Here is a 144,179-nt window from a genome sequence, read left to right on the forward strand (position 1 = left end):
CCAGCTCTCAGAAAACCCCATTCAACCTTGTCATAGGCTTTAGCCATGTCTAACTTCAATGCCATCATACCACCCTCACTATCAGAATTCTTCATATGGTGAAACAACTCAAAAGAAACCAGAATATTATCCGAAATCAACCTCCCAAGAATAAAAGCACTCTGATTAATCAAGGTAATATCAGCAAGAAAAGTTTTCAAACGATTAGCAAGAACCTTCGTTATCAGCTTATAAATCACATTACATAAACTAATGGGTCTAAAATTTGTAATTTTATCCGCCTCCTTTATCTTCGGAATTAGCACTATAAAAGTACTATTAATTGATTTCAGAATCTTATCACCATTTAAAACACCTAACACCAAAGAAGTAACAGCAGGTCCAACAATATGCCAATAAGTGTGATAAAAAAAGGACACATACCATCTGGCCCCCCCGAGGCATTCAAAGGATGCATCTGCTTAAGAGTTATCTCAACCTCCTTAGTCGTGTAAGTAGCGCAAAGCACATCATTCATATCATCTATTACTCTTCTTTCAATGCCAGCCAAAGCTTCATTGAACTGCGGCGGATGAGAAGAAGTGAATAAATTATGAAAATAGTGTACAACAGTCCCCTGTATCCCTTCCTTGTCTTCAACCCGAACACCCTCCTCTGTCATAAGATGAGAAATAGAATTTTTTGAGCAACGTTGTGAGGCTTTTCTATGAAAAAACTAGTGTTAAGATCCCCGGATTCTAGCCAAAGAGCTCTGGACCGCTGCCTCCAATATTTCTCCTCGAAATGTAGTAGCTTTGAAATTTCTCGAACTACTTTTCTTCTCTCTGTCATTTGCACCAGAGATTTGCCACCCTTGTTCAAGACACTCAACTGCTTCCTTTTTTTCCTTATCTCTCTAAAGATCCTCCCATACTCCTTGTCACTCCAAGTTTTCAATTCATCAGCACAAAGAGCCAGCTTACCCTCAATCGAACTCCCCCTTGCTAGCCATGAATTGTCAATAACTCCATCACAACCCTCGTTCTCAGTCCATATTTGCTCAAACCTGAACGGTTTCTCCTTCTTCCTCTCCACACCGCTACTTGACTCCAAGACGAGCTTTATTGGAGCGTGCTCATACCACTCACGCTCTAAATTTAACACTTTAGCCCGTGGGAACTCATGCAGCCATCCTTGGAGAGCAAGAGCCCTATCTAAACGACATTGCACATTATCCTCCTCGAACTGACCATTATCCCAAGTAAAATAATATCTCGAGAAAGGTACATCACGCAAGCTGCACACATCTCCATTTTCCACAAAGCACGATCACGACCACCCTTTTTCTCCGCTTCCGAAAGAATTTCAAAATCACCCATACAAACCCACCAATCTTCATCCCCCACCGACAACTCTCTTAGAAGTTTCCAAGAAAGATGTCTATTATGAACCTCCAACCATCCATAAAAGCTTGTAAATTTCCATTGCACCTTTCCTAACCCTTCAAGAATCATCACATCTATATGGTGAACAGACATCGATCTCAAGTTCACAGTCAAGTTCTTTAACCAAAGCAAAGCGACTCCACCGGACCGACCACAACTATCCACCGCAAACCCATCATAACCAACCAATTTCTGCAGAACTTTCATCATCTCCCCACTACTCAGTTTCGTCTCCATAAGAAAGATAAGAAACGGGGCCTTTCTCCGCACTAGATTATGGAGATTATTAATTGCAGAGGTATTGCCCAAGTCTATGCAATTAATGCTTAGGATACTCATTGAGCTCGCGCGGGGCTGCTCCACAATAGCCTCCGCCATTCGCAATCCGGTATTAGCATCCAAAAGAGACTGTTTCTTATTTACAGCTTCCCCCTCCAACGCAACTTCACCATCCTCTTTTCCCCTCTTCCCTAAGTCACCATCCTCCACTTCCATGTGACAATCGAACTGATCCCTCTCCCTCGTTATTTTTCTATATTTTTTATTTCTACCCTTAGTATTATTAAGCTCCACTCCAACACCAAACATAAAAGGACTAGACTTCTGCTCCATATTTTTGGGTAAAGAAAGGGCCTTATCAGCAAAATCACTACTAGTAACTATAAAGTTAGAGGCATCAGCCACCCCCAAGCATTCTTTATTTCCCCCATCAGCAATGACGTCAGCCTTTCCCAACTCACCAATCATCACATTCTCCCCAACATTAGCCTCATATTCCCCAACCAACTCCCCCTCCTTCTCCTTCCTAACAATCAAAGCACTTTCATTAAGCTCACCAATCCCCTGAATTTCCTCCTCTTCCTAGTTATGTGACTCATTGGATTACTCTGACTCTCTTGTGACAAATAGTTGCTTATGCACAACCAGCACCAAGTCCAGCTCTTCTAGCTCTCTCATTCTACCTTTGCGAGGTGAGGCCTTAAGCCACCTTCCCCATCCAAGCTTCCTTTGTCGGCTTTCCTCTGGAACAAGGAAACAATCACGTTCAGAGTGGCCAATTATGCCACACGCGAAACAAAAGAAAGGGAGTCTTTCATATGCAAACTCCACGCAGGTCTCTTTCCCTCCTTTATCAAGAATTCGTTGGAACCTACGCAAAGGCTTTGTCACATTAATCATTACTTTCCAACGTCTAAATCTGTCCAAACCCAAGGCATCTTCTTCCACCCAATTCGCCACTAGCTCCTTCACATCTTCATCTGAGCGGCAATTGAATGGAAGATATTTAATTCGAACCCAAAACGACGAATGGTACAGCGGCACTTTTTCAGGTAGTTCATCCCTTTCCACTTCCTTCAGAACAAGCAAAAGGTTATCAAAGCACCAAGGTCTGACATTAAGCACCTTCTCTCTATCTCTGTGATGGAAAAATTGGAACGCAAACAAATTCGGTCCGAGGACTCTAATCACCAATTTGTCCTGCAGGGCCCACATTTTCAGCATAGTGTTTTTAAACGCCTCAACATTGAAAGGACGTTCTGTAACGAGTCTACCAATTAACAACAAGTGAAATTTATCCGGCATCGAAGAGGAATTGACGGTTCCCAAATCAACTACACCACTGTCCTCTTCCTCTAATCGAAGATTCGCATAGCGAGCAGCAAGTTCGTCTCCCATTCCAATGAAAAGCAAAGGTCAAAACAGAGAACAAACTCCAATCGCCGACTGAAAAATCGACAGCAAAACCCTAAGCGCTAGAGAACACGACCCTTTCTTTCGAGGGAGTCCAAATCTCACTTTTTAATCACGGAGTAATCTTTTATTATGACACCAAGTTAATTTAATTATTCATAAGTTATTAAAAAAATATAGCTAATGTTAATTTTATTTGGCTAAATCGCAATATTAGAGTTTTACCAAAGATGAAATAGTCAAAGGAGCAGACATTATTGGTGACAAAACTGGCCATACGGTGTAATGGTGAGGAGACTGAGGACCATTGTGAGGATTGAGGAGCAGGCAATATTGGTTGACTTTGTCTCTAACTAATTCTAAGGGTTGAAGATGGTGGCACAGTTGTTGAATTAAGTTTCTTTAGGTTATTAATAATTGACTTTACAATTTTTATTATTTTTTTAATTTTTTTTTTTTAGAAACTATTTATTTATTTTTAGATAAAAGGTATACGTGAAAGTTAGGATTGTCTTCTCTAAAAATTATATCTTAAATTATTAAATAAACGTAAGTAAGAAAATTTACTATATGAAAAATACATGTATTTAGGCGTATAATAATATATCAAATCCATGTGATGGACTAATGTTAGCTTTTCTAAATACATTTTGTAACCAAATGGATTTAAAATGCAGCAAGAGTTTTCATCTTCTATGATTATGTGAATCTTTTTATCACGAATTATATATATGTAACCTAAAGAAAAGATCTTAGTGACTAGTGTTCGTAACAATTAGGTTATCCTCTTCAATGAATATATGTTTAATGACATGTTCCTAGCAATGCAAGGCTATTAAAAGACTGTAAGACCAATTATCTATTTTAATTGTGCGTATATTGTTGTGGTTTCTTAGGATGCGCTCATGAAATACAATTGTTGTAGATGGTTGATACCTACTCCTTAAAGACTTTTGAATTGTGAATTGTGACGAGGCTTTCTCTACCTGCAAAATTTTTAACTTTATCAGTTCTCCAAATATTTCAATAAGTTTATGCATCTTAATGCACATTTTCACTTTAATTAACTATTTATAATTATGCAAGATAAGGGAAAAAATTACAAAAGTTGAAGCTATATAAAGGTATATATATACAGAGACAATCTAATAATGCAAGCCTAACATAACTATGTTTTTCCTTCTTTATAAATCACAATATTTGATTAAAGAGGAATGTATAAGTGTATAACTAGAGAAAAAGAAGACATCTACATATCCAACGCTAGTTTCTAATTAAGATGATTTTTGTTAACAAAAAGGCTACGAATATATTCACAATAGATCAAAATCCACAAACACCTTTCATCTCATTATATACACGATTGAAAATTTGATAAAAGGTGATAACATCAGGCCATTTATTGGAATTATTTACACACTAAGCAAAAGAACAAGTACCCAAATTTTACATGAAATCCACCATAATGAAAGTAGTAACATTATAATAACATGTTAAGACGATTGTTCAAGAGGAGAAGATCGACGACATTCATGATACAACAATTATAATGTGTGTTGCAACAATATTATTAGCAAGGGTTGTAGAGGAACAATCTGTGCTTGGTATGTGGTTTAAGCTCAAGAGTATGTATTTTATGAAACCTTTGACCAACAACTTGCGCTTAAAACAATAACGTTGAATTCGCGAATGCAAGAAGGTACAAACTATGAAAACCAAACCAGCACAATCTAGCTTCATCATTTGTAAAATTGTAACTAATCAACCTAGTTTATCTCTTGATTGTTAATAAGAACAAACATTGGGAAGCCTTCGAATATATTTAATTTGGGTTTAAAGATATGGCGGCGGGTGCCATGCAAAGTTGTATGTAGTAACAGAAGAGACTAGGCATCATTCGCCATTGTGTTACAATGGAGATGCCCGCCGCCGGCTATAAAGTGAAGATAAAGAATAGCGTGGCCGATGGGTAGCTTAGGAACCAAATCCGAGGGAAAAAATTTTATTCTAAAGATTGTGCTATCATGTAGAATTGAGTATTTCACCGTCGTTACATAAAGTACGTATTCACACATGAACAATATTTAAGCATACAATTTAATTCTAGGAATAAATAAGAATGTAACTCTTAAGAATATTATCATTACTTAATCACACTATTAACATATTTACCAATTTTTTATAGTATACTTAAATTAACTTGTTTTTATTGATTAAAACTTGTATACCCTTAAATCTATGCCGTTGTTAGTCAAAACACCAATCTCTTCTATCATCTATGCAACAACGTATACGTGACGTTTATTAGTAAGTCAATATGAACCATCGAATGGTATAAAAGCTTGGTGCAGCAAGCATGGTGGTACTCCATGCAGTACTAATAATTGTATGTACAATGCAGTAAATTTAACCACTAGTTTTACGTTGAATTGTTAAAATTTGTCAACGCATGGGTATTCCAACTTTCATCAAATAATTACCAAGCCAATATTATTTCATGCACTTCTGAAGTTCTGATCATATCTTATAATTCAGTAATGTGTACATTAATTTTTAGTAGTCACACCTTTGTCCACGTAAATTTAATGCACCTAACAACTAACTTCATTAACTTTATTTCTTCTTTCTTCTTCTATATATACTTTACTCCTTTATTTCATTTTTGTCACACAATATTATTATTCACCACATTTCTTCTACATTACTCTAGGATAATATATAGTTTTTTCCCAATTGAATAACACTTTTGAGTTGTTTTGTCAATTGGGGAAATTTTAGCTATGGAGTTGAAGAAATTGTGGTCATTTTGTTTAGTAATATTTGTGGCAAATTTTATGGGGAGGGTAAATGGAGACCCTCAAGTGCCTTGTTACTTTGTATTTGGAGATTCATTGGTTGATAATGGCAATAACAATAATATTGCTTCTTTGGCTAGGGCTAATTACATGCCCTATGGTATTGATTTTCCTGCTGGACCGACCGGAAGGTTTAGTAATGGAAAAACTACAGTTGACGTTATTGGTAAGCATTTGATTCCCTTATCGAGTTAGATTTTGCTACATCTTTAAATTTACTGAATGTGGGTAAACAAATAACCACTATGTTAATTAAAATTATCACATCAAAAATATTGGAGATTCATAAAAGTGTCAAAGTTTGAGTTATAAAATTAAAATGTATAACCAATTCTAAGCTACTTAGTTAGCTTACTTTGTCAATTTCTTTTTTGACCTATTGTGGTTAAAATCATGAGGTATTGTTGATCAAGGCATTTGATGACACCAATGTTAAGTGAGATTTTAATAGTTTTAAATGTAATGCATCCTTGAGTTTTTCCTACATTTAAATTAGATCAAGCATCGAAGAATTTATGTACAACTAAATATGTATTACTTCACGGTTGTATAATTTCTCAATATAAATTTAGAGTGAGTGATAACTATTAAGTGGGCCTTTCAATTTAACAACTTGTTTTAGCACATGCAAGGGTTCCACAGCCTTAAGGATGCTTGACTAATTAATACTACTCCGTAACATCTTAGGTGTCATTTTCTAACACTTTAAATTATAAATTTATATATTCATTAACAAATAAATTTTAGAAAATAATTTATGCAAACTTGTCTCCTAATTCTGATATGATTTTATAATAAAATAAAAGATAAAAGTAGAAAGGGCTACATTAATAAATAGCAAAAGAAGACAGATCGAGTAATTAAGCATTAATAACATCGACTGAGACGTGATTTGTAATAAATTTTTTGAATAATATTCCACAATGAACTCCATATCATTGTAGAAAATATGAAGATATGATTTATTAATTAAAGTAAAAGTTCAAAAGTAAGCACTATCGTTTGGATTTTAAACATACTTCGTATTAATTAGTGTGATAATGATGTTTATTGATGCAGCTGAGCAATTGGGATTTGATGATTATCCTCAACCATATGCCCAAGCTAATGGTCAGGATGTATTAAGAGGAGTTAATTATGCATCTGCTGCTGCTGGGATTAGAGACGAAACAGGCCAGCAATTGGTATGTCTCTCATTTAGATATTTTAGTCATTAGAAATAATTACTCATTATTTCAAATAAAATTTAAGTACTAAGAACATATACTTTGTAAAGTTATTACAATTACACAGCTTAAATTACACTATTATTAGGTATTTTATTATATTCGAATAGCATTTCTGTATTTGTATGATTTATTTTTATTAATACTCATTCTGTTTCTATTATTATTATTATTATTATTATTATTATTATTATTATTATTATTATTATTTTCTTTTTGAGAGATTTTAACGAAAATGAACAAATAAAAAGAGGTGAAGTTATACTAGTAAGTTTGAGAGGAACATTATTGATTAGCAAGAAAACTTGTGATCTTATCATATTGCACTTTTATAAGAAAGACACTTATTCCCTTAATGTTAGGGCATTGAGAAGATTGTAAACTGTCGGCAATGTAATTTAATTTGAATATACTTGTCTGTCCAATCCTCTTCAAAAGTTGTGGATAATATATAATAACTAATTATAAAATGTTGTCAATTTTTTGTAAAAGATGTCTATAATACTTAATACTCCGTAGGAATTTTAAGTGATTTTGTACAGAGGATGGTTTATAATTTAATGTTATAGTAATTAATTAATCACTGAAATTCAAGAGCGTTAATATATTCAATACTCATATTCACCGAGATTACTACATCTATCCAGTATCCACTTATCTAGTAGACAATCAGCCCACGTGAAATTCATAATTAAAAAAAAATCTCTATATGAAATAATTAATGTCATACTATGTGAAATTTTAATATTTATCCTCAACTGGGATGCATAAATAATTATGGCGTATAATAATTTTCACTACTCTTGAAAAGTAATTCTTAACACAAAGATAGATCTAAAAAAATATTTATTGACAATGTGTACGAATATATGTATTGTCCATATGATATTTATAAATGCGAGTTGTACTTATATGAATGTTTCCTTATATTCTGTTCAAATATAATTGTCACACTCCTAGAATCCTATGTTAAATACATTATTAATTAATGTCACAATGAACGTCATATAATACGTATCACGATCACTATATTGAACCTCGAATAGGTTTATGACAAGTATGAGTACAACGTGGAATGAAAAATTTGCAGGGAGCAAGGATAAGTTTCAGAGGACAAGTAGCAAATTACCAGAACACGGTATCACAAGTAGTACAAATACTAGGAGATGAAGATCAGGCAGCCAGTTATCTGAGCAGATGCATTTACTCAGTGGGACTTGGTAGCAACGATTATCTAAACAACTATTTCATGCCTAATTACTATCAAACTGGCCGCCAATACAACCCTCAACAGTATGCTGATGTTCTTCTTCAAGAGTACTCTCAGCATATTAGGGTTAGTACTCTTCTTTTATTTCCCTTTTCTTTTTCCATTATATTTATTTATTTATTAATATATGTTTTAGATAATGCTATTATTAATAATAATTAATTGTTGATGTTTAAAAAATCGGGTTGAAAATGACAACATATCTATTCTCATGTGGGGGTCGTGAGTGGTAGAGGCGCCCTTACACTTATAATCACGTAAAATGCTCCTAATATTTATTTGTATTTTTGTGTGGTCTTTGATTATAAATTACAATCAAACTTCTTTAACTTTAAATAAATGAATTGTGAGTAGGGAGAAAAAATAACAAAGAAAAGGAGTAATTTGAATTTTATTTTATTTTTTGCTAAAGCTTTGAAAAAGAAATTTTAAACGATAAGTCTAATTTACTTCATGCACCTTTGTTTGCTTATTTTTAGAGGGTAGGCCTATCGTTATAGGCGTGACTTTTTTGACCAAAAACCCTGACGTGACATGATAAATTAAATGCAAATCTTTTTATTTAGACGGGAGAATAAATGCATGCAAATCTACTTGCATGGACGAATTAGCAAAGACGAGCACTACCAAAAAAAAAAAAAAAAAAAAAAAAAAAAAAAAGAAAAGGCTAGATAATTTGAATGTCACGTGATCCTTACTTATAGTTTTGATTTGATATGAACTACTAACAAATTTCTTATTAAGACTTTATTTGGTTTTAAAACTTTAATTTTTTTTTATTATCAAATTAGATCGTAAAAAAAACTTTAATTTAAAAGAAACTTTTAAGATGAAACTTTTAAGATGAAATTAGATTGTCAAAAAAAAAAAAAAAAAAAAAAAAAAAAAAAAAAAAAAAAAAAAAAAAAAACCTTTAATTTAAGTAATTTTACAACTGTCAAAAAAATAAAAAAGTAATTTAACAAAAGTTAAGACAAAATTTTAGATGAAATTAGATGGAAATTAAATTGTATTGACACACTCATAAATATTGATAGACTTAAAAATACTTAAGATACTATATATAATTTAAGATAAATTTAGTTTTATAAAATAAATTACGCCTAAAGGTAAGCCTGTGCCCCTATGTATCGTGGAGTTTATGTTTTTTATTTGTTTGTGTTCAACAACAAAACCACAAAATTGAGTAAGTTGATGATCTTATATGCAGTCAATACTATTAAAAATAATAACCAAATAAATGTACCTTTTGTTTTGAAACCAACCAAATAAATTTACCTAACTTGCAGTGGCGATTCCAGGAATTTTTTGTTATGGGTTCGGAGTTGTCAAATGTAAAATAATATACTTCCTTCGTTGTTTATTATTTGACTTAATTTGACTTTTGTACTATTCACACTAACATTTGACCGCCTTTTGTGATTTATACTTAAGTTAAAACATAGCCATGTTGATTTTTGTTCAAATTGCGATGCCTCAATAAATCTTAACTAAATATCGATTGATTATAATTTTTACTTAATTATGAGGAATTAGAAGTATTGATGATTAGATTTATACATTGGCAAACATGATAATTTAGCTTGTCAAATAAAAAAGAACAAAAAATAAGTTACCAATTACACAAATTTGGAACTATATAGTTATTAAATAAATCCAATGACCAATTAAACAAGGGAATAACAAATAAATTACATAGGCTTGGTTTAAAAAATATATATACTTGTATGAATGATTAAATGGAGTTATGGTGAATTACTGAATTTATGATTAAAGAGGGCTAAAAAGCCAAAAAAGTTGGGGGCAAGGATTCAAACCGCGTCAGATGTGTAAGGTGATACTTCATGTTTTAGGCGGGACATCACCACTGATCCATCTCCTTGTTCACAAACATTTATGGGACATAAATTGGTATTATATTCTTTCTTTTTCTCAGATTTTGCTGAAATTTCAGAAGTCCAGTATGGCTTCAGCTGAACCCACTGAACCCATACTGGAATCGCCACTGCTAACTTGCCAGGACTATTAATACATACCTAAAATTTTAATATTTTACCTTTCTTTTCTTTAGAAAATATAATTGAACTACAATTTTAGGGTATGGATGCAAGTAGATTAGTTAGTTTAGTCTAGTAGCCTAGTGGGTGAACAGTAAAAAATAAAATCGAATATCTTTTGCATCATCGCTCTTGTAATTCTCTCTACACCATAGCAGAGTGTGCGTAATATAAGTTGAGATAGATGTACATATAAAGTAAATAACAAATTTATTACTAGGATTGTTTTGAAAATTAGTTTTTTTTTTCTTTTTTTGTTTTATTTATTTATTTATTTTTTTTTTTTTTTGTGTGTTGCATAATAAAATTTAAATTATGAAATTGATTGCAGTCACTGTACAACTATGGAGCAAGGAAGTTTGCATTGATAGGAATAGGACAAATTGGGTGCAGCCCAAATGAGTTGGCCCAAAGAAGTCAAGATGGAAGTACTTGTGATGAAACTATCAACTCAGCTAATCGATTATTCAATAATGGGCTTAAATCTTTGGTCCAACAACTCAACAATGAGCTTTCTGATGCCCGACTGGTGTACATTAATGTTTACGACATGTTCCAAAACTTGATTGATAATCCTTCTGCTTATGGTACGTTTTTATTTTCCCACCATACTTCTTTAAATTCACCTTTTCTTTCTGTTGTCGGTTTGTCGCTTTTTTAGTCGCAACAATTTTTTTTTTATAAGTCATTCTTCATTACTTGATCAAAATTTTACATGTTATAGATATAGAGACTATTAAGATTTGAAATTGATTCTCCTTTATATTATTGTCTGTTTTACTCCCTTAAAAATTTGTGAATGTACTTTATATTGAATTTATAAGATCATAATAACTCTTTGGTCTATTTCAATGAATGTGTTATTACATAAGTAGTCAAGGAAAATTGAATGAATTGTTGGATGGAGTAGTATGTATATATATGTATGTATATATATATATATATATATATATATATATATATATATATATATATATATATATATATATATATATATATATATATATATATATATATATATATATATATATATATATATATATATATATATATATATATATATATATATATATATATATATATATAGAGGAAGGCTCATGTAAGAACCCTCCTCTATATAAGAACCCAATCTTATATAAGAACCAATCTCAGCCCTTTATTAGTTTTGATCTAACTATCCAAAATGATCCTTTAGTAATGGCATTTCTGTAATTTTGAAGAGTTTATATTTAGAACATAGAAAAAAAATTTAGAACATAGGAAAATTTTTAGAACATAAGCTGAAAAAGATTTAGAACATAAGCAGAAAAAATTTAGAACATAGAAAAACAAAATTTAAAACACAAAAATTTAGAACATAAGCAAACAAAATTTAGAACATAAGAAAAATAATTTAGAACATAAGTTAAAAAAATAATTTGATTTATTTTCATGTTTTACTATTAAGTTATTATGGTTTATTTCCGAAAGTTTTTTTTTTATATCGATAACCTATGTAGGAATCGAACCTACATCCTCTATGCATTTGCATAGTGCTCTACCAATTGAGCTAATAGGTTTTAGCATATGTTCTTTTTTTTCATTTACCGTAAATGTTCAAAAGATTTTTGCTAATACTTTAATTTTTCAAAAGTTTTTTTGCTAATACTTTAATTTTTTCTGCGTACGCCTTTTTATATAATCTAAATTATTTTCCTATCATCTAAACTTTTTCATCCATTACTTTAAATTTTTCTGTCTATGCTCTGGATTTTTCGTATATTTCTGAAAATTTTCACCCTATGTTCTAAATTTTTTCTATCTATAATCTTAAAATTTCTCTTTTCTAAATTTTTTCACCTATGTTCTAAATTTTTTTCCTATGTTCTAAATTTTTTCACCCTATGTTCCAAACTTTTTTCCTATATACTAAATTTTTTCACCCTATGTTCTAAACTTTTTTCCTATGTTCTAAATTTTTTCACCCTATGTTCTAAATTTTTTTCCCTATGTTCTAAACTTTTTTATTATGTACTAATTTTTTTCGCCTTATGTTCTAAATTTTTTTCCTATGTTTTAAATTTTCTTCACCCTATGTTCTAAATATTTTCACCCTATGTTCTAAACTTTTTGACTATGTTCTAAACTTTTTTTTCATATTTGACATTTTTTTTATGTTTAAATTTTTTTTCCTATGTTCTAAAATTTTCCATCTATGTTCTAAATTTTCTGTCTAAGCTCTAAATATATGTTCTAAATTATTTTCATATGTTCTAAATTTTTTCACCCTATGTTCTAAACTTATGTTCTAAATTTTCTTTTATGTTCTAAATTATTCTTCCTATGTTCTACACCTTTTCTTAAGTTCTAAATTTTTTCCTTATGTTTTAGATTTTTTAATTTTTTTTTTCTACTTATGTTCTAATCTTTTAAAAATTTAAAACATAAGCAAACAAAATTTAGAACATAAGAAAAATAATTTAGAACATAAGTTGAAAAAATAATTTGATTTATTTTCATGTGTTTACTATTAAGAATTTAGAACATGATTAAAAAAAAAAAAAAAAAAAGAGTTTAGAACATGCTGAGAAAGAGTTTAGAAAATGATAAAAAAAAAAGAGTTTAGAACATACTAAGCTACTAATAATCCACAATCATAGTACTATTCGCAATAAGTGCCGAGTGTATGAAACATTAAAAAAAATAAAAAAAATTGCAGTGAATTAGTACAACTAAGGAGCAAGTTTATAGTGCCCTTTTATACTTACTTTTTCAGACAATCTGCAATGTGGTATTCTTCCTTCAAGTTTTTCACTGCAGAAGGGGAGTAGGAGAGTGAATAATTGAATATAGCTCATACGTGTTTGAAGCATTGGACAAACCACTATATGACGAAAGGGAAAGCTAAATTTTCATAAACTTATAAATTTTTTGATTCAATTAACATGCATAGAACCCAAAAAAAATGCTACTTGCTGGCTTTCATTAAATCGAACAAAATAATTCGCAAAAATCGAACAAAAATCGCACTAAAAAAATGAACCCTAAAATCGCAAAAATCACATCAAAAACCGCAAAATCTACTTGAGCATCATGTTGATTTCATGAAAATTTGAACAAAATCGAAAAAAAAAACATACCTGAAACAAAAATCCTTCAAATTGAAACGAAAATCCATTAGATTTTTGGGGGTTTGAGGAGAGAGAAAATGAGAGATGCGTGAGTAAGAGAAAGTTAGAGGAGAGAGAAAATTTTGGGCGGTAGGTAAGGGGTTAGAGGTAGTATACGTGTTTTAATCTAAACTGTCTAAAATAACTTAATCCTACGGCTGAGATGGGTTCTTATATAACTAGGATTCTTATATAAGGAGGGGTTCTTACCGGATCCCTCCCCTATATATATATATATATATATATATATATATATATATATATATATATATATATATATATATATATATATATATATATATATATATATATATATATATATATATATATATATATATATATATATATATATTATATATATATAAATAATTACACAAATAATATTAAGTTATATGCCTTTGTCCAATTTTACTCTTAGATTATTTTTTTAGATGAAATTTAAAATAATTTATAATATTTTATAACATTCCAAAGTATTATTTCTATTGTTTTTTTGAGTCATTTTAGGACAAGTTTCTACATGAAAAATATACATTCAGAGCTATATAAGATTAAATTTGTAATGGAACAAATTACTCCAATTATGATATATATTGATCAAACATTATTTATTTATTCTTTTTTTTTTTGTAGCTGTCATGTGTGTGATGTTGTATTGTTGTTTTTCGTTAATAGTTCCTCTTATCAAACATTATTTAATTTTGTTAATGCAGGATTTAGAGTAACAAATGCAGGGTGTTGTGGAGTAGGAAGGAACAATGGTCAAATTACATGTTTGCCCTTACAAACACCATGCCCCAACAGAAATGAATATGTATTTTGGGATGCATTTCATCCAGGGGAGGCTGCTAATGTCATTATTGGCAGGAGGTCGTACAAGGCACAAACATCATCTGATGCTTACCCCTTTGACATTGAGAGGCTAGCACAAATTTAATTAAATTATATCTACTAATTATAGTTATAATTATAATTAATCAAGCACAATGTGTTATTATTATCAACAAAATTAAACAATATATTTGTACTTAGAGGAGGCTGAATTATATGTTTGAATTTCCAAATGGCTGAGGAGTACAAGGGTTCCTCGGTTGCTTCATCAAAGAAAAGTTTTCATTTGTTGTTATATTTTTTGTGTTTTTATTTGTTTCGATTTGTTATTTATATGATCATATAATTTATAAAAATTTGTATTTCTTAAGTTTTGTACAATACAAAACTTATTGGTTATAATCATGTAATTTATATGATTGAGCTTCTTTTTTTTTTTTTTTGAAAGGAAGGATATGATTGAGCTTAATGTATCATGAAATGAAGGATTTTAAGTAAGTTTACTTTTTTGGAGAAATATTATATATCAAGTGCATATTGATACAATCTAGTGTACGAACCTTTCTTTTGTTACAAGGTCTCTATTTTTGGAGGTCTCCCCGATTGATCCTGATTAACAAAACTTTGTTAATTAATGCTGACGTGGCTTGGGTATTTGTTTCTTTACATATTTTTTTAGGAAAATTTGTAAATTGCAGCCATTTAAAGTTTATATTTTGCAAATTGCAGCCATTTAAAAAAAAATTGCAAATTGCAGCCCAAAAGTTCGTATAAATTGTAAATTGTAGCCCGATTTAATTTTTTCATCGGTTTACATGTCGAAAAATATTCGGTTAAGGTTTTAGGGGGTCAATTTAGTTCTTAAGGAATCGACTTGAGCTCGGAATTAGCACAAAAATAATGTAAGTGTCTCATTTTTACAGTTTTCCACGAATCGATACATTTTTGTTACGCAAAACGAGACACTTGCGTTATTTTTTTGCTAATTTCGAGCTCAATTCGGACCCCTAAGAACTAAAATGGCCCCTAAAACCTTAATCAAAGATTTTTTTGACTTGTAAACCGATGAAAAGGTTGAATCAGGCTGCAATTTACAATTTAAACGAAGTTTTGGGCTGCAATTTGCAATTTTCTTTTTAAATGGCTGTAATTTGCAAAATACGAACTTTAAATGGCTGCAATTTGCAAATTTTTCATTTTTTTAATTTCCTTTTTCAAAAACTAAAACAAAGGAAAATTTGTCAAAAATAAGCAAATATTTGTTCGGTCTTTCCAAAATAAGCAAACATTTTGATTAACCCAGACTAAGTTGACTTATATGGGGTATTTTCTCCACCATCAAGCCACCACCATCATCACAACCACTTCAACCACTCGAAAACCATCACAACAACCACCATCGCTCCGTCTTCCCGCCAATCTATTCGTCCTCTTCTTCTTCCTCGTCATCCTATTTTTCTTCCTTCCTCAACAATAATGGCCTCAAGCCTTCAACACCACTTCACAACGGAACAAAACGACACCCTAGTAACAAAGAGTGTCAAGTATGGCCATATCAACCCTTTAGGAGAAGCATCTTCTTCGTGGTTGAAATTTTAACCACCATAGATACTGATGGCGTTGCTGTGAAGTTATGCTTGAGGTGGGATGGCTACTTGTAATGAAGGAGGAAGAAGGGAGGAAGTCTTGCCTATAACTTGGATTATCTACAATACTACCCCTATTTGTAATATGAATAAGACGAAAATACCCCTGATTTCCCTAAGTTGTTTATCAGCCTGATAAACATGTATTTTCTCCTATTTTTGTTGATGCATTCAGAGGTACAAATTCAATATTTTTTATCTATAAAGCTTTGTGTTGATATATGAACCTTGGTAAAATAAAAAAGCTCAATTCGATTAGTATATTATTTTCAAACTTGAGAGCAATAATTAAAAATTTTGATGTATAAAATAAGACACAAGAGTTATCTTAACTTTCACTAGGTTGATAAGGCAAATGATGTGAAGAAGGCTGATTTATCACAATCTAAAGATCGTTTTTATTAATACAATTTTGCCCATATCTAGGTGATTCAGTGCACTTAATATTCGAGGAAGGTATATATTGTAAGGAAAATTTGCCAAAAATCACCTTTTAAAACACTTTTGTTGTGAAAAACCACCTTATATTTGCCTTTTTTTTTTTAAAAAAAAAAAAAAAAACACACTTAAAACTAGATTTTTTTTTGTGAGATAACACCTTAGGCTGGTTTTGTGGGATTGACCCAGTTTCCCGTTGTTTACCCTCACGTGAGTGTCATATGCTCGCTCTAAATTAAAACCCACCTTTTTTTCTCCTCAAAACCAACAAAACCACCGCCTAGCCAATCCCAGACGCCATCACTGCCCACCCACGAACCTATCCTCCATCACTGTCCACCTGAAAAAATCCCTCCCTCTCTTTTTTTTCCCTTTTCTCCCTCTTAGTAGACTTTCTCTCTCCTCTGTTTGTCCTTGCAACTCTTGAATTCTATCAATTGAAAGGCAAAACTCTATTATTTTGTTCAAATTGTTGCAAAGAACCTCAATTAACCTAGTTTTGAGTTAGGTAAGTTGTTAAAGTTAATGAAATTGGTTGTTAATTTCATTGGTTTTTTATTTACCTTAATTTAGGGATTTTAATTGGTTGTTAATTTTGTTTCATAGTGGGTTTAGTGGTTTTGGAGGGTGATGAATGGTGTACGTGGTGGGTTTAGATATATTTGGGTGGCCGACAATGGTGGCTTGGTTGGTTAGTGGTTGTGTCAGCGGATGGTTTGGCTAGGCGGTGGTGTCGGTTTTGGCGATTGGGTTGGTTAAATTGTGTTTTGTGGTTTTGAGGAGAGAGAAAGTATTTGGAGGAAAAAGGGGAAAAAATGAAGGAAGGGTTTCAGCACGTGACCTTTACATGAAGGTCAACCCCGGAAAATCGAATTAATCCCTAAATCCGGCCTAAGATTTTATCTAATAAATTCTAATTTTAGGTGCATTTTTACACACACACACACACACACACACACACACACACACACACACACACATATATATATATATATATATATAAGGTGGTTTTTGACAAATTTTCCATATAGTAATGATGATTTTAAATAACTAAATAAAATCACGGCCAATTAACATTATTGGTATAAAACCTAGACAAAGACATAATATTTATCATCGATGATAAAATGGTATATAAGTTAAAATTTTTGGATATTTTATCTTTTTTTTAATCACGTTTCATGACCCTTCCATGCCCAATTAAGATTATTGACAATAATAACAAAAATTTATATAATAAAAAAATTCTCAAAATAAGGATGTAAAGAAGAATTGCTATGATATAATGACTAAAAAAGTAGTTGAAATTGTATTGACTTGTAATAAATTGTATATTAATATAATGAAATCAAATGTTTTTGTATAAAATTTTATTTTTAAAATAATTGAAAACTATGCGAAACCCCGATTGTCTAATCAGATTTTAATTAATTTAAAACTTTTTCTTGATAAATTTTCGTGCTTAGTCATGGATTTTTCTATATTTTCTCTAATTTTCCAAGTTTTTTAAATTCAATATCCTTTTTTTAAAAAAAAGAAAAACAATATGATAAATTCCAAATTTAAAAAAAATTCATGTATATGATAAGCGTTTACTCTAATAGGTTAAATGTCACCCCTCGCTTACTTTTGTATTAATGTGTCACTATTTGCGAAGCTTTTATTTCAATATATCGTCACTCAATTTTGCCACATTTTTTTTATGTCATCAATTGACTTAGCTTATAAATACAAATTATAACTGGTTTACCATTTTTCATTGAGAGAGATTATCAGAAAAATAAAACAAAGTAAATGTTCTAAAAGATTGAGGGGTTACCATTTTGATCTCATTAATTTTTACCATTCCCTTTGACACTAAATTTATTGGTCCATACCTTAGGTGTATTTTTAAATCGTTCTTAGGTTTAACTAAGATTAAGAAATTAAATTTGCCAAAATGAAAATTCCATTTCTTTTCCTTTCCTTTTTTGCCATTTGTAACTAATGCCATTAACCATAACAATATCCATTCAACATCTCCAGCGACTTCTCCTTCCTTATCCCTAACATCTTTAAGTATATATGTTAGATTTTTTTAGGATCAGCTAGAATCTCCTAGAAACGGGAGAGAACTTTTAACCACTTGAGCTATCCTTCACTCTCGTATGTTAAGGTTAGACTGTGTAGTATAATCCCTCACTTTCATATGTTAAGGTTAGTGCAGAGGTAGAGATTGTGTAGTATAATAATCAAGAGAAATAGGCAAGATAATTAGTAAAGGAGACACGGTATTTGACGTGGTAGTAAAATTTGTCAAAAAAAACTCACAACAATGAGCATAAGAAATAATCCGCTATATAAAAATATAGGAGAGAACAAATATCTTGAAATGATAGAGTTGAGTACTGAGTAGTACTATCATAACTCTCACTATAACTCACAAAAGAAGTGATCAAATCATATGCAGATTGTACACAAAAAGGATAGAAAGGTAGGAAGACTTATGTATAAGTATGACTTCTTGTGTGTGTATACCTTGATTGAATGTCCGTCACTAATATTTATTGTTGAAGATGGAGGTTGAAAGAAATAGCTAGATTATTCTAGAACTTCCTTCATCATTCTTATATACATAATAGTCCAGGATTTTTATCAATCACATCTTCTTAGTTGCTTCCAAGTTTAAGAATTTTCTAGAACATTTAAGTAGCTTAGATGATTATAAAGAAATCATGAGGAAGTACTAACCTTGTTTGATACTTCTGGAAGCTTCTAAAATATGGACAAATACACTACCAAAACAATAGGCCTAACATTTGAACAACACAAGCAAACCAAATTTTTTTAGTATGAAAAATAAGGCACTTTCAATAAATTTTTGTCAATTTTAATCATAACTCGGAGTCGAAGTGCCAAATGACCCCATAACCTCTAAAGAGCATTTCAAACTTTTGGCAAAAAAATGAAGTAATTTTTTAAAAATATGAATTTTTACGATTTTCTGACTATTATGTGGTGAAATTCAATTTTCTTTTTTCTTTTTATAGGTGTTTAAACAAAAAAAAAATTAAAAGAATTGGTATGATGAAAATTGGGCTTTTTAGGGGTTGTAAATTCCAATAAATCCTAATGAAAATGGTAAATTGAATGTGTTGACCTTTGATGATTTTTTATGATGAGAAAAACAAACTTTATCTAATGAGGTTTCGCTAGTGTTGGCCAGACCTGGCAAATGGGTCATTTGGGTCGGGTCTGGGTCGAGTCATTTTGGGTCAGCTAATATTCGGGTCAGGTATGGGTCGGGTTGGGTTTCGGGTCAACTCCGGTTCAGGAATTGGGTGCAGTCCGGGTCGAGTCAATTTCGGGTCGGGTATGTTCGGGTCGGGTCAATTTCAGGTCAAGTATGTTCGGATCATATTCGGGTCAGGTCAAAATTTGGTAGGGTCATGTTCGGGTTGTTTTATATTTTGTTATTGTTATAACAAACACTACCATTTCAGTTTATGAGCTTATCTACGACTAAAGATGAACAATTTGAGTTATTTTTGGTACAAAACATTTTAAGTTCAATTATAAGGTAATTTTAGTTCAGGACATTTTGGATATCGGGTTTGTTCGGGTCAATTTCGGGTATCGGGTCTGTTTGGGTCAGTTCGGGTATCGGGTCAGGATCGGGTCAACTCCATTTTCAGGTCGGATATGGGTCGGGTCGGGTCAATTTCGGGTTTCGGGTCATTTTCGGGTCAATGTTTTTGGGTCAATTTCGGGTTATGGGTCGGGTCATCGGGTCTGGGTCAAAATTTCCAGGTCTAGTGTTGGATTAGTTTGTAGTTGAAGTAGACTCAGGCAGTGAAAGAATAATCAGAAACTAGGAAGAATACGAGAAAAGCAAGGGAAAGCAAGTTAGAATAGAAGAAGAGTTCCATGTTGAACTAGATCAGTGACCCCATGAAAGGAACACAAAGAGAAGCTTCCTAACAAGAGCAAGACATCAAGCTAAACAGACTATCTTGGGTTGCATTGAAGACAACAAGTTCTAGAAAAACTTGTGCTGTGAGTTCTAGCATGATGCTAAAAAGAAGTGACAGTAGGATTCCTATCCTAGTCTGCAAAAGACTCAAATCTCAGTTTGCAATACAGAGTTTGATGTTAAGAGTAATCTAGTGATAAACTTGAAGACTTTATAGTTAATGATAATTTTATTATTATAGGCTTGTGGTAAATAAGTGATAGATTGATATACATGAGCCTTATTAGGAACATGATCAAGCTTGGCAAGCTAATAAAACCAAAGGTTTTACAAAAAAAAAAAAAAAAAAAAAGAAAAAATAACTTTATGTTTATGAAAAAGATATACTTATGATTATATCTTATAAATTCCGTTTTAATATTTATTTAATTTTCTAATTAAACTTATCTTTTATTCGTGTCAGGAACTTAATTTCCTTGCTTTGTATTTTCATTAGTCGCGATTTATATACGACTTAATGGCAAAACTATAGGTGATGTGGATTATCGTTGTGGATTATAGGGTTTGGGATAGACTCATATCTATCGCAAGACTTGAGGGTTCAATTTTGAAATCTAGATCAAAATTGTTAGTTTAATCGCAAAAACTAAAGCAATCGCAAGCTCACAATTAAATCAATGATTTAATCAATTTAAATAATCATAACACTCTAAGTTTATTTATGAAAATCAAAAGCATATTTATAGGACATACATCCCATGTTAACTAGAACTCTAAAAGATAAAAATTAACCCTAGGAAAGTGAAACCCTTAATTATATCTTATTAAAAGATAATATTTAGATTTTCCTTAAACTAATTATGAAAACAAACACTAATCCCATTAGCCATGCGTAACTTTTGGATTGACGAAACTCAATCTCACGATTAATGGACGACTCGAGCAAAAATTAAAATAAAGCAATTAAATTCCAAACTTGACGCTTTTGATTCGCATCATTCTCCCCTCCTTAGAAAAACACTTGTCTCCAGTGTTGTCAAAACATTGTATGAGATCCTCAACTTTGAATGAAGCACAAACACCTTGACCAAGTAGAACTTGGAAAGTATCGTAATTCTCCCTATGAACAACCTTGAAAGGACCTTCTTCAATACCGTCTTGCCTCCCTTGTAGCTTGGGGTGTAACTTTTGAGCATTCAAGGATAACCAAACATAATCTCCTATCTCAAATGGAGGTCGTTGTATGATTGCCAATGAAGACTCAGATTCTTGTACCTTCTTACCCTTCTTATTCATCTTCTTTTCTTGATAAACACCTAAATAAGTGATATCATTGATGTTTGGTGTTGTATTTTGTTGCTCTTCTAGACTTGGGTGTGGAGCTAATATGGGCGGTAAGGGTTTTAATTTCACCCTCTTTCCATTATGAGCTATTGTGTAGACATTTTCCTTACATAAATGAATTGCATCATTATCCCATTGCCATGGTCTACCAAGCAACAGAGAACAAGCAATCATAGGAAGTACATCACACCATGCATTACACTTGTAATTTCCCATAGAAAATGAAACCAAAACTTGATCTTTTACCCATAAGTTCCCAGCATCTGAGAGCCATGAAATCTTGTAAGGTTTAGGGTGAGGTTTGGTTTCCAATTGAAGGGTGTAAACCATCTTTTGAGATGCTACATTAGTGCTAGAACCCCCATAAATTATCAAAGAGCAGCTTCAATCTTTAACCAAACACCTAGAATGAAACAACTTACGCCTTTGTTCTTCATGCTCTTCAAGAGTAGGTTTTGTATGTAAAACCATTCGAAGCAACAATGTCTTATAATTAGGTTCGGGTTCGATTTCCTCTTCATATTATGACATGTCTTCTTGTACTCTCAAAGCTAAAGCTCATTCTTCCTCTCTCTCGGACTTATAATGTAACATTAGAGCCATATGATCCTCGAAAGCCATCATGTTACGATTAGGACATTGTGAATTAATATGGCCCGTATCGAAACACTTGAAGTATGTTTTGTCCTTAAATTGGCTTGTTGAGGAGTTAAAGGCTGTACTTTCGACGAGCTACTGCCCTTAGCCGAACTGCCAGAAGCATTGTTATCACTTGTGGACGAAATAATGTCACTTTTGATGGTGTGAGACCTTGGTTTTGGCGAAAAGTAGTTGCGGGTTTGCTTGATCTTGCTATCTTGCTGCTGTTTTTCAACCTTGCAATCAAGATGACATACTTCTTCAAATCTATAGTACTGCTTCAATTCAACTTGATTAGCAATAGGTTGATATAAACCCATGAGAAATTTCGACATCTTTTGCTCATCCTCGTCTTTGCAATCGCACGCTAATGATTACCTCTCAAACTCTTTAATATACTCTGCTACACTCATGTTGTTTGTTGCAAGGAGTTAAATCGATGATAGAGGTCTTGTTTATGAGTACGAGGGACAAACTTCTTTCAAAATTTCTGTTTTAACTCAGTCCAAGAATAAATCTTGAATTTTCCATCCCTTACACGTCGAGATTGCATATTATCATAAAATAGAGAAGCATGCTTTGTTAACTTTAAGATTGCGTATGAAAATCGCTTACCATCATCAAGGTTTTTATGATCGAAAATGCGATCAACTCTGTGTTCCCAATCCAAATAAACATCGGCATCAAGGTCCCCATCAAATTAGGGGAGATCATGGAGTTTAATTTCGTCTTCCTTCTTGGGTATGCTGCGTGAAGGGAAGAGAGAATCACCATCGCTTCGGTTCTTCATGTCATGTTGTAATTTATGGATGAACTCCGTATGGGATTTCAATGCGTTGGTCTCCTCATCTCGGTGTTGGAGGCGTTCTTCATTTTTGTCCATACGAGCATTAAGTTTCTTAAATTCATCAAGTAGTGCTGCAAACTCGTTTTGATTTACCATGGTTGTATCAAGTCAGAACAGGGCAGCAAATGTGTAGTGCTGTACAGGACTCGTTACAATGAAATAGGCCTCGAAATTTCGAGAAAATAAAATTCAATATGTTAGTAAACTACTGCAAAAATAATCTTTGAAAAATTCTAAGTAGGCTGCTCGCAGTAGCTAAAAACATTCAGTCGCTCCAAACTGACGCAAAACAGAGTCTTTATGAATAACACGCCCAGTTTAATAATTATGCACCTAAATAAATTATGAGATTTTGCAGGTGAAAAGTAGAAAAATAGAGAACTTCTAAGATCATGATCATGGAAATCGACCTTGTAACGAAGGCGATATAACCATCGGAAATCGACCTTTTAAACTAACCAAAATAGACAAAAAAAGAGCACTTCCAAGATCATGATGAATTGAAAAATTCTTCAAACCTTATGGCTCTTGATACCAATTTGATGTGGATTATCATGGTGGATTATAGGGTTTGGGATAGACTCAAATCAATCGCAAGACTTGAGGGTTCAATTTTGAAATCTAGATCAAAATTGTTAGTTTAATTGCAAAAACTAAAGCAATCGCATGCCCACAATTAAATCAATGATTTAATTAATTTAAATAATCATAACACTCTAAGTTTATTTATGAAAATCAAAAGCATATTTATAGGATATACATCACATGTTAACTAAAACTCTAAAAGATAAAAATTAACCCTAGGAAAGTGAAAACCTTAATTATATCTTATTAAAAGATAATATTTAGATTTTCCTTAAACTAATTATAAAAAAAAAAAAAACGCTAATCCCATTAACCATGCGTAACTTTTGGATTGACGAAACTCAATCTCACGATTAATGGACGACTCGAGCAAAAATTAAAATAAAGCAATTAAATTTCAAACTTGACGCTTTTGATTCGCATCAATAGGGCCTAAGAATACATTGGCCCTTTAGACACATATGAAAGTACTCACTAAAATAATTTTTAAATGCAGAAATCGCAAAAGACGTATTACACGAAATAATTAAATCGTCAACCTACACCAGAACACTGAAATGAATATTCCCTTGATTCAGAGTAAATGGAGAATAATCAGAGTAAGATTAAGAAAAACCGTACTTTTTGAGAGATCCGACCAATTTAGTGAACCAACAGCGAGGCGCTTGACGGAGATCTTATCAAGACTTTTGTAAACAACACACCATTCCTGATTTACCACCATGAAAGCCGGGAGGGGGTTTCATATACTCCTCCTCATCGAGGTCACCATGGAAAAATGCATTATGAACATCCATCAGATGCAATTCCTAATTTTTTGCAGCAGTATCAGCTAAGAAAGTACGAACAGTAACCATCTTAGCCACGAGCATAAACGTCTCATTATAATCAATGCATTTGACCTAATGATTACCAAAGATGACCAGACGAGATTTCAACCGCTCAATAGTGCCATCAGAGTTATGCTTAATCTTGTACACCAACCTGCATTCGAGGGCTTTCTTCCCCGGAGGTAACTTTTCCATCACCCTGAAGGGATTTAGGTACTCTAGGTTGAATTTTATGAATCCTATTCATACCAAACAAAAATAGGATTGCATTCATAACACACAAGAATTACATAATTATACCTTTGAAGCGTAATCTACAGGTAGCAAGTTGATTGACAATCAGGGAGAGAATAGAGCCCTAAGCGTTGCTCCTCTACTTAGTTCACGGGATTCGAATGAGTCTTCCACCAATACTAGATCGGTCGGATGAAGGGAAACACCACGATCACTACCTTTGGTGAGAAAGGGGAGAGTTTGAACGGGGCTTGGCTTGTGTTTGCTAATTAGGGTTTGATCTAACTGATCACTGAATTTTATGTCCAACCCTAGGCACCTAGTGTATTTATAATCATATTATATTTAGACTAGGAAACAAAGCCCAAACCCTCAAAAACCTACCTATATGGCCGGCCACCGAGAGGGAGAAGGCCCATCATGGGCCTTTTCCTCTTATGCTTAATCTAGACCCTTTGTGTGACCTAATAGGATCCATTTAGTTAGGCTTTTGACTATTTTACTCGCCCAAAAATCGTAAGTATCTCTAGCTATGATAATACGACGATCCAAAAAAATGAACTTAATTATCTCTATAATTCGATCCATTATATATTTAATAATTGCACTTGACGAAGACATAAAACCTTCACACCCATATCTTATTATCCTATAAAACTGAAATTTCTTTTTGCATTGCCTCTCTCCATCCGGCATCCTTCATGTCTTCTTTAAAATTACGGGGCTCATGTAACAGCTGCAAGAAATATATAGCGTCGCACGAAATTTTTGTCACAATTCACAAAATGTGCTATAGGGTAGGGAGTACCTGTGGAACTAGGAGGAGGTAAACTAGAAAGAGGACTCGATTCTTGAATAGTATGTGCGACATAATCACGATGCCAACCCGGAAGACGGCGTACTTAGACCCCAATGTCAAGTTCAATTGGCGTACCATTATAACCCGGGAGCAAAGACCCATTGGCTGCACCATTAACTTCTGTAGCAGAGATGATGACAACAATATCATGGCTAGGGGTGCTTATGATGCTAGTCGAGTTCGAGTTTGGGGTATCTCGATTCGACTCGAATCATTAACGTATCGAGTCGAGCTTAATCGAGTCAAGTTTGACCGAGTCGAGGTCGAGTAGCTTGCAACATGATATGTGTTTGTAGAACTCTCTATTTAGTGTAACATCTCTTCATTTTCTTTAATTTTGTCATTCGAGAAATACACATATGATGATATAGGTATATAAATAATATTTACTTATTAATAAGTAATGTAGCATAAAGTTTTTTTTTTATCAAAATGTTTTAATCATTAGTAAATATAATATTATATAAAGGAATTCGAGCTTCTTACCAGCTTTCGAGTCGAGTAATGAGCTACTTGACTCAACTCATTAACATTTCGAGTCAATCTTGAGCTCGAGTCAAACTTACTTGAGTCGAGTTTTCATCGAGTTAAATCGAGTAGCTCGCGAGTCGTCTCGTCTTATAAGAACCCCTAGGCCAGAAGAGGGGCTGCCAGAACCTTCATACATGCTGCTAGCAGCAGTACAGCGTTAGCAGGCACATTGCCATGGGAAACAGCAACACTGTTGGCAGTAGCCCCTGCAAGCTGGTTGTCGCTGCGGACTGCCCTGCTATCTATATCCAAGGCAGCAACATCACCATAAATATTATCCCCCTCGTAGACCTCCAAAACCGTCTCCAAGTCATCCAAAATATATGATCAATCCCCACATTATCCTAACAAATTAAGATGATCCCACATTACTTTTGGAGGCCACATTTAAGTTTGGATCACTAGCAAACAGAAATTCATTCTAAAAAAAATTTACATCTCGTGACACAAATATCTCACCCTTCTCAAGATCGTATAATTTCCAACCCTTTTTGCCATTGGGATAGCTTACAAAATCACACTTATGACTTCTTGGTATAAATTTATCACCTATTGCTTTTTGGTTATGAGCAAAATGTGAACCAAAAACACGTAATTCATCAAAACTAGGTTCTTTACCAAATAAAACCTCATACGATGTCTTGTTGTACTGTGCAACAAACGTGATGGAGTACGATTAATCAAGTAAACTGCCCTAAAAACGCACTCACCCCATAAACCAATAGGTAAATTCCCTTCAAACGTCAAAGAATGCCCCGCATTCAAGATATGTTGATGCTTTCGTTCAACACGACCATTTTGTTAGGGTGTCCCAACACATGAAGTTTGAAATAGGAAAATTTGTCAAAAAAAATCTTGCAAGAAAAAACCTTTTAAAAGGATCTTTGTTAAAAAACCACTAAGGTCATTTTTTTTTTGTTAGATGAAACCTCTCCCCTCTTTTATGGTATTGACTCAAGGATTCAGGTGTTGACTTCTTATTTTCTCTATATACACCAAGTCTTTTTTTTATATTTTCATTCCCTCCTTTCTTTTCCATCCGAAGTTAATGCCATGTATTCTCTCTTTCTTCTTTCTTCTCTCCCTCCACGAATGCTCATTACTTCAATCACATCACTCTGGGTTTCTCATCTCTCTCACCCCTGCTCACGCTATTAATATTTCAACAATAAACTAAGGTTGTGTTTGGATACTCACATTTCATTTGAAATCGTTGATTTTAATTCTAGAATTTCAATTTCTAGAATTCAATTCCAAGTTTCATGTTTGGAAAACTTAAGAATTTCAAATTTAGAATTTCAAATTCCAAAAGTTTGTTTAGGGAAATAAAGAATTTCAGATCATGGATTTCAAACTAAGGTAAAATTAAGTATTTTGATTAAGTGTCTATAATATAAATTCAACAAAAACATAATCTAGCAAAATCTAACTAGTAAGCTCCATAGCAGCAGTAGACTCATCGTGTTGCTCAGCTCCGTCACCCATGTTGCTCTATTGGAAGCAAACAGATTGCATAAGTCGTCCCAATTATCAATCCACTCAGCTCGCTCGTTCTAATATGCAAAAGCTTGGGGAACTTCCTGCAAGTTAAATTGCTTCCCTTTTGTACTCAAATTATTATCTAAATAGCTACAATCATAATCATAATCATAATATCAACAAAACAGTGAATTTCAAAAGAAAAAAAAATCCCAAATCAATTTATACAACATACAAATCGAAAATTCACAGAAAAAATTACTAAAAAATATGGCAATGCACTCCACTTTTCATGGAAGTTGACTTTAGGGCATACTATACATCAAATCGAAAATTCAATCAATTACATAATCAGAAGACATAATCAATTCCAAATAATTCAATCAATTACATAAAATCAAAAATTCAATCAATTAAATCAAATTGAAAACTCAATCAATTACACATATTCTAGATCAGAAGACAAAATTAGTTCCAAAAAGTTTAATAAATTACATCAAATTGAAAATTCAATCAATTACATCAAGTCAAAAATTCAACCAATTACACATATTATAGATCAGAAGACAAAATCATCAATTAAAAAAAAACTAGTGTAGGCGTCGTTTGAAGTTCGCCTTATTTTCATTGCTGCTTATCACTTTTTACCACCTGGAGGGACGGGAAGTTTGTTGGCATATACTAAGTCTTGAATGGCGTCCTTCAAATTTCAGTATTGCTCAGTAGAGTGACCCCTTCCTTGATGATACTTGCAATGGGAATTGGGATCTATTTGGCGCTCATTTCTTCAGGTTTTGGCTCTGGAAATGGCCCAATACGTGTGATCAATCCTTCACCGTAGAGGCGATCAAAGGTCGCATCATAAATCATTCCTAAAGGAGTGTAAATGTTCTCCTTTTCTTGGGCAATGGAGCATCAAGAGCTAACACTTCATTGAGATCAACTTGGCTTATATTGTTGGCTGTATTTTTGTGCTTAGAAGACGAAGAAGAAGGAAGGTCGTTCTTCTTATTTTTCCAAGTGTTGTTATTATTACTACCAGCAGTCTTTATTAGCTTGTCCTCGATGTTAATGCCGATATCATATACCGCTTCAAAAGTGTTCAATGGCAGAAATTTGAGTTGTTACCTGTACTTGTAAGTTAGGTTCTGGATGAAGAGGCGAACCATCTCTTTTTCTTTGGTGGGGATCTACTAAGAGTGCATTTGTTTCCCTCCACCTGTTCAAATAAGCAGTAAAGCCTTCATTCTCTTTCTGTTTGAGAATGGAGAGTTCACTCTCAGAAGTTCTGGCTTGAATGTTACATTTGTAGCGATTCATGAAACTTTCGGTGACATCTTGCCAAGTTGCAATGTGTTTGGCATCGAGAGAATAAAACCATTACTGACAAGCATGCTCTAACGAGAGAGGGAACACCGTAGGGAAGAGTTACGTCCAATCCCTTGAGAGCCATGGTTATAGAGAAGGCCTTCAAGTGGAACATTGGGTTGTCAGTAGGCTTAAACTTAGGGATGTAAGTGGTGGAAAACTTCTCAGGGAGTTTGTCCTTGATAGCCAAAGAAGTGGCTGGTTGCTCCACATAGGTGAAGTCCTCAGAAATCTTACTCACTTGTTCCTTGATTTTGTCCATCGCGGCCATAGTGACATTATTTTGCTCCATGGTGGTGACTTTTGTAGTGAGGGTTTGCACCATGGCAGACAGTGCCTCGATGGATTTGTTGATGATCTTAATATCTTCCTTAGTAGCCCTTAGAACGAACTGAAAGTAGTTTGAAGGTGATAAGTAGTGTGGAGATGGCGAAGTTTTCTTTGAATGCCTCTTAGATCTGAGGGATTGTTGCGGTAATGACTCAAACCGTATTAATCTACCCCTGCTCCTTGACCAAGTACTGTGAAATAAAACAATTCACTTAATTGTTTGACTCATTGCTCAAGATAGGAAAGGAAGGGGAAAAAATAGACATTTGAAAACATGTGAGAAAAAACTCCACTCATTTTTTATTATGACGAAAAAAGGGGTGCATGAACCTAGTATACGATCATAAACGACATGGTGCACGACTCGAATCGGAAAATAAAGAAAGTGTGTGGACTATACTTGACTCGTGAGTGATTAAGTGATGTTATAAGACTCGTCGTATAATCGTATGGCTAGACATGTAAACAGTAACCAAAATGACTGACGCTAGGACCAAATTAGCTCGGAAGACTAAAAAAAGCTAACTGGACTTATTCCCTGGGCACCGTGACACGGAAAAGTGTACCGCGTCGTGGTATAAGCTACCGTGACACGGCACTGATTGCCGTGACGCGGCATTTTTGCCCTAGCGCGGTGATCAGTTCTAGGTATTTTTGTGTGTTTTTTCCAGTTTTTGTCAATTTTAGAGTTTGCACTAATTACTAAGTGAGTACGGTCCATTGGAATTCGTTACTCATAAAATAAACCACCATAGACAAAGAAAACTCGTTAAAGTTAAGATCAAAACGATCACACATAGGCACGTAGGCACAATGACGCAAAGAAGAGTTTACAACCTAAGGTTAAGTTCTATGTTCCACTATGGTCAAGTTTATTTGGTGTCAAAAGGGTACCATGGTTAAGAGTTTGGACGCGCTAGCAAGGCAGCCTCCCTTTAGGGTGTATGCTAACGGGCGGCTTCGCAAGTTCGTGATTAAATCGAACTTGACTCCATGGTTTGGGTGAAATTAATAACTCAGATGAACCCTTATTGCCATGAGCGTTTTTGGGTTGATAGAGCTTAAATTCCCCGGGCTAAGACATATGTAGAACACACACGTTTTTTTTTAGAAAAAATCGAAGGAAGCTGACAGTGATAAGAAAAAAAAAGTCACTGGAAAGATTTCACGACTGCCGCGACACGGCAGGAAACACCGTGTCACGGTACAGAACGCCGCGTGACGGAAGACTACACCGAGACACGGCAGTCATGCTGTGGCGCGGCAGTCAGAAAATCATTCTGGTGCCTGTTTTCTTCATTCGCAATCAGGTTATATATTCAACTTTTCGTACGGGTAAACCTAAAATATGACGTTAAAACGTCTACGCATATGCAAAAATGCCAATTTAATTACAGGAATACTTTTCAAGAATCTTTCAAGTCTCATCCACTCATCATAATTAAATACCGATCACGCAAACCGATAAATAACCAAGAATCCTCCCCATTGGAGTCGCCAAATTGTAGGCGTCGTTTGAAGTGCGCCTACGTTAAGCATGTGTGAATATGCTTGGCATTCTTAGAAAGTGGGAATTGATATATACGATTAGGGACACGATTAGGGACAAAGCAAAGTAAGGAGCCACCAACAAGTTTTTTAGGAACTTGTAAACCGTTCATGGATTATAAAAGGCAACCACGATTAAGGGACAACGAAAGGCAACAACGATTGACCCGTAAAGGTTACACCCCATTCATAATCCATGAGACGCCCGTATTGGCCTCTACTCGATTCTTATAGTTAAAAGTAATTCATGCGATCTCAAAGGCATACAAACAAAATATTCAATTCGCTCCAAACTATTATTAGGCTAAATTAGTTGAATATTAATGCAACATGTAATTCTAAAATATTAGTGATCACTTTAATTAATAACAAGATTAAAAAGGAACCTAAACCGTTTGTCCAAATTATCTTATTAGGCATGATATTCAATTATATATTTCCTTTAAACATGCAATATGGTGATCAATAAATATAATAAAATTAACATTAATATTGGAAGCAATTCAAAAATAATCCAACAATTAATACATGACAAACATAATAGCAATCGTTAGAAAAATAATAGAAATAAAAGGAACATGATTTCTTACTTTGATTTTGTTTGCTTGCAACTACAAAACAATAAACGCGTTAATAACTTCAAGGAAATTAATATACAATAATTCCTCGGAGTGCTTAAGGGAAGTGTTGTGAGAGAATAGGGTAGGCTAATGTTTATGCTAGAGCATAGAAGAGAGAATAGAGATATATTTGATGCCCCCAACTGTAGCAAGGAGGGGGTATTTATAGAGGAAATGAATATGGGGATGCACGAAACCCTAGAGCTGCAAATAAACCCTAATTTGGGTGCCGTGACACGACAAAGGGCACCATCACATGGCATGTCTGCCGCGACACGACAACAAGCACCGTGTCACAGTATTATCTACCGTGGCGCGACACAAAGTTTTGCCCTAAATACGTATAAATTGATAAAGCGCGTGTTGTACGCGGAGAGTACACAGAAAAATCCTGTGTTACGGTTAAAGCTGGGCGTGGGCCGGGTCAGCACGCGGGCGGCCCGGGCACGGCACGAGGATGGCCCGGCACGGCACGGCCCGCCGGCAGGCCCGGCCCGGCACGATGGCACGCCCCTCGTGCCTCGTGCGGGCTGCGGTTAAAAAAAACCAAAAAACAGCCCGGCACGGCACGAGCCCGGCCAATAGCCCGCAGGCACGGCCCGCAGGCACGGCCCGCAGGCACGGCCCGCAGGCACGGCCCGCAGGCACGGCCCGCAGGCACGGCCCGCAGGCACGGCCCGCAGGCACGGCCCGCGGGCTAACGGCTATAAGGCTGGTTGTGTTTTCCCTCCAACGGCCATAAACGGCCATAAACGGCTATAAACGGCTATATTTTCACCTATAAATACCACCCTAAACTTCCAATTCTTTCCACAACTCAACTTCTCATCTCATTCTCTTACTCTCTTATTCTCATAATCTCATTATTCTCATATATTATAATTTATAAATTATAATCTCTTAATATTTCTTAATCTCTTATTCTCTTATAAATTTTACATTTTTAATATTATTAGTCTACTACCAAAAAAAAAAAAAAATACTTTGTTATATTTACATTCGGGAAATTATAATTTCGGGAAATTATAAATTCGAGAAATTATAAATTTGGGAAAGCGTTGAAGCGTCGTTGTAAGATCTAACTCAACTTTATTTTAATTTGTTATTGTTATTGTTATTATTATTGTTGTTATTATTATTATTATTATTATTATTATTATTATTATTATTATTATTATTATTATTATTATTATTGTATACTTGGAACTACTTAATTACATAAAAACTAATTTCTATTTTAATTGTGGGTTATTTGGATTGTTGAAATCTGTCTAAGGCGGGATTTGGGCTCTGGACAACGTCGATCCTAACCATAACCTACCTGGGATCTCATTGATTTAGATAATCTACTATTATTATAATTATTTTTGAAAATTTATTAACTTACTAATTAAGTAATAATTAAGAAAAAAAACTTACTTATACTTGTTAATTGTTATAATTTGTTACTTTGTTAGTGTTATAAACTTATAATTGTTAATTTGTTATAATTGTTAATATTGTTGTTAATTATTATTTATTAGTTAATAATCTTAATTAATCATGGCATCAAACCCGAACCAATCCTCCTCTAAAAAAGCCAAATCTAAACGACCATTGGAAGGCTCTTCTATGCCCCCCCCTACAATGCAAATCCCTACTATGCAAATCCCTACAATGGCCACCACCCACCCCGGGTTTTCTACCGGTTTTCCCACCGGATTAGATCAACAAGGGACATTCCAACCATGGCAAAGCACCCAATCTCCACCTTATTATGCCTCCGCACATGATATGCCTTTTGAATTTAACTATCAAACAACTCAAGCAAGCAACACACAACCTGCCGGCTCTAGTGACCCATCCGTCCAAAATACTATTCCCCCATCTGATAACCCATTCATTGAATGGTACACCGAAGAAGAAATGACCCTTTTGAAAAACCGAAAGAGTAAATGTTGGCAATATTTCTTGTTAAGTAGAGATGGTGAAAAAGCCAAGTGTAAAACTTGTGGTAATATTTATTCGGCTCCAGCCAAAGGCGGTACGGGGCACCTAAACCGACACAGTGAAAAATGTGGTGCCCCAAGTACTGACCCAACTCAACCAAAAATTTCTCAATTCCATCCTTATGGCTTCACTTACAATTATGAGAGAGATAGGGATGAACTTGGGAGAATGATAGTCCAAGCCGAACAACCTTTTCTTTTTGCTGAAAGTGATCCGTTTAACAATTACATTAAACGAGCACTACAACCCCAACACAAAAAAATCTCCCGAAAAACCGTTAAAACAGCTGCCATGAAAACTTACTTAGAATACAAAATGAAATTAATTGAAGAACTTAAAACTCTTACTTCAAGAGTTTCTATAACTTCTGATGCATGGGATGGTGGTTATGGTTTACATTATTTGTGTGTTACTTGTCATTGGGTTGATAGTGAATGGTTATTGCAAAAACGTATTATTTATTTCAAATTGCTTGAATACCCCCATACGGCCTTTAATATTTCTAATTGTATTATGAGTGCTCTTGATGAATATTGTCTTAGGGACAAAATCATGTCCATGACGTTTGATAATGCAACATCCATGACAGCTAGTGCTAATCTAATTAAACCAAACTTGCATAATGTCATAATGGATGGAGATGCATTACATATTAGATGCATTTGTCATGTTTTAAACTTGTGTGTTAAGGATGGACAAGAAGCAATTGGTCCATACTATTCCAAAATTCGAAATGCTGTTTTGTCTATTATGTCTTCTAGCAGTAGGTATCAGGAATGGAGGCGATATCTTAAGCAAAATAAGATAAAGCCTATTAGAATTAAAACGGATTGTCCAACTAGGTGGAACTCCACCTATGACATGTTGAGTCAGGCACTTTCGTATAGAGTTCCATTTTCATTGTTTTACAATAATAAGTATCCACAATTCATGATAGCAGACTCCGATTGGGATAATTGTGAAAAATATATGCAATTTTTACAATTATTATATAGTATGACTCACTGTTTTTCTTCTGTTTATGTTCCTTGCATTCATTCTTTCCTTCAAAATGCATGTTTATTTGCTCAACTTCTTTATGAACATCGATCACAACAAGATTACAATGATTATGTTCCACAAATGGAGGCTAAATGGCGTAAATATTACACTAAGCTTCCTATGGTTTATATGTTTGCTTCTATTTTAGATCCTAGATCAAAGTATGATGGCACATTTATGCTAATTGATATTTACTATGAATGCATGCAACTCGGTGATGGTGTCGAACAATATAAAAATCATGTGAAAGATAAATTTTTTGAGTTATATAGAGTTTATGAATCTAAATATGGAACCGTCACTCATTTTGCCCCTTCTCAAACATCCAAAAGCGTAAGTAAAACGGGCAAAAGTTTGGCGGCCCAAGCTGCTAACATGTTATCTAAGTTTTCAGGTAGTGGATCATCATCAAGGCGAACACAAAGCGATGTTTCGGAGTTGCAAATGTACTTAAACTACGACTTCATGAAAGGCTTGGACGAAGATTCGAGGTTGGGGATGGACATCCTAGATTGGTGGAAATCCCAAAGCACAAAGCATCCAATTTTGGCGGCAATGGCACGTGATATTTTCAGCATCCAAGCCTCCTCCGTTGCCTCGGAACGAGCTTTTAGTGCTTCGGGAAGGGTTCTAGACGATAGAAGAACAAGTTTGAAGCCCGAAACACTAGAAATGTGTGTTTGCTTGAAGGATTGGATGGATGCCCAAGAACGCATCCAAGATCGTACTTTTACGGCCAACGACAACATCGATGGTTCCGATCGTTCTGGTTCAACTAGCTCCTCCGCATTAGCTAGTGAACATGAAGCCGAAGATGAAGACGAAGAAGATAATGAAGACCTTGATTGAAGATTACCAACAACTCGAGAATTAATATTAATTAGCGAAAATTCTAGTATTTCCTATGTACTCTATTAATTAGTGAAAATGTTAGTATATCCTATGTTGGCTATGTACTCTATTAACATTAGCCGTATAATAAAATAACAAAATAAGTTATTCATCAATTATTGTTAGTTGTACACTTGTACTTCATATTATCTTTTACTTAATAAATTTTTATGAATGAATTTTTTCAACTTTTAATTTTATGGAATATGTTATATTGTTATTTAATTTTTGTCTAATACTTATATAGTTATATGAATAATATGATATATAGTAAATTATGAATGAACAATAAATATTAATATAATTTAAACAATATTTAATATAACTTAACTCCATAAAAAATTTAATAATTATTATATTCAAATATTAAATTGTATAATTATTCAATTCAATTTTTTCTTTCATAAAAAAAATTCAAGTTTTTTTAAAGTTTTTTTTAATTTTTTTTTTTAAAAAAAAAAAAGAAAAAAGGGTAAGCCGTGGCCCGTGGGCCGGCACGGCCCGCCTCCACCGTGGGCCGGCACGGTGGCCGGCACGACGGGCGGCCCGGCACGGCACGACCGGCACGGTGGGCCGTGCCGTGCCGTGGACAGGGATGCTTGAAGGCAGGCCCGGCACGGCACGGCCCGCCTCCACCGTGGGCCGTGCCAGGCCCGGCACGACACTGTACCAGGCCCGCCTAGGCACGGCCCACGGCAGGCCCGGCACGGCACGTGCCCAGCACTAGTTACGGTATGTGTACCGTGACACGGAAAAGGACACCGTGACACGGAACTGTCCACCGTGGCACGGTATAACACAACGTGTTGCGGTGTACAGTTTTCCGAAAATGTGTCCAAGTTTATAAGCGCGTGAGAAAAAACGCGGAATAGACACGGGAAAGCACCGTGTCACGGTATGTGTACCGCGACACGATGCAGAATACCGTGTCACGGTATGTGTACTGCGACACGATGCAGAATACCGTGTCACGGTACCAGGCTCCGTGACACGTCAGCAATTGCCGCGACGCGGCAATTTAGTTGTTGCGCAATTATTCTAGTTTTTTATGCGTTTTTAAAACTATGATAACTTTTGATCTGTAACTCGGAATAAGGCATATAATACATCATTGGAAATCTTATCAAGTCTACTTTTCAACCCAATTAGAATCAGGTCAAAATCATCTGTATATTTTAATATATGGCCATTTTAGTGAGAGGGTGTCGGTTTTGGGCCGAGTTTAGTATTTTGCTCATATGTTCTTCGTTTTAAATCGGAATTGGGCTTATAATATATCGTTGGAAAGCTTATTTCAAGTCCTATCCAAAAAAATAATAATTGGATCAAAATTATAGTGCCAAAAAATCATTTTCTCTCAGTTTCGTGATGTGGACACGAAAAGTGGAAAGTAAGTTATGGTTTAGGGAAATGAGCTAGGAATTGGATTGGTTTATGAAATGTATTGGGAATGAATATGGATTTAGGCACTCCAAAGGTTAAATACTCAATATAACCAATAATGGTTGTGAAAGGTTGTTCATCATCGGGTTTGATTTTGGGGAGACATTTTTAGGTGTCTACACATAGCACAATATTTATGGTAAAAAAAATTAAGAATTGAGAAACTAACCTTAGAAATATAATTTAACAGCAGGGGAGGAGAGAGAAAAATCTTGAAGAGAGAGAAAGCTTGCATGAGAGAGCTTGAAGAGAGAGAAAGCTTGAGTGAGAAAAGCACAAAGAGAGAGAGCATTTTGGTATTTCAAATGATGGATTCTTAGATTGAATTTTAAATTTTGATATATGGGCTAATGTTTTAATTGGTTTGGAATTAGGCCAATTCCAAATCCAAATGTTAGGATTTCCAAACTATGAAATTTGGCCAATTCCAGCATTTTAAATGCTTGAAACCAAACAGGCCATAAAGTTAATTGATCAAATTATCACTACAAATAGTATAAAAATTGGGGCTTTTCTTACCACAATTGACAAAATCACTCATTTGTTGTTGTCAATGGCTAAATGAGGAAGAAAGGGGTTGTTCGGTAAAAAAAAGGTTTCCAAATTTCACAATTAAGTATAAACTAAGGTAAGATCTTCAATTTTGTACTCAATTACATAAATTGCGTAAAATTAGTTAGGTCTCAATAGGAAAGTTGGACAAAAAATACACCTAATTTACGCATTTGTTGCTCGATGTTGGTGAATTTGTACTGCTGCTTAAACCAAACCCACAAATCGTATGTTAGAGAGAAGAAGGGTGAAGCGAGCACTAGAATTATGGAAGAAAGAGATTAAAAACCCTAGTTTACCTTCAATTGATTTGATTTGGGGAGGTTTGCCCAACAGTAGGCTGCAAGTAGAGAAAATAAGGAGTTAGAGCCTGAAACCTTGGGTCAATGCCGAAAAGAGGGGATAGGTTTCATCTAACTAAAAAAGTGATCGTGGTGGTTTTTTTTTTTTTAACAAAGATCCTTTTAAAATGTTTTTTTTTTTTTTTTTTTTTTTTCAAAATGAGGTGTTTAAAAGGTTTTTTTTGACAAAATTTCCTTTGAAATATAATGCCATGTTCATTAAAGTATGGAAGCATGCAGTTGAATTCTGTGCCATTGTGTCACGATCTAGGATTTTGGGCTCCAAAACATGCAACACGCTCTAGCCTTTTGGCTACAACAACGGTAGCCTTGTGTGAAAGAGGGGCTTGTGAGTACAAAGCAACACAAGTGGGCAATTAAATCTCGGAAGCACTCACGTCTATCTAGGCAACGGGTGCGGGTGGTTGGGGCCTGTGATGGCCGATACTTCAAGGCAGGCACAATCGGATCCGAACCATGAGTTCTTAGTGCATCAATTTGGTGTGTAAGGGAGCTATTATGCAAGTAAGACACAATATATATAAAGATCTAACAACAAACAAGCATAAAAGAAAGATAAAACTTAATTTGTAGAAGGCTTAAGATTTCATTCAGTCATTCACCCTCTAAAGAACCTTTAATTTTATTGTAAGGAGAATCCCTAGTGAACACTATATTGATAGTAACACAATAATGAGATCTAAGGCCTAGAAAGCATAAACTTAACTCTAGGAAAGAATTAAAGGACCATCTAAATACATCAAAAGGAGTTGGATTCTAACATATTATCACTCTTCACTAATTTTATAGACACCTCAAATTAACGTTCAATCATAGCAAAAAAGGAAGGAAATGCGGAACAAACTTTAGTTTTGGAATTAAGCAAATAAACTCAAACACCCTTTTAAATAATCATCAACCAAAGTCAAAAAATAATGTGCACCAAAAGTAAAAGGAGTTTTATACGATCCCCATAAATCACAATGGATTAATTCAAAAATACGACTAGCTTTACGTACTATCACTATTAGGAAAACTATCCCTAGATTGTTTAGCTTGAGGGCATACATGACAAGCTTTATTTAATTACTTACTAGCAAAACTATTACGAACAGCAGGAACTAACTTGACCACTCTATCCGACGGATGCCCAAGTCCTCTAAGCCATAGCTCAAAATCAAACACTTCAGGAACATGAACCGCACATACTGTTGTAGAGTCCTTTCTTCCGTTCACCGGCTCCAATCAGGCTCCATGAACGTTGGTCCTATATAGCACATAAAGCACCACTGATTCGGAAAAAATAGTGAGAATTACTATAGACACCCAAATGTGTCTCCCCAAAACCAAACCCAGTGATGAATACTTTTCACGTAATTTGATTATCGAACGAAGTGAAAGTGTGAAAAGTCTAGTGATGTGGTTGTTTTTAATAAAATATCTCTCTTTCTGTTTTTGAAAATATTTCTTCTTATACTCTATTTATGAAAACGTCCAATCCAGTTTAGTTTGGTCCATGATAAGGGTCCAATAATAGTGTAGTTGGATGGGGCTTGAAAAGACCTTTCCAACGATATATTATAAGCCCAATTTCAATGAATAATGAGGAAGTTATGACCAAAATACTAAACTAGGCTTAAACCGGATTTCACCTACGGCCCAATGATCATGTGCAGGGTCCAAAGGTTTAATCCTATTCCTAAACTAATTAGGATTTATTAAAAGCTTCTATGAGTTTCTAAAAGATCTTAATTATCCTTTTTGAAAAGATAAAAACAAAGAATTTGAAATTGAATAAAATTTTCCTTTTTTAAATCCTAATTCTATTCGAATTCAAATATGTTCAAAGAAAGTCAAATATTATTTTTGTTCCTCATAATATTTATCCAAATCTTATATGGTTGGATATATCTTGAAATTATCTTTCCAATGATATATTATAATATTAATTCCGAGATATAACGAAAAAGATATAAAAGAAATACGAAGCTCTATCCAAAACTGACACCCTTCCACTATTTCGGCCATATCTTTTTATCTACCAAAGATTTTAATCTGATTCCAATTGGGTTACAAAGTAGACTTCAAGAGCTTTCCAACAACATATTATATGACTTATTTTTACTTTTGTATCAAAAGATATGATAAAAACAAAATCCGTAAAAAAGTTGTCCCAGCGCCAAACGACAGGTATGTCGCCTGGCGACAATACCTGTTGCCTGGCGCTGCTCCTGTCATCTGGCGCTAACTCCCAACGACAGGAGGTCTTTTATTCCGAATAGGACTCAAACTCTTTTCTATCATTTCCATGCTATTTTTTCTATAAATAGGGGTCGTATCTCCCCGTTTTTGATCATTCACAACAATCATCTCTCTCTATTCTCTCTCTATTCTCTTTCTAAAAAAGCTAGAAGCTTCTTCTCTCTATTCTTTTTTTAAACCTTCATTTTTAAAAAATTCCACAAACATTAGTTCTAGACACACCTAGCCAAGTTCGAGGTTGCCTTCACCCTAGACGTGAAAGGTTGATAATTTCTGAGGGTTTGGTCTCAAACCTTATTACAATTCTTTGATTAGATTTACTGTTTTAATATTTTTCCTTGAAGTTACTACCGCGTTTGTTATTAGAAAGAGATACGAGGCATCCAAGTAAGTAATTTAATTGTTATTCTTTTGATATAGATAGCATGCTTTGATTATTTTGATTCCTAGTATCATGTTAGGATGTCTTTTTGTTTCCTAGTATCATGTTTAGGGTAATAACTAAGATTTCTAATATCATGTATATTTTATTATGATTCTTCCTATTTCTTTCCTATTATCATGTTAGTGTCATGTTAGGGCTAACTGATCTTTAATGTTTAGTGACATGCTAGGGTTTGTTATTAATCTTGTTAGTATCACGCCTAGGATCTTGCTAATATTATTAAGCTTTATTGAGATTGAGATTATGATGATGATGATTATTTTATGTTGCTTGATATATTATTGTTGTTATTGCTTGATCACGCCTATTATGCAGGTTTAAAGGGAATTTGTACTTGTAATCACGCTTAATAAGATAATTAATAATCTTGTTTAGGCTAATATGATTATATATTCAAGTGATAGCCAATAATAGAGTTGTTTGTGCATTAATATTCAACCAACATAGATTAAACATGTTTAGGGTTAACCTATTGGTTGTATGTTAGTCAGAAAGCGCACATGAATATGAGAAGAATAAAGTAGAGGCCTATTATTGGGGCAAGTTCAATCTCTTTTAGGTTGGATTTGTACCTTCATCCCTGAACTTCCAGTCATGGTTCCAGACCTATTGGAGTTCACGATCTCCTGGATCGTTAAGGGGTGTAACCTTCACCCTGTGAACGGTTTACAAGTTCCTAAAACTTGTTGGCGACTCTTTTGCTCTAGCTTCCTTTCCTTTGGACGCCACCATGCTTAAGTGTATGATCACAGTGGGGCTCAAGTGTGAGATGCTTGAAATATTCCCCACAATTACCAATCATTCAAGATACTGATATTAAATTGTATTGTAACTTAGGAAAATATAACACATGTTCCAAAATTAAGTTGTCAGCCAAACAAACACGACCCTCTTTTAAGGCCACATCTTGATCACCATTAGGAAGACCCACGGGACATGATGTGATTGAACAAATGTCCACCAAATAAGATTCATTTCCGGTCACATGATAAGATGCTCCCGTATTGATAATCTAAGATGAAGACAAAGATTCACCTTGAAAACGATCATGTTGATGACGATTAACCATATTTAATAATACCTGAACATCCTCGGGTTTAAAGTCCGCCAAAGAGAGATTATCACCACAGTGAGCAGGCTCACTCACGGCATTAGCCCGGACAGCTCCTGCTTTGCTTGCACCTTGAGCAGACGATGAAGCAGCACCTTGAGTAGGATTCGGAGGGCGTGAGGAACTAACCAGTAGTAGCACCCCTTTACCTCCCTTTCATTAAAGTTCAAACCACCAATGACGATACCCATGAAGTTCAAAGCACCCTTCATTACCATGTCCAGTTTTCTTGCAATGCGAACAATATAATTTCGATTTATATGGATGGTCCATGGCTCCCTTCCACCAAGTAGTGGTCACAGCAAAAGCATGAGCATCCCGCACCGCGTCTTTCTTAGGCTTGCCTATAGCAATCCCACACGACTCTTCCTTTTGGAAAAGAGCCTAATTGATTCGGTTAAGAACAGCAGGAGGCTGTTGTGACAATAAATTCGTGCACACAGTAGCATATAAGTCATCGTCAAAACCAATATAAAATTGTGTAGCACTTCTTCTTCTCTGTCCGCGGCATATTTTGCTACAACAATACATGTGCACAGGCCACATTCACAACCATGTGGTGGTTTGAGTCGCGTGAGTTCGTCAAACATGCCCATGAGTTTAGTATAATAGCCTTCTATAGGCATGCCTTTGGTTTGTTTACCATTGGTAATCTGAGATCGCAATTGCTGCAACCTAGGGCCATTAAATATGCAATATCTCTTCTCCAAATAATCTCAGAGCTTTTTCGCCTACTCAAAATAAGGAATTGTCACGACAACCTCCGAGTCCATAGATCATAAAATCCAAGAAACAAGCATAGAGTTAACGATTTCCCAATCAAGCATTTTCTTTTTCTCAGTCGGCTTTGTGATAGTTCCATCCGCAAACACAAACTTTAGATGAGATCGTAGAGACAAAATAATAACCTTAGACCACGATAGATAATTATCACCCTTCAAGACTAGGTGAGTAATCAAATTACCGAGTTGATCACCTGCACTCAGGTAGAACAGAGAAGAAGGATTCAATCTTCCCATCCTTAGCCATTCTAGAAGGCAGTAATCGGTAAGAGAGAAATAAAAAGTTAGTTTTAGGGTTTAGGCTTGATACCATATCAGGAATTTAATTTCCTTGCATTATAGTCACGGTCTAAGCATACATTGGCTTATTAAACACATTAGCTACATAATTAGGCCTAACAATTCGATTTTGCAAATGATTTTCTAAAATGATTCATTTCTACTTGGGTTGTTAAAAGGATTGATAATCAAATTTATCTAGTGTATATCTTTAAATGAAAATCCTACTTGGTAAATGAATGTCTTCTATAAGTAAGAGACTTCATAATCTAAGTAAAGTGTGAGTTTCTACCTGAAAACCTTAGGAGCAATTAAGAGTAAGTTTGCAAAAGTTAGAGATTTATCATACTAGTTTCGGGTTTCATGTGTAGCTTTCCAATCACATATAAGAGTTTAAATTTTGTGTTATTTTGGGATTTGGGTGTGAGTTTATGTTTGATACACGGTGAGTCATAAGCTTTTTGTGTGAAGCTGGGAGAGTAGTACTCTGGAAGTGTTGAGTGGAATTAAGCCAGTAACTTAATTAGGTTGGGTAGGATTGAGTCCTATCGTGTAGCAAGCTAAGTTAAGGTTGAAACTTGTGAGAAAGTTTTGATTATAGTATGCTGTAACTAGACCTAGCAATCTTGACCCAGACCCGATGACTTGACCCATGGCCGAAAAACATAGACTCGTTATTGATCCAAAACCCAAAATTGACCCAAACCGACCCGAAAATGGAGTTGACCTGATCCTGAACTAACCCGACCTGAAATTGACCCGAAGTGTTTGACCCGAACAAACCCGATACCCGAAATTGACCCGAACAAACTCGATATCCGAAATTTTTAGAACTAAATAAAATTACTTTATATATAATTGAACTAAAAATGTCTGGTACCAAAAGTAACTCAAATTATTCATCTTCAACTGTAGCTAAGCTCATAAATCGATTTGATAATTCTTATTATAACAATAACAAAATATAAAATTATTGATTTGAGCTTGAACAACCCAACATGACCTGACCTGATTTTGACCTAACCTGTATATAACCCAAACATATTTGATCCAAAAATGGTCTTACCCGAAATGACCTAACCCAAAATTGACCCGATCCGAAATCGACCCAAATCCTAACCCGTATCATACCCGAAACCCGATATGACATTACCCAAGCCATACCCGACCCTAATGTTAACTAACCCGACTCAAAATTGACCCAACCCATACTCGACCCGAATGACCCATTTGTTAGGTCTAGTTGTAACTAGTAGTTTTTGGATTATTTTTTTAAAAGAAGTAATAAAGGACACTAAATTTCATTAATTAAAGCCATACATCATCTACAATTGACAATTAACAATAATGAAAAAGAATTTAGCAAAATCAAACAAGAATTAATCGAAGAAGGGCTAAAAATCCAAATACATAAATACAACAATTCAGCACATTCTTGATTCGTTGTCTCGTACAACTTTTTGAGTGGATCCATCGTCGTTTCCTAATTTTGTGAGAAAGTAAAGTCTTGTGCTGATTTTGTAACTCAAATCCGAGCCATAATCAAACATAGTCTCGCACAACAAGAGACCAAATTAAACACAAATAAAATCTTGTCTTTCGAAGGAGTCCAATATGAAAAACCTTGTCTTTTGTAGGAGATTAAAAAAAACCTTGCCTTTCGAAGGAGATAAACCCTTTCTTTCGAGGGAGACATTATTGTAACCTAAGAAACAAAAACCTAAAAAGAAAATAAAGATTGGGGCTTTCCACCGGTGAAATCTGATAAAAGCCCCTTCAAAATTGACAATGGAGGCTAGAGTTTAGGAGAGAGAAGAGATAGAGGAGCACGGTTTTGGCTTATTATAGTGAAGTGTTTATGTGTTGAAATTAAAATCCCTTTTGATTGAAGTTTTACTTCAAGTTAGGCCTCGGAAGATTTCCTCGTAAATATCAAATATTCACTTAAGAACTTCCTACAATTCACCCCCTCTTGTAGTAATTTGTCTCAACTAAAAAAATTTGTACTCTTTTGTAATTTTTGAGTTTTTAAAAGTGATATGTAAAGCATGTAATTTAAAAAATAAAACCCGTAAATCCTATTCAATTAATTAAGTAAATCCCATTAATTTAACATCGCAAAGGAAATAGCAATATGAATCCGAGTAGTAAATAAGAATCAGTTAGAATACATAGTTAAATAATAGATTAGTTAGATATTATAATAATGTTGAGCTTATTTAACAATTGCATGATTTATATTTATTATTTTATTGGAAAAGTTACTAACTATGCGATAATTATCTAAGGCAATGCAAATATAGAAAGAGGAGGATATACCATTAAAAAAATTAAACCCTTTAAATGTATGGTTATGCATGGCTTTTGTATATATAAGCCATCATCATATTAACAATAATAATACTAGCCTCTAATGGTTTGAATGCTTCTATATCCACTCATCTATACAATTAATATAAGCCATCCGATCAATAAGCACATTTTTTTGCTTAAAACAAAATTTCATATCCTAATTAAATTTTACTCCACTTTTTCATCGTTATTAATATATTTCATTACTTGATTCTCTCCATTGCTTCGCCATCCTAGAGATGTGGAGGTTTTCATCTTTCATTGTTCTCATATTGATTTCTATCACAAAGTTAGGGGCTCAGGCACATCCTCTAGTACCATGCTTCTTCATCTTTGGTGACTCGTTATCGGATCCCGGCAACAACAATCGTCTAAAGACAAAGGCCAAAGCCAACTATCGTCCATATGGCATTGATATCCCGGGTAGAAAACCTACCGGAAGGTTTTCCAATGGACTTACCGCCGTCGATGTAATTGGTTTGTGTTTCCTATATTTTAAAATTATTTTGGGATCATTGATAAGATTTGATCGAGTTAACTATATTAGTAAATTTTTCTTTCTTAACTCTAGATTTCTTCTTCTTGATATCTGACTAAAGTTGAAAAATAAAGTTATTTATTAATTTATTTTTTTTTAAAAGAATTTGAAAACTGAAGTTGCGGATAAGAAACTTTTCACTACAATAATGCATGTTTTATAGCATATGCTTAAGGTTCATGCTTCATGCATATCAAAAACAATATATATGGAAATATATTGATTCATATAATGAAAATATGAAATAGATAAATCAATGCTAATCTGGTAGGTGTAAGTCCATAAATAATAGGGTGGAGTAACAAAATCAATAAATTGCTCAAACTTTTCAATTTGGAAATAATGTTACACGTTAGAGTGATTTTAAATAAAGTAAAGAATGCTAACAAATTAAAGAGGGGATAAATTAAATAAATAAAAACATAAAATGTCTAAGAGGTCTTTTATTTTTCTTTTTTTTTTTTGGTGTGCAAGTTCTACTTTTTCACAAAAACTATTAATAGTATTTTTTTTTTTTTTTTTGGGGTTAAATTCACGATTATAGGTTTTGGTGTGACATTATGTTGATGCAAATTTGTGCATAAAATACTATATGTGATTCTCGTAGCATTCATAATTTTTTTTTTATATAAAAAAGGCTTGTCATGTGTAATACTTCCTCCATTCTAATAATATTGCAACAAGGATGAAATCATGCTTTTTAAAGCACCGATACGTTAAATATCTAGAATGGTATAAATATAAAAATTATATAAAATTAATATTGTAAAAAAAATTTATATGACGAATCTAATAAAATTTCACATGGCTATATTTTGCTTAATGTATACATCATATTATTTGGTCAAACAGGAGTAATGAACAGTTCAAGAGTCCAATTGTTGCAATATTATTGGAACGAAGAAGCTAATAATTTAGCTTGATGGCATCTATGATTGTTTGCATGCATTATAATATAAATATTTTAGCTTTTACACAAATGCATTTCATGAAATAACAAAATGAGAATGAGTACGAAAACAATATAGCCTATTTATGTTATGAATAAACATTATTCAACAAAAACATAAAATGGTCAGACCCTAACATAAGTTAAATCCAAAATCACTAACTCAAACCTAACACAATTGACTTATCTTGATTAGTCAAGCCACTTCCCACGCTTCATATAAAAATATAATACGTAACAAGAATTACACTTTTTTTACGACCTAAGCACTGATTTTGAATGTTTAATTTCTAAGCTTCTTTGGATTTATTTCCTCATGTCTTTCTTATTTGGCATAAAAAATTACAAATCCTACTTTGGATTGTTTTGGTTTGGTTAATATACATCATTGTACTGCTTTTAGGTGAAACCACTCAATTTTTTAATTGTAAATGATGAGCAAATATAAACATTTTATAACCAATAATAACGTATATAAGAACTCAAAGGATAAATTCTAATCCAATCAAATGATTGAGCAACTATTGCTATAAGTTGATGAATATTAAATTGATCGAATTGTACTATTATACAAATAAAATATAAAATTATCACTTTCTAAATAGAAATACAGTGTTACAAGAACTTCATTTTATTTTGATAGATTATTAATGACGAACAAAAAAATATATAACATTTGCAATTTAATCATCCCTATAATAAAAAGCATCCATTTTAATTTTAATGAATATACCACAATTACATATATATAGATCTTGATATATAGCTATTTTTAATTATATTTTGCATACTGTAATAAAATGAGTGAGGTTGATTAAATATCCCATTTAACTTCCTTGTTACATATTTTAATTTCTTCCAGCCGAGCGATTAGGATTCCATCGTCGCATTCCACCTTTTAGCTCAACAAAGGGTCATGATATACTCAAGGGTGTTAATTATGCATCTGGTGCAGCTGGTATACGTCCGGAAACTAGTCAACATTTGGTACTTTCTAATTATTTCCCTTCCTTGTTAGAATAACATATGTGCAATGTGTCACGGAATCATGGATATCATCTAGTTTAGTTAATATAATCTCTTTTACAGATTGAGAAGAGATCATTGTTAAATGTTATAGATTATACATGGACTTTTACTAATTGGATAAAAAATGGCAGTTTGATAAAGAGTTGAGATCAATTATGACTACACCTTGACTTTTTTTGTATTTCTAGCCTTAGCTTATAGTGAAAACGTTTAATAATTATGTATTCTTTTTCTTAATATTAACATGTAATGAAAATTTAGACGATGTGTTGGTGCAAAAATGCAACAAGTAAATTATACTCTTGCTAGTATAACTTATATTAGGGGTATATCCTTAAAAAAACTACCGACCATTGAATTGGAAGCCTTGCTAGTGAACGAGCAATTTATAATCACCGACACAAATTACAATTAGGAAACTTTTTAGAGAAACATACGATTTTTTAAATTATGAGAAGGAAAGATTACCCCCATGATTAATCCCAACCGAACTAATCTAGGCTGCTAAGCCTAGAATGCTACGAACTAAAGACCGAGCAAGTGAAAGTATATTGTAAATGTAAATGCCGAGAAAGTGAAAGTATATTGTAAATGTTTGATTTGATGTCCTTGAATTTTGTTGCTTCGTTTGGCTTTTATAGAGGTCTTAGGCGATACTTACCCGATCATGAATTGCTAGTTTTCCTTATGACTATTATCTCTTCTTTGGCGCTTCTTCTCTCTTTATGAATGCATTTGATTAGGCTTCTTTCATTCTAAATTCGTTGATGTCGTTGTTCTAGGCCGGCCTCCATGACTTCTATCTTTATTTTAAGCCAATGGGTCGTTGGGCTTATATATTGATCCATTATTCTAGTCCATATTCCCTTGGAATTTGGGTCTAGACCCTAAAAGAAACAAAGTAATGAACGAGTCTAGCACGAGGTTAATATTTTATTTATTTTTTAGAGTGAGGGATAGCTCATGTGATTAGAACTTGCCTTTTGATTTCAGGAGATCCTGTGATCGATTATCACCCCACCCTTGTAGCTCTCATCGTTAAACTAAACATGACTTAAAACTTTTCTTCCGATTTCAAGAGATCCTGTAATCGATTATCACCCCATCCTTGTAACTCTCATCGTTAAACTAAAGATGACTTTAATATATATATATATATATATATATATATATATATATATATATATATATTGAAGGAGACTTTAATATATACTTAACTTTGCTAAAATATATTTATTATTTTTGGGAAAGAGTTCTTTTTTTCTAATAGTTACAATTTTCCTTGGTTAGGGTGATATAGTTAGCTTTGACAAGCAACTTAGAAGTCATCAAAAGCTCATCTCAAGATTGAATACCAAGTTAAATGGATCAACCCAAGCTCAAGCTCATCTAAAAAAATGCTTGTACACAACCATCATAGGCAGCAATGACTACATCAACAACTACTTCATGCCAGAACATTACTCAACTGGTCGAAATTACACCTATGATAGTTATGCTAATTCCCTCATTAGTTTATACCGACGAAATCTACAGGTACGTAATTGTTATACTTGTTACTTAAATTAATATTCGTGTTGCTACATATACTTAAAGAGGTATTGGTTAAAGGTATATGTTAAATCAACAAAACAAAAGTGTCAAAACCATGGCTTTGTTTGTTAACAGAAGGAGCATAAGTTTGAATTGCTACAAAAAGTAACATCGTGTTATTTTATTTTAGGAAAATTTGAAAAATATCACCATTTATTATTGTCATTTTGTACAATACCACCTCAAGTATTTTTATTGTATCTTACCATCTAGTTTTATCAAAAACACCAAAGACTACCGCCACTTTTGCCTGACTCCCCTTTATAACGTCACAATGGGTCCCACTACCAATTATTCCTCACTTTTCCCTCGATTCTCACCTCTGTTCTTCCTTTTTCTTCCTCTTTGTCTAATTTTAATATCAATTTGCAAATCAAATAGGCGTTATTTATGGTATTATTCGCTAATTTGTTCTTCAAGCCAAACGACAATGCAAAATCGAGGGTATAATTGGTTAATTAGGATGATTAGGGAAGAAGAAAGGTGAAATTTGAAGGATAGTTGGTTACTGGGACCCACCGTGACGGCATATAGGGGAGTCAGACAAAAATGGTGGTAGTTTTTAGTGTTTTTGATAAAACTAAGTGGTAAAATACACTAAAAAAAACTTGAGGTGGTATTGTACAAAATGACAACAATAGATTGTGGTATTTTTAAAATTTTCCTATTTATTGAAGTGGTTGTATTATTCTTTTATTAACTAATATTGTTTTGATCTTGAAGTCTTTGTATAAAAATGGAGCAAGGAAAGTTGTGGTGTTCGGGCTAGGACTTGTAGGGTGCACCTTGGGTCAAGTAATTAAAAATCGGCCACATAGTCTTTGTGTTGATAATGTCAACATTGCTGTTTCATTGATGAATGACAAACTAAAGGCGCTTGTAGCCGAGCTCAACCGCAAAAACCGTGATGCTAAATTTACATACATAAATCTTCAAGGAATGGTCATCGGTCCACAAAATGGTTTGTTTCTAACTAAACTCAATTGTAGCATAAAATTCTATTGGTCATGTTTAAGTTATACTTGAAAAGTTTGTCATTTTGTCAAAATCAACCTTTTAAAATTGATCGATTTTTTGTAAGAAGCCACTTAAATAAACAAATTCTAAGACAAGACTTGAGTTTACACTTGATTTTTTTACGAAAGACCAACTATAGCCAAATTCCAACCTTTAACTCACAATTTTCAGCATCGACTTCTCTCTACCAACATTTTCTTATGATCATGTTTGCTTCACCACTGTTAGTTTTTTTTTTTTTTTTTAGAAATAACTACCAACTATTCTTCTCATTTTAGTAATAACCACCTACATTTAAAAAAAAAAAAATAGTAATAACCACCTACAATTTAATAAATTATGTTCCTAATTATGTGTTTTATTTGAATAATTTGGATTTGTAATTAAGAAACCGAAGAACATCGGGTAGATAAACAAAAAAATCAAAAAAAATTCGTCGGTATGGTGGGGCCTAGTGGCCTACAATAAGAATAGTATGTGGTTATTTTCAAAAAAATTCCCATTGTTATTTTAAATTGCAACAAAAGGGTATTTTTTTATGAGACAAAATATTTCTTTGTTGCAATTAAAAATAAATAGAGGTAGTATTTCTTGTTTCTAGCTTTAATAATACCTTCTACATCATAATTACCTTTTGTGACATTTTTAATGAAAGAAGCAGTAAACAATACATCTATATCAAGTCTCACAAGTAATTTTATAGCTTATATTATTATTGACATTTTCTATGTCCAACTTGTAGGAATCACGGTGTTAAATCGCCCATGTTGCCAATTAAGGGAAGATTTTCAGTGCAAAGCATCTTCAACAATATGCAGCCATAGGAATACATATTATTTTTGGGATGGGTATCATCCTACTGAAGCTGTGCATAAAATTGTAGGTTCAAGAGCTTTCAAGTCCAAAAACCCTAATGAAGCTTACCCCTTTGACATCCTAACCCTAGTTAAACAAAAGCTTTAATAAAAGAGGGTTTTGTAGTTAGCTAGTGTTGTTAGCTTCTGTTGTGATTTTTTTTTTTTTTTTTTTTTTTTTGGGGGGACAATTAGATAGAAGTTCGTTGTTTGAATTGTTCCCAATAATCATTTGAAGATTCATGGAGCAATTTTTGTAACTCACAAACTTTTTTTCCAATGAACTCTATCATAAATATAGGAAACAATTTTTCAAACAATGCTCTTTATAGCTGTTCTTACTTTGTTACTGATCAATATAGAGTTTCTAGATGACAAGTATAACAAATCTCTAGCAACATCATATATCATGTAGCGTGTATTAAAAAACCAAAATTAAGATGTCCTCAACTTCTATCCTTTAATCTTTTGACCAAAACAATAATATTTTCACTTGTAAACTCATGGAACTTAGGAGGCATATTACGAAAATTATATTTCAAAGATTTTAAAATATTTAGTACAAACAACTTTAAGGGGATTAAGTGATTAACAACAAATAAAGAGTACTAGTAGCAGAGTGTTGGATAATAAATTGAAAAATATATGTAAATTTTCTAACAAAATTAAAATAATGTATGTAGCTTCACTAACTAAATATTAGTTACATCAAGCAACAAAACAAAACATATAATCAAGTGATAAAACTAACTACTTTTCCTTACGTACAATGTGTGACTGTGTGTTGTAATACACACAGGTAAATATTGAGATATATTTTGTGACCATATTTTATAGCTAGAATATATTTTGGTTATCTTTTGTTAGTTTTCTAATTCTATCTGATTAGGGTAAACTTGTATTATATATTTGCCATGGCAGCTATCAATGAGAATCAAGCCATTATGTTCATTCAATTTAGCAAACTGTTATCGTATTCAATTCTATCCCCCTTCTCTTCCTTGAGTATTAGCTGCACTTTCAACATCACTGCGTAATTATTGTTCCTGGTCAAAGATAGCCTTGGTTCATTCCACATATATAAGCTACTACTCCCTCCGTCCGGGCCGTCCCACAATATATTTACTATTTTCCTATTTTGGAGACCCAAAATGTTGTTTATGACCCTTATTTTTTTTAACTTTATTCATATTACTTTCTAAAGTACCCATAAATCTTGCACATGCCTTGTATTTTTTTGCACTTTCTCTCACTAACTTTTGTCTAATTGTACTTTTCACTTTTTTAATGTACTTTATCTTTTTCTCCTCACATTTCTTAAATACCGTGAAAAAATACAAACATGAATTATATAATGGGATGGAGGGAGTATGTATTTTCTCACTAGAAGGTAATTCATGCACAAATTTTGCTCGGTTAAGCTATATTTCCATGAATGATTGCTCTCATGACATGCTTATATGTATTATTCTAGATATTTAATTACCATGCCAAGACACCCTAGTTTATGTATATTGATAGTAAGCATAAACTTTCCATCAAGGATCCTATACCCATCATTGAGGCTTTATGTATGTCCTTGAATCATGTAAGAAGGTAACAATTACCTTCTAGTATTGTTAGAATTGAATTAGGGTCCGTTCACATTTAGTGAACTGAACTAAAATGAATTGATTGGAGCTAAACTTGATAGATATTTTATTTAGGATAATATTTGTCGCAGATTAGGATATATTTTGTATGTTTATCGTAACTAGGTTTCCTAACGTGATTAGGCCTAGCATTGTAAACTCTATATATTTTGATCAATGGTACACACTCGAGATTGAGGAGTTTTCCCGAAATCTAACATGGTATCACAGCCTAGGTTTTAGATCTCAAATTTTTTATTTTTTTCCAAAATCTTATTTTTGGTTTTTACTGTTTTATTGGGACCTTGACCATCACTTTTCCGCATATTTCCCCTGTTTTTTAGACCTCTGTTTTCTTTTTCCAGATTTCGGTTTCGAAATTCATATATTTCGTGATACTTTGCTCCCTGCCTTATTGAGCTACCTATGGCGAAGAAAGATGAGTCCCCTACTCCGCCACCTCCTCCACCTTCTAATGAGTTCCATCCGGCGCTCACCGTCACCAACATCAAGAACGCCATTCCCCTAACTTTAGACTTTGAGAAAGTCCAATATTCCAATTGGGTGGAGTTGTTTGAAAACCACATGGTTGCATACGATGTCTTACATCACATTGATTCTAAGGTGCCTCGACCCTCTAATGTCACCGATACCTTGTGGAATCGCTTGGACGCTATCGTAAAACAGTGGATTTATGGCACCATATCCACTGACCTTCTTCAAACAATCCTTGTTCGCAAGTCTAGGGCTCAACAAACATGGGATCGTCTCAAGGACATATTCCAAGACAATAAGAGCACGAGGGCGGTGTTTCTTGAAACTCAACTCAATGCACTCCATCTGGATTCCTTCCCGAATGTGACTGCTTACTGCCAACAATTAAAGAGTATTGCCGATCAACTTGCAAACGTCGATCAACCAATTTCTGATCAGAAATTAGTACTTCGTATGGTTGCCGGACTCAATAAAACCGACTATGACACGGTTGCAACAATGATCGCGCAAATCGACCCTTTGCCTTCCTTTAATAACGCCCGTTCAAGGCTTCTCCTAGAGGAGTCTCGCCGGAACAACGACACCACTACTCCGCCTTCTTCGTTTGTTGCACAGCAGCAACAATCTGCTTCTGCCGACAACTCGCAACAACAACAGCCGCCTGCTGGCGGTGGGCGCGGCGGCGGTGCAGGGCGCGGCAAGGCCGGGGGGAAAGGTGGTCGTGGCAAAGGCCGTGGGCAAGGCCGTGGTGGCCAAGGCCGTGGCTCTCAACAACAGCAACAATAACAGGCCACGACTCAACCCCAACAAGCTTCTGGGCCAATTAATCAGACTTGGGCCCAAGGACAACAACCTGCTTGGCCTCAGTGGGCTATTCCTCCAGCCCCATTCCCTACCATGGGCCAGTACCAGCAGCGGCCCAATTTTCAAGGACCACAACAACAAGAATATTACATTGGAGCACCGATGTATGGTCCACCGATGACACCAACGGAGTTTGCCAGTGCTTACTCATCACCAAGGCAATCTACACCGGATAACGGATGGTATATGGATTCGGGAGCTACCACTCATATGACTCACAATTCCGGTAATCTTCGTCCCCTGTTTAATTTAAGCACAAATAATCATATTTTAGTTGGTAACGGTCATCGCATTCCAATTACTGGTTATGGTCATACTAATCTCCCTAACAAACTTGCACTTAGAGATGTACTCCTTGCCCCTCAAATCATTAAGAACTTAATTTCAGTCCGTAAATTTACATCTGATAATTCGGTTTCCATTGAATTTGACCCTAATGGTTTTTCTGTGAAGGACCTTCGAACGGGGAGGGTAGTCACCAGATGCAATAGTTCGAGAGATCTCTATCCTATCACCACCAATGATCCAAGTACTTGTCTTGCCACGTCTCTCACCACAGTCGCTCCTACCACTTGGCACAACCGTCTAGGACACCCGGAGCACCCTCTTTAAGCTTTCTTAGGAGTAATAATTTTATTAATTGTAATAAGGAGCATGACTCCAATTTTTGCAATTCATGTCAATTAGGGAAACATGTTAGACTTCCTTTCTATTCTTCGAATAGTAATACTTATTGTGCTTTCGATATTGTTCATGCCGATTTGTGGACATCTCCTATTCGTAGTAGTAATGGTCACAAATATTATTTGGTTCTTTTAGATGATTTTACTCATTATGTTTGGGCAATTCCTTTAGCTTCTAAATCTCAAGCCTACCAAAGTTTTCTCACTTTCCGACAATATGTTTTAACTCAATTTGAAAGACCCATTAAATCCTTTCAAAGTGATCATGGTCGTGAATTCGACAATGACCCGTTTAAAAAATTTTGTCTAGATAACGGTATGGTTTTTAGATTCTCTTGTCCTCACACTTCTTCACAAAATGGTAAAGTCGAACGTATGATTCGAACCATAAACAATATCAAACGCACTTTACTTTTTCATGCCTCCTTGCCACCCAATTATTGGGCACATGCTTTAGAGACCGCTACATATTTATTAAATATTTGCCTACCAAGTCCTTAAAGAACTTGACCCAGGCTCAAGCTCTCTTTTGCACTAACCCCTCTTATGATCACCTTCGGGTTTTTGGGTGTCTTTGTTTCCCAAATTTGACCGCCATTACTCCTCATAAGTTAGCCCCTAAATCCACTCCTTGTGTTTTCTTAGGGTACCCCTCCAATCACCATGGTTACAAGTGCCTTGATCTCTCGACCAATAAAATCATTTTATCTAGACATGTGGTATTTGATGAGTCCACTTTTCCTTACAAAAATTTAGCCAAATTTAAACTTTCGGACTACAATTTTTTGGGAATTGATGATACCACTCCCTTGCTCACACACCCATATCTACGAAATAAACTTACTAGCCCACATGCTACCCCTCCTTTTCAGCAGGCCCAAACCCCAAGCCCAGCTAATTCCCCTTTTCAGCTGGCCCACCCCGCCTCTCCACAAACTGGGCCAGTGCTTGCTGGTTTACCAGCGGGCCAACCAGCAGTCCAGTCCCTTCCGCAGCCCACCTGCGGGTCACCCATCCTAGCCACAGCTTTTCCGCGGACCCCGCTGCCACCTACAAGCCCACCTCTGCCACCTTACTCACCGCCCCCTATACGCGACGTCCCACCATTGCAGCCCACTCGGCCACCACCCCCCTCTCCCCGAGTCACCCGTAGTCAACGGGGCATTTTTAAGCCAAACCCGAAATATTGTAACCTCACCGTTCAAAACTCGGGTCCACCTCACTCTAAATCTCCTCTTCCAAAATCATATAAACAAGCTTTAAATGACCAAAATTGGAATGCGGCGATGAATGATGAGTACAGTGCTTTAATTAAAACAGGGACATGGGAATTGGTGCCTAGGCCTACGGGGGTGAATATTGTTAATTATATGTGGCTATTTAAGCATAAATACAAGTCTAATGGTGACCTTGAAAGGCACAAAGCTCGTCTTGTATGTGATGGCAGGTCGCAGGAAGTTGGTGTAGATTGTGATGAGACTTTCAGTCCGGTAGTTAAACCGGCCACTATTCGCACTGTTCTCAGTTTAGCTTTGGCTAAAAAGTGGTCGATACATCAACTAGATGTCAAAAATGCCTTTTTACATGGTGATTTGCAGGAAACTGTTTATATGCATCAACCTCCGGGTTTTGTTGATCGGAGGGCTCCTACTCATGTTTGTCGGCTCCGCAGGGCTCTCTATGGTTTGAAACAAGCTCCCAGAGCTTGGTACCAACGCTTTGCAAATTTTCTTGTTAAATTGGGTTTTTTCATTTCCAAGAGTGAGAACTCTCTGTTTACTTTCCGGCAGGGAGATGATATGGCATATTTGCTCTTATATGTTGATGATATTATTTTAGCTACCTCATCTGACAGGTTGCGTACAGGAATTATTTCTCAGTTGCAAACTAAGTTTCCTATGACTGATTTGGGTCCTTTGAGTTATTTTTTAGGGATTGCGGTAACCCGCAAACCCTCTTATATGCTACTTTCACAGGAAAAGTATGCACAGGAGATTTTAGAGCGTGCAGGTATGGCCTCTTGTAAGCCTGCAGCTACTCCAGTTGACACTAACTCCAAACTTAGTGCAGATGCAGGACCGCCTTTTCGGGATCCTACATTGTACCGCAGTTTAGTAGGTGCTCTTCAGTATCTCACATTCACCAGATATTTCTTATGCGATACAACAGGTGTGTCTATTTATGCATGATCCCCGGGAACCTCATTATGAGGCTTTGAAACGCATTCTGCGTTATGTTCAGGGTACCATTGATCACGGCTTACATTTATATCCTACTGTTTCACATCGATTGATTACTTACACTGACGCTGACTGGGGAGGTTGTCCCGATACCTGGCGTTCTACCTCGGGCTATTGTTGTTTCCTTGGGGACAACCTCGTGTCTTGGTCATCTAAGCGTCAACATACTTTGTCTAAGTCGAGTGCAGAAGCAGAATATCGAGACGTCGCAAATGTTGTCTCTGAGGCATGTTGGCTTCGTAATTTATTACTTGAGTTACATTGTCCTCTACGGCAGGCTACTATATTTTATTGTGATAATGTCAGTGCTATCTACCTTTCTGGCAACCCGATACAACACCAACGCACCAAACATGTGGAGATGGATATTCATTTTGTTCGAGAAAAGGTTGCTTTGGGGGAAGTACGGGTTCTGCATGTTCCTACTAGATATCAGTTTGCAGACATTTTCACTAAAGGCCTACCACGAGATTTATTTCTGGAATTTAGGTCCAGTCTTAGCGTACGACCTCCTCCCGCTACGACTGCGGGGGTGTGATAGATATTATATTTAGGATAATATTTGTCGCAGATTAGGATATATTTTGTATATTTTGTATGTTTATCGTAACTAGGTTTCCTAACGTGATTAGGCTTAGCATTGTAAACTCTATATATTTTGATCAATGGTACACACTCGAGATTGAGGAGTTTTCCCGAAATCTAACAAAACTGACTGAAATCAAGCTGAAGTGAACAGGCCCTTAGCCTAATTTTGTTCATTCCTAATTTTTATTTTTGGTTAAGTGGGGCCCACACAGCCCATCCTAGGAGGAAACTGTGGGTGGGAATGCCCAGGGATGTACTCAATCCCGGTCGAGACCACGGAACATGAGTGTAGCTCCACTAAGCTATTCACTCGCTGCACGTTCATTCCTGATATAGCATTTAAGTTTTCAACTAATTTTTTTGACAGTGGATTTGATCGCCTTATTGAACATATATACTCCATGTTGATTGAGGTCCAACCTTTGTAAGCCGGATAAGTGAACAGTGTGTGAATCAAAGTGTAAAAGCTAAAAAAAAAGCGATTTCTCGTAACCTTAAAAATGCAACTTTTAAGTTTTCATAAATTCATTCCTTTATTAATCTGATTTCATAAACTCAAAAATTCATAAATTCTGAACGAATGAATTCGAAAGTAATTTGGTTGATTTATGTGGAATATAATTTAGCTGTATATTTCGTGTCTCGTGGTTTTTCTTAATAAGACTCATTTTGAATTTTAATTAGAGAGGGAGGGGATGAATAATTAAGGAAAATTATAAAGGTACATTTTCATTTTTTGCTAAGTTCCCCTTGCCAAGATTTAGTTTCTAACCAATTAACGTGAATAATTTCATTTGGAAGACAAATAAGTTAGCAAGGATTATTTTGTTAAAAAAGAAGAAAAAAAGGGGTACTACTCCAATCATTCAACACAGTTAAATTTCGGGGGCTTCTATTGAGAATTTTTTTTAAAAAAATTATTTTGTATCTGAGACAATGAAACTATAAACCGGCGTTCACATACAAAAACAAAATGGTGCTTTATGTGTGGCACATTGTGTGGCCGGCTGACACACCAAAACATTGATTAGGCAACCCGGCCTTAACTGATTAAGTAATTTTTGACCAAGTAACTCTTGACTGAGTATCCTATAACCAAGCAAGTAATCCTGATTAATTAACCCCGGCCACACCTTCGTCGTGTTATTAACAAGTAGATATTTGTTATACCATAAACTTCTTACAAATTTTTAAAGAGTATAATAAATAAAACCTCCAACCAATATAATATACCTACCAAATTTATTATTTTGGCCCCATTTTTTTTTTTTTTTTTTTTTTTTTTTTTTTTTTTTTTTTTTTTTGACAGGATAGTTTTGCTTTTCTTGAATAGAACTTTAACACCTAATTATTTCCCCTTTCCCTCCGGTTAATTGCCTCCTTCTCCATCCTCCCCTCTCATCCATTGAAATCTGCTCACTCAAATAATCAAACACAACTCGACAACTCGCGCTCAACACATGAAAGGACGAATGATCAAGAATGGTACATATAATTGACAAAGGAAACAAAGAGGATCCCCTGTTTGACTGTTTCATTGTTTTCAAAAGTCTAATTGTTTGTCTTTTGGCTTAATAACAACTTTGGGCTTCCAATCATATCAATATCGGTCATCCAACTACCAAACATAAGGTGCAAACGTTTTAACTCTGCCTATTCTGTTAAATTTCAGCACCTTTTTTTCTTTTTGGTTCGTCTTAATTTTGATCAATAATTGTTAGATTTCGGCAAACTCCTCAAATTGAAGTTGATACCATTAATTAGTATACATAGAGGTTTATAAGACTAATCCTAATCGTGTTAGGAGACCTCATACGATAAAAATACAAACTATACACAAAGTCTATATCTGCAACAAATATTATCCTAAGTTAATCAATCATCAATCAATACTTTATAGTAGAGTAATCATCAGGATTACCCCTATAGTACACGTGTTGTATCCAAAATAAAAAAATTTCCGCCAAAAACTATTTTTTATTTTTTCTTTTTCCTTAAAAAATAATAAGATAATTGATTAAAAAAAAGAGAGAGAGAGAATATGCCGCCTAAAAATTAGAACAATAACAACTTTAAATAAATAAAATATTTTTTAAATTGTTAATTTATCAATGTATATTGTCTTTAATCTTTAATTGTTAATCTATAAAATGTATTTTTTCGTTCCTAATAATGAAGGATATTAACTAAATTTCAAATTCTTAAATTGTAAGAAAATTACAAAATAGAAATACTCTACATTAACGTATCACATCTATAATAATACAATAACATAATTAAATATTTAAATTTATACACAATCTATTAACAAATACGAAGTACAAACTTATAGTAATTTGTAAAAAATAATATTTTTCCTGTGAATATACGAGCATTGCTCGGGCAAAGAACTAGTATAATATATATCACACTCCTGCATTCATAGTGGGAGGAGGTCATGCGCTAAGACTGGATCTTAAATCCAAAAAATAAGTCTCGTGGAATTGTGGAAGACCTTTTGTGAAAATGTCTGCAATTGAAACCTCGTAGGAACATGTAGACACCAAACATGACCCAACGCAACCTTCTCTCGAACAAAATGAATATCCATCTCCACATGCTTGGTACATTGGCGTTGAACCAGGTTGCTAGAGAGATAGCTAAATAGCACTGATATTATCACAATAAACAATAGTAGCTTGACGAAGAGGACAGTGAAGCTCAAGTAAGAGATTACGAAGCCAACAAGCCTCAAAGATAACATTTACGACACATCGATTTTCTTCTTCCGCACTCGATCGGGATAAAGTAGGTTGACGCTTAGATGACCAAGAAACAGGGTTGTCCCCCAGAATGCAACAGTAACCCGACTTCGAACGACGAGTATTGAGACAACCTCCCTAGTTAGTAAAAGTAATCAAACGAGTCGGAGCAGACGGATATAAATATAATTCATGATTAATGGTACCCTGAACATATTGCATAATGCGGTTTAACGTATCATAATGCGATATCCTGGAATAATACATGAAAAGGCTTACTTGCTATACCCCTGCTAAACTGCGGTATAGAGTAGGATCGGAATGATGGTCCCGAATTTGCACTAAGTTTAGACTTAGTATCGATAGGAATTGTTACGGGTTCGTAAGAGGCCATACCTGCACGCTCTAGGATCTCCAATGCATATTTTTATCATTACTAGAAAACAACCAAATTACGACGGAAAAAATCCGTCGGAAACTCCCTGTTTCACGTTGGAACTGGTTGTCGTAAAACAATTTGTAGGAAAAACAACCTTTTCCGACGGAAATTCTGTCGGAACCACTTTTCCAACGGAAATCAGTTCATCGGAAAAGGTTTTCAGGCCTGGAAAAATCCGTCGGAAATTTTCGACGGACTGTATTCCGACGGAAATTTCCGAGGGAAATTCCGTCGGAAAATGCTTTTAAAGAAACAAAAAAAAAACGTCTACCCCCACCAGCAACCACCACCCTACGGCACCAGCCACCACCCCAGCCCACCTAACCCGTACCTTCACCCACTACCCAACCACCAAAACCTCCACCAGAACCAACCTCACAAAACTAGACCCCCCTAACCCTACCCCCACAGCACCAGCCACCACCCAGCCCACCTAATTCGTACCACCACCTACTACCCAACAACCAAAACCAAACCAGAACCCACCTAACCAAACTAGACCCCCCTAACCCTAAACGACCAGACCCACCACCTTAACCTACCCAACCTAACCCAAGCCTAGATCTACAACCCTAACCCTAACAAATTCGGTCGAACCCCCCAACCTAAGCAAACCACCACCACCGTGGCCGCCGAATACCACAATCACCACCAAAAATTAACAAAAAAAAATTAAAGAAAGAAAATTGAAAAAAAATAAGATACATACCTTAATTCGACCACACATGACCTCGAAATTGGGTTTAAGAGGCCAAATTCGACAATGAAAACTCTAGATCTAGAGTTTTTGCGGTCGAATTTGACCTGAAAACCTTTGTTTTCAACATGAGAAGAGAGAGAAAGGGCAAAAATAGACAAAAATTGTTGTCGGTGATGGTGATGTTGTTGATGTCGGTGCTGGTGGTGATATCGGTGGTTAGCGTTGCCGGTGGTGGTGGGGGATGTGAGATGGTTGATGGAAGGGAAAGAGGAGAAGAACAAGAGAAACGAAGAGAACAAAAGGAGAAGATCGAGAACGAGAGAGGAGAACAGAACGAGAGGGGAGAGAAGAGGAAAGACAGAGAGAAGGAGACAGAGGGAGAATGAAGAGGAGAGAGGATAACGAGAGGAGAGATAAAAGTAAAGACAAAGAGAGGAAAAGAGGTGGAAATGTTAGGGTTTTGTAGAAGTTTGTGATTTTGTTTTTTAAAAAATATTATATTCCGACGGAAAATTCCATCGGAAAAGACATTTTTCGACGGAAAAATCCGTCGGAAAGCACATATATTCCGACGGATTTTTATTCCGTTGGATTTTCGACGAAATGGTTGAATTCGTTGGAAATATCTAGTAGTGTATTGGGACAGAAGTAAATATGATGATGTACAAGTCACTACAATGCCCAAAAAATGTCTCAAAAGCTCCAAGTCGATCTAACAGAAGAAACTCAATTTGTAACTTAAAAATGATTCTTGCTCGCAACTTGTCATTAGAAGTGGCTAATATAATGTCATCAACATGAAGAAACAAATATGTCATATCATCACCTTGTCGAAAATTAAAAGGGAATTGTCACTCTTAGCGATGACAAACCCCATCCTTATAAGAAAATTCCCATATCGTTGGTACGAAGCTTGCATACCTTGTTTTAAGCCATACAGAGTCTTGCAAAGCCGATAAACATATATAATTAGGTGTTTTGTCAATAAACAAATCCCGGAGGTTGACGCATATAAATAGTTTCTAGTAAGTCACCATGTAAGAAGACATTTTTGACATCTAACTGATGAATAGACCACTTCTTAGCCATATCTAAATTAAGAAAAATACGAATAGTAGTCAGTTTAGCTACCAGACACTTATAGTCTCATCAACCTGCCATCACAAACAAGGCTAGCTTTGTGCCTCTCTAGGTCACCATTAGACTTGTATATATTTGTGTTTAAACAATCATATACAATAATAATATTCACTCCCGTAGGCTTAGGCACCAAATTTCAAGTCCCTGTTTTAATTAAAGCACTATATTCATCATTCATTGTCGTATTCCAATTTTGGTCATTTAAGGTTTGTTTTCAAGTTTTGGGTAGCGGTAGTTTATGTGGAACTAACATGGCATAATGGCATATTTTGAATTGTGCTTGAATATGCCATATTGGGAGCGGGTTTTCATTTGAGGTGAGTCAAGAGTAAAAAGTGAAGGTGAAGGGTCAACTTGTTGGTGTGATCCAAGTGAAGAATGGGTTGTGGGGGTAGCAAACCTAGCTGGGCTAGGAAACAAACCCTCTGATTGGGCCGCTGGAGAACCAGGATGCGCTAGGCCAGTGGCAATCAGTGGTGTTTGGGTCTCTGAGTTGCTCGCTAGGCTACCAGCGCATTGCGCTGGGCTAAGCGAGGGGGAGATGCCATGCTAGAGATGTTAGGCTGTTAAGACTAAGTAAAGCAAGGGAAAATACTAATTGGGTGTGTGGGCCTGTGTTTGATGCATAGTGGCGTGGGTCAGTATAGGGGAAGCGTCACTTTTGCCCAAAAATTTGTTACTCTTTAAGCTATATTGACCTAGAATATGATGAATAAATGAGGTCTTATTCAAGGTGACATGATGAGGCAATATGACTTTATTTGTGTAAAGGTTAAGGAACCTATATCTACGATGATTGGGTGGTTATGTAGCCCAAAAATAAGCAAGGGGTCGATCTAGGAGCAATTTTATGAGGAGTTGTAGAAGATAGATTTGGGAAACAAAGACAACCAAAAACACGAAAATGGGCATACGTAGGAATCATTTTGCTTTCAGCATTTTCATTTTTTTTTTACGAAAAAAAGTTTAAATGGATCATTGTCAAATTCATGTCCATGGTCACTTTGGAAAGATTTGATGGGACGCTTAAGCTAAGTTTGTACATATTGGCGAAAATCCAAAAAGGTTTGAAAAGCTTGAGACTTATAAGTAAGAGGAATGGTCCATACATAATGAGTATAATATAATGATCAGGAAGAACTAAATAATATTTGTTTCCATTAATATTACTAAAGGGTGATGTCTAATGATCAGCATGAATTATGTCAAAAGCACGTGAAGTATTGCTATTTGAATAACAAAAATATAGTCTAGTATGTTTCTCAATCTAACAAGAATTATAAAAAAATGGAGTTATGCTCTTTATTACAATCAATGAAATTTCTACTACTTAGAAAAATTTAATGAAAATACTCCTAGATGTCCCAGACAATCATGCCAAATGGAAGGAGACAAAGAGAAGTGGCTAAGAATAAGGATGGATTTGTGGTGGTGATTGGATAAAGATCCCCCAAACTATTGCACCTCGTTATTATTTTCCCCGTGTGAAAATCTTTTACAAAAAAGTCAAAAGGATCGAACAAAATGGAAACCGAATTGTCAGAAGTATATCAACGAACATAAATTAGGTTCTTTATTATTTGTGGGGCTAATAAGACATCAGAGGTTCAATTTGATTGAGGGGAGGGTGGTATGACCATAACCAGAAATTGGAATATTATGACCATTGCTTAATAAAATATGATTCACAATGCTTAAATTAAAAATGGGTAAGAGATTACCTGAGTTATTTATCATGTGAGAGGATGCCTGCACTCGAATCTATGTACCTTCCATCATCCGAGTTAGTCAACATTATAGTAGAGAAAGCATTCCCGATATCTATAGGGGTTACGAGAGAACCATATCCACTTGGATTTGCCATGTAGGCTTGTTGATGGGCCTGATTGGTAGAATTCTATTGGGCTTGCCTAATAGAAGACTGCTGCCCATAATGGGGATGAGGAAAAGGTCGGGCTGCCTACTGTTAACTAGGAACCCATTGTGCTAGAGGTCAGGCAAACCCATATTACTGACGTGGCCCAGCCTACTGAGGGGTTGCATTATTGTTGCGGGGTGCACTTTGTTGTTGTGGGTTAGCCTTGGGTGGGGTTTGATCTCTTCCCCGCCCATGACCACGACCGCCTTGCCTCCCTTGTTGGTGCCTCTAGCAACACCTCATCTGCCACCGTTCCCAATTTCGCGACCCGGTACTTACTACTGCTGTTGAGATCTGGCTGAAGGATCTAAATCCGTTTGGGCTACAAACAATTGAGATAATGATGGCTGATCGTTTCAAGAAGAAGGTGAGAACAGGATGTCTCAAAACTGGGCAGTGGTTTGGTCTAAGCGAGGATTCCAGCGACGTTATCGTACTCCATATTACGAAGGTCAGCTATGAGCCGCATCACGAGCATCAGCTCCAAGACCGGATGATCAAACCTGGCAAGTTGATCTTTGAGGCACTTAAATTGTTTACAGTAGATCGATACATCTGGAAAAGATGTAAAATGAAGGAACTGAATTGTTTTCAAGGTAGAGAGCTTGAGTTATCTTGTTATCTTAAAATATTGCCTTGAGTTTGTCCCAAACTTGTTGAGTAGTATCACCTTTGGAGAGAACCATTTGGAGAAGATCAGTAGAGATAGTGCCATAAATCCATTGCTTGATAACTGAGTCAAGGTGCTGCCATAAGGAATTCGAAATTCTTGTAGGTCAAGGCATTTTAGAACTTATATGGCCAAGAACGTTGTAAGCATGGGCATGAACCTCAAATAATTCTCCCAATTTGAGTTTTGTACGATCTGATGATCAAGAATCAATGGAATGCAGTTCTTGATATTGCTCACCGAGAGAGCTGGGTGAAATTGCATGTGGAGATTGTGGCGGTGGTTGGTTGTCACTATCCTCTATCGTAGTGACAGAACATTACTGCTAAACAAACAAATGTGAGAGATTTGTGCATTGTGCGGAAAAGAGGTGAGCATAGATCTCAAGAAAAAAATGAAATAAAAAATGAAAGAGATTAAAACCTAAATTGTGGTACCATGTTAGATTTCTAGAAAACTCCTCAGATTGGAGTACATAAGTACCATTGATCAATATATATAGAGTTTTTACAAGACTATTCCTAATTATAATGTTAGGAAACTTAGTAAAATAAGAGTACAAACAATACACAAAGTCTATCTAAATATGCGACAAACATTATCCTAGCCCTTTTTGATTGTGATGCAGCAAAGGGTGTCTTGGATACTAGCCCTTTTCGATCTATTTTGAATGATTCTCCTAACTCCACTTTTAGCTCAAAGCTAGTCTGGCTTGCAAGTAAGTTAGATCGGTATGAATTGCGAGTATTATGTGCCATGGCTGGGTCGCTTTGGTTTCAGAGGAACAAGAGGGTTCATGAGGGCTTGTCCCTTAATGCTTCTTACACGACAAAAACCTATGTAAAGCTCGTTGAAGACTAATGATTGTATGCCAAGAAAGTGTTCTCAGGCCAATCTCGAAGTTCACAGTTGTCGTCATTGACTTGGATCTATCCTTTAGAAGGTTTTCTAAAAGTAAATGTCGACGCTCATCTAACTAATTCCTATATGGGATTGGGAGCAGTAGCGAGAAACCACCTGGGGGAGCTTGTATGGGCGCCGGTTAGACGAGTTGAGTTTGTGTGTGATGTGGAGTGTGCTAAGGTAGCCGCAGCATGTTTTGGGATTTCAATGGCTAGGAGACTAGGTGTGACGCGAGTATGGCAGGAAGGGGACTCTTCTTCAGTGTGTGACACAATCTATAGTGGCCCCAGAGGTCGCTCGTCCATTTGGTTAATTTATGATGTTATCATCTTTTTATTATAGTCTTTTGATGCTTTCATTTGATCACATGTTCGGAGGGTAGGTGACACGGTAGCCCACCTGTGGTAAGATGGGATACTCGTGGTTGTTCAGAGTTTGTCTATATGGGTCCGTTCCCGCAAAGTCTTGTAATTTTAGCGGATTCAATTCTGATTTATAATAAAATGCCTGCCCAACGTTTCCTCAAAAAAATAGAAAAGAGATTTGGGGGAAAAACAGAGGAAAAATCTTGGGAATTCGAGGATATTCAGAGGGGATATGTACAAAGTTCTTGGAGTTTACACTCTTGTTTCATATTCCCTTAGTCTAGAATAACTAAAACACTAGACTTTTTTTCACTATTTATATATTTACGTTGACTATAATTTTGTTTACTAATATAATAAAACATATTTTATTAATAAATATATTGTACTGTTAAATAATTGATATAAAGTTTCATAATTTAACTTTTTTTGATAATTTTTATTAATATTTAATCATATAAAAATAAGGTTAAACTAATGTATTAGCATGTGTGCAAGTTTGATTGTATCAATTATTTTGGAACAGAGGAAGTAAAAATTAATTGTCTATAGAAAAATTCCTAAGGGATTCCTTTAACAGATTCCGTCCACGTTTACTGTTTGTGGGACCCATATTTTTGTTTTTTCCTCCCAATTTACTTCAATTAAACTACGTGACGCCTCCCTTAGCTTATTCAATTTCTATTCTCTCCATTTTTTTCTTAACTTTCACCATCTCTTTCTAACCTAAGCGAATCTTACTACTCATTTTCCCTTTTAAAGTCAGTCAGCACCAATTGTTTTGTAACAACCAATTTTCGATCCCAGTATTTAAGAATTTGCATCTATTTTACCAAATGAAATATCTTAGAATTTACAGGAAAAAATATATCATTGACTTAGACATTCTACATATGAAAATTGGAACAAAATTAGTAAACAAACAAATGAATTGAAACATTAAAGCCTCGATGCAAAACCCTTAATTTGATTGAAACCCTAAACCCAAGAAATGCAAAACCTACATATTCAAATGAAACTCTAATACCCAAATTGAATCCCTAATTTTGATAGTTTGGTGAGTAATTGTCTTTAATTGGTTTGAATGTAGGGTTCTTGGACTTTTCATTGTGGTTGGAGGAAAAGAACAATAGAAGGAACGAAAATATGAGTCCCACAAACGGAAGATAGTTATTTATGTAAAAAAAAAAAGTATAGTTGTTTATAAAAAAAAGTCGGGTATTTCTGGATAAACTATATGTTTAATATCAAGGGAAATCATGAATAATTTTTGACCTAGGGGACTTAACAATTTTTTTCCATATTTTGTGAGAAGTGTAATAGTGTTTTATTCATTTAATTCCTATTTTTGTGAATATTGTATAATTATCCTATGAATTTTCCTAACGAGATTAGGACCCATTGTTAACCCTATATATAAGAATCAAAATAATACACTCTAATTTGAGAAGTTTCACAATATCTAACATGGTTTTACAGTTTTTGTTTTGATCCAACCTAGCTCCCGCAATTTTTTTATTTGGTGGGTACATGATTTTATTGACTCGGATACGGTTTAAGATAAGGTAATGAGATTCAATCACTAGTGGGAATTAATAGAAAGGGAGGTTCAAGGTTCTCATTAGTATATTGACTTAATCAACGACATGTATCTAGACGTGAAAGCTAATGTGAGCTGTGTTGGAGTGACAAAAGATTTTCCAATTAACATTAAGACTACTTTGAAGACATTCCTAAATTAGACAATTTGCTATTGTGGGAAAGTTTGCTGCAGACATCACCACAATGGTGAAATTGCGTCGTAATTTATAGGCGATACTGAGTTAGGGGCACCCCAGTTTTTCTTCTTGAGAAACAAAGTTGTATCTCTAATGGCAATTCTGAAATTTTTTTGCATTGAAAATTGATAAATAATAATATTTTAATACATAAAATTGCTGACTTTAATATTTACTGAAATAGCTGATGTGTACCGTTAGTCACGGTGTTAAGTGTTGAATTCAACAACAATGAAAGTCATTTTTCCAGATCTAACTTCTTTATTACAACGTAGCTGTCTTCAAATCAACACTACAAACCTTCCTCGTCAGCGGCATGTGTGCTCAAATAACACCACGGTCGACAACCTAACAATACAATCATTCTATTCTTCTTCTTCCACCTTTTCTCAAATCAAGCTCCAGGAGCTCGAGCTTTCATCCTTACCCATCCCCCACCAACACCACCATTTATGGCGGCAAAGCCGCCGAATTAAACGAAAACCTTAATATAAAGGGGAGAAAAAAAAGGGCAAGATCAACCCCTAAGGGTAAGAGTGTCATCTTCCTCCATTGAAGTAGCCTTTGAGCTTTTGAAACTCCATTGAAGATGCTCTTCAAATGGGTAGGAGTAAATGAGGCTATGGACAGCTGTAAAAGAGTGAAGGAGGGTAACGCACTCCGTCAATGTGTCGTTAATGTTTATGAAGTTGAAATTAGACAAATATCTCAAAAAGACGCTTTTACACTTAATTTCCTACGCGAAAGTACAAAATTAACCCCATGAGATACATACTTTGTTTTTTCAAGAAGAGAAACTGGGAATTACCCGTTACTATGTGATGCTATAGTACGTTGTTAAGTGTATCAATATTATGGGATGGAGAATTTATTAAACTTCACTATTCATAACTTAAATGAATAAATGTGATCAACAAAAACGAAAGAGTGGGTAATAATATAATCGTTCTATAAAGATTTGCACAAAATTTTTGGTAATAAAAAATCGTTGTTGCTTCTCAAATATTCAAATATAGTCGTCCTATAATGGAGGGAGTATATTCAATTAGAAAAGTTTACATGACAATTATAGTGGATGAAAACTTATTTGTGTAAATGAGAACGGAAGAACTATAATTGTATATGATAGTCAACACAGAGATAGATATTAGATTATACGTAGGTTCATGTTTTATAAATTTATGATGATTAAATTGTAACAAATCGAAACAAACTTCATAAGTTAAATGGCGTATGTATTTAGCTTGAACCAAAGCCTAGCCATGAAGGTAATAGATGTATACATGTTGAAGATCCACAGTGAGGACCACATTTCAATATGTCATAGCGATGAATACAAGAAAATTTGTACCGAGGACTAGTCGGAGTGGATTAGATCTATTTTTCAATTGAGTTATGGTAAATTATTATGTCCGTATAAATCGAAATCTGAATCAGATTTTTTTTTTTTTTATATCAATTTTGAATTGAGTCGATCAAGTTAGGTTATGACAGCTCTAGAATTGTGCCCTTATCCATATACTTGATGGATTGATGCATAATCTTTTTTGGGAAATTCTACACAGTAACTCTCAGGTGTTCACTTTTCCACGTTGTGTCCCCTCCTTTTAAAAGTTCCACGCTGTAACTTCAAGGTCCTTTTATTAATTACAATGTAACCTTGCCGTTAATCCCCGTCACATGTTGCCATTAGTGGGGCCCACTTTACACCTATTTCATTTTTTCTCTCGATTTTCGTTCTAAAATAATATTTCGTTAAAGGTTTTAGGTGTCATTTTAGCTCTTAAGGGCTCAATTGAGCTCAAATTTTGCAAAAAAAAAAAAAAGTAAAAGCCCCTTTTTGTGAATTCTAAATTTAACTATGGGAACTCGAATTCACAAAACGAGGCTTTTACGTTATCTTTTTGCAAAATCCGAGCTCAATTTGGTCCCTTAAGACCGAAACTAATCCTTAAAACCTATAAAAGAACATTTTTTTTAGCTTGAAAATTGAGATAAATAAATAAAATAGGTGTAAAGTGGGCTCCACTAACGGCAACATGTAACGAAGGGTTTATAGCAAGGTTACAGTGTAGTCAATAAATAGACGTTGAGATTACAGCATGGAACTTTTAAAATGAAGGGATACAACGTGGAAAAGTGAATACATGAGAGTTATTGGGCAGAATTTCCCTTTTTTTTTACGTAGTACTCCCTCCGTTTGATAATGTTAGTCCTATATACTATTTTAGGCGTTTCAAAAAGATATACCCATATTAAAAATATTCTATTTTTAACTTAGTTTTGATTTACTATTTTATACATATTAAATTCTAATTGATTAACTTAATTGATTGATGACATAGCGCTAAGTAAGGAAATCCCACCCATGAATTATGCAATTATGGCTAATACTTTCCAAAAAAATCAAAAAAATTAAATAAGGCAAAACTAATTATGAACAATTTTTGTACTTTAATGTTTCAAATATTATTCTTTTCTTATTTTATTTGATTGATTTCATGAGACTATCATATTGAAATGAAGGGAGTAATTAAATTATAATATATCCCACGACCCACGAGGCTAAAATACACTTCGTACATCCATGTCGGTTGAATTGGCACATATGAGTTACAACAAACAATGTAATTTTCACGTTGCTTGACAGCTTGGGTCACCTCATTTTTGTTTCCATTTCCGTGCTAATTTGATTGAGAGTTGTATTGATTATAGAAAGCCCCATGCACAGTAATAACCATTAAATCTTCTAATCCAAAATAAATTAATAAACATTGATATTATTATTAAAGCCATTAAAAGGTCTTAACTGTAGGCTTGATTCTACACCATGTTAAACTCGCACTCAGGTCACATTATTCGTCATCAATATCCATGATGAATCTACTTTACTATTCTAAAGAAAATTTCATTCCAAAACCATACGACCATACTTTATCAATGTGAGACAACTTATATTAGTTGTTTTAGAAAAATTATACTTCTAATATATTATCATTACCAAGCAAACACATTATCATAACCAAGCAACACTTGGCTCTCTTGATAAAGTTTTTTACTTCTCATCCCAAGGCATGTGATAGAACTCCTGCTAATAGTTCCCCTCCTACTTCAAGTGCCTGAACGGTAAATATTAGAGTAGAAATCTGTAAATATTGACCAAAAAAACTGTTGTGATGAGGCTTGGACGCTTGGTCATGATGATTTTCTATGCCATAAAAAATCCTTATATTACATACAAGTGTGTTTTTATTTTTACAAAAAATGATATATAAAACCGTAAGTCTAATTGTATGGAGGTAAATAAAAGTGAAAATAACAATGATATAAACTTTAATTACACAATCGACGCGTTATTATGTTATACATACCTAATATACTTCCTATGTGAAAAAAATACTAGTATATAGTAAATGCATAGTTGTAATGTAAACGACCGCGCATACTTTTACCCTATACTGTAACCGAGATTAAGAAACATCACATTGGGCATTTAAGATCGACTTCTATATCATTCTTTTTTTTTTTTTTTGTTTAATATTTGTATTTAGTCCTTTTACTCAATTTATTTCGTTTTGTAATCTTCTAAAAGAGGGGCCAAAATACATGCCAAACTTAATTAATAACAAAATTTTGTGTCATAAATACGTGCCAAAATTAATTAATAAGAAAATTATGTGTCATAAATTATGGTCCTTAAGCATGTGAAATTGTGGATATTTTCACAACCTACAATCTTACACAAATTTTCTTGTAATCTAGCGGGATATTAGTTATGACAATTAGTTAGGGATTAATAAGGACAACTTCCATCCATTATACTATATAAATATAATAAGGACAACTTCCATCCATTATACTATATAAATAAATAAATATATATATATATATATATATATATATATATATATATATATATATATATATATATATATATATATATATATATATATATTTGTGTCATTGTGTGTGTCACGTGAGGTTGGCCACATCGTATGACCGCCTAAAAAAAAGTAGTCTCTATGACATTAAATTAATAAAGTACGGAATAACTCATATTATACTGACAGAGTAACCCCCTATAGCACTAGCAAAGTAACCCTATAATGACTGGCCACATATAAAAGTTTATGACATATATATTGTGAGTTTAGTACCTCCTCTTGATTGACTGTGTTTAGAGTTTTGGTCAAATTTCTATCTTGTTACTAATTTAAGATCTAATTAAGGCCAAATTTAGACTACTTAATTATAGTCATCAATGTTTCTATAATAATTCTAAGGAAATTTTGGATTTTAACACCACAAAAAAACACGAAAATGGTTTTTAACACTACAAAAAAGAAACTTTTATTTTAACACCAAAAAAAAAAATTACAAAATTAGATATTACCACCACTTAACAGATTTTTGGATGAAATCCGTTAAGTGGACCCCATAAAGTACACGTGTCACAACTTTGTTGACTAAAAAAACACCCCTAAAACTAATAAAGCCACCCAACCACCACCACCAACACCTGACCACCACCAACACCCACACCCACACCCGCCGGAATTCTCTTCCCACGCCACCAGTGCAGCTCCCGCCCCAACCTTATTACCTACGCGCATCGGGAACCACCTCCCGCATCCAGACCGACACCCAATGTAACCCTAAAATAGCGGCCCTACCCAAAAAAGGTCATGAAATCAGCCATTAACGGTCGAAAACGGCCGGTTTGGGGTTGAGTGGTTGATTTTGACCCTAAACCGGCCGATTTCGGCCATTAGTGGCCGACTTTGTGGCCGCTTTTAAGGAAAAGTCGGTCGTTTTGGGTGGGTTGTAGGTGTGTCGGTCAGGCTAGGGTTTCGGAATAAGGTCGGGGGGGGGGGGGGGGGGAGGTTTTCAATGTCGGCCTGGGGAGGGGTTTCGCCGGAGGTGGGACCGGGGGCTTGGGATGCGTTGGTCAGGTGGGGGAAATGGTGTCTGTGGTGGTGGTTAGGTGGCTGGGGTTTTAAAATTTTTTTAATAATGTTTTTTTTTCTATTTTTTTATTTTTCTTTTTTAGCCAACCATATGAAGGCATGTGGCATTGTAGCCCCGCTTAACGGATTTCATACTAAAATTCATTAAGTGGTGGTAAAAGCAAAATTTTGAGGTTTTTTGTGGTGTTAAAATAAAAGGTTGTTTTTTTTTTTTTTTTTTTTTTTTTTTTTTTTTTTTTTTTTTGGTAGTGTTAAAAACCATTTTTGTGTTTTTTGTGGTGTTAAAATCCAAAATTTCCTAATTCTAACTGATTATAAAACATATTTCTAGGCTTCAACCATTAGCTTAACCTTTTGGTTGAGATGGTCCTCTAACATGGTATCGGAGCCAACGTGACATAGAGGTCACGGGTTTGAATCTCATCATCCCCCACTTTTAAGTGGAATATTAAGCGCAGGGTATGAGGAGGCCCATGCTGCATCCACACTTCTGGCCCAACGGGCTCTTGTGTGAGGGGGCGTAACAGAGTATAAAACATATTCTTGGGTGTCAACCATCAGCTTAAGCTTTTGGTTAAGCCCAAAGGGCCTTTCATGTGAGGGGGAATGATAGAGTATAAAACATAATTTTGAGCCTCAACCATCAGCCTAAGCTTTTGGTTGAAATTGTCTATTAACATGGTATCAGAGCCTAGGTTTGTTAGGCGGTTCATAACTGGGTATTTGTCAAGCCACTGGTTAAGGGGCTTCTATTGGATGTTCATTCCCAAAGAGGATTTATATTGTACCTTCTGATGTGCTCTAATTCCAAGGACACTCACAAGTGGGAGGGGGGGGGGGGGGAGTGTTGAAACCCATTGTAGCCTACTTGTGAGTGTCCCACATTAGAAAAAGAGGAGATATGGTTCCACTTTATAAGGTAGAAAAGTAACTCCTACTATTGCCAATTGGTTTTGTAAGGTGATGATTGAGACCCAGGAATATATTTTATACTCTATCACTAACGATTACTTCATTTCCTCTTTTCTTATATATTTTCCATGTTTAGTAAACTATACAGAAATTACATTGGAATGAAAATCATAAATATGCCAGCAATTTGTTAGGATGCACAATCTATTAGTACTTTATCCATATTAGTTAAATTATATTATTGATACATATTTTGTCAGGATGCCTAACTATTTTTTTATGACATAAATTGTTTACTTTCATTATTTCCTCTTCTTTGTGTATTACAGAACTAGCCATATCATAGACAAAAATGGGGATTGTATACACAAGAAAACAGTGACAGATTTACTTGCATATACGTTACTCTACTAATTTGACAAGCTGATCCATACAAGATATGGATTTAACAATTGGGTTAATAATCAGGTAAAATTCTTTCGTCAACGTTAATTTTTGTTTGAAATCTTATAACTACTACTCTTCTAGGCATTATTATCAAATGTTGAATATGTATGTTAAAAGTCCTTCAACAAGGAATAGTTTTCCTTTTTGCTTGACTTATATATGAAAAATAATTTTGAAGAATAACATATTCAAGTATATGACATATATGTTGTGAGTTTACTATCTCCTAATAATTATTTGGAAAATTTGACAATTAACACCTACAATTGTTACTATTTTAGCAATTACCACCTTTTTTTTTTTTGAATTTTACCAGTAACTATTTTTTAAAACATCAAAACTTCTCACCTATTTGACTCTCAACTCAAATGTGACGTCGTGTGGGGCCCACTAACTACCTTTTTCCTCCTAAAACAGCAATAATTGTAGGTGGTAATTGTCAAAAAAATGCTAATTATTTTTCATATATAAGTCAAGCAAAAGAATAATTTAAAAAGTATAACCTAAATTTTTTAACCAGTAGAAACCAGTAGTTGAAGGCTGGTCTCAAGACCAGGTACATATTTATATTCCCTCGTTCAGAAATGAACATTTACTATAACAATAATGAACATTTTCTAACTGAACATATTTTACAATAAATTTGTATTTCTCAATAATTAAATATTCATTTTCATGCAGTATGTCATTCTTAATAAATAAATGTTCATTTATATAATATTAGATATATTTTTTTTTCTTCAGTGTCATACTCTCTTTATTTTATCTTATATTATACTATAAATGTTTATTTTTATATGTTGCAATGTTCAATTACTAAATGAACATTTACTTACACGAAAGTGTACAAAATAACATGTGCACTTTTTATTGCGTAAATGTTAAACAATAACATTAAAGAGACTATGAAATGATATGTTTATTTTTTACAACTGAAATGTTCAGTTATATAACATTAGATGTACAATCTTTTTTTCAGTTTCATAGTCTCTTTATTTTATTTGTATATTATAAATGTTCATTTTTATATATTGCAATGTTCAATTACTAAATGTTCATTTTTTTCTAATGAATGTTCATTCTTTTTCTTGTAAATGTTCATTTTTTTCTAATGAATGTTCATTCTTTTTCTTGTAAATGTTCATTTTTTTTTCTAGTAAATGAACTTAAACAAGGAATATACTCACAATCAACCATAAAAAAGGGATAAAAAAAACACACAAAATTATTCAATAAAAAAAACTACTTTGAATCAAAAAAGCAATAAATCAACTTACATTCATCCAATAATGAAGGAAGAATTGCATATGAACAATCAGTGGCAAGCTCCATTGTTATTCATAAAAAAAGAAATCGAAAATCTTGAATACCTTGAATATGTAGAACAATTCAACACCAGAAATCCAAAAAAAAAAAAAAATCGAATATGAACAATGAGAGAGAAAATATTGTAAAATCCAGAAGAGAGAGAAAGTTTGAATTAAATGAAAACAAATACTTTATATACTCAACAAAGGAAACAAATATAGCTAGAAAATAAAATTGGAGATATTAGCTGAAAAAGAAAGCAATATCATTTAGAGGAAAGATTAGCTAAATAAGAGTGGACTCCATATTATGAATGTTCATTTTTATATATTGCAATGTTCAATTACTAAATGTTCATTTTTTTTCTAGTAAATGATCATTTTTAATAAATGTTCAATTTGTTTCCAGCAAATGTTCATTTTTATAGTGCAGGACCAGGTTCCTATGGCTGGTCTCGACACTAGGGAAAAATTTGCGGGAAGAAAAATTATCAAAATAAAAGCCCTTAAAACTAGAAAAGGGGTTGTGACTAGACCTCAAAGAAAACAAAGTGTTGGGCCCTAAATAAAGGCCCACATCAAGAGTATAGATGGAATGATTTACATATGTTTGGGTTTTCATATTAAAATCACTTTTTTTTTTCTTAATATTTGCATCAATTGACTCTACATGTTGAATGTTGTAATCAAAACCTTTCTTCTTTGAATTTTGAATGAGAAAATAGAAGACAATGAAATTCAGAAGAGAATATTTGAGAGAGACTTCGTTGTATTAATGAATAAATCTTAGTATCCTTATTACATTCCTATATATAGATAATGCAAATACATCCCTTAACAAGGAGTTAGTTATAGGCAAGATAGAATAGCTGATTCTGTTATAATAGAATCACAGAAGAAACTGCTTGAATAAATAAGAAATTTCTACAACTAATCAACAAGCAGTGTACATTGGGTGCAAGTTGCTTGAAACAACAAATCTTCAAAAGTCCTTGCAAATTGCAATGCTTATTACTTCAGCTCAGGCCCGTAGAACAGCAAGTGCAAGGTGCCCCTTTGCACTGGGCCCCCAATTTAAAGGGGCCCATTTTTTTATTTTTTATTCTGACTAAAAAAAGAAAAAAAAGGCTAAACTCCTTGTTTATAAGTTATAATGCCAAGCCTGAGCATACTATGCGCATATTCATTTTTTTTTGGAATATCAAGAGCAATTTAATTAACAATAAATGAGTTAGCTACATTCACGCTAATCTTCCTCATTATTTTCCCCCCTTTTCAACCTTCCATATTAATTTCTCTAATTTTCCAAATTCCTCCATAATTACATCAGTCAATTCTATGGAAAACACCAAAAATTATATTGGATATTCACCCATTTAAGGATTTTCAACGGAAAAAAAAAAAAAAAAATTAAACTCAGTCAAATTCAAACTAATTTTGTTCCATAACAATGGCAATGAGAAATCAATTTCGATCTTGCAAGCATTTTCATTTTGCAACATATATATATAGGAAAATTGTGCATTGCCTAAATTATAGATAAAAAAAAATGTATAATTTTCACATTATTAAGGGCCCCTTTTCGATTTGGAACAGGGCCCCCAAAATCATTGCTACGGCCCTGCTTCAGCTAGATGTTGATATATCTGTTGTTGTAGCTCGCGTTTGTGAATTGTTGAGCATATGAGGAAATCTACATGACTACATGTGAGTGAAAGTGTTGTTCTACATTAAAAAAAAAATATAAAAGTGAAGAGAAATATTAAGATGTGTATCTCACATTGAAGAAAAGAGAAAGTTGTATTCACTTTATAAGGCTAAGGGACTACTCCCCTTATTGCCATATAGTTTTGAGGTGGAACCTCCTTAGTCGTGTAAAGTGGACAGTTGTGATAGGTGTGGCCCATGCCTGTTTAACATGAATATACTACGACTATAAAATATCTTTAATAATGTTTAGTTAAAACTTATATATATATAAAATAAAATAAAATAAAAAAAATTATAATTTGAAAATACATATGTTGGAATTAATTCAACAACCTTTAAAATAGCGAAATTTATTTATATATCAGGAGCTTTAGAACTTAAGTGTAGCTCACAAACATTACAAACCAATTACGAGTACTATTTCATGGGACTTAGAGAGTATTAATTACTCAATTAATTTAAATAGACATGATTATTAAGTTAATAGTTATTTTCTACAGTACAAGAGGTTATACTTTTTCATGATACTAACTTGTAAGCTGATTAAACTGAAAAAAGTCACGTGTAAAGAATAAGTTGTTGCTGTCCATCCATATCATTTTATACGAAGACAAATAACAAATGATTCAGAACCTTACATTGTCACTGTAAAATATAGCAACGTACTCTATAATACAACTCCATAAGTCTATATATAGTGCTTTATATTTTCTAACTTCCATCATTATCTTGCTTGAATTTTCTTTCAGTAACTAGCCACAATGACGAGAGGAGCAGTAGTAGTTCTTGCGCTACTCCTCATGATTTCTTCTACAACATTCGTTCGTTGCGAACCACAGGTCCCTTGTTACTTCGTATTCGGAGACTCTTTGTCCGACCCTGGCAACAACAATGACCTTAATACCAAGGCCAAAGCCAATTACCCGCCTTACGGTATCGATTTTCCGGGGGGTGTACCCACGGGAAGGTTCTCTAATGGCCGAAACTTTGTTGATAGAATCAGTAAGTATGGCTTATTGTTATGTTCATGCATTACTTACTAATCTCTTAACGCTATTACTATATAATCTTCTACTACATACTTTGCCTCCCATATTAGTGGAGGTATACAATGATAATGTCCATTTGGAAAGGTTTTTTACATCATACTTTACAATTAATAAATAATATCTTATCCGTCTTTTTCCAACGCATGTTCAGTTGGCATTTGATTTAAAGATTAGATTAGATAACATAAACGGACAAATATCAAAGTGAAGGGTTGGATAATGAACCGTATCTAGCTATGTTTATACATGTTTCGTGGTACCTTTCTTTCTCATGCACTAGAAATATGGAGTATCATATGCTCAAATTATCAATATAAACAAAAACACTTTTAAATAAGTTTGAACTAATGACACACTAATAATTAAGTACGGAGTAATTATTAAGGGTATCAGTCAAGTGACACACTACTACTTTATTAAATACCAATGTTTGACTTTTTTTTTTTTTTTTTTTTCTTTGATCACTTGCACTTTAAAATAAACTTTTTTAGAAATAAAAAATCTTAATTAGTATGAATAATCCCGCATATTGATAGGGCTTGTTTGATAAACAACTTTTTAATGGCTTTTGGTTGTGTTCAAACAATCATAATATATATATGTTTGGTTATTTGGCTTTTTTGGTTGTTGGCTTCTGGTATTTTTGTATAAAACATTAAACAGACGACAAACAATTTTACAAACATATTTATTAAGGGTCAATATAAAAAGCTAATACAAGCAACTAGGCAAATTAACCAAGAGAAATAGTCATCAATTAGCAGCCAATTGCCAAACAAGGCCATAACCTTATACAGTTATACTCACTTCGCTTTCCTATGTGTTACTCACTTGCATTTTACGTGGTGTCAAATAAATTCACTGCTTTGATTATTAATTTCTTTGATTGGCATTAGTAAAAATTATACACAGTTGATATATTCAAATTTTAACAATATAAATCTAATAAGTTTCGCATAATCTAACATAATATTTGATAAGTGCTTTATTCCACAATGCAACAAAGATTTTTATATACATATGTATATGTTGGTTGCAGCTGAACTTTTGGGATTCGACGAGTATATACCACCATACAGCACAGCCAAGGGACGACAAATACTCAAGGGTGTGAACTATGCCTCTGGAGCGGCCGGAATTCGCTCTGAAACTGGACAGCATCTAGTAAGCAACTATCTCTCTTAATTTTGGTTCATTACACTTTTACATTTTTTAGTGTTCTTGTAAATTCTTTTACCGCAATTTACACTCACTCTCATTTGGCCTACCGCAACTTATTTACATACAATATCTATTACAATAGTCTACACTACAGCAACTTATACGTAAATGTAAAGGAACTTATGCAGTTAGATACTTACGGTCTTACATTTTTTTTTTTTGAAAGACTTGTGCTCTTAAATTGTTGGATGATTAATAGTCAAAATTTTCCCTACTCACCTTTTCACGTACTCCCTAATTACCTTAGTACATGTAAAGAACTATACAAGTTATAAAAGTATAGATGTAAACAAATTAAATACTCCATATTACTTTCATTTTCTATCTTTTAATTTCTTATTTATATATGTAAGCAGAACTACAAAATTTTGGACGTGTTTATTAGTTTCAATATAATACTAAAGTTGATCTTTAAGGCTTGTCAAAAAAATAAAAAAATAAAAAAATAAAAAAAATAAATAAAAAATAAATAAATAAATAAATAAAAAAGAAAAAGGAAAAAAAGGGTCTTTTAGGATTCTCTTTTATGGATGACTATTCAATGGCCACAATAAACTTGTAGCTATTGTAATTAGTTTTTAATCTTGGCCCTATATTTTTAATAATCAATCTTGTCCATTCATCCAATTGACTTTAATTTTTAATTTTTAATAAGAAAAAAAATAAAAAATAAAAAAACAGTTTTCTTGATTATGATTAAAAAAACTGTTTTTCAGTTTCTAAAACAAAATACTGCACTTTGCCATTGATTGACGCATATACTTGCAATTTACAAGTTCAAAAGATTCTCCCATCTCCATTAAAAACCAATTACTCAACATTATATATTACTAGGTCCATGATTTTTGCATTAGTTTATCCAAAGAATGAATCATCTTCCATTAAAGAAGAAAAAGTAGCAAAATAGAAGTAGATCGAATAAGAAGATAAAAGTTGTGAGATTTGTCTCTTATCTTTAAGAAACCAATCATTTGACATTAAAGATCAAAACAAAAATTAAAAACAAGATAAATTATAAGTTTCATCAATTCATCCTTTGACCAAAATTTCTAGTATTATAAAATTGAATATATATTTTTTTAATCTCATTTAATTTAATTTTATTTTATTTTTTTTTTTTTTTTTTTTTTTGTGATAAAGTGTATTTTAAAGTCAACTAAATAGATGGATATGATCAATTTTGTAAAATAGAGGATTGAGATTCACTAGTTACAACGGCCACAATTTTATTGTAGCCATTTGAAAACTGTCCCTCTTTTATATACTTCATACTCCGTATTATTACTAAGGGAGTATTACACAGTTAAATCAGATTAACGAAGATTACATATTATTACAAAACTCTTCTCATCAGGATTTTACTAAAAATTTTATCATAAATAGTGAAATTTTGTTTAAGACAATACTGAAAAATTTTACTTGTAAATGGCTATCGTATTGACTTTCCGTGTAACCAAGAGAAATATATGACAATCGTAGCTAGATAATGTTACGATAGCACGAAATGAAGTTTGTATGATTGTTAAAGTTTCATTTTCTAACCTCATGTTCTCATCAAAGATAAGCCCAGAAGTTAATTGTCGTCACTTGAAGAATATCTTCTTCAATATTCTGTTAGCCTAACATGAATTGAACTGACGTATGTTTCAAGTATACTAAGCATTGAACTAGATTTGCGCGTGAAAAAGAGTAAAAAAAAATACAAAGTCGTTTACAGAAGAATATACTTGTTCAAATCAGTAATATTTGTTCGTACCAATTATCTTTTGAAGGATAAACTTGTCAAAATGTGAACTTAAGTTCTGATTTTAATACCGGAAAAAACAAAAATAAATGAGTGAAAATTAGGTTAACTTAATCTCAATGTATAAATATTAAGTTTTTCATTATTCTATGTGGTATCAGTATTTTTACAATATCATGATTTTATTATAGATAATATGGCCTTAGGCCTCGTTATCTTTACCTTATTGTTGCCGAAGTGAAATTATTTTTACTGATTCTCTATTATATTTTTTCTTTAGACATAATGATTTTTACTAAACTGAAATTATTTCCAATGAATTAAATTTTTTTTACCGAATTAAAATTATTTTTACTAAAGTGAAATTATTTTTTTTCTAAATACTCTCTTCGTGTTTTAATAAGTATTATAGTTTGACCGACACATAGTTTTAGGCAATTTAATTGACATAAATAAAATATGAGGTTAGTGGGGGTAGTTGGAGTATTAAAAATTATAAAAGAAAGATAATGAGGTTAATAGTTTATTAAAAAGTAATGAATGTGAGAGAAAAGATATAATATATAAAAAAGTAGTGGGTATTTAGGTGGGGACTATGAGAAGAGAGAGATATAATATTTAAATGTAGTTTTTTGCCAAAAAAAAAAAGAAAGTGTAACACTAATTAAAATACGACCGAAATTGATAAGTGTAACACTTATTAAAATACGAAGGGATTTTTTTTTTTAAGGTGAAATGAATAGACCTTAGTAGAAAAAATAAATCCTCCTTTTTTACTTCTGTCTTATCACTTTGTCTTTATTTTTCTACTCACTTTACTTTATTTTATTTTTACTTACTTTATCTACAATCTTCAATTCTTACTTTCACCTATCTTCTTGCAGCATTCTATTTCTTACTTTATCTGATGTATTATATAAATGCATTCACCTTTTTAATACCCCTTTGTTTTTTTAAGCAACACGCATCCCTTATCATAAACATTCTACTAATATATCTCTTTAACCTTCTTTACTATCATCCATCGGTAATTTAAATTATTTCATATATATATATATATATATATATATATATATATATATATATATATATATATATATATATATAGTCAAATGAAAAGTTCCTTAAAATGAGAAGGATTTTATGTATATAAAATTTTCACTGAATGTGCATATTTTTTTGAATAAAATGTACAAAAAAAATTTGACCAAACTTGAATATCATATTTTTTGTACATAATGTACATAAGTTCTCAGTTTTCCAGCAATTACAAAAAAAGTATCAGGTCCAAAATCAAATATGCACATTTAGTAGAAAATATATGCACATTTAGTTCAAAATAAATGCACATTTCATCATTCTCATTGGATTTCAACCCTAAATATATATATATATATATATATATATATATATATAATAATAATAATAATATTAAAAATAATAATAATAATAATAACTAATATATAAAGCTAAACTTTTAGTCAGATCATGGGGCAACGACACTTGGCGTTCCAACTTTTCGCCAAGTGTTTTGCCAAGTGTCACGCCACGTTAGATAAATTTAAATATATTTCATAAGATAAAAAAATTAGTTTAAAATTCTATTTGGATAAAATTTTAGGATAAAATTGTTAATTTAGATTTTAGTTTTGATAAAATACCAATATTTCAATTGAATTATAATTTTATTCAAAAAAATTATTAGATTATAATTCTCAAAAATTATCGTATAAATTTATTTTTTATATCATAATATTTTTTGGAGGCAAGAAAGTAGTTCAAAGCGTATAACATGCATTTTTATAATATATATACTAATCGGTTAAAATAATATACTTCACAATCTAATAGAATTTTATTACTATATGGACCTGTCAATTAGGGTCAAATCATGAGTCATCTCGGATTGGGTCACTTCAGGTTACGAGTCAAGAAATATTCAACCCTTTTTTAAAATTTTGGGTTCTGGTCAACCCAACAGGCTTTGAACATTTATTTTATTTATTTTTTGCTAATTTTTTATTTTTGAAATGTATTAAATCGAACATTTCCACTAACATTATTATTAGTCATTACATGCCTACTAGATAACAAATCGTCACAAAAATACATCAATTTCTAACTAATTTTGTATCAATGATATATTTTAAAATTTGATGTATAGATTAAAAATTTATCTTAAAATTCAATAAACAACCTGGGAATCGCACGGGACACAAAACTATATATATATATATATATATATATATTATTGTTTTTTTTTCTTTTTTTTGACAGAATTCATCATGACATCTACTTACATGTTTTATTATAAGGTGCGTCTTGTGTATGGCTGGCCACAGCATGTGACCACTTGTAAAAGAACAAAATAACTCCTATAACATTGATCGAATAACCTTGTACTATTGAACGAGTAACCATTAAGTAACCCCTATACAACTGACGAAGTAACCCCTGTAAAACTAAAGAAGTAACCCTTATGATGGATTATCACACCGTGTGACCAACTATATATAAGATTTTGTGTATATTATATCTTTTATCTCACAAATTCAAATCCTAATATTTAATTATCCCACAAGTTACACTACTTTTACACCTAGTATATTTTTTCTAGAACTCTGCACCAAACTAGTGAGTTGTTTTTTTTTTATAAAAAAAAGTGCACTTTCTTAAATTGAGCATTTACGGTAGATCTGTAATTGAGTAGAACATAGAAGAATGGAGGGATTATTATTATTAGGAATGCAATGATATCTCCTACTTGGTACAACTTGTGGGTTGTAATCTGAAGGTAGAATACGAAAGAATTGCATTATACTTTAAACATAAGATGAATCAAATGATACCATCATCTACTAGCTAGCTCTTTTTTACATCTTTTTCATTTCCACTTCCATCCTTTGTTTTTGTGATATTGAGTACAAAGCTAGGAAACTGACGTTCAACCTCACCAAAGTATGGTACGAGGAATGACGTTAAGTGATAGGTTTAACAACTTTTTGTTAGAAGTCGTCTTCAATAATGAAATTTAGTTCTGAACTAGAATCATAAAATTAATTTAGGTTATCTTATTTAATTTTACTTTTAATCAAATTTTACAGTCATGTATTCAATTCATTGAGAAATAAATTACATAACCACATATATGTAGTGCATAGTGGCGGATTCAAAAAAATATCAAAGGGGTCATAATATATTTGATAAATTTTAATGGGTGTCATTTGATTAAAAAATAAGCAATTTTTATAAGGGAAAAAAATTAATTATATATGATACTCCCTCCGTTTTAATTTGTTAGTCCCATATATTATTTTGGGCGTTTTAAAAAGATCTACCCGTATTAAATGTATTCTACTTTTGACTTAGTTTTAATTTTCTATTTTATACATATTAAATTTTGATTGGTTAAATTAATTGATTGTGAATTAATGACATAACTCTAAGTAAAGAAATTACTCCCTTAATTTATGCAATTATGGCTAATGCTTTCCTAAAAAAAATCAAAAAAATTAAATAAGACAAAACTATTTATGAATTGTTTTTTACTTTAATGCTAGATTCTAAATATTCTCGTTTTCTTATTTTATGTGATTGATTTCATATGCGACTATCATATTGAAACGGAGGGAGTATTTTTTTTCATGTTCAAGTGGGGTCAAAGGACCCACTTTATTACACTTGCATCCACCACTGAATCCACTAATAGTGCAAAACTAAGCTAAAAGTAAGGAAGAAGATCCCCATGTTCATTTACACAAATTAACCCAGCAAACCTACCATTATGATATATTAACACAAATTAATCACTTAAGTGAACATATTCTTATACATTAGGAGTGAACTAACCATTAACAATTTGAAGCAAACATTTCAACAAAGTGTCCTTCGCCCTATTATCTCTGGACTTTCCTACTAATTAAGGTATAAGCTAAAGGTATTCGCATATTTCAATGAGACCTTAGCTAGGTCTCTTCGAGTTATGTAAGTACAAATGGGTGCTAAGATTTTAGTATCTTGTGATTGTCAATTAGCTTAATTAGTTGATTAACGGACATAGTGGTACCAAATTTATGATTTAGAATTGATTCATCATTTAATTTACATACATTGGTCGTACTATGTAGTTCACCAAGTCACTAGATGTAAATGGCTCAACTAAATTCAATTTTTCTTTCTTTTCTCTCTCTCTCTCTCGCTCTTCAGGGTGATAGAATAAGCATGGATCAACAGCTACTAAACCATGGACTGACAGTAGCAAAAATTCCTTGGTATGGCTTTACGGCATTGCAGAATCTAGGAAAATGTCTGTACACTGTCAACATAGGCAACAACGATTACATCAACAACTACTTTAACTCAAACTACAGTTCGAGCTCGATCTATAACCCCGAAGAATATGCTCAAGCACTAATCAGTAAATATGGTTGGCAACTCAAGGTTAGGAACTCAGGATTGTGTTTTACTCTTCTTTGCACTTTGTAGTTTCTAGTTTCTTACTACAAAAATTTATTTACTCGCACTCTATACACTAATTGACAAGTCATTAAAATACTGTCATTAAACTTCTCTGTTTCATAATTATTGCAACATGTAAAGTTTTAAACTTCCTTACACATAACTTTGATTACGAAATATTAATTCTATAATGTTTAATTTACTTTAAAAGTAAGATTATAAAAGTTTAATATTTTGAAAATACATACAGAGTATACGTCATAAAAAATGAAACAAGATCTCACGTGATTATGTTGTTGAGTGATACATCATAAAGGAACTTATGGGTTCTCTGTATGTATTTTGGTACAATGTACAAATATGGACTAATTGATTAAAGTATATATGTAATTTTGGACATACAGTCTCTATATTTATTGGGAGCAAGGAAGATCGCGGTGTTCGGAGTTGGTCTAGTTGGGTGCACTCTAGGAGAAATATACACCTTTGGCCCATCAGATGGATCATTATGCGTAGATAAAATCAATGAAGCTGTCCAAATTTTCAACGAAAAGCTCATTAATTTGGTGGATGATCTTACTATGGAGCTTCCTGGAGCACAATTTACTTACATTGGTGCTTCATCAAGTACCGACACAGGTACTACTTTGTTTCATAAATGTTAATTGCCCCAGATATACGTGTACACATGAAATATACAAACTCGAAACATTCAGATAATTCAATAATATTTTGGTGTTGAGATTATTTATATATTTGTGGGTTTCGATCAGGTTCTGCTGTAGCGAATACTACTTGTTGCAAACTAAGGGATGACTATCAGTGCGTAGAATTCGACACAGTATGTGAAGGCCGCGACAATTACATATTCTGGGATGGTTATCATCCTACTGAAGTCGTGAATATACTCTCGGGAGAATCTGCATACAGTGGTATAGATTCGAAGTATATACATCCGGTGGATATTAAAACTCTAGTGTCTTGTGATCGAGAATTCATGCTCAAGAAAGTGAAAGACCGCATTTCTACTCGTTTAAGCAGTGCATAAAAAGCTCATATATTACTTATTGTTCCTTGTGTTTCCTGTAATTTGTCCCAAGCACTTTGTTGCATATGCTAGTTTTATGTTGAAATGTACGAAGTTTATTACGACGTGTAATAAAAATCTCATTGTTGTTTGTAGTGTGGTTGAAATTGAATAAAGCTTGGTACAACGTAGTATTCATGCATTTTAATTTTACCAATGATTTGATTCGAAATAAGTTTGAATTAATTTTACCATTGTTGTTGGGTTTGAATTGATTCGAAATAAGTTAAAGACGAATTCCTGTTGAAATTCATTGTAGTCCACTTGTGAGTGTCTCACATTGGAAAAAGAGGAGATGTGGTTTCACTTTATAAGGTAGAGGAGTAAATCCTATTATTGCCAATTGGTTTTAGAATGGAAGCTCGTAAGCTTAGTTTGTGGACCAAACTTTCCTCTTTTTTGTTCGGGTTGCCCAGCCCATATCATATTGTTTCGAAATTTAACAATTCCCATCTCCACAATACACTATGAACTATGCTACCTCATATGCATTCAGGATCGAGTCAATGAACCAATGTGCCACATTGGGATTTATTAAGTGTAAGTATAGCTTAGTGTGCCTCATTTCGGAAATTAATCTTTGTATTCCTATTTTATTTAGGATTCATTTCGGAAATTAATCTTTGTATTCCTAATTTTATTTAGGATTTAGGATGAAGCCTCACTTTGGGCATTGCTAGTGGACTTGTCTCCCTTGTCCTTCCTAGTGGGCTAAAAATGGCAACCTATTAATTTCGGTAAAGTTGTTTTTTGGGCTATTCCAAATTAGTTTTGGAAATACGAAACTTCCTATAAAAACCTAAATGTTATTCGAGAAACCTAAAATCTTTCGGTTGGGCATGATTTAATTTCCATTCAACTACGGTGGCCCAAAATCCTATTTTGCCAGAGGCTAACGACTTAACGAGGGTGGGATTGAGGCTCAACACCGTGAGATGTTTTTCAGTGGTGATTGGCTGACTTCACTGCACAATATCCGAGTTTGGGCAATTTCTATAGCACTCCTGGAGTACAATGAGCATGGTACTCCAGGGAGTCATACGCTAGTGTTTTAATTAAAATTTTATCAGATTCTCACAAATATAAAACATTAAATTTGATTTTTAGGGTTTTAATTTTTTTGATTTTGGTAATTTAAACAGTTACCTCTTCAATTCAACAAAATTTCTTAATAATAGACTGATGGAAGAAGATAGATCTTGAATGTTGCATACGAATTAAGAGATTATTTGAAGAATTTTGAAAAATAAAGTAAGACAGAGGGAAGAGAAGAAAAACAAATATAGAGGAATAACTTTTTTTAACAATGAAAATGATTTAATTTAAAGAAGAGGAAAAGAATTGAAAAAATTTATGAGAATTTGCAAACGAATTGAAATTTGACGTAGAAATTAATTTACTAGAAAATAAATTAACATATAGTTGTGTAAAATTAACATACGTTTAAAAAATAACAAAAGATTGAAGCAAAATAACAAAAGGTTGAAGCAAAATAACACAAAGTTCAAGTAAGATAACAAAATAATCTTTTATCAAAATAACAAATGATTTTAGCAAAATAACACGAGGTTTGCGTGAGATAACACAAGTTTATAGTAAAATAACACGGGTTGAGGTTTACACAAAATAACACTAGAATTTATCAAAATAACACATGGTTTACATAAAGTAACACAATATTTTAGCAAAGTAACATAATGCTAACTTAGCAAAACAACACAAGGTTTGTGTAAAATAACATAATGTTTTAGCAGGTTTATATAGCATTTAATTAGTAAAATAACATAAAGTTTTCATAAAATAACACAACATTTTAGCAAATTTAAAGATAACATAGATTCGATTGAACCAAATCAAATTAACATATTTAATTCAAATTAGCGGTACATTTTTAATTAATTAAATTAAAAACAAAAACAAATTCAATCTACTTCCTTTGTTTTGCTCATGCTTGTTCCCGATTGTCCTATCTTTATGTTATTCATGAATATCAACCATTTTTTATGCAGTGAAATTGATTTTCAACTTTGATTGAGCAATTTTGTGCTTGCATGTTTGAGTGGTTAAAATAATAATCAAAAGATTTTTTGTGGTTCTTTGTTGAGAAAAATAAAGGATTTGATGATGTTAAAATGGTGGGTTGGGAAAGTAGGGAGAAAAGGTAGGGAGAGAGAAATGAAATTAAAATTTTGCTTATTTTTCAGTTTATTTTCATTTATATACTCTCACAACTTTTTATGTTATTTTGTTTTAAACATATGTTATTTCACTTAACATGTTGGAGTATCATGAACATGATACTCCAGTAGTACCTAATACTAACTCTGAGTTTGGGCATATGTATTAGGGAGCTCAGGGTTTGGTTAATAATGTAGGTTTATTTACATCATAAATAAATTTTAACAAGGTCTAAATTTGGTTAGTCTTCAAATGGAGTAAAACTTAGAGTTGGAAAGTTCTCCCACATGAAAAGAAATATAAAAGCTTTGATGTGTTTATTAACTTTTGTGTGCAACATGGACATGTTTGGGCCTACGGAATTGGGCTTGGTCATGGCTATGCGACAATGCTAATGGCTAATTAGTTTTCCTCCGTCCCCTAACACAAGCCCTTTTTTGATTTTTGTGCGGGAAATTTGAAAGTTGTAAAATCTAAAAATCTAATTATTAAAAGTACATATGTGCATGTGGGGTTAAAGAGAGATAGAGAGAAAAAAAAATGGAATTAATTGAAGAGATAGAAAGAGAAAGTGTTGGAAATAATGTCAATAAATACAACCTTTGAATAGAAAGAGACATTGCATTTTGGTTTATCCAAAAAGAAAAAGAGACTATGTATTAAGGGATGGAGGGAGTAGTATATTTATCAATACATTTACTAATCAAAGATTAGCATGTGGCATAAACACACTAAAAGGTAGAATTTGTTATATACACCCGGGACCTGAACTTATTTGCTCATTTAATCAATAAATGAGTATATAATATTTTTACTCATTTGTTGATTAAATAAGCAAATGACCACGGGTCTGCGGTACACCCGGGTGTACATAATAGGCTCTTCCAAAAGGGGGATAATAAGGGTATTTTTTCCATTTTCAAGAAGAGAAGCTCCACACCAGCTTCAATGGACATTTGAGCAAGAAGATAAAACACCTCACGAATATTACCAATGATAGATATTATGTTAGAATAAAATTTGTCGTAGATTTCAGATATATTTTGTATCCTTATCAGGCGTTGTTCTTTTGACATTTTGGGCAGAGTAGAGCTGAAATAAGCAGAGTAGAGAAGATTTCAGCAGAGCAAAGCAGATTCAACATAGCAGAGCAAATTTCAGCATTATTATTATTATTATTATTTTTATTATGATTAAATATTAAATATTATTATTATTATCTTTAAATATTATTATTATTATTAATTATTATTGTTATTAAATATTTGTTATTATTAATTATTAGTTATTAATATTAATATTATTGTTGTTGTTGTTATTGTTGTTATTATTGTTATTATTACTACTACTACTACTACTACTACTACTACTACTACTACTACTACTACTACTATATTTAAATATTAATTATTATTATTATTAATTTTTTTTAAGTAGAGCAGAGCAGAGCAGATTTAAGCAGTGTAGAATCGATTTTAGCAGAGTAGAGTAGAGCAGAACTTAGCAAAGCATAACAGCTCAAAAGAACAAGGCCTAGGTTTCCTAATATGATTAGGTTTAGTCTTGTATACACTATATATATTGATCCATGGTACACACTCCAATTTGAAATTTTTTCCCAAATTCGTATCTTTTTCAATTAATTTAATTCTTGATAATTGATTAACCAATTCAATTTTTTTTTAAACAAAGGTAGAAGTACCTTTCATTAAGATTTGGACAAATTGTCCATGAGAACATAAGGAGCAATGGAAGGAGGACAATGAGACTCCCATACTTGCTCAATACCAAAAGGTACTATCCGAACTAAACGATGGGCAACAAAGTTCCCATCCCTACGAACATGAGACCACGAAACAAAATCAAAATCCTTACAAACAAACATAACATCATTTAGAACCGTATCAAGATCTGAAAAGAAAATTGCAGCTTTCGAGAGACGGTTGATGACCACTTGGCTATCCGATTCAACCACCAGCTTCTTCAATCCATATCTTCTAGCAAGCTTCAACCCAAACAAAATCGCTTTGCATTCTGCCACTTCAGTAGGCTAGCTGCCTCGGGTTTGTCGAACTCCAGAAAAAAGAACATCACCACTGATATTACGCACAACAGCACCAAGGCTTACCCACCCTTCATCATGCAAAGAGGCATCGCAATTTACCTTAATGAAATCCGATCAGCAGAGGGAAGGCTCCACAATTTCGGACTACTTTTCTTTGTCACACTCACAGCACCATAAATTTTTATCATGTACTTAAGCAATCTGCCACAAGTCTTTGTACTCTATCTTTAACAACAAGGTGCGGCACTTCCTTGGCATTAAACACTTTATCATTCCTTCTGCTCCAAATATACCACAATAAGGCTGCACCTTTCAAGCATTTTTTGGAGTCCAATTGTTCCCAACGAACCAGTATTTCTTTAAAGTCTTCATTCGATCAGTAGGCACCAGCATTTTACAGTCCAGTTCTTTCCACAAGTCCCTGACAGTATGGCAGAAGAAAAAAGTGTGACCTATGGATTCACAGTCAGTCAAACACCATGGGCATGTATTCAAATCAGCCATATGCCTATAGAAAAGTAGCTCACGGGTTGGAAGGGAGTTCGTGCAAGCACGCCACAAAAATAATTTCACCTTCGGGATTGTCTCGAGGTTCCAGATTACTACCCACACATTATGAAAGTCGTCCAGGTTGTAGGATTTCCCCAGGAGATACGCAGTCTTAACTGAGTACACTCCATCATTCGAGAATGCCCAAGTCAGCTGGTCCTTGGAAGTACGAATGCTGATCGGAATTTGCATGATACAAGCCACATCTCGAGCTTTAAACTCGGCAGTAAGTAGGTCGAAGTTCAAGTCCTTGGTGTGTTCATCAATCAAATCACACACCTTTATGATCCCATCCACACTTGGTGAAAGAACATATTTCCCCTTCTCAAGGAACGGAATAAATGTTAATTGACTTGCCATTACTGACCCTCCATATAAGACCTTCCTTCACAAGTGCTTTACTACTCCAAATACTACGCCAAGCATAGCTTCCATTCGAACACAATGATAACTCAAGAAAGTCACGATGAGGGTATAGTATTTACCCTTCATGACATGCCCCAAAAGAGAGTTCGGAGCCTAGATGAGTCTCCAAGCTTGTTTCCCGAGTAAAGCATCATTAAACATTACCATATCTCTAAAACCAAGACCCCCAAGGCACTTTGGCTGATAAAGATGATCCTAGCTAAGCCAATGCACCTTGCGTCGAAGCTCGGTGTGTCCCCACCAAAACTTTGCTACCATAGACCTTATATCGTCAATCACACTCGTAGGAATTTTATAAACTCCCTTAAGGTAAGTAGGGGTAGCTTGAATAACTGATTTAAGCATCACCTCCTTTGCGGCTCTAAACATTAATTTTTCCTTCCACCCATTTAACTTTTTCCAAATTATGTCCTTCAATGTAGCGAAAATCAACCTTTTCGATCTCCCCAAGATAGTCAGAATGCCCAAGTATTTCTCATGTTCATTCACCAGTCTCATCCCTAGCAACTGAATCAACTCTTCTTGATTCGACACACACACACCTTTACTAAAAGAGACCTCCGTTTCTCATAGTTAATTTTCTGTTCGAAAGCTGCTTCGTACACGTTGAGTATATCAACAATCTGAGAGCATTCCTCATGGTTGGCTCTAGCAAAGAGAAGACTATCGTCTGCAAAGAAGAGATGAGAGATTTTCAGTCCATGTCTACTAGCACCCGCTCGATGAACCAATCTGTGACCCGAAGCTTTTTTATCAAAGCAAAGAAAGCATCAGCAATGATAATAAAAATGTAAGGGGAGAGGGGATCCCCTTGCCTGAGGCCCTAGGAAGGAACAACTTTGCCACAAATATTCCTGTTAATAATAAAGGAGTAAGACACCGTGGTGAGTCATAACAACTCGAACCCAGGAATCTGCAAATCCCATTCTCAACAAAAGTTTCTCTAGAAAAAACCACTTTACTCTGTCATACGCCTTGGTCATGTCAAGTTTCAAAGAAATTATCCCTTTTCGGCTCGTTCTTCTTTTCTTCATGGTATGGAAGAGATCTATTGCAATCAACGCATTATCAGTTATCAGCCTTCCTGGAACAAAAGCACTCTGGTTCTCAGAAATAACATTCGGCAAAATTTCCTTCAAACGCATGACAATCACCTTTGAAGCAATTTTATATAACACATTGCAGAGAGCTATTGGTCTGAACTCGGACATCAGAGTAGGGGAATTCACCTTCGAAATTAGAGCAATATTTGTGTTATTCACTGAATTAGGGGGAACATCGCCATCAAGGATCTGCTTAACACGAACAAAGACCACATCACCTACCACATGCCAAAATTTTTGGTAGAAAATAACATGTAATCCATCAGGTCCCCGCTCTTTGCAAGGGTGCATAGAACAAATCGCCACGAACACCTCTTCTTTACTGCACGGTTTAGAGAGCAGCTCATTAGCAGCCGGATAATTGGTGGGGGTGACAGCCGCAAGAACTTTTTCACACTCTTCAATAAATGGTCCTGAAGAAGCGAAAAGGTTAGCATAAAAATTTTCAACAATTTTTTCAATGTCATCTTCATCTGTGCACCACACCCCATTCGAATCAAAGAGTCCTTTAATTTCATTGTGCTTCCTTCTATGAGAGGCCTTGTAATGGAAGTACTTGGTGTTGCGATCCCCATCTTTTATCTTAGAGGCTCTAAATCAGAGGTACCAATATGCCTCCTGCTTCTCAAAAAGATCATCGAGCTTTTTCTCCAAAGTTGTACCTAGCTCAATGTTAGCTGCTGAAACTCCCTGACTGTGAATCTCTTTCAATTGTTTTTTAGCTTTGTCGATTTTAATGTCAAGGTTAGAAAACTTCCTGCTACTCCAACGTTTAAGAGCCTCCAAAGCGAGACCCAGCCTAACCTAAGCTGGCAAACCAGCAACCCCTTCCCAGGCTTCTTTCACCGTGGCTACACAAGTGGGGTCGAGGAGCCAAACAGTCTCGAAGCGCAGCGATTTCTTCCCCTTTTTCTTTTTTCCTTTTGCACGTTGAAGCTTCAATAAGATCGGGGTATGGTCCGACTTGTACCACACAAGATTCTCCACTTCACCATTCGAAAACAAGGTGCACCAAGCATTAGTACTATATTACATTCCAGCCTCTCTTTAATAATAGTTTGCTCAGTCAACCCTCATTCCCAAGTGAATTTCTAGCCTCCACTACCTAAATCGTGCAAATTACAGTCACAAAGAGCCTCCCTGAAATCATCAATACCTCTCCTCTCTACATTCGCCCCTCCCTCCTTCTCATCATGACTCAAAATCTCGTTAAAATCCCCTCCAACTAGCAAGAGGCCATTATGAGAATCACATAAATTTCGGAGGAGTTGCCAAGTCTTGGGTTTATTTGCCGTTTCCGGCCAGCCATAAATCCTAATAAAGCACCACACAATCTTATCTCCATCAACAATATCACCACAAATATGATTATTTGAAAAAGAAACTAACAAAAAACCAAGCTTGTCTTTATTCTAGAATATACACAAACCTCCTGACAAACCAATACTACTAACACCAAAAGCACTATCAAAGCCTAAACGAGTTTTATGATTTTCAGACTCACCTTTTTTATTTTTGTCTCTGATATAAAGAGTAAGTCCGGGGCAAGTTTTTTGCACCACCTTCGTAATGCGCTAACTACACGAGGACTGCCTGCTCCTCTGCAGCTCTAATACATGAGATTAATTGTCCTTCGTGGGGTTGGAGAATCCCAACACCCGCTACTCGAAGCATAGAGAGCTCCACACTATCATGACCCATAGAAGCCATCTCACTTCCTGCCAATTTCCCACCATCTTTTTTAACTTCATTCTTCCCATTGAAACATAATTTTGCTTTTTTTTGCCCCACCCACTAGCTCTTTGTCCTCCATGCTTCCCTCATCTCTCAACACTCCCCTTTTAGCTCTCACTCTCACTTAAATAACATGTTCGGAAGTGTCCATATAGTCTCCTTCTCCCTCATGTTTTTTATTCCCAGTTCTGTTCCACCTTCTCCTCAAACTCTTTCCCTCACTCCCCTGATTTTTATCTCCCAAAACATCATCTCCCCCATTACGTCCCTCTCTCACATCATCCTGGTTAGAAACTTTTGCCATCACAGGATTGGGAAAATTAATTGGCACGTCTACAAGCACAGGTCGAAGGACAATTTTGTTGCTACTTTCCTCTACCACTGCACGGAGGGTTGCCTCTCTTTCTTTCAGAATAGGGGAGTCGGGCCTAGCAGAAGAGAATTGAAGCTTGCGTGCTACACTCGGAGGCCCCAATCTAATCGCTTGAGGGTTGTTGTAAGAAACTCTATGCACATGCTTCTTGCTGGATAAGTTCTCCACCCATTTCCTCTCTTTCTCTCTATCCGCCATAAACGTGCGTGATCGTTGGTGCGGGGAAGCCACCAAAAAGGGACCATACAGGAATACTAAAGCCCCTTCCCCATCCTCATGTTCCCATTCTAGGAAGTCCTTGTCAATGTGTCCTAAACGTCCACAAAAATAGCAAAAATCACCTAATCTCTCGTACTTGAAACCTATCCACTTTGTGCCAGAGTTCACCGCCACTTTTATTCCATGCCTCAAAGGTTTTGAGATGTCAAGCATGACCTTAACTCGCATAAATTCCTCCCACCCGACCGAGTCTGAGTCGTCAAACTCAAGAAATTCTCCAATAGTGTTGCTAACATCCCATGCAAAGGCAACATTACGACAACCAAAGAGAACATCAATTAGATGAACCTAACAGAGGGACCCTGTCTAAGACTATGTCAGAAGTTTGTTCATCTCCATCAATGGATTTGAGCATTATCATTTTCTGATCAAAATACCATGGTCTCCCATCCAGGATACTATATTTATCTTTCTCATTGAAGAATTGGAAGATAAATAAGTTCGTCTCCACAACACGTACTGCCCCATTGTCTTCTAATCTCCACAAACCCTTCAAAACTCTTTTCATCGCCTCAATGTTAAAAGCCTTGTTTGTCAGCATCTTACCGACAAGGGCAAGATCCAATCTCACCTTCTGACTGTCATCACTCGAATTGCACTCACCATCACCAATCACTAAGTTTTCATCCTCCGTAAGTTTGAGTTTTTCCCAATCCCTAACAAGATCCTCTGCCGTAACCATTGATCCACTAGAACTAGACATTCTGCGAAAATTTGTCTCGAGAAACTGTTAAAATCGTAATGGAAATTGAAAAATTCGTGGAAAATCTCTCGATAAACAACCCTATCAAGCACTCGCATAAGCCCTAGCAGAGCACTTAACTCGACCCTACACGAGGGACTTCATCTCACATGACCAATAATACAAGTAATCTCACGCCCTTGTTTAATTTGAGCATGAATAACCATATTTTAGTTGGTAATGGTAGTAACATTCCAGTAACAAGTTATAGTCACACTACTTTGCCCTACACAAACCCTATTTAGCACTTCATGATGCCTTTGTAGCACCTTGTAGGTGTCATTCGAAGCGCGCCTACATTAGCTTGTTGTGAATTTTCTTGTCACTCATATGAAGTAGGAATTGACATACAATTAGGGACACGATTAGGGACAAACCAAAGTAGGGAGTCGCCAACGAGTTTTTAAGGAACTTGTAAACCATTCACGTATCATTTAAGGCAACCAAGAATAAGGGACAACGATAGGCAACAACGATAGATTACCCGTGAAGGTTACACCCCATTCATAATCTATGAGATTACTAACTCCATATGATTCGGAACCACAAAAGGAGGATCGAGGATGATAGTACGAAGTGAGTCATGGAGTCACATTCGCCCGTATTGGCCTCTACTCGATTCTTATTGTGAAAAGTGATTCATGCGATCTCAAAGGTACAAAAACAAAGAATCAATTTGCTCCAAACTAAATTAGGGTAAATTAGTTTAATGTTAATGCAACACATAATTCTAAAATATTGTGATCACTTGATTAAACAACAAGATTAAAAAGGAAACTTAACCGGTCATCAAAATTTTCTTATTTGGCGTTATATTCAATTACACATTCCCATTAACATGAAATATGGTGATCAATACAATATAAAAAAATCAACATCAACATTGGAAGAAATTTAACAATAATAACAACGATTAGCATATGACAAACATAATAAAAATCGTTAGAAATATAATAGGAACAAAAGGAACATGATTCCTTACTTTGATTGTGTTTGCTTTCAACTATAAAAAAAATAAACGTGTTAGTAACTTCAAAAAATAATAATAAATGATAATGGAAATTAAATTAAATAAACTAGAGTTGATTTGGGGCTAAAGCTCAAATAGTTTTACCGTACCTCTTTCCCCTTGGTTTAAGTTTAGAACTTGGGGTAAAGTATAGACTCCGGAAAGTGCTTAGGGAATGTATTGTGGAAGAATAGGGAAAGATAGTGTTTAGGCTAGAGCATAAGAGAGAATGAGAGAATGATTTGGTGTCTAAGAGAGGAAGAGAGGATTATTTGGTGTTTGTGCCTCAAAACTAGTGAAATTAGCCTCTTATTTATAGAGAAAATGCAAGGGGTGAGGTAAGAAACACTAGAATTGAAGAGCTGCAGAGAAATAAACCCTAGAAATTGTCGTGACACGTCACAAATTGCCATTCCATGACAATATTTGTCGTGTTACGATATTTTTACCGTGACGTAGTAATTTTAAGTTTTTACGAGTTTTTAATACTTCGATAACTCTTGATCTGTTACTTGGAATAAGGCATATAATCTATTATTGGAAATATCTTAAAGTCTATTTTCCAACCCAATCAGAATCAAGTCAAAATAATTTTTTCTATTTTCAGATATGGTCATTTTAGTGAAAGGGTATCGGTTTTAGGCCGAGTTTTAGTGTTTTGCTCATATCTTCTTCATTTTAAATCGGAATTGAGTTTATGATATACCGTTGGGAAGCATATTTCAAGTCCTATCTAATTAAATATATTTGGGTCAAAATTGTAGGGCCAAAAAGTTATTTTAGCTCGATTTTGTGATGTGGACATGAAAATAGAAAAATAAGATATAGTTTAGGGAAATAGGCTAAGAATTGGGTTGATTTATGAATGTATTGGATTGAATATGGACTTAAGAACTTCAAAGATTAAATACTCAACCCGACCAATAATGGCGGTGAAAGGTTGTTCATCATCGAGTTTGGTTTTGGGGAGACATTTTTAGGTGTCTATTGAAGCCTTCACTTTGACTGAGTTTGTAGAAACGTAAGTTTCGGAAGCGATCAAAGTAGTCTATAGGGACAGACAATGATTTAAGACGTTCTATAATCTTTAATCACTCTATGTACGCCGATACCTGCATAAAAACGTCAGTTCCACAGATAAAAGAGTAAAGGGATATAATGCGTATCTAACACCAGTACATGGCAACAAACACGTTTGGTAGTTTTCTTCGCCTTGAGAAATCTACCGAATGATAGTCTTCCGCACCTCTGGAATTTTATAGTGAACCATTGCGCCTCGAGAGATCGAATATATAAAAGGTGAAAAGCTTTCGTGCCTCGGGAAACATGTTGTAGACTCTTTTTCGTCGATCAGCCTACTGGATGCGCCTCAGGATGATCACTCAGTATTTTAAGAATAACGATGGTTCGATTGTCCCCGAACATGGGATGCTGATGATGATGATTTGATTGTCCCCGAACGTGGGCAGTAAATGGTTTGATTGTCCTTGAATATGTGTTGTTGATGGTTCGATTGTCGTCAAATGTGGGTCTTTGATGGTTTGGTTGTCCCCAAACGTGGGTTCTTGATGGTTCATTTTTCCTCAAACGTGGGCTGTTGATGGTTTGATTGTCCCTGAACGTGGGCTATTGATGGTTCGATTGTCCCTGAACGTGGGATGTAGATGGTTTGATTGTTCCCGAGCATGGGTTATAGTTTGTGCGATTGTCCCCAAACCTGGGCTGTTGATTGTCCCCTAACGTGGGCTGTAGATGGTTTAGTTATCCCTAAATGTGGGTTGTAGATGGTACGATTGTCCCCGAACGTGGGCTGTAGATGGTTTGATTTTTCCCGAACATGGGCTATAGATGGTTCGATTGTTGCCGAACGTGGGCTTTAGATGGTTCGATTGTCCTAGAACGTGGGTTGTATTCGAGACTTGAAATATGGGATTTGTCAAAGGACTCGTATAGACTGTGATTGACTTGACCAAGCTTGACTTGACACGACATGACATGTGTATGACTTGTGATTGTGTGTATATATGTATTGAGTGAGTATGTGCAGACACGAACAACTGAATATGTAAAAAATTTCCGTCATATTTGACATGAGTAGAGGGTACCGACTTTCTCCTGAGAAAGAAAGATGGAAAACAAAAGGTTGGAAAAGGGTTTTAGAACTTCCTTTAATAATTTTGAAAAAGTTTTTGAACTTTCCTAAGAGAAAAAAGATGAAAACAAGAAGAAGTTTTGAATTTCCTCGTTGAGCAAAGCGTGGTGAATTGCATAGATTTTCTTATTGACAATTTGAATCGCTCATTTTGAAAATAAAGTATGCACGATGAATGTTCTTAGGCCAGTATGCTAAGGATAATTACAACATGTGACACGATCAATGAATGCACGCACTTAGGCTAGGAAGCTAAGAACAGTCTAATCGTAGTTTACTGTCGATGTATTATTCTTAGATCAGGAAGCTAAGCATCATATAAAGTGTACAATGTGGGACGTTGCTTAGGTCTAGAAACTAAGTACGTATACAGTGGTGTTTGCTATGTATTGCTTAGGTTAGGGAGCTAAGCAAGTGTAATAATGAATCTTGATGTTAGGTCAGGGAGCTAAGAAAGTGTACACTGATATATAACCATTATGATGTTTGCTGGATGTTGTTGTGAAGGATTATGAAGCATGCATGTTGATAACACAAGATTTCATAATAAGGGGTTTCTAAGAGAAGGAGGATATGGCAACATATGTGTGAATGATGTGTGTGAAAGTGATACTAAAGGTTGGCTGCGAAGGCTATGGTAGTGGTGAAAATAGATGTGAGAAGATTCAAAGACGATGAATCTTTAGGCTAGGTAGGCTAAATGGTGTGGGTCAAAGACCCCAAGTCTAGCTCTAGATGGATAGGGATAAGCATTGGATATTCTTTGACTCGATCATGCATATGAATGTGGCCGCACCTCGATGTGAGATAGCCTACGTATCCGTTAGGAATCAAGCCGAACGTAACTCTAGTCGAACTTTGCACAAATGTATGTATACCTCAAAAAGGTCTTTCGTGGGCTATAACATGGTTAAGCTAGTGGTTTGAAGAAGAAAGTGTGAAAGGCTCAAGACCCAAGAGAAGCTCCCCAAGATGTGTAATTGTGTATTTGAAAAAATTTGAATTTTGCGAGTTTATTTTTCACATTTTTTATTTTGCTTTGAAGTTTTTTGTTTCTTTTTTCATTCTTTTGAATCAATATGGGCAATCTCGGATCATGCGATCCATCACTCACTTAGCATTCATGTTTCTCAGGCCTTGTACCAAGCGCTCGATGAGAGACGCGATTCGTGACGTGTTCATTTCAAAGACATTAGAACATTTTCCCATAGACATTGTTTTATTTATTTGTTCTCTTTTGAACTTGCTTTTGAACTTTACACAAATCACACATCTTCCCATCCCAAGATTAGGTAAATGTGGGTTGAATAAATGAGGCCAAACGTTAAAAGAGGCTCAAAATGGTTAATGAAAAAATGGAATATGTTTTTGAATGGTAAAAAAGGGAATAATGGGTTGCAAAGGGTGCCTCAAATCATTAGTGTAGCTTGTGTTTAGTTCGGCAATTTTTTTTTTTTTTTTTTTTTTTTTTTTTTTTTTTTTTTTTTTTGCAAATGACATGATCAATATATAAAGGAAATATGCTCATTTTATTGAGGGAATAAAGGTGAATAAAACACATAGAACTGCAATATGGAAAACCTATGCTAGACATGATATGAGGAATGAAAATGAATAATAAATAGAAATCATGAAATCTTGCACGAAGGACTCGTCGTGCGTATTTTCTTCATTACTTCTTGTCATTTGGAAGGGCAGGAAGTTTGTTTGCATCAACCAAGTCATGAATGTCATCTTTCAAATTCCAGCACTACTCAATAGAGTGACCTCTTCGTTGGTGGAACTTGTAATGAGCATAAGGGTTCCACTTGACACTCCTTTCTTCAAGTTTTGGCTCTGCGAATGGTCAAATAGGTGTAATCAAGCCTTTACTTTAAAGGCGATCAAAGGAAACATCATATGCCATTCCCAAAGGATTTTAAGTCTTTTTCTTTGGCAAGGGAGCATAGAGCTAGAACTTCATTGAGATCAACCCGACTTACATTGTTGGTAGTATTTTTGGGCTTAGAAGACAAAGAAGAAGGAAGGTCGTTCTTCTTGTTTTCTCAAGTGTTATTATTATTATTACTACCATCAGTCTTTATTAGCATGTTTTTAATATTGATGCCAATATCGTATACAACTTCAAAAGTGTTTTATGGCAAGACTTTGAGATGTTGTTCGTACTTGCGAGTCAAATTTTTGATAAAGAGACGAACCATCTCCTTTTCCTTTAGTGGCTCAACCATTTGCACATCAGCTGTTTCTCTCCCCCTACTTATATAAGCAGTGAATCCTTCATTTTCTTTCTACTTAAGGAAAGAAAGCTCACGTTCGGAAGTCTCGGCTTGAATGTTACACTTGTAACGATTCATGAAACTTTTAGTGACATCTTGCCAAGTTGTAGTGTACTTGGCATCTAGAGAATAAAACCATTGTTGGCAAGCATGCTCTAAGGAGAAAGGGAACACCGTAGGGAAGAGTTCTACGTCCAATCCCTTGAGAGCCATGGTTGCAGAAAAGGTCTTCAAATGGAATATTGGATTGTCAGTAGGTTTAAACTTGGGTATGTCAGAAGTGGAGAATTTATCAAGGAGCTTATCCTTCATAGCCAAAGCAGTGGAAGTTTGTTCCACGTAGGTGAACTCTTCTAAAATTTTGCTCACTTGTTCTTTTATCTTGTCAAATGTAGCAACAGTGACTTTGGTTTATTCTTGTAAAAAAAAATCTTGGTGGTAAAGGTTTGCATCATGGCATAAAGTGCCTCGATGGATTTGTGAATGTCCTCAATGTCTTCTTTGGTAGCCATTGGAATAAATTGAAATTAGTTTGAAGGTGATAGTTGATGTGGAGATGGTGAAGTTTTCTTTGAACACCTCTTAGGTCTAAGAGGTTGTTGTGGTGGTGACTCTAACCGCACCAATCTACCCCTGCTCCTTGACCAAGTAATATGAAATAAAACAAATTCACTTAATGGTTTGACTCTTTGCTCAAAATAAGAAAGAAAGGGGGAAAATAGAATTTTGAAAACAGCTGAGAGAAACTCCACTCATTTTTTATTATGATAGGAAAACGACGCATGCATGGTCCTAGTATACGATTATAAACAATATGGTGCATGACTTGAAGACAAAGTGTGTGCAACGACTTAACATGTGTGATTGAGCTAATTTATAAGACTCGTGGTAAGATTGCATGGCAAGACCTGAGGACGTTGTGAAAAACAAAGGATCCAAGGACCAAATAGCAAGGAAGACTAAAAGACAAACTAACCTGATTAATTTTGGGATTATTTATTTTTACCACAAAAAAAGAAAAAATCATAAAAATTGTTTTTTAACTAAAACTTTTAAAAGTTTTAATTTATTACAAAAAAAAAAAAAAAAAAATGTTTTTTACCACCTGTAGTCAAAAACCTAACAGAATTTTTTTAAATTCTTCTATTTTTGTGCCAAACACATGGTCTTTAAGGATTTTGGAGGGCATTGTGGTCCTATGGGTCCAATTTGAGGTCAGAATTGACAAAAAATGCCCGGAAATGTTTCTTGTTGGGTGTTTAAAAATACCTCGATTTGCATAAAACACGCAAAACGAGGTATTTTCGATCATTTTTTATCAATTCTGACCCCAGATTGGAAATAAAGGACCAAATGCCCCCTTAAACCTGTGAAGGAAATGTTTTGCGCATGAAAATCGATGAATTTAATTTTAAATTGTTTGAATTAACGGTTTTCTTGACAATAGGTGGTAAAAAACAATTTTTTGATTTTTTTGTTGTAAAAGTTAGAAAGTCCTTAATTTTATCCAATTTTAATCTTTATACTATTTACTACATGAAAACAGTCCAATGGCTATCATTAGTCATAAATAAGATCAACCACAATCAAAGACGAAAAACACATGTTAAGGTTTTCAATATATTCACGAAAGTCTAGGAAGTACTAGATTTCTAGAAGAGTTAGGACTCATGGGAAAATATTAAAAATAAAATAAAATAGAATCTACAATCCTATGTTATAGAAGTTGACATGGATTAGAGGAATAAGAGAAGTAGAAGAATGGCTAAGACTAGCTTGACATGAAAAGAAAAGGCAAAAAAAAAAAAAAACAAAAAACAAAAAAAAAAAAGATTGGTCACTAAAAAGAACTCCTAAACTGGATAGGATGTAGTATTTTAGTTATGACTTTTGATCAGTGACTCTGATTGGGACAAAATCAACGCCAAATGAAAGATACAACTCAGGGTACAGATCCATAGGTGGCACGACACGTAAATTTTTCTAGAACTTCGGATATGACCAAAACAAGTTGATGATTCTGCAGGATAGGGTAAATAAAAATCCGGGTTGACTCAAAATAAAAATAAAAAAAGGAACTATGACTCGACTCTCATAAAAAAAGGAGGGTTAGATAAGAAAATAATAATAATAATAAATAAACCAATAAAAATATGCACATGTAAGAACACATGATGCAATGAAGTTTGCAACCTAGAGTCTTGTTCTATTTTCGACTATGGTCAAGCTTATTCGGGTGACAAAAGGTTACCATGGAGAAGAGTTTGAACGCGTTAGCAAGGAATCCTCCCTTGAGGGTGTATACCAACGGGCGACTCTACAAGTTTGTGATGAAATCGAACTTCACTCCATGGTTTTGGTGGATTTAAAAACTCGGATGAACCCTTATTGCCATGAGCATTTTCGGGTTGATAGAGCTTAAATCCTTCGCGCTAGCCACATACGTAGAACACGTACTATTGTGGCAAAATAGGTAAGCTATAATGCATATACATATGTGACAATGCCAATTAAATCCCAGGAATACAATTCAAGAATCTTTCAAGTCTCATCCACTCATCTCAATTATATACCGATTACTCAAATCAATAAATAACCAAGGATCCTGCCCATTGGAGTCGCCAAATTGTAGGCTTCATTCGAAGCGCGCTATGTTGGCATGTTGTGAATATGGTTAGAACTCATAGGAAGTGGGAATTGACATTTGATTAGGGACAAAGCAAAGTAGGGAGCCACCAACAAGTTTTTAAGGAACTTGCTTGTAAACCGATCCTGGATTATTTATGGCAACCACGAATAATGGAAAATGATATGAAACAACGATCGAACCGTGAAAGTTACACCCCATTCATAATCCATGAGATTATATTACTAACTCTATATGATTTGGAACCATGAAAGGAGGATCGGGGATGATGGTACGAAGTGAGTCATGGAGTCACATTCGCCATATTGGCCTCGGTTCTTATTGTGCAAAGTGATTCCCGTGATCTCAAAGGCACACAAACAAAGTTTCAATTTGCTCCAAACTAAATTAGGCTAAATTAGTTGAATGTTAATGCAACACATAATTCTAAAATATTGTGATCACTTAATTAATCAATAAGATTAAAAATGAACCTAAACCGGTCATCCAAATTATCTTATTCGACATTATATTCAATTACATATTCCCTTTAACATGAAATGGTGATCAATACAATACAAAATCAACATCAACATTGGAAGCAATTTAACAATAATAACAATGATTAGCATATGACAAACATAATAAAAATCCTAAGAAATATAATAGGAACAAAAGGAGCTTGATTCCTTACTTTGATTGTGTTTGCTTGCAACTATAAAACAATAAACGCATTAGTAACTTCAAGGAAAATAATAAATAATAATGGAAATTAAATTAAATTAGGGCTGATTTGGGACAAACCCTTAAGCAGTTCTACCTTTCACGCCTTGGTTGAAGTTTAGAACCTTGGGTAATATATGGACTTCGGGGAGTGCTTAGGGAATGTATTGTGGAAGAATAGGTAAGGCTAGTGTTTAGGCTAGAGCATAAGAGAGAAAGAGAGAATGATTTGGTGCTTAAGACAGAAAGAGAGGATTATTTGGTGCCTATGAGAGTAAGAGATCAGGTGAAATTAGCCTCATATTTATAGAAAAAAATGCGAGGGGCTAAGGTACAAAACCTACGAATTGAAGCACCACGGAGATATAAACCCTATATCTGCCGTGTTACGGTATTTTTATTGTGGCACGGTAATTTCCAATTTTTATGCATTTTTAAAACTTCGATAACTTTTGATTCGTTGCTTGGAATAAGGAATATAATATATTGTTGGAAAGATCTTCAAGTCTAATTTCCAAATCAATTATAATGAGGTCAAAATATTTTTTCTATTTTTAGATATGACCGTTTTAGTGAAAGGACGTCGGTCTTAGCCGAGTTTTTGTGTTTTGCTCTTATCTTCTTCATTTGAAATCGGAATTGGGCTTATGATATACCGTTGGAAATATTATTTCAAGGTGTATCCAACTAAATAATATTTGGGTTAAAATTATAGGTCCACAAAATTAGTTTAGCTCGGTTTTGTGATGTGGACACGAAAAAGAGAAAAATAAGTTATGGTTTGGGGAAATGGGCTAAGAATTGGGTTGGTTTATGAAATAGATTAAATATGGACTTAAGCACTCCAAAGATTAAATACTCAACCCAACCAATAATGGCGGTGATAAGTTGTTCATTATTAGGTTTGGTTTTGGGAAGACATTTTTAGGTGTCTACACACCTGAAATTGTTAAAAACTCTATTTTTGCTCGTAAATTTACATCTGATAATTCCGTGTCAACAATATTTATTCCATTTTGTTTTTTCTATAGGATGGATCTACGTACAGGGAAGCTAAGGTAATGACGAGATGTAATAGCTCGGGGGATCTATATCAATGTGACCACTAACAACAACTATTCCACTTGTCTTGCCACCTCACCCACTGTTGCTACCTCCACCTCTAGGCTTGATCGCTTTTAGCATCAAGGAAATCAAGTTTTCAGTATTTTTAGGTCTAGGAATTTAATTTCTTGTAATCAGAAGCATGAATTCATATTTTGTGTTTCTCATCAATTAGAAAAAACACTCTTGTTTGCCATTTAATCATTCCAATAATACTGCTTTTACTGCTTTTGAGATTATTCATGCTGATTTGTAGACTTCACCTATTCGTAGTAATAATAGCCACAAATATTAGTTGGTTTTATTTGATGATTATACTCATTTTTTCTGGACTATGCCGTTAATACTGAAGTCGCAAGCCTTTCAATCTTTCTTGAACTTTAGAGCATATGTCATGACTCAATTGGAATGACCCATTAAAGCCTTTCAAAGTGATGCCCATGGTAAAGAGTTTGATAATGATCCTTTCAAATTATTTTGTGTCACCAATTGTTTAGTGTTTTGTTTTTTTTATCCTCACACTTCCTCTAAAAATGGGAAGGCCGAACGCATGATTCGAACCTTAAACAACATATCTCGGACTATTCTTCTTCATGCTTCAATTACGTCTTTCTATTAAGTAAACTCTCTATAAATGGCAACTTATCTTCTAAACATCATAACCACCAAACCTCTTGCCAATGGAAATACTCCAGCTTATGCTTTTTTTTCGCAAACAACCTTCTTATGGTTATCTACGGGTGCTCGGATGATTAAGTTTTCCTAATCTCTCAAGCACGACCCTACATAAGTTGGCCCCTGGGTCCACTCTTCATGTGTCTTTTTGGGAAACCCCACGTACCATTGAGGATTAAAATTCCTATACCTCTTTATCAATAATCTTATGTAGGGTTTCGATGAGTCTAACTCACCGGGAAGAAAACCTGAGCCAAGACCACACTCACAATTAATATAATCACAAAGCACAATTAACTTAAACAACAAGAATTAAGGAAAGATTAATACCTTTGACTCGTGCTTCGCTCTCAATAAGAACTCTTACTTCGGAAAGCTTTTAGCTTCGCTCGCACGAAAACCTCCAACGGAAGTCCACCCACAACATGACCCTAACAAGGTCCAATGATTAAAGGTTAGCTAAGCCTGACCTAAACTCGAGTAATTATATGTGTTTAAAGGTTTTCTCAATGAGGATGCCTTTTCTAACACCTTACTCAAGTGAACAATCCCAAGGTATGCCTTGGGTATTTATAAGGAGTGCTTCCTTGTGAATTCCACTCATCTTTCAATGTGGGACTTTTTCACAAAAAGATCCCACATAGAAAGAATGTTGAATTCAATAATTAGTTAAATAAACCAAGGAATAAAAAAGTAACAAGTGTCGCATGGTTAGGTGAGGACCACTTCCTCACTTGCTCCCCAAGGCAACTCACATGCATTGTGATCTAACCATGTGGCACCCAACCTTGAGCCCCAAGTTGGGTTCGGTTGGGCCGCCACCTTTTGGCCCGCGTCCATGACCCGCCACGCGGGTCCGCAGCCCATTGCCACATGGCATTGCCAACGTGGCACGCCGCCACCATGGTGCCTGCCACGTGTGCTGCCACATGGCGCACTTTTATTTTGTGCGCTTCCCTAGCCTTTCGCGCGACTAGAGTTTTTACTTGTTACTTGAAGAATTTTTACCAATTCCTAAATTTTGGCTCGACTTTTAAGATTCGGTTCCGACGCTCTAAGCTCGAAATCCGACGTCTTTGTTCACAATACTTGAGCGATTCATTAATTCCTTCCGAATTAATTCGTCGTGTCGGTTCGTTAGTTTCTTGGGCGTGACCCGAAGGGTTCAGTCAAGATTAAGCTGTAATATTAATTATACATTAGTATTACTGATCGGAAGCGGCCTCCAACAAGACATTCCGATCACTTGACCTCACTGAATAATTAGCTTTCTAATAATTCCGAACCCTCTATAGGAATAATACACTTGTTCGAAGGACACCATTCCTATTAATCTCCCACTTGTCCATTCGGACAAGTGAGCATTTAGTGTATAGCCTTTTTCCTATGTCGCTTAATGTCTCTTCATGAACTATAAGGTAAGATTTATTCGTCATCATTATTATGTCCAGAAGTGTTTCTCGATCCCGAGTCCGACTGTTAATAAATAGATGATTTCTTAAATCCATCCGAGCACGGCCATGTATTTTTATAGTCTCGCTATTCGAGAGGCCTTGTAAACAATACAGACATCTTCCCTATTTTACTAGGAGGACATTCCCAGTCTTGTAATGTAGCTTCTCTTACTGTGAGGACCTAGCCGCTCGAGTATTGTTGTTATAATCCCCTTTTACGGCAGACGTTTGACAACATCAAAGCGGACTAGTACTCAAATAAGAGAACTCACAATACTCATGGTCGAGGAAATAGGTTCCGATAGCCATAATGAGAAGTATACTTATGACGATTTTTAATTCTCTTAAAGTATTCTCATAGGTCAATACAATATGGTTTTAAACCAATACCTGTGCAAATGATTCATGACAATCATGTCCTTGTAGCACAAGAAACAGTGCTATAAATCAAACTACACACTAATCTCAAGTGGTCATTAATCGTCCATCGTTTATCGATTAGGGATAATTCTCGATTATAATATTCAACGTTCACTTAATAGGTGTTTCCTTATCAAGACTAGTCTTGATACCCTATTTTGAATATTCTCATAATCGAATGGACTCATTATTTAATCCTAAACCATAATTAAATAGCAAACGGAGTGATAAATTTGCATGAAATTTTAAATTACTCCAAAACCTGAATGGTTCATCTTATGATAAATGGTTTTTCCGAATGTTTTAAGAGTAACACTCTTTATAAAACATTTATAGAAATCACACCCATATCTAATATGCTTGATTTCTTTCGTGCAATTGTGAATGTTGTCGTTCACTTATTGCATAGGTTTAGTTATAATTACTTTGCTAATCTTATCATCTTCATTACTGATCACTTTCATAATAAGATGATAAAATTTGAGAGTGTCATGGATTATATGTGATTTAGGATTTATTATCCAAGTGATGACTCCCACTCATTTTCATGATTGAGATCTTCAACTTGACAACCTACAATAGATTGACTCTTGCTCATGATTGAGATCTTCATTGTCCAAGTGATGACTCCCACTTATTTTCATTATTAAGTCTACAATAGATCTTAATACCCAATATGTACTAAGTATCGTCTTTTAATTGGTCCGTTCTCGAAAATACTTTCAAATCTAAGCATTTAGCATTTGATAGTTAATTTATAACAGAGTTTGTAAACTTCTTGTTGGACCCTACAAGATTGACTCTTGCTCCCACTAAACTTCTTATTCATAAGAATTTCTATGTTTCTTCATAAGTCAATCCATTTATTAAATATATGAGAAAACACGTTCCAATTCCTTTATGCAATGCTTCCTTCAATCCCATAATAGATTTCTTGAGCTTGCATTCAAATCTAGCATTATTCAGATTTTCAAAACCCTTAGACTATTTTCATAGTCACTTCCAAAATCCTATTTTAGGAAGGCGGTTTTGGTATCTATTTTGCCATATTTCATATGTGCAATTTTGCTAGAATAACCACGAAAAGACTTGAGCATTCCGATTGGTGAATAGGTTTTTATTAAAATCAACTCCGTGAATTTAATTATATCCTTTTCAATCAATCTAGCTATGTATGCATATACATTTCCACATTTGTTAGTTTTCTCCTTGAAAACTTATTTGCGATCGATGGGTCTTTCACCCTTCATGCAAATCAATCAAGTTTTAAACATGATTTTCAAACATGGAGTCTATTTCGGATTTTATAGCCTCTAACCATTATTTGGAATTTGGATTTGTCGTAGCTATCTTACAAGGCATTATTCCCTTACTATCTAATAGTAAATAGTATGCTTGTAAGTTTTAGGTTTATTTCTAACTAAATTAAAAATTTATAAGATTCAATCCAAAACTTTGGTGACTTCTATACCTAAACGGGGTTTTTGCATCAAACACCGAGTTTCAAGACGCTTCCAAAGCCCTTTGATTATCTTGATCTTACTCCAATTTTTCAGAAGTTTTGCGAGTAATGAATTCTCTTTTAAGACACTTGTAAAGTCCTTTTGAGTATTCTTGATCAAGTATTCTTACCAAGCCTTTTTAAGGTCTTCCGAGATTCTCACTTCTAGTTTGTTGCTAATCTCGATGGTCATCGAGTTCATTTTCCTCCCACTTGTCGTTTTGGCATTGTGTTACTTCCCAGAAAGACACCATTTAGAGCAACAAAAATTATGGTCTCAATTAGGTTATGGAGGTAATGCTCGTAGTCTCACTTGAATGCTTACAAAGAGACATGTATATTGTCATTGGGTAAAATTTCGTTATGAAACAAACAGTTAGCTCCCACTTGAGCTATTTTAGCATTTAATGAGCCATTAAGCTCCCACTGAACCATCTAGCTCTTGCAAAGCCGGTGAGCTCCTACTGAGTCACTTAGCTCCCACTGAGCTAGTGAGGTTCCACTGTGGCTAAGAGTTTTAGATATATACTTGAAAAGACGTCTAGAAGTTAATTCTATCCATAACTGAATATGGTGTCCTTTCTTAGCTCCGACATTTTGTTTAGTGTAACATTAGTCATTTGTGCAAATCTTTAAGAACTTTATAGGAAGGGATGTGATCCATCATTGTTCGAGTCATTTTTAAATGGCATCGAGGTCTCCGTGAAGACACACTATGTTCTTTGTGGAGATATTTATGAAAATTTCAATTTCATAACTTTGTGATGGTCACGCTTGGCTAAGCAAACATCGCTTGATCTAATCTAGACGTTTTGATATCTTGCCAAGTCGATTCTGTACTTCATTGAACTCTTGAGCTATTCAAGGTCAATTTTGTTCACATTTGATGAATATAGCCATATTCTTTCAAATTCTTCGTGAAACGTTGAAGTAATTGAATCCTCTTTAGCTTTCGGAGTCAATTGTCTATACCAAGAACAATAGATCTTTACTTTGTCGGTTTTTAACAAGTAAGACTTGCTTGTCTTAGAACGATTCCGAATCGATCAACTGTCAAGAGCCTATATAGCCTTGACTACGTTCTTGTTAATGTGACATTGCTAAAGATGTTCGGAACACAAATCATGCCTATGAGTTGAACTTTGTGAGTTGTCATGTTAGGGAAATGTTTGTTTATAATCAAACATTCTTAACTCATGGTTTAGAAAACCATGCCATTCAAATAAATTTGCAACTGTTGCTCTTTACTTTGAATGTGAGTCTTTTCGTGTGTTAACGGATTGTTTGCTGATTATGGAACACAATAACCATTTATTTGCTCCAGCCGTAGCTTAAAAGGTCTTTAAACAAAGCATACGACCTTACAATTAATGTAGCTCTTCTTATTTCATTCTAAGCTTGTAATTCAATAACTTAGCTTATCTTCAATAGTTTGAGGTCAATTTCAAAGTGTAACACTCAAGCAGTATCCGATACTTGTGAAGATAATGACTTGCTAAGTTAACATGAACTCTTTAGTAGAAATGGAATCTAATTCCTTTTCTTTGTTCCTCGTTTCCTATAATTCTTATCATACATTATCTCATAATCTTTCAGAATAATTTCTTTTAGAGTCTTTGACTTTTATACTTTGTTAGGCATAATTAAGCATCTAATGCGTCGTATAACAAAGTTCCATCTTTTCCTTTAATTCGTACTTGAATTAATACATCAATGAGTTATACTCATCAGCGTATAAAGCGAAAAGATATGTTGGTTGTCAAGCATTGACAATTTTTGAGTTTCCAACTCAATACTTCATGTTTATCAAAACTACCTAGTATTTTGAATACATGATGTCCAACCGTCCTTTTGGACTTATAAAAGTCATTTATGAGAATTGTATTTTAGAAATGTCTTTCCTTTCTTGAGAACTATTCTCAAAGATTTCCTTTACCAATCACGGAAAACAATATAGTTTGATTTGGAATTCTACAAATATAAGTCCAAAGTATAACAATTTATCAACATAATAAGTTTGAAATTTAAAAGCATTCATGCAAATTTTCAATCTTATTAAGCGTCTTATCCACGCATTAAATTTGTCCCCATTTGGCGAGAATAAGGCGATTCCAAGATCCAAAGAAACAATGAGTGGTTAAGCATGCTTTGGCTTGTCTTAACACTCAATCTTTTAAGGTAAGCAACTCTTTGCTAATGGCTCCAAGCCACTCTTGGTTGGATAAATCGTCGCATCTAATGCTCTCTCAACAACATATCCACTTTACCACGACATGTTAGGACTCCTTCACTCATATTGTTGAGTATAAAAATACTCAACGGTTCGCAAACCGTATTAGATTTACAAAAATACATCACGGATCGCAATCCATATTTTCTATCCTAATTGGGCCCCATTTGTTGCCATTTCATAAAACTTGTGAGATAATATACATTCCATCCATTCACTATTTGTGAATGGCCCATGCATTTTACAACGATAAACAAGTAACAGTGCATAAACACGCGTAAACTAGTAACTAATTTAGGTCGTTAATCCAATTAACACGCCTAATTAAAACTAGTCAAAGTTGTTTAACCGATTATGTAATTTAGTGCAATTAATATTGAAGCTCCCACTAAATTTCGCATCCATCTTAATTAATCCAATTAATTAAGTTGGTAAACCCAAAATTTTGTCAAAATTAAATTTTGCCAATGCCACTCAAAACCAAGGCCCAGCCTCAAAATTTAATTAAAATAATTAAAACCAAAGTAATTAATTAAAATAATTAAAACGGCAAAAGAACACAAAAAATGCGTAGTCCAAAATGTCTAAGTGCCTAGCACCAAGACTTGGAGTGCTCATTGCACCACATTGCTTCGCAAGCAATATCCACGCACACTAACCCCTATCAAGCACCAACATGCATACATACATATATAGCATTCCCAGCACCACAATAGCCGAGCCACACACAGGGTCGTACCTCTTGGAGGCAGCCACATGTGGGCTGCTATGCAGCCCGGCTCGCCAAGGGATACTTTGCCCTCGATTCCCATCCAATATCCCCGGGTTTTTAACCCCAATTTTGCGTGACTAAATAATTAACTCCAAATTAATTTTATAATTAATAAAATGAGCGAAAATGAAAAAATTAATACAAGTCCAACTTAAATTAAAAATTCATTAAGGTGCACAACCAAAATTATTTCCAAGAACCATTCTTTAATAAAATTGGTTTAACTTGGTGCAATAAAATGAATAAGGGTAATAACTCATTATTAATTTAATTAATTTAAATTAATCATGAGATTTTGACAAAATAAAGGGGAGTTGGAATTATGAACACAAATATTCAAATAAAGATTCCAACTTTAACTTGTGAATCCTTGAAAAATTATATCTTCCAATATGAAGATAAATAAAATTTCTATCACAAGATTCAAACTTTATGATTCCAATCAACTCAATACATGATTAAATCAAAATTCAACCAAAAAATCATGGAATTTAGTAACTCAAAGTTTCAATCACTTAAAACAATTAAAGATTGAATCTTTAGTACTTAGAAGCATCAAAGAACAAATTTTTCACACTTAATGCAATGGATTTGCAATTATGTGAAAATATGAACCAATCTTTCAAGCACCAATTAATACAACGTAACCATGCTTAAAGAGGTTTAAAATTGCAGAAAAATTAAGGAAAGAACCAAATACATAACCACCATAAATATGCCATTAAGATTCAAGGTTAGAAAGACTTAAAATTTTTCGTCAAAACGAAAAATCCCTCGAAAAAGGCATTTCTGGTCGGATTTTGACCAAAAACACAGTCTAAAAAGGGTAAATTCATTTCCAGAACACGTTTTTCACCCAAAATTCACTATATTTGGGCGAAAATCTGGGTCTGGGCTAAAGACAGCTCTAATATGGGCTTAAAAATAATAAAACCGAGCTACTAATCTAATTAGCAACTTAAAACCAGAAAAATTAAGCCATAAAAACACCTTGAAAATTATGATTATAAAAATAAATGAGCAAGGCTCCGATACCGCTGTTGGGTTTCGATGAGTCTAACTCACCGCGGAAGAAAACCCGAGCCAAGACCACACTCACAATTAATATAATCACAAAGCACAATTAACTTAAACAACAAGAATTAAGGAAAGATTAATACCTTTGACGCGTGCTTTGCTCACAACAAGAGCTCTTACTTCGGAAAGCTTTTAGCTTCGCTCGCACGAAAACCTCCAATGGAAGTCCACCCACAACACGACCCCGACAAGGTCCAATGCTTAGAGGTTAGCTAAGCCCGACCTAAACTCGAGTAATTATATGTGTTTAAAGGTTTTCTCAATGGAGATGCCTTTTTCTAACACCTTACTCAAGTGAACAATCCCAAGGTATGCCTTGGCTATTTACAAGGAGTGCTTCCTTATGAATTCCACTCATCTTTCAATGTAGGACTTTTTCACAAAACGATCCTACATAGAAAGAATGTTGAATTCAATCCTTAGTTAAATAAACCAAGGAATAACAAAGTAATAAATGTCACATGCTTAGGTGAGGACCACTTCCTCACTTGCTCCCCAAGGCAACTTACATTCATTGTGATCTAACCATGTGGCACCCAACCTTGAGCCCCATGTTGGGTTCGGTTGGGCCGCCACCTTTTGGCCCACATCCATGACCCGCCACCCGGGTCCGCGGCCCATTGCCACATGGCATTGCCAACGTGGCACGCTGCCACTTGGTGGATGCCACGTGTGCTGCCACGTGGCGCACTTTATTTTGCGCGCTTCCCTAGCCTTTCGCGCGGCTAGGGTTTTTACTTCTTACTTGAAGCACTTTCGCCAATTCCTAAATTTTGGCTCGACTTTTAAGATTCGGTTCCGATGCTCTAAGCTCAGAATCCGACGTCTTTGTTCACAATACTTGAGCGACTCATTAATTCCTTCCGAATTAATTCGTCGTGTCGGTTCGTTAGTTGCTTGGGTGTGACCCGAAGGGTTCAGTCAAGATTAAGCTGTGATATTAATTATACATTAGTATTACTGATCGGAAGCGGCCTTCACCTAGGCATTCCGATCACTTGACCTCACTGAATAATTAGCTTTCTAATAATTTCAAACCCTCTATTGGAATAATACACTTGTTCGAAGGACACCATTCCTATCAGCTTATTATTTCACGTCATGTTACCTTCAACGAGTCAACCTTTCCTTTCGCAATTTAAATCAATTTCAAAAATCTAATTATTCTTTTATTAAGGATATGGACCCATGCCCTCTATTATCACCCTTGTGGCAGTAGCCCATTAGGAAAACCCAACCCTAATTGTTTTGGCCCAACTTACACGGTGCTTCCCCCCTCTACAACAGCATCTTCCCAAGCAGACTAGGCCACTCCACAAGGTACTCGCGGTCCAGTTCCACTAGTGGAAAAAAGGTTATCTGTTACGGGCAAAATAAGCCTATCCGTAACGGGCAGCAGGCGTTACGAGTGTGGCAGTTACGAATAGAAAAAGTTATTTGTAACGGTCATTTTTACCGCTCGTTACGAATATCCACATATTTATAACGGGTACCACAAATGTCCATTACAAATAATCACTTATTTGTAACAGACACTTGGTTTGCCCGTTACGAATATAGTTGAAGCCAATATTAAAAAAAAAAAAAAAAAAAAAAAAAAAAAAAAAAACGCAGCACGTGCTGCCTGCTAATGTATTATGCTAAAATTTTTATTCAATTAATAATAAATTCAAGATATTTATTGAATGTTAAAGAGTACATATAAACTTGCACAAAAGTCCAAACTGACTTTACAACATGAGAGTCCAGGCAATTAAAAATTAATATAATATATGAAATTTAACAAATTTTCCAATCCACTTAAATTCTTGAATCTTCAATACTCCGTAGTTGACTTAAGAGCTTGAAAGCACTTCTAAACATTTGCACTTCCATAACATTCATCATAAATCCGTTACCTGAAAGGCCAATTACAAAGCAGTCAAATTATCACACTAATAGGATAAATGACTGGCAGCCAGAATAAAATTATCAGTAATATAAAAAGCTCTTAAAGAACAAAATAAAGCCGTTAGTGTCCTTAAAAAATACTTAAATAAAGAACTCTGCGGCTGAAGCTTCTTGCATTGCCTCTATTGTAATTCTGTCTCTGCAATGAACCTTCAGAGCCACAATCTCTACTGAATAGTATCCACAATCTGTGAAATAATAAGATAGCAAAAATCATTTGTACACAAAAGAAAGCAAATGAATAAATTTATAACCTTATAGAGGAACAAGTTTCCCCCATCCCCTTATAGACTATGGTAGAGAAATTGATTACTCACTAAAGAAAGAAAAGGTACTTAAGAGTCCATCAACACCTCAGTAGCTTTAAATACATAGGCTATGACATCTAGGACACTTGCTAGACTTGTTTCTGAGGAAGACAAGAGTCAGCACATCTTTGGTCTCCAACGACGCTTTCAGTATTGCCAATCCCTGTATAAACATACAACTCATAATTAATTAACCACCAAATATATACAAAGTACAAACTAATAAACACACAAAAATCTTGTTACACCTCTTTGAGACCAACTTGAACTTCCATTTCAACCAAGGAAGAAACATTCTTAACATTAACTTATTAAAAGCTTCATTAACAGATAGAATAGTTTGTCTATGTTGGCAGTAGTAAAAGCCTCATTCAGGGACAATAAAGGAACATTAACAGCAGATTAAGGATTCAGAATAGAATCCTTGGTAACATCAGAGTGAATTCAACATATATTCATACAACCCCCTTAGACCTTACTATTTATTCCTTGAGACGTTTACCCATTTTTCATCAAAAGGAAACTCAAGAGTCAAGACCAAAACACAAAGAAAAGTAGGACAAGTAACCCACCACCCAAGTTGAAAAAGATAAGTTTTCAAGAAGTGGACCATAAGAATCTAAGTGGAGTCAATCTCCAATCTCAGCCTACAACATGACTAAAATGGAATTTCAGAAACTGATAAAAATAATAAATCCATAAGAGATAAGTTGCAGCATGCCAGTTTCAAATCACAAAAGAGTTTAAAAAATTTCTAACACCACCCCCAAAAATTTCAGCAGCACAATTATTGCATCAATAAAACATACTCTAACACCATTTCCCAAGATATATTGGTACTACTCCCTCCGTCCCTAAAACTTCGACCCTTTTGGCCTAATTTTAGTCCCAAAATGATCGACCCATTTGCATTAAAATACCCACCAATTTACGACAATATTTGTGCAAAATTAGCTTCCCCATATAAAATTTTGTATTTCATATATTTTTAATACTTTATCTTTCTAACTTTTTACAAATCCCATATAAATTTATCTTTTTAATATGTTTTTATTTATTTTTATTTAAGTTTCTTAATAAACGCGAAATCAACCCAAAAGGGTCGAAGTTTTGGGGACGGAGGGAGTACATATTACAAAAATTCCTAAACCATGTAAGTTGAAGTTTACAGAACCAAGCTCAAAATTATTCAGCAAAATATCCTATCAAACATAAACAAAATCTGCTCACTAAATTTATAAATGCAGAAATATGGCAAGCAAATCAATTGGTAGCACAAAAAGCACTTGATAAATTTGAGCTCAGATAATACTTTGTACGGTAAATGTAATTAGGGTCAGATTATCACGAAAATGCAGAAAAATTATCAAGAGACATCCTTTACCTCATCATCATCATCAAACTCATCACCATACCCAACCTTCACATGGCCACAATACCCGGGTTAAATCCCGTACCCAGGTTCGCTCCACTGCACATCAGTAACTTAAAAGCTCAAAAGCACAGATCTATATGATTTCAAGAAATCTGACAATGAAATGTTGTCAAAATTCAGTATTTGCGGTGCTGCATGTAATTGAGAAAGGAACAATTTATATGGAGTAATATTGAATTAAAATCGAAAATCAGAAAACCCTTGGATTCCGAAATCATGAAATTGTAAATTTGAGAAAAATAAAAACTCAAAAAATACGAAATAATGAAATTATTTAAAGAGAAAAGAAGAAAAATGCACGAAACTTCAAGGAAAATCATTTCGCGAGGGGGAAACAACGAGAGGTGGGTTTGTATCAGCTCCATGCGCCACTGCCGTTGTTGCTAGGACCGACCGACGCGCCGTGAACATGAATAGAGGAAGAGGAGAAAGAAGATCAGAGAGGAGAGCGTTGAGGAAAAAAAGCGGCTGCGAAAGAGAGAGATTATTAAATCCTAGCGCTTGACTTAGGTGTAACGGACTTAATATTTGCCCGATACAAATATTAATTATTTGTAACGTGTATTTATTTTCCCGTTACGATTATTAACTATTCGTATCGGGCAATTATTTGCCCGTTACAAATGACTTTTTCCGTAACGGTCATATATTTTGCTCGTTACCGTTATTCTTTTTGTAACGAAATTTATCATGCCCGTTACAAATAGGGTGTTACAAATGACAATTTTTCCACTAGTGTTCCCTCTATTGCAGCCTAACTACGGACTACACTGCTCAACTTATTTCCTTCCCCTACTCACGCCATAAACAAACTTACCCCAAGCCTACCCACTTCACCATTGGCCATCCAACTTTACACGCCCTCATCCATGCATGGAACAATGTCAATCCAACTCACTCAACCACCCCACCTTCTCGCGTCACTCGTAGTTAACGGGTTATTTTAAGCCAAATCCTAAATACAATGTTGCAAATTAATATGATCATCACTTCTCATAAATCACCGTTGGCTAATAAATATAAAATCTTATTAATGATGATAATTAAAATGCGGTGATGTAAGATGAATATGATGCTATAATTAAAACAAGGAGTTAGGATTTAGTACCTAGGCCTACGGGGGTGAACATTAATTGTATGTGGTTGTTTAAACACAAATATAAGTCTAATGGTGACCTTAAAAGGCACAATTCTCGTCTTATTTGTAATGACAAGTCACTAGAGGTTGGTGTAGATTGTGATGAGACCTTCAGTCTAGTAGTTAAACTAGCCACTAATTGTATTGTTCTCAGTTTAGATTTGGCTAAAATATGGTTAATACATCAATTGGATCTAAAAAATGTGTTTGTACACATGGTGGTTTGCTGGAAATTGTATACATGCATCAACCTTCGGATTTTGTTGATCGTAGAGAACCACCCTACGTAGTCGACTTCGTAAGGCCCTATATGGTTTTAAGAAAGCTCCTCGAGCTTGGTACTAAAGTTGTGCAAACTTCTTGGTCAAAATGGGTTTTGTTATTGCTTATAGTGAATACTCTCTATTTACTTTTCCACATGGTGATGTTATGACATATTTTCTTCTTTATGATGATGTTATGACGTATGAGCATCATATCTCTGTTGCAAATCGAGTTTCCTATGTATGATTTAGGGCCTTTAAGTTATTTATTGGGGATTACAGTGACTTTGTACTCCTTATTCACTTCTCACACAACATAATTATGCTTAGAAGATCTTAGAATGTGCAGATATGAGCTCTTGTAAACGTGCAACTACTCTAGTTAACGCTAAGTCCAAACTTAGTGCAGATTTAGGACCACCTTTTTGGGATCCCGCTTTATACCAATTCTTAGCAAGTGCTCTTCATTATCTCACTTTCACTAGGCCTAAAATTGCCTATGCAATACAACAAGTGTGTCTTGAAGCGCATTATGCCCTATGTTCAAGGTACAATTGATCATAGTTTACACTTATATCCGTCTATTCCTACTCAATTAATTACTTATAATGGCACAAATCAAGGAGGTTGTCTCGACATATATCCCTATACTTCGGGTTTTTGGGGACAACCTCGTTTCCTGGTCATCTAAGAGTCAACCTACTTTATTTCGTTCAAGTGTAGAAGCAAAATGTTTAGGCGTCGCAAATGTTGTCTTTGAGGCATGTTGGCTTCGTAATCTCCTACTTGAGGTACATTGTCCTATTCGTCAAGCTACTATTGCTTATTATGGTAATGTTAGTGCCATTAACCTTTATAGCAACTCGGTTCAACACCGAGGCGCCAAACATATGGAGATGGATATTCATTTTGTTTGAGAAAAGGCTGATTTGGGCCACGTTAGGGTTTTACATGTTCCAACTACCTATCAGTTCCTAGACATTTTCACAAATTCATGAGACTTAATTATTGACTTTGAATTGAGTCTTAGCGTACATCTTCCTCCCGCTATAATGCGGGGGTGTAATAGATATTATGTGTTCCAGGTGTGGATCCAAGGGTTCTGCTGGGTTGGACTGGGTCCAGTTGATGACCTTTGCAAGGCAACACACGTGAACTTCCCTCGGGAGTGGCTCGAGGAACCCCCCTTCTGATGCCTAAGTTAGAATGTGTTTTTAGAGAGAGAAAGTGTACTTAGAGAGATAGATGATGTACCAGAATGTTTATCTAACCTCTTTTCCGTTGTACTTTATCCCTTATTTATAGGTGTATGATCTCCTTTGTGGCGGGTCTTACTTGGTCAGCCTGCTGCTGACTGGCTTTGCCGGGCTGGTGAGCCCCTCAAGGCGCTCTTTTAATGGTGATTACGCACCTTGAGAGTGGAGCCCGGAGCCCGATGATAGCTCAGTAGGAGCTATCCCGTACAATTAGCCCCTCAAGAGGTGGTATGAGGTTACTCGTGCTGACTCTTGTTTGGATGCTGTTGTATTCTCAAGATGGGTTCAGCTGGGAGGGAATAGCTCAGCAAGAGCTATCCCCTACATTATGTTAGGATATTATTTTCTTCGTCTTCTTTGGGGGGATTTTTTGTCTTTGTAGATCTTAGAATGTCTGACGCTAGTAACAACCAAAATGCTAGTGACCCTTCTGTGGGCACCGAGTCATGCTCTCTTTCTGATTCATCTCACTCAGGTGAGCGTTCTGCGCGCACTTCTTTTACTTCCCCTGCTTCTCCCCCCTCTTTCTTTACAAATGGTCTTGCCATTTGATTGCGGTCCTACCGCGAGCAGGATTAGTACTGCTGCGACTCCTCTTGTTACACCTGGAGCGGGTAGTAGTCGTCCTGCTGACGGCAGCGCTTTTCGTCCTTTTTAACCTAGGCCTCGTCCTAATTTCTTTGACCCCCATTACGAACGGGTACTTACCTGTGACGGGGTTCCTTTGTCCCATCTCACCTGTTAAAGGATGCGCGTGATGCGCCATAAATAATTAGCTGACCAGGTCAAGGCTTATCCTCCTAATGTGTCTCTTGTTAGCCCCATTCCCCATATTCAGCCTTTAAATAGTTTTGCCTGGCTTGATGATATAGCTGATGTGAATCGATTTGATCATTATGTAGTGCGGGGCAGCGTTGCGACTTCTTCACTATCTCCTTCCCCAGCTGTGAATATGGGTTGGACTGTTGAGTCTCTAAGTGAGCGTGGTTTTCATGACTACTAGCCTACTTATTTGGTGGAGCCCGCAGAAGAGGGAAATTTTGATTTCCTCTTGGATGAGAGGTGTCACGGTCCTAAAAATTGCGTATTGGACTAGCGTAAGGACGCAAGGAGGTTAGATCTGGCTGCTGTGGGACAAAATTTTTATGGGTTTGGCTCGGGCTACCGGCTGGTTTAGCCAGCTGAGGGCTCTAAGTTGTCTGCTCCTCCTGTTGGTCACATTGCCATTTTGCCTCTCAGCTAGACTTGGGTTTGCGATTTCCCCTGGACCCCACTTTGGAAAAGGTTTTTTGTGCCTTTAATCTTTGCATTTCCCTGTTACACCCTGCGTCTCTACATACCCAGATATGCTTGTTGTGGTTTCTGCGATTTTGGAGGTACCCCGAATCGCTGCATCTGTTTAAGTCTCTAATGAGCCTGAAGAGGTCGTCTTCTGAATCTGAGTTTGGATGGTATTATGTGGCTCCTAAAGAGGGTAGAGTTTTGTCTTATCCTAATCTTGGTCGCTTTAGGGACTGGATTGGTAAATTCTTTTGGGTTGTAGTGCCCCTTCTATTACCGTGCCACGCAATTTCCAGGAGATTCGTACTAATATGGATGGAGTGACTGTTTCTCCCTCCAAATCTGCTTGAGAAATAGATTCTTTTGATTTGCTGTAGGGAGCTGGCACAGGTGATTCAAAGTTTCCCAAGTTTTGGCTGCCCTACTCTTTGTACATTGTGGGCAATGCGCAGCATTCTGCTATGCGCTTATGTTCTACTCATGAGCCCAGTAGGTCTTTTTTCTTGTTTTTCTGAGTATTTTCCTTCCTTTATTTCTGCCTGCGCTGTATTCTTATGTCTTTTTACTTTTTTCTCCTTTGCTACCTGATTTTTCAGGTTATGACAAGCTGGATAGGCGCATTCTCGGGTTGAAAGACAATTAGAAGGATCCCCTCACTGCCACTCCAGCATATCCTCCAGAACTTTTCGAGACTTTAGAGGTCCATGCTGGTTCTTTGAAGGGTGAGATATGCTTGGCTCTAGCTGAGTTGAGAGCTGTTTTTGGCATTGTGATCGCTGCTGATCGTGTGGGGTGTAGCCGTGCTGAGGCTGAGCCTTCATCTTCTACCATTGGAAGCCGATGGGAAATTCGTAATAGGCCTAAAGATGTTACTTCGAGGTCTGAGGCGTTAGTGGCACAGGGTGTCTCCTCTGCTAAGGAGCGCCCTTCTGCGGCTTTCGGCTAGGTGGCGCTTTAGTCCATCGAAGTAAATGAACCGCTGAATCAAGCTTCTGATGATCCTAAATATGATAATGCTGATAACTTTGCTGACAACGTTTTTGAGTTTCCACCTGAGGGGGAGGCTGAGATTAACGCTGCGGTGGGTGAGAAACCACAATTTCTGCTGAGCATGTTCTGCTCTATTCTCCTAGCATTGGTTATACCATTCCTGCTAAGGACTCTACTGATCCTTCTACTGAGGCTTTTTCCTTCCAATTACCTGATAAAGCTATCATGGAGCTTCCCAATATCCTGCCTCACTCTGCTGGGCTTCGAGGCCGTCTGCTAAATGCTAGCAGGGGAGGGAACTCTCAACCTAAGAGTTCGCACAAACAAGATCATCCAATTATCAACTTGGATGATGATCCTTTGGTCTCTCCTTTAGATGACGGCAACCAGCCCACTGCCAAAAAGGCTCGAAGTTCTTCTGCCCTTGATCCTTTTGCTTCTCATTCTGCCAACACTGAGCTTCTTTGATGAGAATGCTGCTAAGGAGACTGGTACTCATAACTCTAGTGAACTTTACCGCTGCGTTCACCAGTTTTTGAGTGATGCGTTTGAGAATCCTCTCTCTGCGACCTCAATTTCTGCATCCTACTGGACCTATAGAGTTTGGGGAAGTGCCCATTGATGTCACTCTTCGTTCTTTGTTGTGCCCTGCTGGGGCTGAGAACACTCCGTTTTTCCCTTTGATGAATGTTTGGGCTGACGAGTCCTTGTTTGTGGATAACCCGCAACAAGGTGGCACCTTGGGTTATCGCCTTACTTAAGGCATTCGTTTTCCTACCGACTATACTAGCGGTTCACTCAGTCTTCCCACTGCCACTGTGTGCCATGACTTGCAGAAGGTTAGCTTTCGTATCTATGGTTTTCTTTTTTCCTTCTTCAGCTTTCTCCTTCTGCTTATTTTATTGCTTTTGCCTTAGCTTATTTTCACTGCTTTTGCTAATTTGTCTTAGCTTCTTTTTATCATTTTGTTTTCTTGTGGCTCACCAAGTCTGTTGGCGACTTGGATAATGCCTTGCTTACAGTAGAAAAGGAGTACCAAAATCAGAGCGCAGCCCTTGTTCAGAAGGATAAGGAAGTTAAGTTGGCTCGCTTTGAGAGGATGCGATGGTTGGTGAGGTGATTCCCCTGAGAAAGAGAGTGGATGCCCTACAGCTTCAGCTGGGAGAATTCCAGCTCACCAAGACTAAGCTGGCAAACTGTGAGGGGCAGCTGGGAGCTTCTCAGACTAGAGTGCAAATTTTGGAGGCTGAGATGGCCGATCTGCGAGCTAGGAGGGAGAATGAGCTAGAAGTTGCTAAAAAGGAGGCACTTAGATATTTTTTGCTTTCTCCATCTTTTGCTAAGTTGCTCGCTGATCGTCATGACGGGGGCTAGGAGGCCGCAACTCGCTGCGTGAATGGTCTTTATGAAGAAGGTGTGGAGCAACAGGCTCGTTTCAACGCCTTTTGGGCTAAGTTGATGCTGATGGAGAAGCTGAATTTTGCATTCTGCCTACTGACCACCCTCGTGTTTCTAATTGCAAAGTTCCTAATCACGCTGTGCAGAATTTGGAGGTGCCTTTATACGGTGATATTGCTGCTGCCATTGGAGTGGAGAATCTGGCTAATGAGCAATAAAGGTTTGTATGTTATGTCATCTACTTAACTTTTTGCAGAGACTTGTTTGCATTTTATTCAGCTTGTTTGGCTGTGACTTGCTCGCATGTCATTCAGGTTGTTTGGCTGTGACTTATTCACATGTCATTCAGCTTATTTGGCTGTGACTTATTTGCATGTCATTCACTTATTTGGCTGTGACTTACTGTTCATGCTCCTTACTTATCTCTCGTAAGGGCTTATTGCTGATCTATTTCTTCTCTTCCCACAAAAGAGGTGAGCTGGGTGGGACCAAGAGAACCTTGGTGATGCCCGCTCAGCCTGCTCCTTTGCATTTCGTTCACTTCTCCCTGCTCAAGTTGAACGTGCCAGGCCTCCTCCTCAAGCGTCCCCGAGGTGGCCCCCTGTTTTAGTTTGAGCAGGTAGGTTAAACTTAGAGAAGTGTGATCTTCACTTGTTTAATGATGTCTTGCTGCACCTTGTTTTAATGCTTTCTGCATTGACTTTAATTCATGTATGTTATTTTTCTCCATGTTAGCGTACGACGCTAAAACATAATTTTAACAAACAAAAAAGTTTAGGTTGTTAGGTTTCGGTGAGTCCGACCCACCGCGGAAAGAAACTCGACCCAAAACCAAACTCACAATAATTATAACCATAAAGCATAATTAACATAAACACAAGACTAAGTAAGAGACTAATACCTTTGTAGCGTGCTTTGCTCACTTAATTGAGCTCTTACTTCGAAAGCTCTTAGCCCCGCTCACATGAGGACCTCCAACGAAGTCCACCCGCAATGCGAGCACCGAAATTGGTCTATTGCCTTGGAGTTAGCAAGGCCCGACCTAAACCCGAGTAATTAATTGTGTTCAAAGGTTTTCACACTGTGATGCCTTTTTCAACACTTACTCAAGTGTTTTTCCTAATACCCCAAGGTAGGTATTTATATAGAAATGCAAGAGTGAGAAATGCTCACCCATCAATGTGGGTGATTTGATTTTTTCCATTTTATTTTAAATTTAAAATAAAATTAATAATCAAGCTACTAATAAATCAACAAGTGTCAAGCTCACATGAGAGGTAAGGTGAGGACCATTTGGAGAAGGGGGGGGGGGACCAAACTTGCTCCCCACTCCCTCTCCCAAAACCGGCCAACACACCACCAAGTCTTCCATTTAGCTTGCGCCATGTGGCAGCCCTAGCCATGGCACCCAAGCAGCCTTGCTGGCGCTTGGTGCTTGCGACTGGGCCCTGCTGCCTTGGCCTAGCAGCATCATCCCACGCGTGCCAGCAGCAAGCTTGCTTGCTGCTGGGCGTGGCGCACCATGCCACATGCATCGCAGCTCTTGCGCGCCAGCACGCACACACTGCTAGCACGCTAGCATTGATGATGCTGCTGCTAGTGCATGCTACCGATGCTTGCTAGACATGCGCCAGCAGCACTACAAGCGTTGGTGCGCTAGCACGCACCCGCCAGCCTAGGCTCGGCTTGGTGCGCTTGCTAGCCACCTTGCTAGGCCATGTGCCCCTAATACTCGGGCATTCCGATGCTAGGGGTATTTAGTCATTTTGTTGATTTATTAGTAATTTTCTCGTCTCGTCTTTTTATCATTTTCAACTCGACTTTCGACGCTCGGTTTCGACGCTCTATGCTCGAATTTCCGGCATTTAAATATTAATTACTCGGGCGACTCGTTAAATTCATCTGAATTAATTCCTCGCTTCGGTTCGTTAGTTGCTTGGGTGTGACCCGAAGAGTTCAGTCAAGATTAACACTACTACAAAAAACCCCTAATAAGTCGGACTTTTAAAGTCACATGTACATAAGGTGCAACTTATAAACCTATCGAGTCGCCTCATACTCATTAGGCGACTCTTTAAGTTGGGGTTAAAATCAACAAAGCACCTAACGAGTCGCCTAATATATATAAGGTGACTTGATAAGTTAACAAGTCGCCCCATATATGCATGCGACTCTATTGTCCGACTTATTTGGTGGTTTAAATTAGATTTTCAAAGTCACCTGTACATAAGGTGCGACTCGAAAACCTGTCGAGTCGCCTTATACATATTAGGCGACTCAATAGGTGAGTTTTGTTATCTATGACTCTCACCTAATGAGTCGCCTAATATGTATAAGGCGACTCGATAGGTTAATGAGTCGCACCTTATATACAAGTAACTTTGAAAATCTAATTTAAGCCACCGAATAAGTCGGGTTATAGAGTTGCATGCATATATGGTGCGACTTGTAAACCTATCAAGTCACCTCATGTATATTAGGTGACTCATTAGGTGCTTTGTTGATCTAACAAGTCGCCTAATAAGTATGAGGAGACTCAATATGTTTACAAGTCGCACCTTATACACAGGCAACTCTAAAAATCCGACTGGTTAGGTGCTTTATTATATGACCACTACCTAATAAGTCGCCTAATACGTAAGACGGGACTCGATAGGTTAATTCTAAGAATGTATTTAAAATAGTTACAATATCTTATATATATGAAAAGTAACTTTGGCATAATGGCAAGAATTTCAACCTTCCAGGCAAAGAACCAAGGATCAAGCATGCTGAGTGTCATAAACATTGACATTATATGAGCTAATAAAAATAATTGGAAAAAATGTTGATTTTTTAGGTGTCACCTCTTTCAACACAAGCGACACAATAGATAAATCTATGGAGTCGCCTGTTTCAACATAAGCGACACAATAGCTTAACAAATAGAGTCGCCTAATAACTAATAGGCGACTTATATAAAAGCTATCGAGTCGCCTCAGAGGCAACTCCTAAAGTTGGAAGCTATTGTGTCGGTGGCTATGGAGTCGCCTTTAAAGCGACTCGTTAGGTCATTTACAGGCGACTCGATAGGGGTTTTTTGAAGCAGCCTACACCCAGGCATTCCGATCACTTGAATTCACTGAATAATTAGCTTTCTAATAATTCCGAACCCTCTATCGGAATAATGCACTTGTTCGAAGGACACCATTCCTTTCATAGGCAAGCTCATATAGTATACTCCTCATGTAGAGGCTCGTATTTCATTGAATTCAAATGGCTTAAATTGCCTTGATTAACATAGTACAATCTTAAACAAAGTTCTTATATAACTTAAACAAAGTTTTCAGTTTCTACTTAGCCACATGCCCAATAAAAAAAATATTTCTTTAACACATCTGTGTTGAAACTATTCCTTAAGACTTAACCTTCTTGATCTGCGAGGAGGAAAGCACCTAGCCCCACCTGCTCGTAGATGAGGAAAGGGCCTTCCCAATTGGATGACAGTTTTCCATGTTGATTTCCTCTTCCCATTGCTGCAGTCCTTCTAAGAACCAAGTCCTCAGGTAGTATTTCCCGATGCTTGACCCTTTTGTTAAAGGCTTTTGAGATTCTGCTCTTTTTGGTTGCCAGCTTAAGGGCTGCTTTTAGCCGCATCCTTGGAAGGAAATCTAGCTCTTCCAGCATACGCTTCTCATTCCCTTGCTGCTCATAGTGCTGGATTCTCAGGCTGGGGGTTTGAACCTCCACTGAAACTACTGCATCTACCCTATAAGTCAGGGTGAACGGGCTTTTCCCAGTACACTCCTTCTCTGTTGTCTTATTTGCCCATAATATCTCTAGGATTAGGTGAGCCTAGAGGCCCTTATGCTCTTCCAATTTCCTTTGTAAGGCTATTAAGACCAGCTCGTTTGCTGCCTCTGCATGGCCGTTGCTCTGCGGGTGGCAGATTGAAGCACTTGCATACTTGGTACCCATCTCTTCCAGGTAATCCTTGATGGTGCCACAGTCAAACTGACACCCATGGTCAAGGACTATGCATCGTGGTACCCTAAACCTTATAATGATGTTCTTGGTACCCATATGAACGTTCTTACTTAGGAAGCTTTTATGTACTTGGTGGGTTCAGCTTCAACCCACTTGGTGAAATAGTCCACCGCCACTATGAGATATTTCCTACCCGGTGACCTAGTGGTGAAAGGTCCTAATATGTCCATTCCCCTCTAAGAGAACGGGATCGGGTTGAGAATTGGGGTCAGATCGTTGGCTGGCTGATTTGTAACTGGAGCGTACTTTTGGCACTTTTCACATTTTTTTAATGTATATTAAGGCATCTTGCATCAGGGTTGGCCAGTATGCTTCTTTTCTGAGCACTTCAACTCCCAGGGCTTTTTCGCCAATATGGTTGGCACAGATTCCTTAGTGTGCTTCTTCTATAATTTTCTCTTGCTCCCACTCTGGAATACACTTCAGCACTGGCTTGGAGAAGCCCTTATTGTTGAGCTCCCCATTCATCACCACGTACCAATTGGCATCCTTCTTGACTTTTTGGCTTGTGCCTCGTCACTAGGTAGAGAGCCATGTTCCTTATAAGCCAGTATGTCTGAGAACCATGCTCGCTATTGCTTGGTGCAATTCACCTGCTTGCTTTCTACAATGCTGCTCTCCTCCAGGACCTCCACCATGACCGTCCTTGTGAGCCTCTGGAGAGTGGAGCTGGCTAACTTTGACAATGCATCAACTTGGGAATTTTCCGCTCTAGGACCAAATCTATCTGAAAATGCATTAATTGGGCCACTAGCTCTTTCACTTTGGTTGTGTATTTCAGCATTGTAGGCTCTCTACCCTTATACTGCCCTTTCAGCTAGTTGGCTACCAGTTGAGAGTCAGTCTGCAGGTGCACCTTTTTGTCTCCTGCTGCAATACTCATCCCCAGACCTGCCAGAGTGGCTTTATACTCTGCCTCGTTGTTCGATGCCTTGAACTTTAACTGAATGGCATATTCAAATACACTGCCTTCTGGTAATGTTATTATTATTCCTGCTCCGCTTCCTGTTTGAGTTGAAGATCCATCCACTGCCACCTTCCATATTCCGACCTCATCCTCTTTCTCTTCATAATAGGCTTCCACTATGAAGTCAGCTAGGGCTTGAGCTTTGATGGCTGCCCAAGGTTTAACCTCAAATTCATAGTCAGATAGTTCTATCGCTGTAGACACCTGATTGTGTCTCCCTAAAAACCAAACCCAGTGATTAATATCTTTCACGCCATTTGATTATCGAACAAGGTGAAATGTGAAAAGTCTTGTGGTGCGGTTGTTTTAATAAAAAAAAATATTTCTTTCTGTTTTCAAAAATGTTTGTTTTCCTACTCTATTTATGGAAAATGTCCAATCCAATTTAGTTTGGTCCATGATGAGGGTCCAATAATAGTGTAGTTGGATTGGGCTCGAAAAGACCTTTCCCACGATATATTATAAGCTTGATTCCGATTAATAATGAGGAAGTTATGGCCAACATACTAAATTGGGCCCAAAATGATTATATGCGGCCCAATGATCAAGTGGAGGACCCATTAATTAATATTCTTAAAGTCATTAGGATTTATTTTCTAGAATAATCTAGAGGGTTATCTTAAATTCTAGTGGAATTAGGATTAGTAGTTATATCTTTTAGAAAAGTAAAGATTTTATTTAGAATAAAACAAGTGTTTTGAAAGATTAAATCTGATTTTAAAAGATAAGTATGGACATTAATTAGTCTAATTTAGTTAGATTAAGGATTCTGTACGGCTTTGAATTAGCGCGTGAACCATCGCGAAACGACAGAGCCATCGCGTCGCGATGGAGCTGTCGCGCCTCGATGGAAGTAGTTTTACTCTGAATCGAATTCGATCTTTTTCAGATCGTTTCTAGACCTTTTTTCCTTATAAGTAGGGTCGTATTTCTCGTTTTTAATCTTTCACAATCATTAACAATCTAATTCTCTTCTTGACAGGATAAAGTCGTATCACCTAATCAAAAATAATTCCTGAGTTCCGCTAACTATGCAAATAGGGAAGAAGGGTCGAACCACAGGGAAATAAGTCTTCCTATTCCTAATTAATTAAAATAATCTAAATTATAAAGCAACTAAATTATAGTTATGATGAAATTAAACTAAGGGAGATAAAAGTAGGGAGAAATCAATTAATAAAAGCCTAAGGTATAGGTTCACCAATAAATAATATTCTAGGGTAGAACATAATAATCAATCATCAATGCATCAAATAATCAGATCATAAAGGGCTTTCGCTACATATTACAATCACAAAGTTAATTTACCGGTATTAAATCTTATCTCTCGAATCTTGACTTAACCATTATAAATTAGTCCGCCTATTGAAACTAAGCCTAAACATCAATTCTTATCTCTCGAATCTCGAATCAATATTGCATAACATATACAATTAAGCCAGGCCTAATCTAATTGCATAGCATTAAATCAATCAATAGGAAATTAATCAAGCATTGACAATCAACAATAATAAACTACCTCTTCATATTATTTATGGATCCCCACAAACCCTAGAAAGAGAACTACTCACAAATAATTAAATCTAAACTAATCAAAGCAAATAAACAAGACATGATGAAATAAAGAAATTAAATTACTGAAAATAATAGAGAAGAAATCGTTACCAAAGTTAACGGAAATAATGGACTGAATTAAGAACAAAGTTGTAGAGTTGTAGAGAGAGAAAACAAGAGAGAAGTTTAATCCAAAAACTAAGTAGTGAGAGAAAAGCTAAGAGAAGAAGTCCATTGTATCAAAAAACACTAAAACGTATTTATACAAAGCTCCTAAGTATCCTAATTAGAAACTAAGTAAAATCGTCAAAAATCACTCCTCCAAAACACGCGCCCGGTCGGGCGCGCCTTTTTTTTCCTTCGTAGAGCTCTTCTCGCGCACGATCGGGCGTGAGTTCAGCGAAGAGGGCTTCTCTTGGGTGGCTCTTGGACATTCGATTCTAAGCCCAATCCGAATTTCCTCTTTGGGGCTTTAATACTCGGTCCAACGCCTCGGTATCTCATATATCGAACCCTTAATCACCGGTTCGATGACTCTAACCGGCCTTGGGCTACGAAAAGTGGTCGTGCTCCTCCAATGCTCGTAGTTGCTCCATAAAATCCTGGGAAAATGCTCCAAATGTGCAATTCCCTACAAAACTCAACTAAAACTACGAAAACACTAGAAAACACCAACTAGTAATAAAAGTGGCTTTAAAGAGCCAAAAACACCACTAATTATGACCAAGGGATGGGGGTAAAACACTATATAAAATAGACATATCAAACTCCCCCAAGCCAAACCTTTGTTTGTCCCTAAGCAAATAGGTCATTAATGAATACATAAAACATGCCTCACCCCAATTAATCAAAATCAAGAACAACCCATTCAAGGCAAATCTAACAAGCATGTACCAACATCAACCAATCTCATCCATCCAATCACTCATCCTCCCTAACAATTGTCAAATAGAGAAAACCACAAGAGCATATAGAATTCAAGACTAGTGCTCACACACTCAACTCTCATTTATGTGGCAAGTAAAAGATGTACTCGATCGCTCTCCATCCCAACCCCTTTATGTGAACAATGCCCTCCCAACTCACACTCTCGTGTGTTTAAGAAAACATGCACTCAACCTAATAGTCGACTCAGAATATCTCAAGTCATTCTTTGCATTGATAAACAACTAATTTCACATTCACACAACTCTATGTACAAAGGTCGGAAGGTCTTTAAAGCTTGTAATGTAAGACTAGGGTAAAAGGTAGGATAGATTTGAGAAAATGTGAGAGTAAAGCCATGCATAAGGGAGCCAAATCCTAATAAAACCCAAGGTCAAAAATAAGTAATGACCAACCAACTCCAATATACTCAACTCCACCAAAAATTCACCAAATACAACGCCAATCATAACAATAGTTCCCAACACTTACAATTTCACTCCTAAAAATATAACAATGTAAAACTTGAGTGAATAACAAACTTTAATTTCCAAACTTTATTTTATTTTTTCATTGAAACTCAACTTCCAATTTTTCTTTCTTTTGATTAACCTCCACTTCGAATATTTAAACATATAACAATTTTTTTCTTTTAAAGTTCACTCTTTTTTTTCACTTTTTTTTTCTATTTTTTTTTCTTTGAACTTCTTTTTTTGTTTTTTCATATCATCACACTTTATTTCTTCAAGAAAATTTAACTTTCAAGATCGTCAAAAATAAAACAAAATCAAGAACAAAGCAACTCCTCATATCCACCCAAATTGTGCAAATAATAAGCACACCTCAAAACTCCCTCACCTCACTCACTAATAGCTCCCTCAAGCCAAGATTGGGACTAGTAACCAATGGGGAAAATCGGCTTGTAATGTGGCTAGTAAACAACAAAAAGTCAAGGCAACAACATGGGTAGCAAGAAGGGAACAAATGTATCTAATTTCATCTGAAGGCTACCTAAAGAAATAATGCCTTCGTCCTCCTCAATGTGCATAATATTGAGTCATACAAATATTACTAAAATTTGCAAACCAATACTCAAATTCATTGACATACCAGGAACTAACACACAATTCCTAACCAAATCAACTAGTCAAGCACTATATTCACAAGTAGTTGGACAAAATTGACACATGTTAAGGCATCCAAGCGATCAAATATCAAATCATGCCAAACCTATCCACAATGCTCATCATCATATACCAAGAATCAAAACAATTTTCAAGTATGGGGCACAAGGAAGCATGATTTACAATTCATTGGAACGTATTTTTGTATTTTTTTTATTTTTCAATTTTTTTGTATTCTTTTCATTTTTTTTTTCAAAGGAATAAAACTACACTAAAAAGCAATAAATCTATACTAAAACACAGCAAAAATAAGAGAAAGGGAAAAGAAAGATACCAAAATCCAAAAATCTCCCCCAAGCCAAGATCAGATAATGTCCTCATTGGCTCGGGAACTAGCCCATCATAGCTAATCATCCGCCTCATCATCCATGAAGCCAAATCGGCCGCCGCTACCACCTGCACCACCAGAAGAACTACCACCAAAATAATTAAGGTTATAAGTTCCCCCCGTAGACCACCAAAAGGAATGTCCTGGCCATATCCATGAAAGGCCAAGTAGTATGTGTAAATACCATGGGAGGTGGGATCGACGTATCCCTGGGATGGTGCTTGAAACCAGTCGGGGTAGAGAGCATTGTCAGGAATAGCACCCCGACGAGCATAGTCATCAAACATAGGGTATAAAGCCCTACCCTGGTTCCTCTCAATGTAGCCCAAACGTTGGTCTATAGAACTAACCATCTGCCTAATTTCCCCATAGTTCCCCTCAATACGGCCTAAGGCCCGCCCTTTGCTCTGTAGATCCCATACGGTCTCTGAGTCTTGCCTAGGGGGAGGTGGGGGCATATGAGGTGGTGATGGCACTACCATAGGCTCAGGCTTGGGTGGATGTGCTTGCCCTTGGGCATGGGCAACTAAAGCAGCATAGGTGTAAGACTCTTGCTCAGGGGGAAAGGCTATCAAATCGGGGTAGGCAGGGGAAAGATAAGCAATGGTTGCTCCGTTCCTACCCTAACTTACCAATGGGGGATTTTTTTGCTATCCAACCATACCCATCCCAAGTCCTCTAGATGCCTGGTGGTCATGTAGGTGTACCCCCCCCCATAGTCTCACTAAAACTGGTCTTCTTAACCGCTATCCTAGTAATTAGGCCTCCTAATCGGATAGGGGTACTAGTTGTGGTACTACCCGTGGCATGTCTACTCAAATGGTGGATGATGTACCTACCCATGTTCAATTTACCATAACCAAACACATAATGTCCAATGACCGCTAGCTCGTTAGTTTGTGCATTGTGTGGCTCATTCCTACTTAGAAAACAAACACCCGAAAATCTTTGCCAAATTTTAAGAACAGGGTGATAAATAGGTCGGGCACTAGCATGTTGAGAGTTCGGGTCTAGTAAACCGGTTAAAACATGATAGATATCTTCCATTTTATATTGTTCATGCCATAGATGGGAGAGTTCGGATTCCAAATCAAATAATTTACAAAATTCGACATAAGTTATACTAATATTCTTATTGTTCAACCTAAAATGCAAATTTGGCCCATTTTTACTATTTACAACATTCAAAGAGGAAAGAAATTCACAAGTCAATTCACGAAACGTAGGATAATGCATATCAACAAAATTTTTCATTCCTATATCGTTCATGAATCTTCTAACATAATCAAATAATCCTAAGGACTCAAGAGTAGGGCGGTGTAGCCACCGAGAGGGGATTACTTCACGCTCATAGAGTTTTATGAGTCGTTCTCGTTGAGTTTCCGTCGTGATTCGAATGGTTGGCCATTGTGGAAGCTGCAAGTCCGGGTCATACGCTTGGCTCGAACTAGAACCCCGCCCAACTAGTGTTCTTGCCCGCTTTGAAGTCATTTGATAATATGGGTTTGTAAAAATTTGTTTGGAATTGAAAAATTTTGGTGTAGAAGTGTAGAGGATGAAGAGAGGAGTAAGAATATGTAAAGATTTTTGAATTTGGGTAAGAAATGGAGAGAAGATCTTAGAAAGAAGGTAGAGGTTTAAGGTTTTTAGAGAGAGAAAGAATGGTGGAAAGATGAATAAGGAGGAAAGAAATAAGGAGGAAGAAGAAAAGAAAGGGAAGAAGAGGGGATCCGGCTTGGGCAAAATCTCGCGCCCGGTCGGGCGCGTGGTCGCCCGATCGGGCGACCTATTAATTTTGTTTATCCTCTTCTCACGCCCGGTGTGGCGCCATCTCACCCGATCGGGCGAACACCTCCTTTAACTTATCCTCTACTCTCGCGCCCGGTCGGGCGCCCTTTAGCCTGATCGGGCGGAAAAAAGTTCCGTACTCGTCAACTCTCGCGCCCGATCGGGTGCGACTTTGCCTGGTCGGGCGAAAAATGTTGATTTTCTAACCATGCTCTCGCCCGGTTGGGCACGCTACAGCACTGAAGTCCGATTTTTTCTTCTTTTCTTGTCTCCAAATTTGACTAACTCTTTCCTTCAAACCTGTACAAAACCTAATAGAACTCATTAAATTCCCTCCTCTCTCCTCACACTAAGAAAAAGAAAGAAAGAAAACTAAACTAAAAAGCAAGAAAATACGGGTTGCCTCCTGCAAAGCGCTGGTTTATCTAGGTCCCGCACGACCCTCTCACCACATGTCACTCAAGATTAACTGGAATCGATTAGGTGAAATAATTCAACTGCACCAATCGATTAGGTGAAATAATTCAACTGCACCAATCAGTGTCGTTGCTTCAGCGACGGTCCATTTTTCTGCTCGAGTCTTCACGCTGAGTCTAATTAACCTTTTTGTTAACGGCAGAAGTTGTATTTACTCCTTGTTTGGGTCTAGGCACATAGTCCCATGGTCTTACACAAGTGTCAAAGCATGTCACTATCACTCACTTTTTCAAACACACACCTTGTAAATATGTTCACCATGACCATGTCTAGAGAGTCTTGTGTGCGCGTGTTTTCCGTCATTTTTTTTAGGGGGGTAAGTCGGATATTAATCTTCCAAATTAAACAAAACCATGTTGATTAAACCCTATACTTGATTCCCAAAAATAAACACTCTATTTTTGCTTTTTTGCCTTTAAAACTAATAAAGTCAAAGTTAATTTGAGTCAATTCATTAAGTCAAATATGGTTTAATTTACAGCTCTTGGGCTAGAAAGGAAGGATGACTAATTAAGGACAATGCTTTCGTCCAATTCTTGCTTTATGATAAACTGATTCGACAAAAGAGAAAAGCTATGAAGAAAATGGCAACTCAGGAAGAAGTCAATGAACTTAGGAAGAATCTTGCTAGTTTAACTGAGATGATGAAGACCATTGCTCTTCAAGTCAATGACCCTGTGAAACAGCAACAGATAGAGCGAATGGAAGAAAGCTTGAGCAAGCTCTCTAATGACTATAAGTTTCAGGGGATTAGCTCACAAGAGGTCTCGGTGGACAAGGAACTTCTTTAGTAGAAGTTCAATGCCAATGACATCCCAAGATTCAAGCCAATTGACAATCCATACTTCTACTTAAGAGCTTTTAAAACAATAATGAATATTAAGGGGATTGATAAGAAGGTTTTTCATTCATTGTTTTCACTATCTTTAGAAACCGTTTGTCAACAATGGTTCTTTTCCCTAAATAAAGAGAAGATTTCTTCTTGGGATTCAATAACAAACTCTTTCATAGATAGATACAAATGCAACATTCAAGTTGAAACTGACCATAGAGAGCTTGAGATGTTGAAGCAAAAGGACAATGAAGGATTTACCTCCTTCTTTAATAAGTAGAGGGAAACTTCTGCCAAAATGGTTGAGGTTCTCACTGAAAAAGGATCTGTAAGGATGTTCATCAAGAAAATCCAAGAAAAGTACTCTAAGCATCTCAGATATCAAAGCAATTTGAGTACTTTCAAGGCCGTCTATGACATAGGAATCAACATTGAGGACGACCATGCAAAACAAAAAGCTGCTAACCATTCCAACAGTGGCTGGAAAGGAAAAAGAATGGCAATCCTTCTTTTTCCAAAACTACCCACTTAAACAATGTTAGCACCTTTTATCTAAACAAGGTCCTAGCTATGAATAATCAAGGACAAAAGAAACCATGTAGGAAAAATTACACGTACACCTATTGGCATGAGTTATGATACATCATTTGATCGTCTTCATGCAAAAGGTCTCATAACTCCTATTAGACCATTTGGAGATCCACCAGTAGAAAGGAGGATGGCTAATTGAAATCCCAATGCACATTGTAAATATCATCAAGTCAGGGAACATCCTACTGAAAACTGTTGGAAGTTAAAGGAGGCAATTTAGGATATAATAGATAGCAATAAACTTCCATGACCTCCTGCAAGCAAGAAGCCAAGCATTAATAATGCTCCACTTTCGAATTCCTTGGCTATTTCTGACGAGAAAGGTCATGCTGACCTATCACTTCTCATCAAACCACTTAAAGAAACTCATGCCAGTGAAGAAGAGGAAGACATTTTCTTCGATGCCATGAGTGATTTTCCTCTAAATAAGTAATCAGCTTCTAAGGAAGATACATGGGCGCTCATAAACACAATGAGTGCAGCAATGACCTAACAAAGGGCAGCGATGGCCCAACTTCAACATGCTCTCTAAGAAGTAAAGGAGATGGAGAAAAGACGCATGGCCGAAAAGATAACACCCATTAAGACTACCGAAAGAAATTCCTTCTCTCTCAAAGTAGCCGAAACACCCAAAAGGAGTAACAAGGCATATACACCTATTGGGACCACTTATGAAAATATGTTTCAAAAGCTCTTCGAGAATGGGAAGATCAAGTCTCTCAAGCCAAGACCTTTTGAATCACTTAAAAGGACAGATAGGTTCTACTGTCCCTATCATCATTAGGAGGACATACCACATAACACTGTTTTAAATTCAAGGACTTAGTCCAAGGATTAATTGATAGTAAGAAATTGGTTTAAATAAGACCAAACAAAGAGGTACTTTCAGAATTGGTTAATGGAGTGTGGGACAGTGATGATGAGGATGTTTACCTTAAAGATATAGAAGACACTCCACTTTCCTCAATATACCCGGTTGATGACATTTGGGATGAAGAGGATTCTCCTATCGACGTCCTCACAAGATCAGGGAAAATGCAACCTCCTGTCACAACGCAACCTATTCCTATTACTCATCAAGTTCCCATACCAATCATAGAAGACAATGATGTTGTCAAACAACTTAAGAAGACTAAGGTCGAGATGAACGTATGGAAATTACTAGCCACATCCCATGAGCATAGAGTCGCGGTAATGGATGCCTTGGCTAAAGTAGGAATAGATTTAGAAACCACTCCTAAGGGGTTAGTTAACTTCCTCACGAATAATCTCTCTAGTCCCATTAATTTAATCACCTTTTCTGATAAGGATTTACTTCCTTAAGATGATAAACACAATAAAGCCTTAAACCTCACAGTTATCTACAAGAAGATGAATGTCGCAATAACACTTGTAGATAATGGGTCAGCAATTAATGTTTGCCCACTTCGAACTGTAAGGATGTTAGGAATAAGAGATGAAGATTTATCTCCATCTACGCAAGGCATAAGAGCTTATGACAACACTCGTCACCAAGCTCTTGGAACCATAACGATGAATGTCACGGCAAGAGTTATTGAGCATGCTACTACTTTTCAAGTGGTAGACATTAAAGCCTCGTTCAACTTGTTATTGGGACGCCCTTGGCTTCATGACCTTAAGACCGTCCCTTCGTCCCAATAGTTGGAGGAATTCCCGTCACAATCGATGCTTCCCCAATAAGGATCAAAGCAATTGACAAACCCCTCATAAATGTGGAGCATGACGAGAATGATGAAGATTAATGGGGCTTCAATGCTGAAGAGGTCTCTTTCATCGACGAAGACGAGAAGACCCTTCTTCACTACGACCTCCATTTAAACATGATAGTCAATGGCATACTCCGAAATTAAGGACACTTTCCTGGAATGACTCTAGGAAAGAAGAAAGGAGTAGGAACATAAATGGGATCGCCTAGCCTTCCTAAATTAGATACTTTTGGACTAGGTTTCAAACCGACTCCGAAAGACTATAAGCATGCCCGGGGAAAAGATTAATGCATGGAGGAATGCTCGCACTCAAAAGAAAGCAATCCCAATGGACCAATATCCTCTCACTCTAAATGGTCAATTCATAAGAGAGGGTGAGGACTATCCATGTTACGAATTTCCTGAGCCCTTCATCAAAGATGGGATAAGACAACTAGGATTCGAAATCTTCTTGGATTGAAATTTCATAGACGAGATTCCAACCCCTATTCACAAAGAGAAAGTACCCCCCATGTTGACTTAAATGTCATGGGATTACTCTTTGGCTATGAGAAAAATGAGCCTAAGCGTATCGACGATAATTCTGCGATTATCCAAACGGCCTTGCAAAGTGAAGATTTTGATCCCACAAGCTCATTACTCCGGCAGAAGGATTAGTTCAAGGATGGCGAAAGATTGTGAAGGTGACTACACCAAGTGGAAGAAATATCTCCATAACAACAGGACAAGGACCAATGTTCGATGAGTCTGAATCATCTGAGTTTGCGTCTGAATCTGAATCTGAATTCAAGTCTTCTGTAGTCGATTCCTTTAAACCTTCTAAAATAGCATCTCCTTATCCCCCTTCTACTTCAAAACCTACTCCTAGGATAGTTAGTATTCAAGTCCAAACGGACATTTCCTTATTTGATGTAATGATTTCTGAGTTCAATAACATGTCTTCTTTCGCTTACTCCTCGTGTCATTCCCTTACTCAAGATGACGAGCATTGCTTAACTAACAATGAAAGTGATAAAGAAATAATTAAGGCAATGGAAACACTTGAAAACAAGACACTAGTAATTGAAGACACCGAAATGGTTGATATCTCAAAAGATCCGACAATTAAAAGAGAAGTTAAAATTGGTTTAACTCTTAGTGAAGAAGAAAGAACCGATTTAATTAACCTACTAAAAGAATTTATCGATATATTTGCATGGTCATACGAAAATATGCTAGGAATAAACAGAAAAAAGCTTAACACACAATATCACTAATTCTAGGAATGAAACCTGTAAAACAAAAGTTACGTGGAATGAAACCCGACGTAGCTCTTAAAATAAAAGAAGAAGTTCAAAAAAAAATAACTGCAGGTTTTATTAGGGTATCCAAATACCCCAAATGGGTCGCAAATGTGGTGTCAGTTCCTAAGAAAGATGGAAGGGTAAGAATGTGTGTGGATTACAGAGATCTAAATAAGGTAAGTCCAAAGGACGACTTCCCTTTACCACACATCGACATTTTAGTAGATAACACGACAAATCATGCACTTCTCTCCTTTATGGATGGGTACGCAGGGTACAACCAAATTCTCATGGCTGAAGAAGACATGGAAAAGACTACATTCATAACACCTTGGGGCACTTACTATTACACGGTAATGCCATTCGGGTTGGAAAATGCGGGTGCCACTACCAAAGAGCAGCGACTGCCTTACTCCATGATATGATGCATAAAGAAGTTGAATTCTATGTGGATGATATGATTGTGAAATCAACAGACCGTCCAGGACACCAAGTAGCCCTAAGGATATTCTTCGAAAGGCTAAGAAAATACAACATGAGGCTAAACCTTGCCAAGTGTGCTTTTGGAGTCACCTAAGGGAAACTCTTAGGCTATGTCATTAGCTCTAGAGGGATAGAAATAGACCCAACTAAGATCAAAGCAATCATGTCAATGTCGCCGCCTAAGACCTAAAAGCAAATTCGAGGATTTATTAGCCGGTTGCAATATATAAGTAGGTTCATTTCCAAGCTAACCACAATATGTGAACTAATATTGAAGAAGCTTAAAAAGAACGTGCCAGTAATATGGGACAATGAGTGTTAAAAAGCCTTTAAAAAGATCAAAGCCTATCTCGCTAATCCTCCTGTATTAGCACCAGCGCTTCTAGGGATCCCTCTTCGATTGTACCTAACAGTTACTAAAGAGACAATGGGAGCTATGCTTTCACAAGAAGTAGAAGGTAAAGAGAACGCCATCTACTACTTAAGTAAGAAGATGCTCGAGTATATATATGAAGTACGCTACACAGCACTTGAGAAATTGTGCCTCGCACTAGTGTGGGCCACAACCAAGTTAAGACATTACATGTTCGTTCATACAGTCTATGGACCCACTTAAGTATCACTTCGAGAAATCTACACTTAACGGACGAATATCAAGATTGATAGTAAACTTAGCACAATTTGATGTAAGGTTCATGCCTCAAAAGGCTATTAAAGGATCAGTGGTCTCAGAATTCTTAGCAGATTTCCCAATAGAAGATTCGACACCAATACATGAGAATGATTTTCCAGACGAAGACTTGATGGTTACAGAAGATGATACTTGGACATTATACTTCGATAAAGCCGCAAACCAAAAAGGATGTGGCGTAGGAGTATTACTAGTATCACCAAAAGAAGAACACGTCCCAATCTTCATAAAGTTAGATTTAGACGTTACCAATAATGTTGCGGAATATGAAGCATGCGTGGTAGGCCTTGAAACAGCTTTGGCATAAGGAATAAAGAAACTTCGAATATTCGGAGATTCTTCTTTAATCATCAATCAGATTTCCAAAAGATGGAAAGTAAGGAGTGAAAGATTAGCTCCTTATCAAACATACTTAGAAACCCTTACTGATCAACTCGAAAAGGTAAAATACACATAATTACCTAGGGAAGAAATCCGTTTGCTGATGCCTTGGCAAGGCTAGCCTCAATGGCTAGAATTCCTAAGGAAATTGAACAAATGCCTTTAACAATAGAGAAAAGACATAAACAAGCTTATATTCAAGCCATAGAAGATGATGAGGTAGTTCAAGGAGAAGAAGAAGAGGAGGAAGAACCTTGGTATATTGACATCTTCAACTGTGTCACCAAAGGAGAATTTCCACTCCACGCTGATAAGAGAGCGAAACGAGCGCTAAGACTTTTGGCTTCCCAATATGTACTCATAAATGACGAGCTACATAAAAGGGTACCTAAAGGTAGAACTCTCCTATGTGTAGCCAAAAAGGAAGCTCAAAGCGCAATGAGAATAATCCATGAAGGAGTGTGCAGAACTCACATGAATGGCAAAATGCTAGCCCAAAAAGTAATGCGACAAGGATACTATTTGATAGGCTGTCGTTGAGCCTACCAAAGATAAAGTCCTATCTTGGTCTCACTAGCTAATAGCAAGGGTAAGAAAGGGTCGAACCCAAGAGAGGCGTTGAATCAACCACCGAGATACTACCGCATAAATAAGCTAAATGAAGTCGAGATTGGTTTGGTTTTATGTAACAAGTGCTAGTTCAAGTCAACTAAAGCTAAGGGGAGATTAACAATATTTAGAGAGTTCTAGGGCTTGGGATATACCACTCAATTTCGTCACAAATCACAATTAGCAAGTAGCAAACAATGGTAATTTGAGGGGATAATATAGGGGAAGTCATCTAAAGCACCCAACTACTCTCTCAAGCTAGAGGGATTACTCGAATTATGAATACAACCTACTCTCGTGGTTACAAAGCATAAAACAAGTATTAAAGCATAATCACGATGACAAAAACATTCCCTTGACTGGAAATTCCTATTCTCATGGAATTTCAAGTCAATTAAGCATAAGGGGGCTAACTCAAGTTCATCTCTCGATCCTTCGTTGAGAAAGCTTAGATAATAGTTCTAGCAATGGCCATATACAAGAACTAAGCAATTAAACCACTTAAGCTCAACTAATTAACACCCAATAATTACCAAATTAACACATGCAACAAGTAATTAGTGACTACATTGAGGGTTTTACCCAAACCCTAGAAAATTAGACTACTCACAATCCATGGAGATTAAAGCAATTAAGGATTTCAAGTAACTCATGAACAAGAATTAACTAAAGATTAAGCTAAATAACAATCTAAGCATACAAGAATTAAGCAAGATAATTAACAATCAAAGCAATTAAAATGGAAGAGAAGAGTGAGAAAATGTTACTAGAAGCTTCAACTTGAATATCAATGGTGGAACTTGTCTTCTACAATGATTGAGAATGAAATTTCCAAGCTAATAATTATAATCTAACTAATGATTTGAGAATATTTGTGTTTCTACAATTGCAAACTAAGAGGAAGAACTAAAAACTTGGCTGCTGTCCAAATGACCTCCCAGGGTTATTTATAAAGACCCCCAAATAAAAAGGACGGAAAAAACAAGAGTCGGGCACGGCTACAGGTCAACACGGACGTGCTGAGGTTGGCACGGACGTGCAGCTATACCTGCACGGGCGTGTACCTGGGAGGCAGAAGGTATTGTTTTAGTCAGGGCATCCTGCACGGACGTGCCAAATATGGCACGGACGTGCAGGCCTTGTTCAGTAGAATCAGTTTTGAAACTGATTTGGGCTGAGTAACCTGCATGGACGTGCAGGATCAGGCACGGACGTGCTGAATATCCTGCACGGACGTGCCATACTTTGCACGTCCGTGCAGACTCTCTAAGGCCTTTATCTTCACTTTTCTTCGGTTTTGCTCCATTGTTTCGGCTTCTAACCTCGGTTTATCATCCAAATGCCTCAAATGGTCGTCTTTGAACCTAAAAACCCAACAAAAACACTAACAACCCGTGAAGCAAGGGATACACAAAAGTTGAACAAAAATAGAGTAAAAGTGAACCAAAATGCCAATATACCAAGCAAAAAAGGTTCGAAATCACTCTAAAATCGTATCAAATAACAAGTTATCACTATTGGACTACCATGAATAGGGATTGCCATCAATACGTAAAAAGATGCCCCAA

At 35.5% G+C, this 144,179-nt stretch overlaps 5 protein-coding genes across 5 annotated transcripts; 3 read left to right on the plus strand and 2 right to left on the minus strand.

The window, feature by feature from the left end:
• Nucleotides 1-657: 657 nt before the first annotated feature.
• On the minus strand, nucleotides 658-3,101 carry LOC145578066 (uncharacterized). The gene is made up of 3 exons (XM_081635464.1): nucleotides 2,311-3,101; nucleotides 1,272-2,229; nucleotides 658-1,224 (listed from the first exon to the last, which is right to left on the minus strand). The coding sequence occupies exons 1-3, from the start codon at nucleotides 3,099-3,101 to the stop codon at nucleotides 658-660; spliced, it is 2,316 nt and encodes a 771-aa protein (XP_081491590.1).
• Nucleotides 3,102-5,786: 2,685 nt separating this feature from the next.
• On the plus strand, nucleotides 5,787-14,799 carry LOC145580253 (GDSL esterase/lipase At5g45670-like). Its single transcript, XM_081637672.1, has 5 exons — nucleotides 5,787-6,137; nucleotides 7,031-7,155; nucleotides 8,288-8,533; nucleotides 10,856-11,111; nucleotides 14,387-14,799. Exons 1-5 carry the CDS (start codon nucleotides 5,897-5,899, stop codon nucleotides 14,608-14,610), a joined length of 1,092 nt encoding a protein of 363 aa, XP_081493798.1. The 5' UTR covers nucleotides 5,787-5,896; the 3' UTR covers nucleotides 14,611-14,799.
• Nucleotides 14,800-45,481: 30,682 nt separating this feature from the next.
• LOC145578067 (GDSL esterase/lipase At1g29670-like) lies at nucleotides 45,482-51,506 on the plus strand. The gene is made up of 5 exons (XM_081635465.1): nucleotides 45,482-45,719; nucleotides 47,592-47,716; nucleotides 49,049-49,294; nucleotides 50,075-50,312; nucleotides 51,111-51,506. Exons 1-5 carry the CDS (start codon nucleotides 45,482-45,484, stop codon nucleotides 51,329-51,331), a joined length of 1,068 nt encoding a protein of 355 aa, XP_081491591.1. The 3' UTR covers nucleotides 51,332-51,506.
• A 7,567-nt stretch (nucleotides 51,507-59,073) lies between these two features.
• Nucleotides 59,074-87,421, plus strand: LOC145580254 (GDSL esterase/lipase At1g29670-like). The gene is made up of 7 exons (XM_081637673.1): nucleotides 59,074-59,355; nucleotides 74,586-74,724; nucleotides 78,470-78,722; nucleotides 79,809-79,933; nucleotides 85,941-86,174; nucleotides 86,597-86,831; nucleotides 86,966-87,421. Exons 3-7 carry the CDS (start codon nucleotides 78,482-78,484, stop codon nucleotides 87,238-87,240), a joined length of 1,110 nt encoding a protein of 369 aa, XP_081493799.1. The 5' UTR covers nucleotides 59,074-59,355; nucleotides 74,586-74,724; nucleotides 78,470-78,481; the 3' UTR covers nucleotides 87,241-87,421.
• Nucleotides 87,422-128,168: 40,747 nt separating this feature from the next.
• Nucleotides 128,169-128,828, minus strand: LOC145578068 (uncharacterized). Its single transcript, XM_081635466.1, has 2 exons — nucleotides 128,649-128,828; nucleotides 128,169-128,564 (listed from the first exon to the last, which is right to left on the minus strand). Exons 1-2 carry the CDS (start codon nucleotides 128,826-128,828, stop codon nucleotides 128,169-128,171), a joined length of 576 nt encoding a protein of 191 aa, XP_081491592.1.
• Between the last annotated feature and the right edge of the window lie 15,351 nt (nucleotides 128,829-144,179).

The sequence above is a fragment of the Chenopodium album genome, chromosome 14 (assembly GCF_948465745.1).
Source record: "Chenopodium album chromosome 14, dcCheAlbu1.1, whole genome shotgun sequence".
NCBI lineage: Eukaryota > Viridiplantae > Streptophyta > Magnoliopsida > Caryophyllales > Amaranthaceae > Chenopodium > Chenopodium album.

Bases quoted from the DNA above. Each gene is read 5' to 3' on its own strand.
- LOC145580253 (XM_081637672.1), top strand. From the start codon at position 5,897: ATGGAGTTGAAGAAATTGTGGTCATTTTGTTTAGTAATATTTGTGGCA. The intron at 6,138-7,030 runs GTAAGCATTTGA...TTATTGATGCAG, and splicing joins AACTACAGTTGACGTTATTG to CTGAGCAATTGGGATTTGAT. The intron at 8,534-10,855 runs GTTAGTACTCTT...AATTGATTGCAG, and splicing joins AGTACTCTCAGCATATTAGG to TCACTGTACAACTATGGAGC.
- LOC145580254 (XM_081637673.1), top strand. From the start codon at position 78,482: ATGACGAGAGGAGCAGTAGTAGTTCTTGCGCTACTCCTCATGATTTCT. The intron at 79,934-85,940 runs GTAAGCAACTAT...CTCGCTCTTCAG, and splicing joins CTGAAACTGGACAGCATCTA to GGTGATAGAATAAGCATGGA. The intron at 86,832-86,965 runs GTACTACTTTGT...GGTTTCGATCAG, and splicing joins TTCATCAAGTACCGACACAG to GTTCTGCTGTAGCGAATACT.
- LOC145578066 (XM_081635464.1), bottom strand. From the start codon at position 3,101: ATGGGAGACGAACTTGCTGCTCGCTATGCGAATCTTCGATTAGAGGAA. The intron at 2,230-2,310 runs GTAATCCAATGA...TTTGATTGTTAG, and splicing joins TTTGTCACAAGAGAGTCAGA to GAAGGAGAAGGAGGGGGAGT. The intron at 1,225-1,271 runs GTGATGTACCTT...GATAATGGTCAG, and splicing joins TGGAGATGTGTGCAGCTTGC to TTCGAGGAGGATAATGTGCA.
- LOC145578068 (XM_081635466.1), bottom strand. From the start codon at position 128,828: ATGGGTACCAAGAACATCATTATAAGGTTTAGGGTACCACGATGCATA. The intron at 128,565-128,648 runs GTCTTAATAGCC...TGGGCAAATAAG, and splicing joins CAGAGGCAGCAAACGAGCTG to ACAACAGAGAAGGAGTGTAC.
- LOC145578067 (XM_081635465.1), top strand. From the start codon at position 45,482: ATGTGGAGGTTTTCATCTTTCATTGTTCTCATATTGATTTCTATCACA. The intron at 45,720-47,591 runs GTTTGTGTTTCC...AATTTCTTCCAG, and splicing joins TACCGCCGTCGATGTAATTG to CCGAGCGATTAGGATTCCAT. The intron at 49,295-50,074 runs GTACGTAATTGT...TTGATCTTGAAG, and splicing joins TATACCGACGAAATCTACAG to TCTTTGTATAAAAATGGAGC.